At 37.2% G+C, this 144,179-nt stretch overlaps 1 pseudogene; it reads right to left on the bottom strand.

The window, feature by feature from the left end:
• Positions 1 to 26,989: 26,989 nt before the first annotated feature.
• LOC147914762 (sucrase-isomaltase, intestinal-like) lies at positions 26,990 to 129,908 on the bottom strand (annotated as a pseudogene).
• Between the last annotated feature and the right edge of the window lie 14,271 nt (positions 129,909 to 144,179).

The raw sequence follows: 144,179 nt of genomic DNA, 5'->3' as shown, positions 1-144,179 counted from the left end.
AAATTATAAAACTTCTAGAAGAAAACATAGGAGAAAACTTTTATGACCTTGGATTAGGCAAAGATTCCATAAATATAACACCAAAAGCATGATCCATGAAAGAAGAAATTGATATATTGGACTTCATCAAAATTAAAAATTTCTATTCTTTGAAAGATACTATGAAGAAAATAAAAAGTTAAAGCACGCAGTAGAGGAAATATTTTGTAAAACATATATCTGACCAATGACTTGTATCCGGAATGTATACAGAACACTCAAAACTGAATAAGAAAATTAACAACTTCACCAAAAAAGACATACAAATAGCAAATAAGTGTATGAAAAAATGCTCAACATCATTATTAGAAAAATTATTTAAAAATTATATTTTTACTAGAAAAATAAAAAATTATAGTTTATGATTATAAATTAAAACCACAATGAGATACCACTACACACATATGAGGATGGCTGAAATTAAAGAGATTGACCATATCAAATGTTGACAATGGTATGGAGCACCTGGTACTCTCATACACTGCTGGTGGAAATGTAAAATGATAGAGTCACTTTGGAAAACAGTTTGACAGTTCCTTAAAAGTTAAACATACACTGACCATATGATTCAGGCATTCTATTACTAGGTATTTTCCCAAGATATATAAAGCACATGTCCATATGAAGGTGTATATGTGAATGTTCATAGCAGCTTTATTTGTAATAGCCAAAAACTGGAAACAAAAGATGAATGAATAAAGAAATTATGATACATCTGTACAATGGAATAGTAGTCAACAAAAAAACGAATGTATAAGTCCACCTGGTCTTCCATTTCAGATCTCACTGAAGAGTTCTTCTGTACCGTTAAGACTTATTTTCAGTCTGAGAAGAATGTTTTTCAGTGGTTCTGTTGAATATGCAATTCTCACGCAAGTATTTCTATAATTATCCTGTTTCAGTTATAATACAGTTTCTGGAACAATAGGACTTTTATTATATTGCTGTATCTGTTTTAATAGAAGTTTTATTACAGAAATTATGGTAGAGTCACTTATGAATCTGAGGTTTTTATTTCAAATTGCTTATAGGATGGGAATTCTTTCTCCCAAGTAATTTTTTTTTTTTTTTTTTTTTTTGGCTGAGGAAGATTCAACCTGAGCTAACATCTGTGCCAATCTTTCTCTGTTTCGTATGTGGGTGGCTGCTAGAGCATGGCCACCGATGAGTGGTGTAGGTCTGCACCCAGGAATCAAACCTGGGCTGTCAAAGCAGAGTGTGTCGAACTTAACTGCTAGGCCACAGGGCCAGCCTGTCTCCCAAGTGATTTTTGCTTTAATACTCCTTTGGATTTTTGACGGGGAGTTTTTTTTGAACTTTGGTCTGTTTAGGATTTTGTTCAATGGCAGAATGTTTTCTTCTGCTCTGGTACATATTGTGGCTGAGAAGTTACCCCTGGTATTTGTTTGTTTGTTAGACTGTGGGGCACACAATACAAAAAAAAAAATGTCAAAAAACGGCCAGCCTCAATGGCCTAGTGGTTAAAGTTCAGTGTGCTCCATTTTGGTGACCTGGGTTCAGTTCACGGGCGTGAAACAACACCACTCATCTGTCAGTGGCCATGCTGTGATGGTGGCTCACATAAAAAAAGAGGAACATTGGCAACAGATGGTAGCTTAGGGAAAATCTTCCTGAGCAAAAAAAAAGTCAAAAAAGAAATGAACTATTGATACAGGCAACAACACGGATGACTCTTAAAATAATTATGCTTAGTGAAAGAAATCAGACAAAAAGATTACATATTGTGTGCTTCCATTTATATAAAATTTTAGAAAATGTGAACTAACCCATAGTGAAATACAGCACATCTTTGGTTTCCTAGGAACCAAGAGGTGGGATGGGGGTAAGGAGAGGCAAGAAGGAGAGATTGCACAAAGAAATTTGAGGAGGTGATGGATATGTTCATAATCTTGATTGTGGTGATGGTTTCAGGGTTGTATACATATGTCAAAACTTATCAAATTGATCACCTTAATTATGTATAGTTTATTGCATGTCAATAATACCTCAACAAAGCTGTTTTAAAGATACATATGCCATTTGACCTGGCAATTCCAATTCAGGAATCTATTCTACAGAAATATTTGCAAGTGTGTGAAATTTTATTTGCCCAAGGTTATTTATTGCACCATAATTAATAATACCAAAAGACTGGAAACTAATTAAATGTTCATCAGTAGGGAACATGATAAATAAATCTTGTTTTACAGTTGAGTATGAGGCAGGCATAATAAAGAATAAGTTCTTTATCTACTGCTAGGAATCTTCAATATGTTGAGTAATAAAAACCAGACGCAGAACAATGTGTATATTATGCTAACTTTTGTGTTTTAAAAATTAAACATGTGTTGTCCTATTTGCATGTATATATACATATACATAAATGTATGTTTATATTTTTAAAAGTACTTATGGGACGATCCACATAAAATTGATACCAGTCATTTGTTCCTAACCCAGAATGTGGATGATTAGGAGACAGAAGCACGAGAAAGACTTTTCAGTACACACCCACTGGTTTTTCTTAAATTTTTCTCATTGCTTTTTCAGAGTCACCTCTGTATAATGCTTAATCTAGCCATTGCATTTTATTCCCTTTAAAATTATTTTACTTTTTATTATGTTGCAAACCACTGCTAAAATGCAAAGGACAGAAGATTAGCAGACCTTTGATTAATGTTGCTTTGAATGCTATCTGCAATACTTCTCTGGCACACTTCCACCGAGTTAAGCAAATCTTTTGATGCAAGTAGACTTGATCTAGCTAAATAAAGGAGTAGCTGAGATTATCCAAGAGGACAGATGACGTCATCAATAACAGAGAGACAACAGGAAGATTTAGGCTTCTTAAAAACTCAGTAAAAGGGAGGAAGTCTTCCTGCACCAGAAGATTACATCCTCTAAGGCTTAGATATAATGACTATTATGTGACCTCGGTCACTCAATTAAAGGAAGACAGCTCTTAGCCCCAAATCTTTGTTATGATACACATATTTATCTAAAACTTTTAATTCTTTAAATATTTAATAAACATTTCTTAGATCTTTGGGAAAATATTCGAGCAAATCAATCATAGCCACTATTACTCATTTTCCCCTCTTGGCTGGCATCCTTTCCAACTCAGTGACCACAAACTGACCACAAAAGCAAGTTGCTTGGAGGGGTGTCTTCTCTAATTTCTCTTCCAGCCATCCCTTTCTTTCTGTCTCCTTCTGTTTCCTTTTCATAAATTATTAGTGTCACACTACACCATAGGAATTTTAGCAGCCTTTGGGCTGCCTCTGTATTTTGGGTGTAGCAGTAGCTCTCTATGGGGTAGAGAGTAATGACCCTATGATTCCCATTCATTCTATCTGGTATTTATAATATCTCAAAGCCTAACGTATCTCTATTAGGAACTTTTAAAATTAGTACAAGTCAACTCATGCTCATCCCAAGAATGTCAACAGACATAAAACAAAGATTAACATTTAATTTGTATATTAGTTGATTCCATGTATATTTTGGAATCGCTTACCTTTAACAGGGGCGATTAAAAACATTTTCCAGGAGTTGGCCCTATGGTGTAGCGGTTAAGTGTGTGCGCTCTGCTGCTGGCGGCCCAGGTTCGGATCACAGGTGCGCACCAATGCACTGCTTGTCAGGCCATGCTGTGGCGGTGTCCCACATAAAATGGAGGAAGATGGGCACGAATGTTAGCTCAAGGCCAGTTTTCCTCAGCAAAAAAGATGAAGATTGGCATGGATGTTAGCTCAGGGCTGATCTTCCTCACACACACAAAAAAATCTTCCTTTCTGTCTTAGGTTTTGTTGTTCGTGGGGGTACTGGTGGTAGCGTTGGTGTGCTTGTTTTAAGAAGCATTTCTAGTGTAATTCATTGTATTAGCTGGGTAATTAATTATTCTGATTACTAAGATTGACAACTACATTGGGTTTATAAAATTTTAAAAAAATTCTGGTATCTTTTCCTTCTTGAAAAATTACAAACATTTAAAGAATCGCAGATTGGAAGGACACAATTTTCTTATTCTTTTCAAGGGACTTCATCCTGACACCTGGTTTTTATCATGGCTATAGCCCAAATGGCAGGACATTACGTAATCACAACGGTGGAATCTTCGATACTTCTTCAGTGTGAACCCCTTTTCATAAACCCGCTTTTTTTCACTCACGTGGTGGCTCCATAACTCCGGCATTTGCAAGTAAATGCTGAAGTTCTGGGTAGTTATTTAACAACCATGTAGAAGGTCCACAGAAGTAGAATTGCTTAAGGAAGCAAACAGTTGTATGAGGTCCAAAACACATAGTCAAACCAGCGTGGAAAAAAAAATCAAACAACATTTAAAAAGTCAAATAAGCCCTCTTTCTGTTTGTTGAAACTGATCTGTACCCTGTCCTTCAACAACTGCAAAACAACTGCAAAAACAAAACATGTCTTCACTCAAAACCAAATGGCTGACAAAAAAAAAATAATGAAGCCAGCTCCCAAGAGACTGTGTCTATCAATCAGCTGAGAGTGACCCAAGGTGTCTGATTGCTGAGCCCAGGGCCTGGCACACAGTGATTTACAGTAAATATGTGTTGAATGAATTACAAATGGGAGATTTTTTGTTTTGTTTTGTTTTGTTTTTAAATTGAACTTCAAATTTTATCTTAATTATAGAGAAATATTTTCTTTTTTTTTTTTAATTTTTTGTATATTGCAGTAACATTGGTTTATAACATTGTAAAAATTTCAGGTGTACATCATTGTACTTCTATTTCTGCATAGATTACATCATGTTCACCACCAAAATACTAATTACAACCCATCACCACACACATGTACCGAATTATCCCTTTCACCCTCCTCCCTCCCCCCTTCCCCTCTGATAAACACCAATCCAATCTCTGTCCCTATGTGTTTGTTTATTGTTGTTATTATCTACTACTTAATGAACAAAATCATACGGTATTTGACCTTCTCCCTCTGACTTATTTCACTTTGCATTATACCCTCAATGTCCATCCATGTTGTCACAAATGCCTGTATTTCATCATTTCTTATGGCTGAGTAGTATTCCATTGTGTATATATACCACATCTCCTTTATCCATTCATCCCTTGATGGGCACTTAGGTTGCTTCCAAGTCTTGGCTATTGAAAATAGCGCTGCAATGAACACACGGGTGCATGTACCTTTACAAATTGGTGTTTTCAAGTTCTTTGGATAAATACCCAACAGTGGAATAGCTGGATCATATGGTAGTTCTATCCTTGATTTTTTGAGGACTCTCCATACTGTTTTCCATAGTGGCTGCACCAGTTTGCACTCCCACCAGCAGTGTATGAGAGTTCCCTTCTCTCCACGTCCTCTCCAACACATGTTGTTTCCTGTCTTGTTAATTATAGCCATTCTGACGGGTGTGAGGTGATATCTCATTGTAGTTTTGATTTGCATTTCCCTGATAGTTAGTGATTTTGAACATCTTTTCATGTATCTGTTGGCCATCTGTATATCTTCTTTGGAGAAATGTCTTTTCAGGTCTTTTGCCCATTTTTTAATTGGGTTGTTAGTTTTTTTGTTGTTGAGATGCATGAGATCTTTATATATTTTGGAGATTAAGCCCTTATCAGAAGTATGGTTTGCAAATATCTTCTACAAATGGGAGATTTTTTTTAACATAAAAAAAAATCTGGCAGAGTTAACTAGGAGGAGGTATGATATTTCAATCCAGAGAGTTTTCAAAATCTAAATTCTAATGGTAAATGTGTTTTGTTTCCCTTTGTACATATGTATTCTAGTAGTACCTAATAGTACATTATAGTACATAATGCTACTGAATGGCATTTTTGAGTATACACATGAAGCATTTCAGAGTCTTGAATGAAATTTACTATATCAGAACACTCCTTAAGCAATGAAAGCCAAGGTTGAAGTATCTTAAATAATGTTAATAACTAACATCATTTAATCCCACCAAAACCTTGTAAATTAGGTATTATTTAAAATAGGTAGTATTTTTTTTTTTCAGGTAAGAAAATTTAGACTTAGGAAGGCTCAGTGACTTATCTAGATCACATATCTAGAGTAAGAGGCAAATGGCACGAATCAAATAACTCCAAAGTTTGGATTCTTCTCATGGTAGCCCATTATCTTCCCTTCCCTCATAGTTAATCTGTTCCTCCTCTGAACTCTCATGGCATTATTATTGCTCGTGTCTATTTAACTCTGCTGATGCTCCAAGTTTTGTGTGTCATGTTATCTGTTTCCTATTCTATTAATGTCTATTCTTATTTTATTATGCTGTCTTATATGTCTTTTGCCTCTACTCTGTTCACATTTTCTGACTTATTTAATTTAATGCTTAGTTTATGATTTATCTTTTTTGTATTATAATAAATGATTTAAAGCTATAAATTTTCCTATAGCACTTCTTCAGCTGCATCCCACAAGTTTTGGTATTAGTACTTTGATTGTTGTTCAGTCCCAAATATTTGGTAAATTTCATTTTGAATTCATCTATAAATGATTATTTAGGAGTCTATCTTTTTTTTCTCTAAAGAAGTTACTTATCTTTTCATTATAAATTAATAATTTAATTGCAATATTGTCAGATAACATGGGGTTATGTGAAAACAGTTTAGAATTTGTCAAGATTTCTTTTATGGCTTTGTATCTATGGTCATTTCAAGAAGTTGTCCCTAAATCTTTGAACATCACTATAAGAGGCCTTGATAGGCCACTCAGTCTGTATCCCACCTCAGACCATTATGGATAGATAGATGAGTCTTCTCCCAAGGATTATTTCTATAACTCAGTTGAAAATTCTCCTATAATATATCTGCTTTGGTGGAAATGGAGATTCAGTAAATAGAAACAACAACAACATCAAAACTAGAGTTTATGTTTGCGCAGAAAGTAGATTTCAGTCCAAATATGTAACTCATGTTATTGCTTCATAAATTAAACCACAGACATTGGAAGTCTGACTTGCGGGTTATGCTGCAATATAATACCTCCTTTTAGAACAGTAAAAAAAAAAAAAAAAAAGGCCTCTCCAAAAAGGTTTTACTTTGTAAAAATATATCCCCAACCTCAGACTCTGACTCATGCTTATAGCATAATGGGAGTATTCACACCTCAAACTGTCTGACCAGCAGGTGCCATATGCCTACCTGCTAGTGACCACAAATAATCAGTAACCACACTACCTGCCAGTGCCTTTTTTTCCTGCTGTTGTGAACAGCTGTGACTGATCAGATTCAGATTTTTTAATTACTTCTGTTTCCTAAAGACTTTTTCTTTTTCTTCTGCTTAAAGTCTTACTTGAGGGCCGGCCCAGTGGCTTAGCGGTTAAGTGCACGCACTCCGCTGCTGGCGGCCCAGGTTCGGATCCCGGGTGCGCACCGACGCACCGCTTCTCCGGCCATGCTGAGGCCGAGGCCCACATACAGCAACTAGAAGGATGTGCAACTACAACATACAACTATCTACTGGGGCTTTGGGGATAAATAAATAAATAAATAAAAACAAAAAAAAAAACTTGAAGATCTTATAAAAAATAAAAAAAATAAAGTCTTACTTGAGTCAAATAGAAATAAGATTCTGTTTCAAAAACAGTTAATGACACTTATTCTTCCATGTATCATGTTTCCCCAAACTCTATACTTAAGCTATTCCATATAATACGATTAAGTTATTCAGATCAAGTTAATTTTAAACTCTAAAGAAGTGATTAAATCTATGACATAATAATGTAATTTGACAAATTCATTGGCAGAAAAATTGACTGAATTTCTTTTTGTAATTACTTAGAGTAGAAAAAAGATTTTTAATATGCTAGCCAAAAACCCTAAGAAAGAGTTAATGAATGTACTTCAAAGGGCCCATGAAACCTATAAAATTATGTACAAAATATTGTTTGGGGAAGAGCATTTTCTGAGGGTAGATACAGTTTTTATTACTAAATTCTCCAGGACAAGGAGAACATAAACTAAAAAAAAAAAAAAAATTAAATAGTAGTGGACATATTTTCTTTAAATTACTGTAAATCCTTATATCAACACAAATAATTTTCTATTCTTTTGCCTTGCACACTTCTAGTGTCTCTTTAAAATGTTTTTTTAATATTTCATTGAATGATTTTATTTTAGAACGAAGTTAAGTTCAAGAAGCACGAAGAATTTAGCATTTTCCAACCTTGAGTAGTTCTCGTTGATACCTCCTGTAACCAATATATAGCAGTTGAACTGTTTTAAACCGGTGTTAAATTTAGCCATCTCTAAATCCCAAGCACGCAGCATTTAATTAAAGGTCCTTTTTCAGTTTTATTTAAATAGTATTCTTGCTTTTTGCTCTTTCACACAGAGCTAAAATCTTGATTAAAAATAATATTTTATAAACCAATTAGGACAGAAACGAAATTGAGAAGACCCCCAACAGGAACCAAAAAAAAAGCATATAAGAAAATTTATATTTAGGGTAGGAAAAAGCCAATCTCATTTTAGGGAAGTAACTTAGACTAACCCTAAATGATAATTTTTTTTAATGTTATAGGAGACATGTTCTTTTAGGTTTAATTTAGATGTGGGAATGAAATTCCAAGGCTTTTATTCAAAGGAAGAATGTAATCAGGGAATAATGAAGAAATTCTTGTTGTCAGAAGAAATAACAAAACCTATCCCTGACCCCATATACCTTTCTCTCTCAGAGGAAGGCTTTAAATCAATAGGCCTTATTAAGCAAGTTATTTAATTGCAAGCAACCAAGGCTGCCTTTGGTTGATTTAAGCAGAAAATTAATTAATCAATTGGGTATTGAGTAGCTTCCAGAATCACTAGGAGCTCGAGAGAACCAGTCTCAAAGGCAATGAAGTTAGAAACAATGCCCATACATCACACCTTAAAATGAGTCTAATGAGTACGCTATTACTCCTACCAATGAACGATGATGCCCTTGTATTGTTGCTATTACTAGCATAGGCTACTCAATGCTGCCCCTAGTACCGTTTGATTACTGTCCCTGGAAAATCGACCTGCCTGCAGCACCGTAGCCCAAACTGCCATCTTTACTACCATTGTCAATAGTTCGTCCACCTCTACTGCCACGTCTTCACCATTACTACCACCACCTACACAACTTACACCACTGCCACCATTAGCAAAGAGAGAACATTCCAGTCCTTTTTTTTTCTTGGAAACACTAGGCCGAGAGAAAGGGCCCATTCTCTAGATGCCAGGGAGGCTGGGAAAATGAGTATCCAGAGTTTATTAGCATTTATATTGAGAAACGGGCCATGTCTCCCACCAAACCTCGCCAAGTGAGGATAATCCAAAAGTAGAAAGGAATAATGGCACTGAGCAGCCAAAAAATATCCAGTGAGGTTCTTATCCTATTAAAACTTCTAAATATATACTTGGTTGCATACACCTACATGTATGATTACATATAACACATCATAACTATGTCTTGCACATCAAATATACACTTATTGTCTCCACAAAGACTTATTAGTTACTACATCCTGTTTCAAGATCTCTAGAGGATGCCCATTCCTTTTCTTACTCCAACCTAATCCTGTGTCACTGATCTTTAAAGTATGAACTAACATAAAATAACACGAGAGAGAGAGAAAGGGAAGAAAAGAAAGAATGAAAATTAGTTTGTAGTGTGTGTGTGTATACACACAACCTTGCAAGAAAAAAAAATGTGGATACACCCTTCTTCATATCAATAACTGGTTATAAGGCTATAGTTGGCATTTATGACCTCCACATCTCATTAATCATCCTGTTTACTCATTCCCTTTTCCTCAAGCCAGCACCTAATCTGGCCTGAGTTCCTGGCCTAAGTTTTCAGCCTACCTTCATTTCTTAGAAACCACACCCTGGAAGTACTGCCTCTATAGTATTACTTTTTATTCCATTTAACAATCATGGATGTACCAGAGACCTTCTGGATTCTATTTATACTCCTTTCTGTCCACATTGTGTAGTAGCAAATCTGTTTCCTTTTGAGTGTCAGGCTATATCACCCAAGCCAATTGAGTATTATTGCCTCTCATTTACTGGCCATAGGAGCCTAAAATGCCAGGCAGCAATCTCAGCTTCCAATTCAATGGAACTGTTATAGTATCTGCAAGGAAAACAGTCCTCACTAGGTATACTCAAACCTGTAAACAAGAAGAAAGTAAACTTGTATACATAAGAAGCAAATGCTGTGACTATGAGAAAAAATGCACCATTCATTGAATTCAGAGCATATAAACCATCCTACAGGACAGCACCACAACCTCACAAGAATTTGTCTCCCAACTGGCACTGTAACTGAGTCTTCTGCTCTTTTATAAGACAAATTGCTTCTCAGTGTTAGGGTATATGGTAAACTCGGGAAATCCCATGCAAATCAGCTCATTGTACCATAAATATCTATCTTCTGAATAATGACTGACTTGAATAGCCTCAAAAAGCCAGATAAGAGGCATCTGTCCAGCTTGTAATCACAGCTTCTAATTCAACAGAACCATTACTGTGTTGACTAGTTGAAAGCATTTCTGCCTTGAATGCTAATACATTCAAACCTCAATCACTGTCATGGAATACCATATAACATGCTTCTGTCCAAGGAACTTATCTTACAGCAAAAGAAATAGTGAAGTAGATGCCAGAAACACAGGGACAGGGATCAAACATGAATGGATTCTTAGTCTTAATAGTCATAGCAGACATTTAACATTTTGGGTCTTGGACCTATGCTCTCATGATGCTATGTAAGCCCCAAGAAAATTAAATGCTAACCTAGGGAGAGAGGATGGGAAGACAGTACCCTACATTGATTGAGTTTACCCTAAATTTGCAAGATTAGGTTTTCTCTACTAGCTAGAATAAGGACTTGAGACTGAGAATAAGTTCAGTTAGAGAAAAAATAAAGTTGTTTTGGGGCACATGAGTTTTGTAGAATGAGAAATTTGTCCCTTCTCTGTGTTAACAGTTTAGGATATGATATTTTTTTAACTGACAAAATTTCCCCCAATCATGCTTACTTATATATATTTGGTCAGCTGCAAACACCAAATTTAAATGATCAACAATTAAAAATCTCCCCCTATATGCAAGGGTGATTCTTAACTCTCATTAGACAGTATGAATTTCTGGACACCAGGGACCATGTCTTACCACTTCTGTTTTTACTCTCAGCACCTTTGATAGTAGTTTTAGCACAGAATAAAATACTCAAAAGTGTTTAATGAATGAATGAATAAAGTAGAGAGGAAACACATTAGCAGAATGATTCTGTTAATTGTGCAACATCAACAGTGATGAACTGTTCCAGCTACCCCATTGTCTTACACACCTAACCTTACTCAGTGAAAATTAAGTTGACTAGAATTAAGAACATTTCTAAAATTAAACTAAAAGACAGTAGACTTCCTTTCTCCCTAGTTCCTAAGTCACCTATTATTAACAAATCTGGAATTTAAACTGGAAAATGTAAGCCCATGGGCCACTTGGCAGAAAAAGCTAATATCACAAGTCCAGTAGTGTTCTGAAATGGTAGCCAAATGACCCATAAATGCTGAAACCAAGGACCACCCACTTCATACCCTCCTTACAAGATGAAATGCAATTTCTTACTTCCTACTTAGATTTTTGGTATTAAGTAGCACTCTGTGACTATGCCTAAAATTAGATAGAAAGAATAAGCCTTGTTCCAAGACTTGCTTTTATTACAAGATGGTGACTTGAAAATAAGCTTTTTCACTGTGTCCTTTTATATAGTTCCTACCAAGTAATTGTTGGAAATAACACAAGATATTCTCTCTATTTTGATAGGCAGGAAATGTTAACACAGAGGATTTACATGGAGACTATGTCTTTAGAAAAGTATATTTCCTACTACATTCCATGTTATGACACTTGCTCCAGAGGACCCCATGTAATTACTCAAGGAGCCTAACAAATGAGGAGGAAATTGAGCTAAACTTAATTTTTAAATCAAAAGAGATATTTTTACATGAACTTGTGTTTCTATAGTAACACACTAAACAAGAGTTAGAGAAATATTGTGTAGGTGCTATAGTGGTAGCTATAGACGGCAAGGCATCATCACAAATAATAGACTCAAAATACTGAGTTCTCACCTACCTTAAAACACAAAGGCCTTTTTTCCCCAGAGCCTGTAAGCAAGCTACAATTCTCCAGAATAAGTAGACACAGAACATTTAAGAATATGAGAAGTTGGTCTTTAAAGCTTTGCATTGTTCTAGGTTTCAATGGTATAATTGAACTCAAGTACCACAGCGTGTAAATATCAATCACTCCCCCACAGCCCCTTCTTTGTTGCCATTGGAAGTCATTAATTAACGCATCTTGGAGAACTTTTATGACTCAGAATCTAAGGAGAGTCCTAAAAACTATTATTTGGTGAAAGGGCTAGGAAAATCCAACAATTGTCACGGCAAAAAGGATTAGTAATCCATCCATTTATGGAAAAAAACCTAAACAAATAATAAATTTGTCTTGCCATTAGAGCATTATAAATTTGTGGCAAAAATCTGTCTATAATATTAGCAGAAAAATATTACTTCTCTAATCATGAAATTGCCATTTTCAAAAAGTATTTCTAAGTTATTGTAGGTAAATTCAGCTATCAGGTAAATTCAAGCATGAAACCAAAAATTCTAACCTTTGTCTTCATAACAGGATCTTGAGAGAGAGATTAAAACTGGAGACCCATGTTTAGGAATCCTCCGCCTAAAGCTTGTAGGCACTCTATAAATATTACCTGTCAGATCACCTTTGGTGAAGTTCAACATCTGTCTCTACTCTCCTTTGGCTTGCACCATATTCATCACCCGAATTGTTTACAGCCATCTGCCAAAATCTTATCATCCTTTTATCTCCCATCTCAAATGTTTATCTCCCATCTCCTCCATATCTTCCTCAGTGTCTGATATAGACATAGATACAAGCGCATCATAGAAATGTACTCTCAGCTCTTCTAGCACTTCACTTTTACATCTTACACGGTAATTATCAAGCCTTCTGTCTTCTGTATCAGGTATTTGGATAATGTCTTAGAGCCTTCTTCCAGATCAAGGGTGGAAGCCTGGATTTCCAGCATGGATTAAGAATCATCTGGGTCACTTGTAAAAAATTCAAATTGTCGCTGCCACGAATTCTGCATCAGAAGGTCCATAGTGAGGCCGTGGAATCTGGCCTCTTAACATGTTCCCTATGTTTAAAGTTTTATTCTCCTTGGTGTCCAAAAATTTTCCCTCTTCACCTATAGCCAAGTCAAAAACTCTCTTTTAAGAGCATTTTGACTATATTCCAGTGGTTAGCAAATTACTATAGGTTCCCCATTCTTCCATCTATCATTTTGGCCATATTTGCATATTAGTAAGATCAAATAGGTTGTAACAACAAATAATCCCTCAAATCTCAGTGACTTAACACAACAAAGTTTTATTTCTCCCTCATATCACATACCTGTGCAAATCAAGTATCTCACCTCTACATTTCAGCCATGCCATACGAAACATATGACCTACAAATTCTTTATGGTATGGCCATATATTACTTCTCAGATTTCAGTAGCTAGAACTAGTTATACAGCCCCAAACTTACTGCGAGGCAGGTGATGAAATATATGATGTTTTAAGTGCACTAAGAATCTCTGCCCAAATTAAAATGTCAATTGCATGGTTTTTAATAATATCCTACAGCAACTCCAACACAAGATGTCCAAAGGAGGATTTGTCAGCATGATAATAATCATGACAGCTATCATTCCTTGAGCATTTACTAACTTATTGTGGTTGAATGCAATGCAAGACCATAATTCTTATGCAACCCATGAGGTGATATTATGAGCTGCAGTTTTTGAAAGGCACTGAAATTTAGAAAAGTGTGGTAATGTAACTTGCCCTAGCGCATGAAACTTGTAAGTTGTGGATCCAGCTATCAAACCAAGCCTATATCTCTAAAGCTCATTCTCTTCCAGGAATGCTTCATATTTCCTTGAAAACCACTTACTCAAAGTAATTTTTAGAAGCCACAATTATTACTCCCATTGATTGTAGGATGCAGTCCAAAATGTCTTGGCATTGCACCTAAGGCCTTTCCTGACTTCATTTTTTTTTAACTCTTTGGCCTATTCCATCATAATCTCACCTTTTTAACAATTTTATTTCAGTCGTACTAAACAATGCACATTTTCATACTAGCCCTGAGTGTTTTCTCGCTTATTCACGCTTCCTCCTACGCTCCTCGTCTTATCCAGCTAATCCTCATCTGTACGTCAGGTCTTACTTAGACGTCACACTCATTCAAAAATACGAAGATATAAAAAAAAGAGTTGTAAAAGTTTAGAGAAAATCAATATTGTGGAAGAGAATCACTAAATTTGGTCAACAAAACAACTAACATCTGAAGGGGGACAAAGGAAGGAGCAGAATCCTACGTTAAAACACATTAAAATAAAAATAACGTCCTAAAAGAAACTTAAAAAGCTTTGTTTTATTACATCCATGAAACATTAATGGATTTTTAGGAAAAAGAGTTTGTAGAAATGTAAAAAGTGATTATTAAAATATAAAAAATTCAACAAATGGACCTAATGGCAGTATAAATATAGCTAAAGATTACATTATTGAGCTGCAAGATGAAGTAACAGAGGGACTTGACCTAGACAGAGGATCAGAGATTGTTTGTCCGGACAAGAGAGAAGCCAAATTGGCACGGATTGTGGAGTAAAGAGAAAATAAGGAAAAATAAGCATCTCTTTTCAAAGGTTTGGCTGTAGAGGGGAGGAGACAGTAGAAAAGTCCGAGATGAGCGATGAAGGATGAGTTGAGGCGGTAACATGGTGAGGAGATAGAAGAAGTGTGTTCCATGACTGTGAAACACTGGACAAAGGCCCCAGATGAACAAAGAGGAAGCATGTGATTATGGCTGGAGTATTTTTAAATGATGGGGGTGGACTATGAGATGAGAGTGGAAAGTTAGAGAACGACGGGATCAATAGGACATTATGTTATCTGATCATATGTCCCAGTTTTCTCAGAGTGTTCCAGGTTTATGTAAGTTCTCCTAACGTACCTGTTAATAGTTTCCCCTTTTCCTTTCAAAAGTGTCCCATCTGGGGCAATAAGGTATATAATTCCCCTATTTATAGGCCATTCTACAAAATTTATCCCAAGAACAACTGATTGAAAAATTTTTAACCAAAGAAGTGGCATCATCAGACTTGATTATAAAAAAATACCACTCTGGTTTCATCTGTGAGATTGCGTTCTAGGGGTGCAAGACTGGGGAGGACCATTAGAGGTTCCTGAAGAAATTCAGGCAAGAATTGAAAATGACTTTGACAAGAGTGATGGCTTACATATAGCAAGAAGTTGCTCAATTTGAGAGATATTTAGGATACTAGATGGAGAGAACTTGGTGATGTATTGGAAATGGGTATCAGAGATAAGGGAGAGGAGGTATTAAGGATGATATCCAGGTTTTTCTCTGGTGCATGTTGAATGGTGGTACAAAGTTGTGGTGCAAAAATAGAGAAAGCAAATAATAGGGTCATTCAGGTCTCCATTTTTGCCAGATTGGTGAGATGAACAAGGGTGTTACAGATGTTAGCACGAGTGTTACTTAATAAGGAACCGTGCAATCTAAACTGGATGAGGAGGACTGTAAAGAAGGGAGGAGGCTGACGGATAGGGAATGAGCTCAGGGATTAATGGCCTAGAGGCCCTGGTGATGCCAAAGAAAGATCATAATTGGACAAATTGATCAAGCAAGGGAATGCTATGAACTTTTGGTTGTAGAACAGAAGACTTGACTTAATGATGACAAGGTAGTAGGTGTGACCTCAGGAGTGTGTGGCCAAAACAACAAACTCCTCCACTCTCTCATTCTGGTCTAAGGCTCCACCATTTCTCTCCTTGCCTAATGCAACACTCCAGCTGTTCATCCTGCTTCCACTCATGCCATTCTTAACCCTCTTATCAGAGAATAGCCTATTTTCTGCACTTCAACCAAAGTAATCTTTTTAAAATGTAAATCATCTTATATCTCCTCTTATTCAAAACCCTCCAAAGGGTTTTTAGAATTACTCAAATTTATTGCTTCCATATGGCCATATGTCTCTGGCTTCTAGCTACCTCTCCAAGTTCACTTTCTGTCACTCTTTTCCTCTGCTTCAGCAGTGGGCTTCTTATTCTTTCTCCAACACAAGCAAGCTCTGCTTCAAGTCCAACACTCTTGCTGTTCTATTACTTCCTTTCAGAGATGTGCCTGGCTCACCCCTTAAGTCATTGAAATCTTTGCTTAAATGTCACTCCTCAGAGTCCTTTCCTGACTGCTCTATTTAAAGCAGCATTCTCTGTGTCTTTGTAATATTTCATTTCATATCACTTAACTATCTGACATTATATTATATAGTTATTTATTATTTTTCAAGTCTTTCCCAGTGGAATATAAACTCATTAAGAGCAGAAAATTTCTAGTTCACTGTAAATGAAGACCAGGAGCGTTATAGATACTGTGTGTAACTGCAAGTAGGAGACAAGGAGATCAGGTATTGAGCAGTCAGGTTTTGAACGGGTGACCACAGGGATGTTGAGGTCCCGCAGGCTGAACAAAAGCTATTCACTATGTGGACAGTGACGGAGAACTGTGTAAAAGCCAGCAATTAGGAAGGGAAGAAGATTTTCATATGCACGTATGTTATTGGTTCAGTAGTTCAGTAGCGAAGCTAAATCTTGTCGACTTTCATACACTTTGTATTTTCCTCCTACAAATGATCCAGGCTTTTGTTCAGAATTAATAAGTACGAATACATATTTATCTTGAGTATGATTTATTACACCTCTTCAAATGGAGTTCTTCTTCAAATGGAGTTCTCTAAATATTAATTATTAAGGAAATTTGCATACAAAAGCAAGTGTCTCTCAAAAGGACTGCTTGTCTCAAAACAAAAGCTATAGGTGTTTTATGAGTAGAATTAAAAGCTTTTAAACATTACTGTCACTGAAGTTGTCCTGTATTACATTCATACTTTATGTGTTATATCAACATATAAAACTCTTCTGCTGCCTTTCTAAAAAGTGTATTCACCCTATTCATTTTTAAATAGTTGGTTGAATGGGTTAGGAATCTTTTTGACTGCAAGTAACAGAACACAATCAATTGGTTGAAACAGAAAGAAAATTTATTGAATCAAAAAACTGAAAAATCTCAGTATAATAATATTTTAAATAATATTTTTAAAGCAAGGCTTGACCCAGGAGTTCACATGGATCTCTCCTTCACCTCTATTGGCTTCATTATCATATGCAGATAGTCAGCTCTAGTCACATCATTATGAAGACCAACTGTCAGACTGGAGAAGAAAATGTGCCTCAGAGATCCTGGTAAAAAGCTACCTCATTACATTTCATTAGGTCTGATTGAGATCCACGTAGAACCTTGATTCAATCACAAGGACTAGGGAGATGTGATGCAGATTAATCAATGGAATGGGATAGTTCAGCTATCCCATCAAATAAACTGGTCCATCTAAGAATTCAAAATATGACTAAAGTAATGCCAAAATCAGTGGGGAAAGGAAGATGTATTCAATAAAATAAAGATGAGAAAAAACTGGCAAAGTAACTGAAAACAAACATCTTACCTCATAAATCTTTGTTTCTACTCATTCTCTTCCCTTTCCTGGAAACTCCATGTTTCCTATTCTCTTTCAACAACCTACTTGGCACTCAAAGAATGCTTCCTCTGGCCCTGCCCTCATGTCTTCCTCTCCCAAACCTCAACATTTCCCTGGGGCTTTTCATTGGGGAGAGTCAGGCTCTTACTTGTTCTCTTAAAGCGCATAGTCTACATCTCTACTATAGCAAACATTTCATCAGCTTTGTGTTGTGAATGGCGCTGTAGTGTCATCTCTCTAGCTCCATGACTGAGTGTTGAGGGGGATTTGGTCCAAAGGGTCTCAAGCAATCTTCTCTGTTTTGCTCCTAGGGGAAATGGGTAGTGCCAGAAAGAAGGCATTGAGTTTGTTGAGAGGGGCTAAGACATGAGGCCACACCTGCTTCTCCTATTTTTCATTTGGGGATACTGTCAAAGAATGTTGATAATAGACACTTTCTACCTGGTGAAACCTGGGCACTGTCACCTCTCTTCTCCTGTCTCCATTTAGTTCCAGTAGTGCCATTATTGATCTCCTTTCTTTGTCTTCCTCCTCTCGAAGGTCTCATGACTTCTTGCAGTACAGATATCTACCTTTACACAAGACCTAGGACATACATTGTTCACTATGATAGGTAACCAGATCGCCTCCACTTCAGGGCAACTTTGCATCCACCATTTGGCAAGGCCTATTTCTGCCTTATTGCTAATTATGTCTAAGAAGATGTAAATAAATTTTCTTAATTATTTCTGCAGTAAGATGCTGTTTATGCAGTTCATTCAAGCTTAAAGGTGGGAGCAACAGTTGTATTTGGTTTGATACTAAGACAAAAATCAAGGCTCTGAGAATAAAAAGTTTTTATTTATAGATTATTCTGATCCTATGAGTATCAGGATCAGAATTTGGCTGTTAACATTTAAATTGAAGAATTTAAATATGAATGTGGTCTTGTATTTCTTTTTCAATAATATTTTTTCCTCAAGAAAATTCTGATTAAGTTATCCTCAGTTATAACACTCAGCTTAAAATTCATGCTTCAAAATTGCAATCAGAAATTTTATTCAGAACTTGGCAGCTAGAGTATATGAATGTGCAATAATCTCATTTGATTATCCGTTATCTTCCATAGAGATGAACAAATTTTCATGAGTTATTATCATCATATTAATAATTCCACCTGCTCAGTATCACCTTTGTATTTTTCACTTAGTATTTGTTATAAGAGCTATTTGAAAGTTTCCTATTTACTGATAAAATCTATGTGGGAGGAATCTGGCATTTTTGTATGTGTGTAGAATCTGATTGAAATAAATGACCTGTTATTCAAGAAACAATAGAGGCTTCAAATGTTGTTCCAGCTTCTAAATTTGTTTCCTTCAAATAAATTCAATATTTTTAGGCTTTACCAGAAAATTGTCAAAAAATTCCTTTCTAGCAATTTGTTTTTCCCAAATGAACACTATGGGAATACTTGGAGTTTAATCAGTTAATGGTTTGGCCACAGGGATCCATCTTAAATATTGTTAACTGCAAATTCAGCACTGATCTTTCCACAGAATACCCAGAATTCAACTTATTTTGATCTTAGGACATCCCATTGAAGAGGTTGTTTAATTCTGTGCAAAAAAAGGATGAGAAGTATCTTTGATATGAGGGGGCAAGATTCATTCATGTGCGTGTTTCCCATCCTCCCTCTTTTCTCCTCCACCAATACTGCTTATGAGAATCTTTCTCAGCCCACTCAGCTACCCCTCGCTTAAGGAGAGTTTTAGGCAATGTGGCTGCTGGGCTTTGGTAATGGAGAATATGGGGAATGGGCAGGGAAAATTTAAAGGCAGAGGAGAGGAAGGGAGCTGCAGAGCAAAGGCCGGGATCACTCTTGCCTCTTGCTGGGGTTTGGAGATTTGAAAAAGAGAGTGAAGAATTCAACAAGTTATAACCCCTGTTCAGATGCAGGTTGTGACAGAATTGGATTTTGGGAAGAACTATTGCGGATCAGAAATTGTACCTTTTAATAGTGTTTGAAAAAATGGAAATATTTCAGAATTCAACTAGAATTGGTTAGTGGATTAGATGTGCATATCAGTAGGTTAGAATTCAGTTTCTAAAGTGATGTTTGACTTTGTTGATTCTAACAATCTTAGGCTACTTTATAGCTGTCTTGGCCTCCCTGCTCCAAACTCTGTCTCCTGAATTGGAGAGTCAACTGGGCTGTGCCTGAGTCCCCTCTGTGAGCCATGGCCTAGAAACTCTCCTGGCAGGAAGCCTAACACTCCTAAAACATACCTCCTTTGTTTACTGTCTCTCAGGGATCTCTGTCCTGCACTGCCTGTTGTCTACTGCCTTAAAACTGTTGTTTCATATATGCTGTCCATTTTTTCAGTTATTTAAGGCTAGAGAAAATGTGGTAATCCCTCATGTCCACAAGCACGCAATCTTTTATATTCACAACTTCAGTAGAGAGGAATGCCTTCAGAGCAATTTTAATTGAATTTAAAGCAACCTCCTCAGAGGGAACATTTACCAGGATCCAATGACCACCTCACTGCCGCAGTCACAGGCTTATTCTATGCTGTGGTTCTTCTTCACCAGGATGCTGCTTTGAGCACAGCGAGAGGGCAGCTCTGGTGACCTCCCTAAATTCTCTTTTCCATACTGCTTTCCTTTGTGCTTTGTTTGTGTTCATACCTACATTATTTTTTTTTATATAATTTTTTTTCAGGGAAAGATTCACCCTGAGCTAATATCTGTTGCAATCTTCCTATTTTTTCTTTCCTCCCCAAAGCCCCAGCGCACGATTGTATGCCCTGGTTGTAAGTCGTTCCAGTTCTTCTATGTGAGCCACCACCACAGCATGGCAACTTATAGATGGGTGTGTGGTTCCATACCAGGAAGTGAACCCCGGCTGCTGAAGCAGTGAACACTGAAATTTAACCACCAGGCCTTCAGGGCTAGCTCTACATTATTTTTTTTTTAAAAATCCACAAGTTAAAAGTATACAATGTTTATTTAGTCCCCCAGACTTATTACTGAATATCTGCATTTGTGTGTGGGAGGGGGAGTGAATTGTGTGTATGCGTATCTCTATACCCCTTACATACACACACAGACACATGCATACTTATACATCCCAGGACCATGAGCAATCACATGCAATGTTTATCCAGCCACAATAATTTGTTTGCCTATTAACTCTCTCCATTTGTGAAGTTCTGGTTCCATCTACATCTCAGTTCTCTGTGATTCTTGATCGTGCTCAGCACCACAGTGAGTTTTGTAACCAAGAAATTTAACTCATCCACTCTTAATTCAGTTATAGTATTTTTCTTATTTTATTATAAATAGTGTAGACCTTTCTCTTCATCTGCTTCAAAGCCATTTTCCGAGTCATCCAGGACTCCCTCATTTCCTTTTTCTTCCCTGTGTTAAGCTACCTTCTTGCTTTTTAAAAAGTTTTTCAACACTTTCTACTTTGAAAGTACTTTCTGCTTTCTACTTTGTGTCCCCTCAAAATGCCTTCCTTAGGTTTAAGAAGACCACTGTCTTTCTTCATTTGAAACCTTCTGAAATCTTTCTATGTACAAAATCTTTTACGAACCAGAGGAGCCACTTTATCTTAACATGGATTCCCACAAATACCATCACATTTACCCAAGAAACGTGGTTGATACTATACTTCTATGAAATATGAACAATTCATTTCATATATATTTATTCAGTGTTTGGGATCCTTTCTGCTTGCATGTCTGTAAGTTGCCTACAAATCCATCTACAAAATGTCTGAGGATGTAGGATGTGCTACTGACATTATTGCGTCTGCCTAGGTCTGAACACTTCACTATCATGTATAAGAAAGCACTTAAAGAGTAAAATTGTAAAGGCCTTGATGAGGACAATCCATTCACAATTGGGTTTTCTCTTGTACGTGATTAACATCTCAAGAAATGATCTATTTTAACACACACAGAATTCTCTCGGGGGGGCGGGGGAAGACAGATGGAATGAGGAATGAGAATGGAACAATGTGATGGTACAATGAACACTCCAGCATGCATTTTAAATAATTTACACAAATCTGTTCCAATTTGTGAGCCAGAATAAAAATAGCACCATTTATCAAATAAAAGTTAAAAGTTTGTTGGAAATTATCAGCCTTGATTTATACATCATATTGTTAGATTTGCCATTATTAAGCATACCATAAGGGCAGGAATCTAAGTATAAACATGCCCTCTTTCACAGCTGCACAATTGTCTTAATTGGCACTAATTTCCCTCCAATTGCAGTATCATTTGTTTTCCTTGGTGTGAAAAAGCAGAATGAGCTTGCTTTCTGTATCAATTCACTGAGGAAAATAAGCAGAGGGCCTTGTTTTGCTTGCAAATAAGGAAAATTGACTCAAAATCAGTATGTGAAATACACTTTGTGATATGGCCTCCATCTTGCTCACCCCACTACATGTTCTGGGGTTGGAAGTGGACCTAGGTAATATTATTTTGATATATGCTTTGTTTGAATTCACATTTTCTGTGGGTTAAGAATAGGCAGCAATTAGTCATCAGGACATATTTGAAAATAAATTAATTCCATGTTTCCTGTGTATGGTTAGGCTTGACAACTATAATATTGCCATTGATTTGTTTTTGTTGAATATTGTTTATTTCTAGTAAATTAAATATGCTAATCTTACATACTATGTAGAACTAAACAGCCAAAGAAAACATAAAGGCTTTTATTGATGGATTTTGTGACTTAACTTAAAAGTGATTTCAGGTTTTCAAAAGCTCAGGAAGATTAGTTTAAGAAAGTGTCAGAAGATAGTTCAAGGAACATTTTAAAGGTAATAGTCAACTTATTGGTTTCAATGTGTTTTAAAATCACGCTCTTTATAAAATCACATTTGTTTTGGAAAGTGCAGCATGAGTGAACTTGGATATTCTGAAAGAGCTAAGAATTCAGTAGAGTCACTTGAAAGATCCTTACAGCTGAAGAGGGTCATTCAAGGAGACAGTCACGATGCGACATTTTGATGGGATGCAACACACTGCCAGGTGGTGTGGTCTGTCTGTCACGAAAAGAAGTATTTGTTTTATGTAGTTCTTTAAAAGTTCCTCCGGGAAATTTCAAACATTTCTGGAGATCAGTTTATAGGGTACGATGTTCCTCAACAGTGAAAAATGTTTGATGTCTTTTCCCTTGGCCATCAAAGACAGAGTACAGTTGTTAAAAATCCCCTGCTGTCTCTCCTGATCTGCAAGGGGCTTTGGGAAATTTTATTCTGTCACAAGACCTTGTGGACCTGGGGATCTAGACTCAGTACCAATGTCAGGGCCTTTTGAAGAGTTTGACCAGATGCTTGGTCTTTGCCACAAGTCACCCTCCCTCTTCTAGTTGGCCCTGATGTGTCTTCTTAAAGAAGATGTAAATGTACTAGGCTAGAGGCCTGAGATGATGTGTTTTGCCCCTTGTATCCCCAGTGGTTAGCACAATCCTTGCCACACAGGAGGCCCATGACAGACCTAATAAATAAATGAATTGATTTATCCCATGGTGACAATACTAGGAGTGGAAAACTGTGAGTATATCCACACCGTATTTATTACTTCTCTGTAATTCTGGGTCAAACATAAATTTAATACTGGAACAATCTGGATTTCAATAAGAGTTTCATTAGAATAGTGTAAACAGCTGGAAGCTCTTGAAATTAAAAAGATCATTATATTTCCATAATTATTTTACACTGTGTACAAGCTTAAGATAACTAGCCACTTTGTTACAAGTGCCATATTGATGTCACAGCAACTTCGGAGGAAGTCATAACCAATGGGACACTGAAATGGTGGTGACCTGAAAAGATAATTTAACAGTGACTACAGTGATTCCTGCTGGGAAGTTGATGCCTAATTTCAGACAAATATGTGAACTCCTGTGAAGCTCCATATGTTTTCTTTTTCATAAACTTTTTTATTTTACAATAATTTTACATAAAAGTAAGTCTTTTCAGAAAAATCTCAATAATAAGACAGAAAGTTTCCATATACCCTGAATCCAGTTTCTTCTATTGTTAGCATCTTATATTGCTATGATATATTTTTCATAATTAATTAACCAATATGATACATTTGTCATAATTAATTAACCAATATTGATACATTGGTATTAACTAAACTCAATACTTCGTTAGATTTTATTAGTTTTCCCCTAATGGTCTTTTTCTGTTCTGGGATCCTACCCAACATATCACATTACATTTGTCATCATTGTTTCCTTATGTTCCTCTGGACTGTGACAGTTTCTCAGACTTTTTTTTTTTATTTTAATGATCCTGACAATTTTGAAGAGTACTGGTCAGGTATTTTGTAGAGTATCTCTCAATTTGGGTTGGTCTGATGTTTCTCTCATAGTTAGACTGGAATTATGGGTTTGGGGGAGAAAGATCACAGAAGGTGAAGTGTCATTTTCAACACTACATATCCAGAGAACATATTATCAGCATCGCTTATCACTGATGAGATTAACCTTGACCGCCTGGTTGAGGTGGTGTTTGTCAGGTTCTTTCTATGTAGCTACTTTTTTATTTCCCCTTTTTCCTCAATATACTCTTTGGAAGGAAGTCACTAAGCACAGCCCACAGTTGAGGGGGAAGTTTCTTCATAAATTATCTGGAATTCTTCTCTCTGAGAGATATGTCTCTTCTTCCCCTTTGACATTTATTAAATCATTTGGTTATATCAGTATGAACCTATGGATATTTCTTTTCTACTTATGGTTAAAATCTAGTACTATGTTATTAATTTTGTTGCTCAAATTGTTCCAGCTTTGGTCTTTGGGAGCCTTTTATGTTGGTCCTTGTGTCCCTTTGACATACTCTCATCGTGTCATGTTTTTCAGAACTTCCTTATTTTTTGGCACTACATAATGCTCCAGATTCATCTTGTTTATTTCCTGTCCCAGCCCTAGAAACGGCCATTTCTCCAAGGATGGCTGGTTCCTTTTAGTGAAGAATGTTATTAGAAACCAAGATCTGAGTCTTGCGTAGGGTGGTTGTTATATATATTCACCTATTGACGGCCATCTTGGTTGCTTCCAATTTTTGGCAATTATGAATAAAACTGTGAAAAATGTTATAAACATTTGCATGCAGGTTTTTACATGGACAGAAGTTTTCCAATCAGTTGAGTCAAATAAATACCAAATAATTGTTGGGCCACATGGTAAGTCTATGTTCAGCTTTATAAGAACTGCTAAACTGTCTTCCAAAGTGGTTTTACCATTTTGTGTTCCTGAATAAGAGTTCTTGCTGCTCTGCATCCTCACCAGCACTTGGTATTGCCAGTTTCTAGAAGATTTTAGCCATTCTACTACGTATACAGTGGATTTTGTTGTTTCGGTTTGTTTTTGACTCAGTCTTAAGCTCAAACAGAGAGTACATCTATAAACAGATTTTAGACATCACCAAATTATTACCTACAGTTTATTTTTAAATCACATAAAAACCACAATATACACATACACAGCACATTCATGACCAGTATTTCTCTAACAGCCACTGCCCATATAAAGAATCCTACTCTTCCACCGCCAACTTCCCAACCCCTGTCTCTCCAGCAATTGTTCCAGCTCTCTGGGATTTCTGATCTATTGACCATATCCATTTTTTTCTGTACTTCACATCCTGCATGTCCTCATTTCTTTCTATACTAAGTTTAGATTCCAGATCCATCATTATATCATTCTCTTTTATCCTTCAGCTTCTTTGCCCCTCTCTTCCTTCTTCTTATTCCCCTGGTAAATTCCCACCTCAGTTAAGTTCTACTCTCCTACTAGCTCCCACCTGCACCCAAGCAGCTGAATTTGGCTGGAGAAATCACAAACCATGCTGACTGGTCTAATTTTAAGTGGGATCTTAGTGTTAAGCAGCAATCCCATTACACTTCGTTCATCAATTTCTCTTCTTCTCCCTCCAAGCTTCTTCCCTCTGCTCATATTTCCAACATCTCTTTTCCTATCCTCATTCTCAGCTGATGGCATTGCTTCTTATTTCATCGAGAAAACAGAAGCCATTATAAAAGAACTTCCACATGTTTTCACCACCAACTCCATAAATCAGCCTATATCTCCACCAACACACATGCTGTCCTCCATCCTACTGGAATGAATGAACTCTCTGTGCTCCTATCTAATGCCAAATCCTCCACTTGTGCATTAGATTCCATCTACTCACTCTTATTTAAGGTCTTAGCTCTTGAAGCTTTTCCCTCTCTTGTCTCTGTTATCAATTTTTATCTATCATATCAGTTTTCTTATCAATCATGCTGGAAAAGCTTACATCTTAAAAAAAAAACTAAAACAAAAACCTGTACCCATGTTTCCTCCAACTACTGCCTGATTTCTGCTGCCCCTTACAACTAAGCTCCTTTAAAGATTCGTCTATACTCACTTTTCTTTCACATTCTCTCTTGGACCTACTCCAGTCCACCTGATCCCCTCTTGTCATGTTCACCAACAACATCTACCTTGGCCAACCCAATGATCACTTCTCAGTGCCTATTTACTTGACCTATCCAGAGCTTTTAACCATAGGTCTTTTCCTTCCTTCATGAAAGTCATAAAAGACTTTCTTCATCCTCCTACTCCATACCCTAGTCACCAGTGAATAATTAACTTGATGCAGTAAATGATTATTCCATTGCTTTGAAAAATTGAATAAACAGTTTCTTGAAATACCTGACTCCCACTAGGAAATTTGTGTTCAGAGATTTCTTCAAGTCACAAAAACCAAAAATTGTATTTTATTATTTTACTCCTAAGAAAAAATTCGGGTAATCTAAAATGGAAATCACATATATGTTCCCAAGTTAAAAAATAAAGCAAAACTTTTTCTGCTGAAAAGTTAGGATTTACAAAAAGTTACCTTTTGCTAGAAACCCAGTTTTATTGGGTTCACAAGCCTTCTACTCAACTAGAAACTTTTCAATGAATTTTTCAAAGACTTGCTTTGAGGACCAGGAAACAAAATCTTACTTGTCAGCTCATCGTTTCAACATATATCGTCCTTAGTGGAAGAAGTTTTATCTAGCATTTTTGTCCAACTTTTGTAAGGGACACTTTCAGAGAATTTGCGTAATGCACACAGACAACACACAAGATTGAAATGTTTTAATTCTATCACTATTCAAATTAAGCTACAAATTTCATATTATTCAAGTAATTTTTAATTGTAAATAACTGTTGTAGATAACTTTTCACTATTGTTGTTTTGGTTGTTATTTTTTAAATATTTTCAACACTCAAATAAAATGGTCAGCTCCTGGAAAAGGTGTACTGATATACCTAAAGTAATTCTCTGTAACAGATGTGAGAGGACATATATTAGCAAAAGTAAATCAATGCAAAGAAATTTAGTTATAATTGAAGTCATCGGAATTAATTTATGATGCTGTAAAGATAATCAAATGATATCAAATGTTAAGGGATAACTTTTACATATTTATGTGTAACAACTATATTATATATAATATATATATATAAATTGGAGTAAATTACAGTCATTAAGTGATTCACAGACTCTAACAATGTAAGTCTATGGAATTTCTCAATTAAATAACTTATTTTATTCAAAAGTGATCTTTGTATCCTACAGAACTTTATCAAGTTCTTCTGGGTTTCTTTTCCTCTTATACAAGATCAGCCACACACATACTACATAAAACCAAAATTTGTGAAACTAACTTCTCAAAGGAGGTGTTTTTGTTTTATTAACTAAACAATCACTTTTAGTTTATCAGCACGTAGAAAAGAGAAAGAGGATAGAGGAAAAAGAAGGGCAGCTCAGGTTTCCTGCCACTTATTACTAACAGTAAGATCATCCTAAGACATTGTTTCTTCCTCTCTAAAATCTGAATGATAATATTAGCCATACAGATCTATTCCCAGGAGTATGGTGAGAGTCAAAGTTATTTAATGTCACTAAAAGTGCTGTGTAAATTATAAAACTTCAAGTAAAGAATTACTATTATGATTAAGATATCAAACAACTTACTCATCAAAATGCCCCAGAGAGAAAATCCATTCAATTAGAGAGGGGTAAGTTTTGAATGGATTATTATTCAAATGACCTTGTATCAATTGTTTCTTAATTTAAAAAAAGGAAATGAAAATTCAGTATCTTGAGCTCTGTGTCACTGCTCTGTATTAGTATTAGTATTAGTTTTTAGTACCACTTGGGTTGTATTGTGTGATAAGGTATTAGAAACGCAATGAGGGTTTCAGGGCTCGGAATTCTCTAGATCCCTCCTCTTATTATAGGACTTTGGTGTCTATTCTACCTGCTATTAAATTCTTCAGGAGTGGGGACCAGGTCTTGTATCTATAAACGTGTATTTATTATAGCAAAGACACACTTTCAAGCTCTTAGTAGGTTCACAATAAATAACTGTTTAATTTCCAGATGGAACAGAGTAGAAGGAAAAAGACCTGTGAAATATCAGGAGTTTCAAGGGCAAGACTCAGTTCTGTCAATTACTAAAGTACATGACCACGATAGGTAACTTCACCTCCCTGGATGCTCAGTTTTCTCATCCATTAGGTGAAGGAAATGGAATAGAGTCCCTCCAGAACCTTCCACTTCCAATTTTCTATAAACTTCTATTCTCATTTATTTTAGCCACCCACTTACCGTTTCTTTATGTTACATTTGCCAAGGAACACACCAGCCTTGCATGATACCATCTGTGACGTTTAATCTAACAAAGTTCTTAGCCTTGAATTGGGTACACTTTTATCTGGAAATGTAACTCTATGCTAATTGTTCTTCCTTGAGCTTCAGAAACATGCAAGCTGTTATTTTAGAAATGTGATCTGTGGTTTTGCAAGGAAGCAACATTCAGGGAAAAATCAATTATTAGCGCTTGAGATTTAATAAAGGAAATTTTACCTTTAAGTCAATAGTGTTTAAACCTTACCCTATTGGCATTATAATGTATCCTGTTGCTTGGGATGATTTCTACATTCATAAAAATAACGTTTGGTTTTGAAGTGAAACCAAGAATCTAAATAGTGCCGTATGTCAGAGTAGCAACTCCACGGTGGCCATTTTTAATCATAATTGCTTTCAGAACTCTCTGTTGTTGTGGAGGAGAGAAAACAGTTTTAAATAAATGATGGCAATGCACAGAAGTATACGGTGCAATGTGGTTTGTAGAATTGCCAATACTTTGAAATACTTCTTATTTTTAAAATCCTTTGGAACATATTTTTCTTCATAAAAATGAAATATTATGTCACAGCAAACACTGAATGTTTAAATTTACAGTACTGAATTTGTATTCAAAATAGAAGTATTCTTCTCTTTCAATAGAATCTGTAAAATAAGCATTAACATTAGAAAATAAAGGCCAATTTTATCTTTTACTATTTTTTTAATTTAAATTCTGATCAACTAAGCTCCAAGTCCATAAGGTCTTGGCCTAATCCTTTAACTTAGAATCCTCTAAATTACCAAGAAATTGCTAGGGAAAAAATAGTTGAATAATCACTGGCCTCAAACTTACATTTTTCATGATGTTCTTTGGAAAATAAAAAATAGTTAACCTAGTAAAGTAGGCCTCATCATCTTACTATGTCTCCCACTTTTTCCCTCATTTTCCATCCTTATTTTATATGGAAAAATAGATAGGAAGGAGCTTTGTTTTAGACATATTTTCAACACCTTAATTTATTAAGGAGGAATACAGCATAACAACTTTGTAGACAACCTTCTCTCACAACTCTCTCTATTGTGCATATACACAAATACATAATCACAGAAGGACATATCCATCTTTCTTTCTCTCTGGTTACCAATATTTTTTTGATTTCAATCCCTGTTCTCAAAAATTCAAAAACAATTACTTTCAAGTGTTAGAGATTTAATCAGTGCCTCCTGAGTTAATTCACTGAAAAAAAAAAAAGAAAAATGAAAACTTAAAAATGACACAAAAGAATGCTGGTTATCATGAAAAAAAAATAGGCAACGGCAGCTTCTGTACCTTCTCTTAATTTCTACCACAGAAGTAACCAGCTGTATTGTCCATATGTAAGATTAGGAGTGTATCTTCCTATTTAGCGTCACATTCTCTTTTTAACATTCTCTTTTTCTACCTTTTGAAAATAATTCTCCTTCTTCCCTGTCTTTCTTGCTTATGAGAGAGGGGCAGGAAAGAAAGATGGACATGAACTCAACAAATATGGGGACAGAAGAAATGTTCTTAGCAGTATCTCACAGGCATTAGTGTCTCTGTGGTATAGTGCCCATTTCCTTGAAAACCAATTTCTGATTTTTAAAATGTGGCTGCTTTGAACATGTTTATTACCGTATATAATAAGTATTTACCTTCTTAACATAGAAGTCATTTCTATTGTTTTAAAGAAAGCCTTTCCTATAGTTTGCTGATCTATGAGATTAGACTGAAGGAGAAAGTGGGGATAATAAGAGATAAATAAACAAACAAAACCATTGATATTGTGCCTTAGCTAGCTAAGTCTTGTCCTGTTTTCTCAATTTAAGCGATATCTCTTCCTCTACTATATATCATTCTTCAAATGATGGTCCATGTCTCCTCACCACAGAATCTCAGCAGTTCTTCCTTCCTCTAGCCTAACAGCTATGCCATCAGAGCCAAGTTCTCACAAATTTCCACTGAAATTTTGATTCCTTAAGACTAGAATTTCCATTCCTTCCAAAGTGAGAATAAATTAATGAGAAAAATTTTATTTTAGCATACCAATAAGATCAACGCTCTTTCCTCTCAGGTAACCATAGCGCATTTTGTTAGCACCTTCCTGGAGATAATGGTCTCACCTGTGTTGCTTAACCTAGAGGATTGGCCAGATATAAGGAAAATTTCAGGTTCCTGGACAATAATGTTGGGGAAAGCAGAATCTTGCCATGGTGTCCATTATATCATACTTACTTTGTTGGTCTAGGTCTCCAATCTTTAAGTAAAGTCATGTTGAAATCCAGAACATTTCAACTGTTGTACATGTTGGTCTACTTACCAATAGAGTCAACATCATTTCAGAAAAAGGAGCCAGACACTTCTCCTTGTTCATCTAGAGCAATTATGAAGCCAAAAGGATTCAGACGGCTGTAGAAAAAGAGTAAAAATTGCATTTTCACAGTTGGAAGGCCCTAACTCCAACCATATCTTAGAACTAGTATCTAGAAAAATGTTGAGTCCTTTCTTAAACATCTTTACCAAATGTCCATTTAGTTTATCCTGGAATATCTCCAGTGATAGGAAACTGAAAACATCCTTAAGCAACCTATTTCTGCTCTGAACAGCTCAATCTGAAAAAAAAAAGTGATCGCTATAGCACAGACAACTCAGATGCCTTCCACTGGAAAAAAAGGTAAAGGTTTTTATAATTCGTAAAGTGATAAAATAATTATTATACCATGCTAATTGAAGATGCACCCTCAGTCTCTTTGGCTCATCTACAACAAAGAGAAACTTACAACAAAATTATCAAAGTCATTGGATCTGGGAACCTGGGAGCTGATTTTAAAGTATGACCAATGGGACCCCAGAGAAATGAAGCTTGAATAGTAATTTGAAGAGTCTGCTCTGCTGGGAGCTGTATTAATATCTCAGGAGCAAAGATGCCAGAATCCATGTGCCCCATTTTTGTGATGCCACAATGGAGACAAGACTCAAGGTTTTAATTCTAACCACTCAGCAAGAGAAAATTGCATAATGAAAAAGAATTTCACAATGCAAGTGATAAAACGGGCTTACTTTTGGAGTTGAGTTACAGTGAGAATTTCATAAGGGAAATGTTTTGGTTTCATATAAAATACACTTATTTCATTAAATTTTTTTATTGAAATGAAAAGTTAGGCTTGAGTCCCTCTCTTTTTTCTTGGCAATGAATAATATACTCATTTAAAAGTCAAATGGATCTATTATTCAAGTTAGTGCTTGGAAACTATGGATCTAGTAGTAGTATCTGGTTTGAGAGGTTCTAGGGGACTTTTTAATATTTCAAAAATATCTAGCCAAAACTTCTCTCTAATAATGTGATATATTTTTAGCTGATTTTGTTTTCAATTAATGCTGATTAGAAGTTCTGATTTGCTATTATGAATCTTTGATATAAAATAGAAATATTAACTAATTATTACTGCTTAAAAATCTGCTTGTTTGCTAGACAAAATCTTTGATTACATGATAATCTATGGAGGAATAATGACTAATTAAATATAACCTAAATAGATAAAAGCTTGAGGACCCTGGCCTAGGCTTCACATAAAACCTAGGAGAGAATTTATGAATCAGAAATCACTAGATGCCTTAAAAATAATCATAGGAAGGTATTGAAGGCAAGATAGCTTGGAACTGGATCAAAAATGTTCAAGCATAATATCGCCTACTAATCTCTGTTACTCCATTTTTCTTCCCTTCCTTTTCTTCTCTTCCTTTCCTCTCTCCCTCTCTCTCATATACAGGCATGCACACACTGACTCACACATACACAGGGACAAACGCACACGTAGACCAATAATTTCACTACTAATTGAGCCACTCTCCTGGCCGCCTACTCACGAACAGCCTTCCTCAGACACTCCCCAAGCAGGAAGTTCCACCACAACAGGAAAGTCAAACCCTAGCTCAGTCTTGTGACAGGATGTGCCTGTTACCTCAGCACTGTTGTTCTGGCTGCAAACTGTGTTGGCAGAATATATCCTCCACAAATGAAAGGAGGAATTACGTCCAGAGGAGCAGAAACTTCAACAAGCATCTTCTGCAAAGAAGGTGGTGCTTGACTCCCCTAGCACAGAACAAGCCAGAGGTAACCACTCCAATTACGTAACTGGTAACAAGTAATACATTTCAGGAGACACAGAAAGTTGAAATTCAAACTTCTGTTTAAATTCAACAAAACATCCATGGAATTTACTAACAGGAAGGGTGACAAATATCTGATTAAGCGTTGAAAAAAGAAAAACCTTACGTAAACTCTGATATGTAAAACACATAAAAGCAGCATTCATTAGTATATACTTATCTCAGAAGTTCAACATTATAACCACATTTATTTACTAAAAAGTCCAACAAGAATTCAAGTTAACATGATGTTAGGCTCCAAAGTGTTAAAATTTGATATAATAACATTTTTGTGTGAGCATTTTTATTATACTCTTCTTAAAATTTCGATTTTATTAAGAAATAAATTAATGCAAATATTTATGGAAATTTATGAAGCATCTCTACAGAATATAGTTTGAAAATCATTGGTTTAATTATTTAAGATATTATAATAATCTGACCACGAGAATGGAGAATTTTTAATACCACTTCCTTCAGTCACAGCTAACTAATAATTTAAAAACAGATCACATATCCTTTCTTCCAATTTGGAATTAGTCCTATGTTTATATTCAAAACTTATACCCATAAAGAATTCTTGAAGACTGGGTAAGATTGGCCAATGCTCATCAAAACATACTAAAAGAATGGAAGAAGTGAACTCAGCTAAAATAGCTGCTCTGTAGTAGAGATGTCACATTGCTTCCCCTCATTCCGCTCCGCTGTTCCTCATGGTTGAGATCAAAGCCCCCACTGTCTAGGAGATTAGGTGTAGCTGGGTGGAAAAGATAAGTTAGATCAATGGTGTTATATTTCTTGGGAAATTGAACTATAAAAAATGGAAAGAGCCTGCCACTTATCACAGAAGCACAAAGGATATATCAAAATATGTCTCTTGCTCAGGCCAAAGGGTCCATTAGAAGCTGAGGCCGTTTGGAAGCCAGTTGTTAATAAAATAAAAATGGTCCCGTGGAGTGCTGAGCCCCGGTAATGGCACAACACTGGGTTGAAATTCCACACTTTTGCAATTGAAGCCTGAATTTCACCAAAATCCAGTGCTATTACAGTTACTGTTCTTAGATTTCTATGAGCTTTCCTTTGTCACTTCATGTGTATCCCTATAAAAAACTCGATACTTGAGGGGTCCGCTGGGTGGCGCAAGCAGTTTAGTGTGTGTGCTCTGCTGCGGCAGCCCGGGGTTCGCCGGTTCGGATCCTGGGCGCACACCGACGCACTGCTTGCCAAGCCATGCTGTGGCGGCGTCCCATATAAAGTGGAAGAAGATAGGCAGGGATGTTAGCCCACAGCCAGTCTTCCTCAGCAAAAGGAGGAGGATTGGCAGATGTTAGCTCAGGGCCAATCTTCCTCACCAAAAAAAACAAAAAAAAAAAACTCAGTATTTGAGGTAGCTTGAATGGTTTTCTGTTTCTTGCAAGAAAAAGTACCTGATTCATGGATTATCATCTCTATTTTACTCTGCTATAAAGAAACATCACTGTAGAGAGTCATTTACTTTTAAGAATTTAAATGTTTGCATAAAATAAATGTCTACTCTGGGGGCCGGCCCGGTGGCACAAGCGGTTAAGTGTGCGCGCACTGACACACCACTTGTCAAGGCATGCTGTGGCGGCGTCCCATATAAAGTGGAGGAAGATGGGCCTGGATGTTAGCCCACAGCCAGTCTTCCTCAGCAAAAAGAAGAGGATTTGCAGATGTTAGCTCAGGGCTGATCTTCCTCACAAAATAAATAAATAAACAAATAAATGTCTACTCTGCTTCTCAAAATAAAAATTCATCCCATCTCTCATCTTAAATATTTGCCAATCTAAATGTGGCCCAGTTCCACTATTTTGAGGAGAGTAAGCAATTCTAAATAAAGGGTTTCACAAAGAACCAAGCCAGAATTATATAGTCCAAGGCTCTAGAAGTCATATAAAAACAGTGAAAAAAATATTATATAAATCTCTGAGCTCATGGATTTATATTATTTTTTCTATAAAATGTCTAAAAGACATACTGTATAAAAGTCAAAGCAAGATGCTTCAGGAAAATATCACACACAGATCTTGCCCCTTTTGGAAAAAAGAAAACATTTGACTTTTCAAAACATTTTGTTAAATTAAAATATTCCAGTAAAAATACATTCAGCTGTCTGGATATTGAATCCTATGTTATTTAGCATTAAAACCAAGTGCTAGTCAATTCATACACGATTATGCAGTAGAGCTAGAGAATCTCCATGAAACATGCATGATCTATCAGAAAATATATTTCATGTCTAGATTATGGAATTTTAGTGTGCACTGTTCATAATGATTTCTAAAAAGCCTAATTGGGTTTGCTATATTTCAAAATATTAATGTCTCACTACAATGTAGATGTATTCTATTACTAACTATGCAATTACTTGGTGCAATTTTAGCTCAATGGCAACTGTCATATAGTTATGAAAAAATGCAAAATATGGAACACATCAATTTATTTTAAAACATTTTTTTGAGTTCTTACTAAGCACAGGACACTTGGGTGTGTGTGTATATACATATATATAAAATATATATACATTAACCTGTGGTAAGATCAAGAACAATCCAGAAATATAGAAAACAGTTTCTTTGAAGAATCCCATGAAGGCCCCATTTCAGTTCTTGTGTAGCTGTGATAAGTTCGTCAAAGCTAGAGAAATTCGACGTAATAAACAGGCAGCCTTGAAAGCATTTTTTCTACCTCTGGGAATCCTAATATTTGGTCCTGAAAGTTTGCACAGATTTGTTGGCAAATCATCCTCATGACATCCATTCTACCCCCTCTCTTGCATGTGTGACTTCCCCTCAGTTCTCCCCGATTGCACTCATGTAATCCCCCTCCCCTTGTGACTAAAGTATAGGTAAGACAGCTTTCTGGAGGAAAAGGGAAAATAGATTTGAATCAGAAATTCCATTTTTTTAAGAAAAAGCTAATGAACAACTGATGTTCTCAGAATACGCTTCCTTGTTACTACATTGGCATCAGTAAAATAGGAACTTGATTCGTTTTAATATGGCATGTATTTGGGGGGTCAATGTCTTACTTCTGCAAATTACCTTGAGACTGATTTCAGAATCTCTGAATAGCAGAAACATATATTTTGGTTTTGTTTAGATTTACTTAACGTGAGGTATATTTTATGTAAGGTAAAATAAACATAAAAATGCATTGTTTTCAAAAATAAGAACGAAAATGATGTAAGAAAAATAGGAGAATATGGCAAGCCTGGACTGGCTGTGAGTATCAGATGGCACCAATGTAAATTGCTGTAAATAACCATATCGTGCTGATATAAAATTCTAGTACTTACGTCTTCAAGAATTGGAGCAATGGCGAAAGCTGGCCCCCAGAAGAATGCCCTGTCAATTTCTTGAGCCTGAGGATCTGATGTAAATCTAGATTTTTAGGGTGAAATACTATTGATTTAATCAAATTAACGTCTTTGCCTAAATAAGGAGTCTTACTCAGGTTCATGGTGATCATCACCAAGAAGACCCAAAAGAAAAAAACGGAAAAGTTTAGGGTACCAAGCGGTGTTTAGGAATAAAAATCTAATCATCAAGTGAAGCAATTTGGGTCAGTTGTCTTCCCTGACAGAAAGATAAATGGGCATTAAAGCTAAGGTCGAAACCACGCCAAGCAATCAAATTGTCTAAAGTTTTTGTTCTTGTTCCTTTTCAAGTCCTAAACAGCCTTCAAGGAGCCAGCATCAATCCCACCTCCTTCACAAAGCTGTCCCTATTTCATTTCACGTTCATCTTGCCTTTCTTTGAATTTTTACAGCACTTTATAGCCTATGCCGTGCAATCTGGACATAAATAAAAAATGTTCTATATTATACTCAATTTCTTTCAAATCTGTTAGTTGTGATCTTCCGAGTAGTCTGCGGGCAGGGATCAGGCTTCACCCTTTTTCTATGTTCCACACTATTTAGACAGCAAGACACAGCCTTTGCTTTTTGTTAATTGAAGGTATTTTCTTAACTAAATTCTTCCAACTTGTAAATTATTTCTAATCACAGTCAGAGGGGAAAAAGTGGATTTGCCTAATTTTTTTTATCCCCAAAATAATTTTCTTAGTAGGAGAACCCAGACTTCCAGGATCTATGTGGTAGAAAATTAAGACTAGAGCAATTATTAAATGTTATTTACTCACGCATCAATTCCACTGACAGGAGAATGGTAGAAATGGGAATATAAGTAAGGCGGCAATGAGCATCTAATCTTTAATGCAGAACAAGAAATTGCAGCAAACTCTTTTCCAAATGCCCCAGGGTCTCATTCCTATAAAAGAGAAACATTTCAATAGACTTATTACCTAAAGTGGGAATTTTTAAAGTGTTATATATTTTTTTTCTTTTTGGGGGAGTTAGAGAGAAGCACACCATTTTTTAACATTATTTCTCTCTACTTGAAAGCCTTTCTCAGTGGTAGGTTATCGTAAAGTTGTTTCTCAATTAAACACATCCTATAAAGTTTACATATTATAGTGTGTAGTATATAGTTTGTATGCTCAGCTAACAGCAAACTTTCAAATCATTTCTAGATGAAAGAGCATTGCTATACCTTCTTCTCAAGAGAGGGGTCAAGTTCACAGCCATTTGACTGAGGAAGGATTTTGCCTTCAGACTGAAAAGAGACTCTTACGTCAGATCATACTATACTATCTGCCTGCCCATCAAAACAAAAACTTGAAATTTGCTAGATTACTGAGCTACTAAGGAAAAATAACTACAGATAACATAGACTTATCTGCTGCTACTTTGTGTTATAAAGGCAAATTTTGTTCACAGATTATTTAAAATGGTGCAATGTGCTCCCTCTTTTAGAAATTATGAGCAATGCATTTTCAAGAACAATTTTAGAAAAGCTGTTTCTCCAACATTTATTTGTTGTCATTCTCTCACAGTTCTTGATAAAATCAATTACATGCAAATTTTTTAAAAACCCAATCACATATGTCCACAGCTATGTTGAAACCATTTGTTGATTCATATTTTTATGAATATACATATATTTTTTCTAACCCCAGTTCCTAATTACAGGTTAATACTTAATATAGCAGTTATCATTTTAAATTAACTCTCACTTGCCTTATTTCTGATTGCATTATGGTTTCTGAAAAAGGGATAAAATGCCCCAAGTTGCATCCAATGCAGGTAAAGTTCAGAAGTTATCTCTTCATTAAACCTACAGATATAAGCTCCAATCTGGGGAAAGATTTTTGTGACTTCAAAATATATCACTTATTAATTTTGCCGTAAAACTAACACTGAAATATTTCAAGTTACGCTATTTTTAATGACAAACATGTTTAAGACCACAAAGATATTTTCGTGCTATGGAATTTGATAATGTAACAATGCTCTTTGAGAAGAGCACGTGGAATAAAATAGCGACCAGTTCCCCTTGTGCAGCCTTGGTTAAAAGAAAACTATGGGTTACATCGTGGTATAAGCAAGGAGTCTTTTGGGAAATCCAATATACCTAAAAATGCTTTTTTTTCAAGTGCAGTGCTGTAAATTTCCTGTCTCAGTATAAGAAGTTAAAGATACAGAACATTTCGCTAATCCAAGACCATTAGTGGCTAACTACAAGGCTGGAACAAAAGGCCCAGGGTTGTTTTACTGACTTGCCCTCCTTCTTTATCACGTAAAGCTACAGATACTTTGCTTCCTGACATCTAATGAAGGTCTCTCTCAGCCTTCAAATTGTTTTATTCCAGAGCCCTTCTTGTTCTCTCCAAAACATAATCTTTAACCCCAAAACTTCAATTGATGTCAAAGTTTATAGGCTAAAAAGTCATGGAGAAGTAAAGCATGGAGTCAGAAAACATAGCACTTGTAATAAAAATGTTAGTTCCCCAAACCACGGAGGTTGTAATCTTCACTCTACTAAAACTATAATATCTTCCATGGAAAAAAGACTAGGTCATGGTCCCTTCCTCCCTGAGGCTGAGGCTGCTTATATTATGACTTTTGCCTCTGTTAGTTTCTGGTCCAGACAGAACTTGAAGCTATATTTCATTTTCAATATTTATTTAGCAATTCTCTTTTGAAAGTACCTAATCCATCACTTCAACAACAAATGCAATTCTCACTAAATTTGAGAGTTTACAACAATTTTATTTGCAGCTTTCCAAAATAAGACAAATATTGCTCTATGTTTTTTCTTGTAAAAAGTCATTGGGATATGGGGAATCTGTTACAATAAAACTTCCAAATTTGTTAACATAGCAGCAAATTCTTTAATAGCTAAATTTTTTCTTTATTGCTAGAGCTCAGATAAGAGGAAATATTTCACTTGTGTTTGGAGTATTTTGCCGGTTTAATCTCACTTCCTTCACAGAAGATGGAGACACTTCTGAGTGAACTTTCTATCCCTCCTTCCAAATCATCTGTCCTTTCTTTTTTCCCCATTAGTCTGCAAATCTCATAATAATAGCTTGTGGAAAAGTTGTGAATGGGGTAAGTGCAGAGGTGACTGACAAAGGAAATAAACTTCTCCCGTTTTACCATGACTAAGTACATAAACATAAAACAAAGGGAAAAAAATAATAGTTTAGGAATATGTGGTACTCTTGAGATCTGCATAGGTTGAGGGCAATTCTACAGTGGCTAAATGAAGTGTATTATTTATTATGTCCTGAAAACAACTTGAGTGCATTTTATCTTCATAGAAGTAGGTTTTGCACCTCAGATAATGTTGATTGACATATAGGCTTTAATGTAGCTGATTGTTTAATTTTAAAACTTATATATGGAATTCCAAAGAGATTAAATTCTAGCATTCCAATGATTAACATACACATAACTCTCCAATGTGCAAAATTATCTCTCAACAAATGACCAGTGTATTTCCTGTTCTGAACAAACGTTGAATGACTCCAAATAAATGCTTGCTTTCTTGTGTTATTCTGAGAAGCACTGGAGAAAACATAAGAAAAACTTTCTTCAGTATTATTCTAAAAAGATCCTTTCCCCCCTCCCAAAACACATGATCTAAGTAAGCATACGAACAATTCCCAATCTTATGTAATTAAAATATTTTATCAAAGGTATAAATCTGTGTGAACATGAAGTGGAGGGAATGAAGAGCATAAAAAAGAGCAATGACCTGGGCCGGCCCCATGGCTTGGCGGTTAAGTGCTCGTGCTCGGCTGCTGGCAGCCCGGGTTCGGATCCTAGGCGCGCACTGACACACCGCTTCTCCGGCCATGCCGAGGCCGTGTCCCACATACAGCAACTAGAAGGCTGTGCAACTATGACATACAACTATCTACTGGGGCTTTGGGGGGGAAAAAAAAAAAGAGCAATGACCATATATAAACTATTTTACACATTTCATGAAAAAGCTGTTAAAAGCCAATGCTAAACATCCAAACCAAGTTTTCTTACACTAAAATCTTCTTATAAATTATACTATAATGCAGGTAGTCCAGAGTTTCTCAACCATGGCTGTGTATTAGAAAATTCTGAGAGCTTTAAAAAAAAAAGCAATGCCAAGGCACCATCCTTGATCAATTAAGTCAGACTCTCTAGGAATGGGACCTGGACATCAGCCTTTAAAAAAGTTTTGTGTGATTCTAATATGCAGCCATGGTGGCTTCTATACTAATGTTGGAAATGCCAGTAATTTTCTTTTGATAATTGATTATATTTCTTTAGTAAAACCTTACGTGTATATGAAAAAGAATATTTGCATAGATTTTTAGCAGCATGATTATAAGTTTTTGCTTTGGTTATTCGTTTGTTTGAATTTAACTTGTATTTTTAACCTTTCTTTTTTGGTGAGGAAGATTAGCCCTGAGCTAACATCTGTTGCCAATCCTCCACTTTTTCATGAGGAAGATTGGTGCTGGGCTAACATCCATGCCCATCTTCCTCTACTTTATATGTGGGACGCCTGCCACAGCATGGCTTGATAACTGGTGCGTAGTCCAAGCCGGGGATCCAAAACTGTGAACCCTAGGCCGTTGAAGCGGAGCAGCGAACTTAGCCACTATACCACCAGGCCACCCCCTAATCAAACCTATAAATTAAAAATTAACTGAAATAGGCATGGAAATCAAACAGATATAGTTTAAATTCCATACAGCACTTCCATATAAAATATATGTAACTTTGAGCATGTTACTTAACTACTATAAAAAAGGGCTAATAATGCTTAACTTCACAGGGTTGTTGTAATGTTTAAAAGAAAAAAAATTAAATATGTCTATAAAAGCACCTCTCACAATAGCTAGCACATAAGTGCTTGGTGAAGGCTCGTTACCTTGCTGTGCTTTGTAAATTGTGCTTGGCAGTTACGGCCCAGATCTGCTTGACCCTAGTTAGACAGCTTCACTCTCAGTTTTAGCCATTAGTTACCTAGAACTCCAGGACTAATCATTTTAGCCTCTCAGGGGTAAAATAATGAGGAAAAAAAAAAGTTGAATTGTTAGATTAAATTGAATGATAGAAGCTCTAATAATAAATTCAGTAAACACTCTTTATGACTTGTCTGGGTGAATCTTGCTAATGCTTCCACTTAAAACTATTTTTATGTCTTCTGGGAAGTAATTTTCGTTGTTTAAATTTCATTCAGTTCAGAATTTGGAAGTCATGCTCAATTTTATCCCTGAGATATGAAAAGTGTTCGGAAACATAATTTTCAACTCTGAAGAGGAATATATGTCTAAATTTACTTCTCCTTCTCTTCCTCCTCTGCCTTCTTCATCCTTCTTCTTGCCTAAATTCCTTTATGAGTTAAACTCAATTAGCAGTTTCTTAGGTAATCTAGGTGTGAGTGGAACATTCTAAAATCTGAAGAACTGATTCCTTGCCTTTTCAATAAAAATTTGAAATGACTTATTAAAATAGGGTAAACTTCAAGCCACTTAACTCCTCCTTGTTTTATATCAGGGATATATGATTCTATTTCTTTTAAATATTGTTATTTAAAGGTAACTTCTTTTTTACTAGTGTGAGAGTAATTTATTGGCAGGTATATTTTATTAGCCATATTTTAAAAATATATATTCAAAATATTGTCTATCAAGTTTACCATATGTTTGTTCATTTTGTTTTCAGTTAAATCAAGACCTAAAGATCTTTCAATAGTAAGTAAGAGAGAACCTGGTTAAATGACCCTTATGTTCTTCTTCAGTTCTATAATTCTCTATGATGTTCACCAAGCAAATTTCATTAAGTTTCCTGAACTCATAGCTCTAGGAAAATGGCTATATTCCAAAGCATAAAAATGGAGTATATTTGTATATGACTAAAGTAATCAGTTCTATCTTGATCCTCATACCTTAAAACCAGTATTTCTGAGAGTTCACTTTATAAATCAAACAAGCTGACTCTACAAGAGTCATATATATTTTGCCCATATTTCTGCCAAATTGTTAAAGTACTCTAATAACCCTGAATTGGAATGAAAACCTGTTTTAGACAGACAAGGATGCTGTAAATAGAAACAGAGTGTTCCATACCTGAACCCATAAAGCTAATTCTACTAATGTAGGCTGGGAGAGTCTCCCAGTAGACACATAGACAAAAAGACAGAAATGGTGTAAGATAGCAAACCCTCACCTAGAGGAGCAGCATGAATCAGGTGGCCCCTGAGAGGGTGCTTCAAGACCTGGTGTTGTTAACTCCAGGAGAGAAGACTATCTGCCAAGCTTTCAGTGCATTACGCTTAGTGTAAAGGCATGCACAATTCCTGGTTTATGCCTCTAATGGTGGGGACCTTACCCATTCATATTTAACCAGGTGTCAAGTGGTTCTATTCAGAGGTGATAAAGCAAGATAAAGGCAGTTTTAGTTCAAATATCCCCTAAAAACAGTATAGTTAATTAACAATTACTTCCTACATTATAAAATTATCCCCAAATTCTTTTCTCTAACATTTATCTGAAATCAAGATTTTAGCTTTAGTTGTCTTAGACAAGGTTTTATGCCTCTACTAAGGCCATTCTGCTCTGCTTTTGTGCTATTGCAATAGGTTGTTAGAAATACCTGCAAGGGGCTGGCCCCATGGCCTAGTGGTTGAGTTCAGAGTGCTCCGCTTTGGAGGTTTGGGTTCGTGGGTTCAGATCCCAGGCGTGGACCTACACCACTCGTCAGCCATGCTGTGGTGGCAACCCACATACAAGATAGAGGTAGATTGGCACAGATGTTAGCTCAGGGCAAATCTTCCTCAGCAAAAAAAAAAAAACAAAAAAAAACACCCTGCAAAATCAATGAGAGCATTTAATAAAAATAATAAATCAGCAAGATAAAAACTTAGAAGAGTAAGATTATTTACTATTCCTTGAAAAAAATTAAGAAATAATATAACAACATGTAACATCTATTTTAAACAGATTTTTTCCTATTTATCAAAGGATATTTTAATAATAATTTGTGGATATTAAAATAAAATATTTCAAGAAGATTTATAAACTACTCACTAGAAAGTAGGTCTTGCTTGTGATCAGCCAAACAGAAAATGTGTATCATAATGATATCCCAGATAAGTCTTGGAATCAGGGCATGTTTTCGCAGCCAAAAGTCCACCTGTGATATCTAAAGATGAAATAAGATAAATATACATTCTTAGTATAATTTAAATATCTTTATTGTATTTTATTTATCTTGTTTTCATATTGGTCACCCTCACTAGTCTATGAGCTTCTTGAGGACATTGAATGTCTTTTCAATTAGTGACAATAGTGTTACAATTACACGACAAAAAATTTTAATTGCATTTTGCATTTATGAGACATAGTTGGCTATTAGTATCAAGACCAAGTTGGATTTGTCCCAGAAATACAAAGTTAATTTAACATTAGAAAACCAACCCACATAATTCACATATTAACATACTAAAAAAGAAGCATCTAATCATCTCAACACAGGTTTAAAAAAGTGTTTGATAAAAGTCAACTTCATTCATGACAAAATATCTCAGTGAAACAGTAACAAAATGAAACTTCCTTAACCTTGTTAAGCTCATCTACAAAAATATCTGGGCCGGCCCCGTGACTTAGCGGTTAAGTGCACGTGGTCCACTACTGGCGGCCCGGGTTCAGATCCCAGGCGCGCACCAATGCACTGTTTCTCGGCCATGCTGAGGCTGCGTCCCACATACAGCAACTAGAAGGATGTGCAGCTATGCCATACAACTATCTACCGGGGCTTTGGGGGAAAAAAAGTAGGAGAAGTGGCAATAGATGTTAGCTCAGAGCCGGTCTTCCTCAGCAAAAAGAGAAGGATTAGCATGGATGTTAGCTCAGGGCTGATCTTCCTCACACACACACAAAATATATATATATCTTTAGTCAAATTCTTACATAATCATGAAATGTTAAAAACATTTCATTGAAACAGGGAACCAAAAGCATGCCTGTTGTTACCAATTCTGGTCAATCCTGTACTGGAGTTCTTATCCAATGCAATAAAGCAAGGAAAAATAAGTCAAAGATGAAAGGATTAGAATGGAAGAACCAATGCTATGCATAATTTGTGTATGATGTGAATGTCTACAAAGAAAATTCTAAAGAATCAACAGATGGATTATAATAATTAATATGAAAATATATCAAATTTTCTAGATAAAGAATCAATATACAAAATTCAACCAATTACATTCTATAAATCAGCAACAAATACTAAGTGACATGATTAAAAAGAAGCATTTAAAATGTATCAATGATGTAGAGAACCTAGAAATAAGATTAACAAAATGTCTAAAACTTCATAAAGACATAAAAGTGTATGAAAAGTAATTTAAAAGACAAAGGGAGGAAAAGTACTATACTTATCCCATTGGAAATTCTGTATTATAAAGATGTCAATTCTTTCCAAATTGATCAATGGATTTAATGCCCAACAACAGCCAAAATACTCTTGAAGAAGGCCGAGGTGGGAAGATCTATTTCCCACATTATTTCAAGGCTCATTATAAATCAATAGAAATTAAGACAGTGTCTATTGGTGAAGAAAAAGAAAAATAAACTAATGGAACAGAAAAAGCAGTCTGGACACAACACACAGTGTATACTTAGATATCTATCATAAGAAAAAGCAAGTATTACAGATCAGTGAGGGAAAGAATAGAATTTTCATTGGTTCTGGGATAATTCTTTCTCCATATAGAAAAAAAAATGAAGTTAAACTATTACATCATACTGCTCAAAATCAACTCCAAGTAGATTAAAGACCAAAATGTGAAAGGGTAAAACCACAAAATATTTTTGAGACAGTATATCTGTATGACCTCAGGTTCAAAAGTATTTCTTCAGTTACAAGTTGATAAAGGGCTGATAAATTTGACAGTAGTTTAGTTAGGAATTTATGTTCAACAAAAGATATTAAAAAGAGAGTGAAAAGATAAGGCAGAAATTTGGAGATATATTTGTAACACATGTAACTGAAGAATCAGTACAATAAAGCTAGTAGGCTAATAGAAAAATAGGAAAAAACATTGAACAGATCAATAAAACCTGAAAAGCCAATAAAGAAAAAAAATACTTAATATCATTTATAATCAGAGGCATGAAAATAAAGTACATAATGAACTGACATTTCACACTCACCAGATTGACAACTGGTTGTACTTTCTTGTGAAGCTCCGGCCAATTCAGTAAAATGTCACCTTGTATTTGCTTTCCCTCCCCAACTCCCACCTGCCTCATTTGCCTTTTTTCCTTCCCCTGCCTGCCTTGAGATTGCTTCCCCTCCCCCACTCCCAAAAAACAACTTTTGCCTCAGGCTCTGTTCTCTAGGGAATCTAAGCTAGGACATCCTCTGCTATTTTTGAAGATAATGAAATAAGACTGAATTCTCTTTCTTTTTTTGGTTGCTACTGACAAAATTTGGGGCTTTACAATCTTTTTCCCATTTTATTAATTACTGGGGATGGAAAATTCTAAGTGTAGCTTCCTTTTGCCATCATCACCCGAAAGACTCTGATTGTACTTGACTTGATGTTTCCATGTCGGTCACCCTCACTAGACTGTGAGCTTCTTAGGGCCAGATGTCTTTTAGGTTTGTACGCCCAGGCCTTTGGACAGATAGAGCAGATGGTGGATGTCTATCTAGCATCTGTACTGTGTATAACAGATAGCAAAATATCCTTCATCAAGAGTATAAAAGATTCTCATACAGAGCACAACTAGGAAACTATGCCCCATTTCTCGAAAAAAATTGAACAAGAAAAAATAGGTGTAAAGTATAGAAAGTTTAGGTTAAATATAAGGGAAAATTGCCAGACTAAATAACGATTTTCTTCATGAAGATTTTTAGAAACAGAAAAGACTTATAATCATATAAGAAAATTTGAGCATTGTCATAGCTAAGTAGGAGAAATACTAGGTACCGCTAACATTCTCTACCTCCTGGAAGAGTCTTTGCCTCTGCACACGCACAGAAGGGAATATTGATGGCGCAAACTCGGACTTTCTGGATGGGAGAGATCAGGGCAGGAAGGGACCCTTCCCTCCAAGTTTACTAGTGATGAAACAATTAAAATAGAGTCAAAACTGAGTTTTTGTAAGGAGGGAACTGGAGATTAACCCTTGTTTTCTAAAAGCTATTTAGAGGAAGTATTAGCCCATCCTATTCTGTTTTTCCATTTCTTTTTTTTTTTAACAGCTTTATTGAGGTATAACTGATATACACAAAACTGCACATATTTAATGTATACAATTTGATGGCTTTGGACATATGCATACAATAAAAAATATCCATCACTTCCAAAAATTTCCTCTCTTTTTTTTTTGGTGGTAAGAACACTTAACATGAGATTTACCCTCTGAAAAAAATGTTTAAGTGCACAGTACCGTATTGTTAACTATAAGCACTATCTTGTACAGCAGATCTCCAGAACTTATTCATCCTGTGTAATTGAAACTTTATCCATTTCTTCCAGAGGTGAAGGAGATGTAAATAAGCAAGAATAGTACCTTGTAGTCTGTAGTCACCCCCCAAAATATATATTTTCTGTCATGTTATACCAACTGATAGAAAAATACTCATCTCTGAAGTATATTTGAATTACATAGCTGAAGCAAGACCAATAAAGAAAAATTTGCTGCCTAAAGTCTAAAACCTAAAAAGAAGGAGAATAGCTCAGAAAGGTTATTCAAAGATATACTCTCTAAGGATAGACTCTTCAAGGCACTTGTAAAAAAAGTTGCTTTTTTTTTAAATGTAGCAACTTTTATCATTTATTAAAGTTTGGAGCAAAGTTTGCCTTCGATTGAAAAATTATTTTTCCCCATGCCTTGGGTTATAGGGAGTATTAACTCAACAATAGTTACTGTAATGCAAAGGGAAGTATGAAAACGATTTGCCTTTTTGTCCTGCTTTATAATTTTCTGCATTATTTGAGTAAAGTGGCACCGAATTTAAGAGGTTTTCAAACTGACAAGAGATTATAGAAATGCACAATTCTGAAAGGTTGTGTGTACCTGTCGGCCTGCTTGCATTGAATTCTGTTAAACAAACTCCAATCAGAGACGAAAGCTCAGTGTCTAGGACCAGCTTCAAACCTAGACTCTTCCTACTATGTGACAGCCCTGCTCAGCTTGGATCTCCAGAGAGAAATTTTCTGATGTGTGCATTTTCGCTGTAAGCAGCATAGCATGGCGGTAGAAGAGCCCAGAGCTGCAATAGGATAGACCTGGGCTCCAATCCTGGCACTGCCATTTACAAGCCCGTGACTTTGAGTAAGGGACTTCACTACTCTGAGCCTCAGTTTCTTCATCTGGAAGATAGGAATAGTAATTTTTTTTATAAGCTTTATGAGAGCAAAATCTTTTCCTTATTCCATTGTTCTAACGTTGTTCCCAAACCTTAGAACACTATGTGACACAATAGAGGTGTTTAACAGATTTTTAAATTAAAAGTAATTCTTATTTCATTGGTATGTTGTGAGAATTAAATCAAATAATAAGTATAAATAACAGGTCTTTCCTATTATTCTTGCTTAATATTTTAATTATTGTATTATGAATAATAAACATTCTTGCTATTACTATTAATAAATATTACTACTAATGGTTATTACTTCATATGAAACAAAAATATTTCCTATTTTACATGTTCTCCTTGTACAATTTAGACCTTTTAAGTCTAGTCTCAACCTACTAGGGCTATGCATTATTTGTTTAGCCTAAAATTATGGAGTGTGATCTTAAGGCATTTCTTGCAATTTGAGGGGAAGCTGCTGTGCACATTTAGCTGAAGAGCTAATAAACTCAGTCCTGGAATGACAGAGATCTGTAATAGCAAATAAAGAATAGTATGGAGGAATCACTGATCAAGTTATTAACTTGTGTTTAATTCTAGCAGTATTTTTCTCTCCATTGTTTCCAGATGTCGCTTTTATCTCAACAGATGTTTATGAAGGCTTTCTGAAAGGCAGTAGTTCTCAGCAGACAAATTTATTTCCAAGTTTTGCCTCCAGAAATGTATTTCCTCTCTTTTTAGGGAAATTATGGGAAGGGGTGAGAGAAAGAGGTGTTTGCATATTAGGAGGTACTAATTTTAAAAGGCACAGAGATTGGGTGCTCTGTTTTCAGTCCACACTTGAACAGGACCCTAGAGAAAAGAGAAAGGACATCTGAAGGGACATGGGTATGTGGAGCACCTGAGGAGGCCATCTGGACCTGTAGAATCCCAAGTTCCCAAGCTCTACAAAGATGGCCCACACGCACAAAGAGAAACAACAGAAGGACCAGACTTCAGGCAGACACGGACTCGGACCATTTGATTTGCATTTCAGCAGAAACCAAAAACTAAAAGGTCTTCCTCAAATAGTCTTTCTCTGCCTTAGACCATTGGGATCTTTCCGTGACACTGACAGTAGAAAGAAGAGTGCTCTAGTAACGACTGAGAAAGGTTTTTCCATCCACAAAGGCTGAGATGGGAGCTGCGAAACATATTTGATTTGTTTGAAAGGAAATAAAGTAATACAATACTTCTTGTACAGCCATGATTTACATTAGTATGGAGTCATATAAAATCCAGAGAGTTTGATGAGTAAGAAAGTTATCAGGCTTAGTAGGAAAAGATTGAGGAGGGGTTTTGTAAAAATGATCCAGTCCAAGAAATGTAATAATTTGGTTGAGAAAAGGTTTGTGCACAGTTGGTACCAAAGTCATGAGAAAGTCAACTGAATCTAAATATTACCAAAAGAAGACTAGATGGTAATAAAGATTGGGATCGTGAAGTGGTAGGCAAAATACTGGTCCCCAAAATTGTCCAAATCCTAATGCTCAGAACCTGTGAATACGTTATCTTATGTGTCAAAAGGGATTTTGCTGATATGCTTAAAGTTAAGGACCTTGAGATAGGAAGATTAGCCCAGATCATGCAGGCAGGTCCAATCTAATAACATGATCCTTAAAACAGGCAAACCTTTCTCAGCTCTGTTCAGAAAGATGTGGAGATGGAAAAAGAGTCAGAGACTGATGCAACATTGCTGGCTTTGAAGATGGAGGAAAGGGGCCATGAGCCAAGGAAATGTGGGTAAGCATCTGGAAACTGGAAAGGAAAAATAAGGGGATTCTCCCTTAGAGCTTCCAGAAAGGAATGCACATCTGCCAACACCTAGATTTTTTTTTTTACAAGTTTTGTTTTTTGAGGAAGATCGGCCCTGAGCTAACGTCTGTTGCCAATCTTCCTCCTTTTCTCCTTTTTTCTCCCCAAAACCCCAGTAGATAGTTGTGTCATAGTTGTACATTCTTCTAGTTGCTGTATGTGGGCCACCGCCTCAGCATGGCTTGATGAGCAGTGTGTAGGTCTGTGCCCAGGATCCGAACTGGTGAACTCCAGCCCGCCAAAGTGGAACCTCTGAACTTAACCGCTACGCCACTGGGCCGGCCCCTTGATTTTAAACCCAGTGAGCCCCATGTCAGATTTCTAACCTACAGAACAGTAAGATAATAAATTCATGTTGTTTTTCAGCTACTAAACTTGTGGTAATTTGTTTTGAAAGCAATAGAAAACTAATCCACATAGCAAGAGTTCTAAGTATTCCTACTAATAAGGTCGTACCAATTATAGAGGAGTGGAGAGGTAACTTATAGTTGCCCTCTCTCTTAGTTGGGAAGAACTCATCTCAAGTGAAAAGAAATATCTTTGCATTCAGTACAACTTCTTTTAAAATAGTTTGCTAAACACACAAAGATGTACTATTCCCTCTGGTACTTAATCCTATCACCTTATACTTTACTCTTTCTTAGTAATGTCTAGTGTCCCACTGCTATACTTTTTTGAAGTCAAGATTCAGCTACTTTTCATAATAACTCCCCACTCCCTGGCTCTATCATTGTGTCAAACACCTGGAATAAGTGAATTAGATGTGGAGTTGATTATACATGACTAAATCATATTCTTTGTGATCTTAATCACACTAAGAGCATCCTAGGTCTCAAAATATGAAGATCTTTCTTATCGTATATTCTTAATAGTTCTCCGAAGAAGTATGGGTATAAAAACATGCAGTGTGGGAAAGGAGACCAGGGGGAAAGACCAGGGGGAAAAGAGCATGTTATATGATGAAAGCCATGCAGCATTGAGCACTCGTGCAGCACTGAGGCAAAAGTTGCGACACCTGGGCAAACATTGCTCTTTCCACAGACCCCCTCCGACCCTTGCAGTGGAAGGGGTTAAGGGCAATGTTTGGCTACAGGTGACACGCCTCCAACAGTGGTGCTGCTGGGAAAGCATGAGCCATGGAGGTGTTCCTATTATTTGAACAAGAGTGCCAGCATTCCAAAATCCTCTCATCTGCATATCTCCTTTGTACATAGATTCAGAGACTCTCAAAGTCAAATCGTATGTCTCAAAATTTATCCAGTATGTATCACAAAGCCTTGACTTAAAACAAGTCTGCTCAAAGACAGCACTTTGTACAGCGGCTTTAATGCGCTCCTTTGTAGGGATCCACTCTATGAGTTGCCCTACCCTTACTTTCCTGTAGTTTCTTGGCTTTTCCCTTCGGCATCATTAATTTTAGCTTTTTTGACTTTTAAATGCATTTTGTTCAACATGGCAGCAAGGATGGAAGGAGTCTAACGCACAAGGAAATCTAATTCTAATCTGGATTCTACTGCCTTGAAAGGTTTGCCTCTCTTTTAGATCTCCAAAATTGAGATATTAATACCATTTGAAGCTGTCTTATGATATATTGAAGATATGTAAGATCATAAATACTAAAAGGCTTTGATCTCCTTGGAAAGGGGGTGGGGGGAGAAAATCACGTCCATTTGAAGCACTTTTGTTTCTACCATAAACTTTTTTCTCAACCTGTTATTGTTTTGAAAATAACGTATTTCTAAAGAGAGGTAGAGACTCTTGACAATTAATTTCCAAATCTGCACACTTGAGAATAAGTCTAATGAAACTTTTAATGATTTTTTTAATACATAAAGCACAGCTGAAACACCTTACTTTGGCCATCAGTTATGGCTTAAATTTAACTACATACTTAGCTCATGTTAAAGCCATGTGTGGTATATGCAAAACAATGACACTGGAATCTAGATATTGTGTAATAATTTTCTGACTCCCTGTAGATGAAGGCAGCAGCCTCATCATATTCTTTCCCTCCTGAGAGAACATTTTAAGCACTAACTATATGATAATAGAGCCAGCCTGCTCAGCCACAAAGAAAAAAAATGAAACAAATGTAGATAATTACCCACTGGAATGCAGTGGGTAATTATAGGACTCCTGTACTTTAACCAGAATATAACTCCTAATTATCTCAAAAGCCTGACTTTATACAATCAGAAACAGTTACCAATCAAAGAGATTACACAAAATGGTAAAACCTTAGATCGTTGAATTGTAAAAGAGATAAAAAGAAATTTATTACTGGTTAAAAATAGCACAGGGGATAAGAATATTCATCTGAGGCTGCATCATGTCTTCAGTCTTTTGGCTCAGTATCTTGGTAACACTCGCCCTGACTGCAAGCAGATTTCTTTCATGCTTTTTAGGATAATCTATTTTAGAAAGAATGCATCTGAGAGCTTAACTGGCCTTGTCTGTTTCTTTCATGTCTCAAGTTGGTATTAACAATCTCTTTCTTCTCTAATTCATACTCTTTCCTTTTTTTTAAGTTCCACATAGTGATAGACTTGTTCTTTAAAAGAATATAGACCAGGAACAAGCTAGCTAAGCATTAGGCCATTGTTCCTGAAAGGCCATTGGGTAAAAATGAGGACTCTCTTTGCTGAGTCTGGGTGCATACCCTGGAGCAATGAAGATGATGGAAAATTATTATAATAATCATCACCTGTATTAATTGCTTATTTGTAGTATTTGGCAAAGCGTTTGGAGTTAATTGAAATCCTCCCAAATTCTTTATAATAGATACAATAGTAGCTATTTTTTGTGTCACTTACCTTCTTTGCATAGAATGTTTTGAATCATTAACTTGCAAATTTTGTATTCATATCCCCATTTTATAGTCAAAGGAAGGTTCACAGGCCTAGAAAGGGGTTGAGCTAGGATTTGGAGCCAGTGTGACACTAGAGCTTCTGCTCATTCCTTGTGTCATTGCCCGTCCTCCAGTGAGCTGCCTTCCTGGGCCAGTGCTTCCATACCACTGTGCACTATGGGACACAGGCCTCTTGCTGCTGGTCTTGTTGTGTGATTCCATTGACTCCCTGACCTTTTCCTTCTTTCTGTTCTCCCTCATCCTTTGCTTCAAGAATGCAAACCACGAGTGAATTCTCAATACTGCCTGGGAATCCCACCATGCTTCCGTCATAAATCCACTTCACCACGCCCTGATATGAGTGTGGCATATCTTCTCCTCTCTCTTCAAACTTTCTACTCACTCCCCAAATTCAATTCCATTTCCCCTATCACTTCCACTGATGCACAAATCTTTAAAATGAACCTTTTCTAATGGGAAGATTTTCAGCTTTCCACCACATAACCTATAAATCCCTGTGTATCTGCATGCAGGTTCTTCCTGTTCCTCCAGCAACAATAGAGCGTTACTGCTCTTTTAAAGCTCCACCCCTTCACAATTAATAATATCCTAGCCTCGCTTCTCCATTACTTCAGTCTCTGGATTACCTCTTCCTTCTTTTGCGGTAGCCATCTTGTCCAGTCTACTGGCTCATTCCTAACAGCCAACAAACACACTCTAGTATCTCTCATTTCTTAAAAAACAAAGACAATTAAACCACATCCTCCTCTACGCACAGTCTTCTCAGCTACAGCTCCATTTCTCTACTCCTTTTCAGAGCCAAATCTGCCAAAGATCTGTTTACACCTCTGGCTCTGCTTCCTCATTTCCCTTTCCCTTGTTTTAGTTTGACATCCATTCCCACTACTCCACTTGAAACTAATATTGCCAATCTCCTTAGTGCTGAACCCTGAACACATTCTGCACTCATCTTGTGTGGCTTTTTGGCAGCATCTGATAGAATTGACCATGCTATCCTTCTTAAAAGAGTCCCCTCAGTTGGGACACAAAACATCATTCATTCCTACCTTTCCTTGTCCCTATCCAATTACTTCCATTTGGTTTTCTTAGCTGAATCTTATCTTCTATCCAAAGCCTAAATGTTGGGGTATGGGTCCACTCAGGGCTCGGGGCTGGAGGGCCATTTGTCAAGTTCATGTTCTACACTCTGTCATTCATAATACATTGACTCATCCATCCCTGTGGGTTTAAACACCATTTTTACACATATGATTCCCAGTTTTCCATCTCCAGCCCAGGTTGCCTGTCTCCAGATTTATACATCTTGCTGCCCACTTGATATTCTTGTTTAGATATTTCACAAACAATGAGTGAAGAGAGTGGCTTTTGCATGCCTTTTCTTCTGCCTAGCAAGTAACATGTGGAGGGAGGTCAGTATCTAGAGGATTCAAGGAAGGTGCGTGAGAATTTAGGGTTTACCAGGTGTCCAAAGTAGATTTTATTTCAGTTTTGTTTGTCCTTTTTATTCTCGTTTGACTGGGAACTGAATCACTGCACATGCAAATGGCTATCATTTCAAAGGAAATGTAAATGAAGCACTATAATCACTCAAACTAGAAATCTGCAGTCAAGGATATGTCTTTCTGAGTCTGACTGTAAAACTCTACTTCTCAGTTAAATCTTCACAACTTTTCCATATCATAGCATTTTCTATTGTACATGATTAATTACAGAAATAGCAAAAACTGTGAAAATGATAAGTTGAACAAACCTTATAGCAAAAGGGAAGAGCTTGGTCATCTAAGAGTCAGCTGCAACACCATACCAGCAAATCTAGCTTCCTGCTTCCTTATAAGATAGCCAAGGAAGGGAACCTCTGGATACTACCTAGACAAGTGAGGACACAGCTCCCAAACATTCCAAGGCCTTACCACCAGAGAAGCATGGTAGGTACACATAAATGTTCTGAGTTTTCTGGATAATTCCTAAATTGGTAAGCTATGAAAGGAAATGAATACTTTCCTGAGACAAACTGATGGCATTAAAGTGATTTTTCCCCAGGGGACATAAAAATGTTTCAAAATCATTTGGCACTTTCAGTGTACTTACCAGGTACATAGGGTGGGTAGCCTAGATTATTCTCTTCACATCCTGGCTGCTGGCCTATTTGAAAATTGGCTGGTTCATTCATTCATATCCTTACATAAAACAGGAACTCAATGAGAAATAACAGGCAGAGTTTGCTTACTTTCCACTGGGGAGACAGAACACATAAAAATAATTCATTCACTCAACAGACATATTTTGAGTCTCCAAATGTGTGAGATGGTAAGCTAGGAGCTCTGTGAGGCATAGCACTAAACAAGATGGTACTTCTGGTCTCACAGAGTATATACTGGCAAATTAGCAACAGTTTTGTTACTGACTCTCCACGAGAAGTAGTTGTCACACAAAGTAGAGCTTATTTGCAGCAAATAGGAGGCCATATAGAATCATTTCCAAAGTTCTGGCTGTTCCCTGTCATGGGAAAACAGGGGCCTTTTATTTCGGATGGGGAAAGAATATTCAAAAGGGAGGAGTGGGTATTCGCTTATGCAAGCTCACTTGGTACCTCTCAGCTCATCTGTGTAGGCGCTGCTCTTAAGGTGAGGCTTGGTCTGGTTCAATGTGGTTGGTGATTGCATCTCTTAACATAACAAAAAAACAATGTGGAGAAACAGTTAAATGCTTCTTAAACCTCCCTTGAGTTCCTTGGGGTAATTAGTCAATGACAGTTTCACAAATATACAAACATCACAGAACAGAAATAGCTATCACACATTCCTGTTCTGTGAAGGGCAATTCTAATCTTCCATTGGTTGTGGACACAAATCATTCTTTTTTTTTTTTTTTTTTTACATAAAGTGTATAAGAAAGTATGAATGGAATCCAGAAAGATCCAAGAGCCAAAACGACAAGTCATAAAGATTTGGGTTCATGATCTGGCAAAGCCTAGCCAACTGTTTATAGCATATGATGGTGTTAGTAAATAAATAACTAAGTTTAGTATTTTATATGTGATTGAAGTAACTCAACAAAACAGAGAAGGAATGAACATTTCTTAGAGATCTGGATTTAACTTTAATTTCTTAATGTTTTTCATAGAGCTCACATCTAATCTATCAACCAGTCCTATCAACTCTATCTTCAAAATATATGCATAGGTGACATCAGCAACATGGCAGAGTGAGCTGTTCCCTTTATCTCTCCCCCTTTGAATTATAACTAGATGGACATTCATTAACCAGTAGAGGATACCCACACACCATAACAGGATGCCTGAGAGACCCATGAAGCTGTACATCTGAAGGTGGAGGGACTGGGCCCCCAGGGACATAGTGGAGATAGGTGAGCACTCCCCTACCCTTCCCTGGCAGCCCTGTGTGCATGCACGAATGCTTTCTTGGCCAGCAGGAATGCGCCTCGGTGTGGCTGTAAAGAGCTGGTGGCAGCCCTGAGCCTGCATGCAAATGATTTTCCAGCAAGTGGAAGAGCCCACCATGCTGCTGTGGTCCCAACAAGTGGCCCAAGCTCGGACCCCACAAACAAGCCCCACCCACCAAACACAGCAGCCAGTGTGACCATAAGAAGAAGCGGCAGCAGATCTACATGCACACATGAATGCTTTCGCAGTCAGCGGGAGTGCCAACCACACCCCCACAACCTCCAGCAGACCGAGTGGGATCAGAAACACAGCTCCTGCTTCCCCTCAGTGATAGCAGGTGGAATCTGCAACCTGATACTACCACAAATGTGCCAGCAAAGGTTTAGTTCATCAAACACCAGGAGAAACTATAGCAATGATTCAAAGCAGAAGGAAAATGACAAGTCTCCAGAAACCAACCCTGAAATCACAGAAATTTACAATCTAAGTGACAGAGTATTCAAAGTAGCTGTCATCAAGAAACTCAGTGAGTTACAAGAAAACTCAGAAAGGCAGTTCAATGAGCTGAGGAATAAAATTAATCAGCAGAAGGAATACTTCACCAAAGAGATTGAAACTATTAAAAAAAAAAAAACAAGCAGAAATTTTGGATATGAAGAACACAATCAATGAGATAAAAAATAATCTGGAATCCTTAAAAAATAGAGCTGATGTTATGGAGGAAAGAATTAGTGAATTAGGTGATAGAAATATAGAAATGCTTCAAGTGGAGGAGGAGAGAAAACTAAGATTTTTTAAAAATGAAGGAATTCTTCAAGAAATATCCAACTCAATTAGGAAAAGCAATATAAGGATTATAGGTATTCCAGAGGGAGAAGAGAGGGAGAAAGGAGCAGAGATCATGTTCAAAGAAATAATACCAGAAAACTTCCCAAACTTGGGAAAGGAGCTGGAATTACATGTAAATGAGGCTAATAGAACTCCTAATAACATCAATGTAAAAAACCTTCTCCAAAACACATAATAGTAAAACTGGCATAAGTCAACAACAAACAAAAAATACTAAGGGCAGCAAGGCAGAAGAAAATATCCTACAAAGGAACCCCTAGCAGCGTTTCAGCAGATTCCTCAGTAGAAACCTTACAGGCTAGGAGAGAATGGAATGATATATTCAAAATATGGCAACACAAAAACTTTCAGCTGAGAATACTCTATCCAGTGAAACTCTCCTTCAGATACAATAGAGAAATAAAAACTTTCCCAGATAAACAAAAGCTGAGGGAGTTCATTGCCACTAGACCTCCCCTACAAGAAATAATCAAGGGTGCCCTCATACCTGAAACAAAAAGGCAAACGTCTACAAAGCTTTCAGCAGGGAGACAACTAGACAGACAAAATCAGAAAACTGCAGCTTTCTTTCAGAACAGAGTAGCAAATATTTAGTTATGACTTAAAAGATAAAGGGAAAGAAAACATCAAAAGTGACTATAAACACCTCAACTTAGTCACAAACTCACAACACAAAACAGAATAATTTGTGAAAGCAATAAACAATGTGTTTCTTTTTTAATTGCTTCTATTTTTTTTTTTTGCTTCTATTTTTCTCTGTAAAATAATAAGCCATATTAACAGTTGAAAGAGGAAGAGGAAAAGGATGGAAACTGCTTAGGCTAATGGAGACAAGATGCTACCGGAAAATGGACTATCTCATCTACAAGATCATTTATACAAACCTCATGGTAACCACTAACAAAAAATCAGAGCAGAAACACAATTCATAAAAAAAGAGAAAACTGAGAAAACCACCACAGAAAGCCACCAAAATGAAATGGGAGTCAGAAATACAAAGGAAGAGAAACAATGGAAATATAGAACAACTGTAAAACAAGAGATAAAATGGCAGTATTAGCCCTCATATATCAATAATCACACTAAATGTAAATGGATTGAATTCTCCAATCAAAAGACACAGAATAGCTGGATGAATTAAAAAACAAGACCCAACAATATGCTGCCTCCAGGAAACACATCTCAGCTCTAAAGACAAACATAGGCTCAGAATGAAGGGATGAAAGATGATACTCCAAGCCAATGGCAAACAAAAGAAAGCAGGTATTGCCATATTTTATACCAGGCAAAGCAGACTTCAAGATAAAAAAAGACAATGAGAGACAAAGAGGGGCAGTATATAAGGATAAAAGGGACTTTCCCCCAACAGGATGTAACACCTATGAATATATATATGCACCTAACACAGGAGCACCAAAGTATATAAAGCAACTATTAATAGACATAAAGGGAGAAATTAACAGCAATACAATAATAGTAGGGGACTTCAACACCCCCTTACATCAATGGATAGGTCATCCAGACAGAAAGTCAACAAGGAAATAGTGGATTTAAATGAAACAATTGATGAAATGGACTTAATAGATATACAGAGCATTCCATCCAAAAACCACAGAATACACATTCTTTTTAAGTGCACATGGAACATTCTCAAAGATAGACATTATGTTGGGAAACATGGCAAGCCTCAATAAATTTAAGAAGACTGAAATCATATCAAGCATCTTTTCTGACCACACTGCTATGAAACTAGAAATCAACTACAAGAAAAAAGCTGGGAAAGTCACAAATATATGGAGACTAAACAACATGCTACTGAACTGCCATTGGATCAATGAAGAAATTAAAGGAGAAATTAAAAAATACCCCGAGACAAATGAAAATACAACATACCAACTCTTATGGGATGCAGCAAAAGCAGTTATAAGAGGGAAATTCACAGCAATATAGGCCCACCTCAACAAATAAGAAAAATGTCAAATAAGTAATCTTAAACTACACCTAACAGAACTAGAAAAAGAAGAAAAAACAAAACCCAAAGTCAGCAGAAGCAGAGAAATAATAACAATTAGAGCAGAAATAAATGAAATAGAGATTAAAAAAAACAGTAGAAAGGATCAATGAAAGTAAGAGCTGGTTCTTCAAGAAGGTAAATAAAATTGACAAACTCTTAGATTCATTCAGAAAAAAAGAGAGAAGACTCAAGTAAATAAAATTAGAAATGAAAGAGGAGAAATTACAAGTACTGCAGAAATACAAAGGAGTATAAGAGAATACTATGAAAAACTATATGCCCACAAATTGGATAACCTAGAGGGAATGGATAAATTCTTAGACTCATACAATCTCTCAAAACTGAATCAAGAAGAAATAGAGAATTTGAACAGACTAAGCACAAGTAAAGAGATTGAAACAGTAATCAAAAACCTCCCCAAAAATAAAAGCCCAGGACCAGATGGTTTCTCTGGAGAATTCTCCCAAACATTCAAAGAAGATTTAATACCTAACCTTCTCAAAATTTCCAAAAAATTGAAGAGGACAGAATGCTTCCTAACTCATTCTATGAGGCCAACATTAACCTGATACCAAAACCAGGCAAGGACAGCACAAAGAAGGATAATTACAGGCCAATATCACTGATGAACATAGATGCAAAAATCCTCAACAAAATGTTGGCAAACTTAATACAGCAATACGTTAAAAGGATCATACGCCACGATCAAGTGGGATTTATACCAGGGATGCAGAGATGGTTCAACATCCTCAAATCAATCAATGTGATACATCACATTAACAAAATGAGGAATAAAAATCACATGATCATTTCAATAGATGCAGAGAAAGCCTTTGACAAGATTCGACATCCGTTTATGATAAAAACTCTCAATAAAATGGGTATAGAAGGAAAGTACCTCAACATAATAAAGCGCATCTATGACAAACCCACAGCCAACGTCAAACTTATTGGTGAAAAAGTAAAAGTTATCCCTCTGAGAACAGGAACAAGACAAGGGTGTGCACTCTCACCACTCCCATTCAACATAGTACTGGAGGTTTTGGCCAGAGCAATTAGGCAAAAAAAAGAAATAAAAGGAATCCAAACTGGAAAGGAAGAAACTCTTGCTGTTTGTAGAAGACATGATTCTATATATAGAAAACCCTAAACTATTAGAAATAATTAACAACTACAGCAAACTTGCAGGGTACAAAATCAACTTATAAAAATCAGTTGTATTTCTATACACCAATAACGAACTAGCAGAAAGAGAACTCAAGAATGCAATACCATTTACAATTACAAAAAAAAAAATAAAATATCTAGGAATAAACTTAACCAAAGAGGTGAAAGACCTATATACTGAAAACTATAAGACATTATTGAAAAAAATTGAAGAAGATATAAAGAAATAGAAAGATATTCCATGCTCATAGATTAGAAGAACAAACATCATTAAAATATCCATATTACCTAAAGCAATCTACAGATTCAATGTAATCCCAATCAGAATTCCAATGACATTCTTCACAGAAATAGAACAAAGAATCCTAAAATTTATAGGGAACAACAAAAGACCTCAACTACCCAAGGCAATGCTGATAAAAAAGAACAAAGCTGGAGGCATCACAATCCATGACTTCAAAATATACTAGAAATCTATGGTAATCAAAACAGCATGGTACTGGCACAAAAACAGACACATAGACCAATGGAACAGAATTGAAAGCCCAGAAATAAAAACACACATCTATGAACAGTTAATCCTTGACAAAAGAGCCAAGAACATACAATGGAGAAAGGAGAGTTTCTTCAATAAACGGTATTGGGAAAACTGGGCAGGCACATGCAAAAGAATGAAAATACACCACTATCTTGCACCACACAAAAAAATTAACTCAAAATGGATTAAAGACTTGAATGTAAGACCTGAAACTATAAAACTCCTAGAAGAAAATATAGGCAGTACACTCTTTGACATCAGTCTTAGCAACATATTTTCAAATATCTTGTCTACTCAGGCAAGGGAAACAAAAGAAAAAATTAACAAATGGGACTACATCAGACTAAAAAGCTTCTGCAAGGTAAAGGAAACCATGAACAAAATGAAAAGACAACCCACCAACTGGGAGAAAATATTTGCAAATCATATATCTGTCAAGGGGTTAATTTCCAAAATATATGAAGAACTCATACAACTCAGCAACAAAAACACAAACAACCCAATCAAAAAATGGGCAGAGAATATGAACAGATATTTTTCCAAAGAAGCTATACAGATGGCCAACCGACATATGAAAAGATGTTCAACATCACTAATCATTAGGGAAATGCAAATCAACACTACAATTAGATATCACCTTACACCTGTCAGAATAGCTATAATTACTAAGACAAAAAATAACGAATATTGGAGAGGATGTGGAGAAAAGGGAACCTTCATGCACTGCTGGTGGGAATGCAAACTGGTGCAGCCACTATGGAAAACAGTATGGAGACCTTTAAAAAAATAAAAAATAGAAATAGCATATGATCCAGCTATCCCACTACTGGGTATTTATCCAAGGAACTTGAAATCAACACTCAAAGAGTTTTATGCACCCCTGTGTTCATTGCAGCATTACTTGCAATAGGGAAGATGTGGAAGAAACACAAGTGCCCTGCTATGGATGAGTGGATAAATAAGATATGGTATATAAATACAATGGAGTACTACTCAGCCATAAAAAAGACAAAATTGTCCCATTTGCAACAACATGGATGGACCTTGAAAGTATGAAATCAAGCAAAATAAGCCTCACAGAGAAAGACAAATACTGCATGATTTCATTCACATGTGGAAGATAAACAAACACATGGATAAAGAGAAAAGATTAGTGGTTACCAGACGGTAAGGGGACTGGCAGGTGGGAGAAAGGGGTAAAGGGGCATATATGCATGGTGACAGACACAAATTAGACTACAGGTGGTGAGCATGATGCAGTCTATACAGAAATTAACAAATAATAATGTATATCTGAAGTTACACAATGTTATAAACCATTGTGATCTCAATAAAATAATTGAAAAATATATATATATGCATAATCTTACCATGTCTCATTCACTGCATGCCCACTATCCTACACTACCATTGTCTCTTGCCTGGATTGTCACAATAGCTTCGTCACTGGTCTGTCTCTTCTACATGGGCCCAGAGGTAGATTTATCTAGAAGCTAAACAAACAAAGTTTGATGGTCCCTTTTTGCACGACCTCTTCATACTTTTAAATCTAAAATTCTATTTGTAATTTTTTATAATTATTCTTTTTTTGTATGTGTGAGGAAGACCAGTCCTGAGCTAACATCCGATACCAATCCTCCTCTTTTACTATTTATTTATTTTTTTGCTGAGGAAGATTAGCCCTGGGCTAACATCCATGCCCGTCTTCGTCTACTTTATATGGGACGCCGCCACAGCATGGCTCGACAAGTGGTGTGGTGCTGAGCCCCTGGATCGAGGCCTGCAAAACCCAGGCCGCCACAGTGGAGCGGGTGCACTTAACCACTGCGCCACCCGGCCGGCCCCTATAATTATTCTTAAAGAGAGCTGCCCAAATTTTATAAAGGTCCCTAAAACCTGGATTCATCTCTGCTTTAACACTGCTTTTTGCCTTCTTATAGTCTATTCTCAATGTAGCAACTAGAATGATCCTTTTAAAACCTCTGCTCAAACCGCACCACTGGTTTCCCATCTCACTCAGGGTAAAAACCAAAGACTTTACAATCAGTCTGTGATGTCATTTGTGATACTGCCTCAATATCCCTCTGACCTTTTCCTCTCTGATTGTCCCCTAATTACTATGATCCGGCCACACTGACTGGACAATGCTAGGCAGGTTCTGCTTCAGGGCTGTCGTTCTTGCTGTTCCTGTGGCTGAATGCTCTTCCCTTACAAATCCCCAGGGCTCAGCCTCTCCCCTCTGTTATCAATTATCACATTCCCTGACCACCCTCTTTAAACTCCAAGCTTTTTTAAGTTCCCAAATTTCCCACCCAACTGCTATGGTCTGAATGTTCATGTCCCCCCAAAATTCATATATTGAAATCCACAGCCCCAAAGGTGTTGGTACTAGGAGGTGGGGCCTTTGGGAGGTGATTAACTCATGAGGCAGAGCCCTGCTGAATGGGAGTAGTGCTCTTATGAATGAGATCCCACAGAGCTCCCCAGCCTCTTCCACCAGGTGAGGATACAACAAGAAGTCTGCAGCCCAGAGCAGAGCCCTCACCCAGCCGTGCTGTGACCTTGATCCCGAACTGCCAGCCTCCAGAACTGGGAGAAGTAAATTCTGTTGTTTATAAGCTACCCAGTCTGTGATATTTCATTATAGCAGCATAATGGACTAAGCCACCCAGTTTCCAGATTGTTTTCCCTGTAATAGTTACTATTACCCAACATACTATTCAATTTACTTATTGATCTTGTTTATTATCTGTATCTCCCACTAAAATGTCAGCTCCATGAAGGCAAGAATTTTTCTAAGTGTATCTCCAACACGTTCTGACACAGAATAAGTGCTTAGTAAATAGGTTTTTGTTGAAATAAGAGAAAGGAAGAATGACTTCTAGTAAGAGTACCAATGAAGCCTTCAGGGAGAAGTTGATAAGGAGGTTGCATGTTGATCGGCTCATAGAAATGAGGAAAAATGGGAAGGAGAGCATGAGCAAAGGCACAGAAACAACAAACTATGTTGCAAGTAGGAAAAAATGCCCTTCTGTTGAGTAGCAGGTGTTGTCTAGTCTTCACTCAGTCTTCTGGCCACATGATTCTGTTTGCAAGCATCTCTCTGGTAGAGTGGGGTCTATCAGGCATGCAACTTGCTCATGTCCCAATAGCACCAGATCAGCACTGCCTTAGGGTCTCTCTCTTCTGCTCTCTTGCACACTCTTTTCCCACTGACTGAAACACTGCCTCCCATACCCACACCCTGCTTCAGTGAGCTAACTCCCATTCATTGGCCTGTCCTCATCTTAACCATTGCCTCTATTGGTAAGCTTTCCTGGACTTCCCTAGACTTGAGTTCAATCGACATGAGTTCAATGCCCTTCATCTGTGTAGTTGTATTGTACAACATTGTATGCAGTGCTTGCTCTGTCATGGCCACACAATAACTTGTTTGTCAGCCTATATCCACAACTGTTGCCTCCCCACTGCCCTACACAGAGTAGGCATAAATAATAAGGAAAACATAAGCCTCTTCCAGAGCAAGATGAAGCAATGACCCAGATGGCAGATGATATGCTGCCAGTCTCGGAGGAAGTAATTTTTCTCTCCAGCGGTGTACTAGAGAAGTCGAAGCAGAGACTATAAGGAAACAGGGAAGGAAACTGTTTTCATTTCCTTTGGCTTGCTATAAAGCTGAAAAAAGACAAGTGGATGAACATTTCATTTTTTCACCAGGGGGAAATTTTTTTAAATCATGAATTAAGATTTATAATCCAGATCCCACCATAATCAAGGATGTTCTTAAATTCTGTACACACCTGGATCCACCATTCTGCTATTTGAGGTTGGTGTAGTCTGGAAACACTGAGTTTCCTGAGGCCATGCCTACAATGGATAAGTCAAACTAAATAATGCAACTCACTTAATATGAAATAGAAATCTCTATGGTTGGGCTTTATTTTGCATTTTGAGTCTTACAAATAAAAATTGAGAATCAGGGAAATTAAATAACTTAACCAAGTACATAGTAAAAGGACATAACAATTTTATAGTAGAATGGGGAATCCCACATCCCTGTCCAGTGTTCTTCCAACCATGAAATTATGCATGAAATCATATTTTTTACTATTCTTTTATAATTTTAGCCATTCTTCTCTGCACATAAATCTATATCAATACAAATATGGGGATTAGGAAATGTACAAATTACATTTATAATAGCAACAAAACTGTAATATATCTATGGTGTCAACAAGAGCCATAAAAATAATATAATGACAACTATGGAATGTTCATGAAGTGTACAAAAGAAGACAAATTGAAACATATAGAGTGTTTGTGTATGGGAGGACTAAATGTTATATAGATGTCAAGTCGCTCCAAACTGACATATAAATTTAAAGCAATTCCAACCCAAATTCCAATGGAATGTTTTGCAACTCGATTCTGTATTTCACCTGGAAGCATAAATGAATGGTATGAATTCTAGAAAATTAATTTTGAATTTTATGAATCTTAGAAAAATAAAATGCCTAAATAAACACACCCCAAGTCCATATTAAGAAACATTAAGAAACCAGATACAAAAATGAAAAACAGACCAATGCAACAAAACTGAGAAACGAGAAACAGATACATGTCTATGTGGAAATTTACGATATGATAAAGATGGTATTTCAAAGTAGTGCAGAAATACTAAATTTTTCAATAGGTGATATTTGGTTTATTATCTACCCATTTGGAAAAGAATAAGTTACAGTACTGCTATGGACTAAATTGCATCCATCCAAAATTCATATGTTGAAGCCCTAATCCCCAATGCAATGGTATTTGGAGATGGGGCCTTTGGGAGGTAGAGTTGGATGAGGTCATGAGGGTGGGTGTCTCATGATGGAATCAGTGCCCTTATAAGCAGAAACCAGAGAGCTTGCTCCCACTCTCTCTGCTACATGAGGACACAGAGAGAAGGTGACCATTTGCAAGCCAGGAAGAGAGTCCTCATCAGGAACCAAATCAGCCAGCACCTTGATCTTTGACTTGCCAGTCTCCAGAACAGTGAGAAATAAGTTTCTTTTGTTTAAGCCACCCAGTCTATGGTATTTTGTTACTGCAGACTGAGAAGACTGCTACAGTAATTGGGACCAAGAAGTGGGGGTGCTAGTGTAACAAATATCTAAAAATGTGGAAGTGTCTTTGAAACTGTGTAATGGGTAGAGGCTGGAAGAGTCTTGAGGTGCTTGCTAGAAAAAGCCAGGATTGTCATGAAGGGACTACTAAACGTGATTCTGGTGAGAGCTCAAAAAGAAGAGAGGAGAGCTGGAGAGAAAATCTTCACCTTCTTAGAAAATATATAAATAATTGTGAACAGAATATTGGTAGAAGTATGGATGGTAAAGGCCATTCTGATGAGATCTCAGACAGAAATGAGGAACATGTTATTGGACAATGGAGGAAAGGCAATCCTTTCAGTACTAGAATACTGAACTGTGTTGTAGTATTTTGTGGAAGGTAGAACTTGTAAACGATGCAATTGGACATTCAGCTGAGGAAATTTCTAAGCAAAGTATTGAGGGAGTAGCTTTGTTCCTCCTGACTACTTATGGCAAAATATGAGAAGAGAGAGATGAATTAAAGAAATTGCTAAGCAAAAAGGAACCAGAACTTGGACATCTAGAAAATTCTCAGCCTATCCATATTGCAAAAAATGAGAAGGCTTGTTTTGAAGAGAACACCAGGGATGTGACTGAGCAACCATTTAATAAAGAGATTATGGGTGTGACTCATGAATTTAATCAGCCATTTCAGCAGAGGCCAGGAATAGAGATGGGATTATAGTAGCAAAGACACTGACAGTTTGAAATAAAGCAAAGGGAGAAAGCAGGATGGAATGGAGAAAGGCTGGCAGACTTCTTGGATTCTGCAAGACTGGACCACAGAGCTATTCAGCTGGTAACTGCGCTATCCTTCAAGAAAAGGGAAGAAGGATCCAAAGACAATTCAGAGATCGTCATTGTTGCCACTTGCACCAGAGGCCCAGAGTGCACAGGCCTGGGGTGCAAGGCGGCCTCCACTTTGGTTTCAAAGAGCAGGAAGGCCGCCCAGCAGAGCCCTGTGGTCAAGGCTCTTGCAGAGAGCAGCAGTGTGGATGCGGCCCTGGCAGAGAGGCACTTGGTGGTGGGGTGCACCACAGAGAGCACTGCGCGGCACTGAGCCAAAGAGACAGGGCCACCCACTGAGCATGGGGGTGACATTGCCATTGCAGTGAGCCTAGAGGGCAGAGCATCTAACCAAAGAATATTGTTCTCCTGCCTTAAGATCTGAAGGGATTTGCCTTGTTAGGTTTTGGATTTATTTGGGACCCATCACTTCTTCCTTCCTATTTCTCTCTTTTGGAGTGGGAATGTCTTTCCCATGCCTGTCCCCCCATTGTATTTCGGAAGCACATAACTTGTCTGGTTTCATAGGTTCATAGCTGGAAAGGAATTTTGCCTCAGAATGAATTATACTTTGACTCTCGCCCGTGCCTGATCTACATGATATTTAGACGCGACTTTGGACTTTAGACTTTAAAGGTGGTGCTAGAATGAGTTAAGATTTTGGGGGCGATTCAGATGGAATATATGTAGTTTGCGTTCGAGAAGGACATGAAGTTGGGGGGCCCAGGAATGGAATTCCTATCTGACATAATGCACAAAACTAAAGTAGACAGATTCATGACTGAATTATTTAAAAAACTTAAAAATTCCCTAAGAATATAGAGAAATCTATTTTTAGAAATGTGAGTTAAGAAAGCCTTTTGAAACATGGCACCAAAGGCAGAAACCACAAAGAAAAAAAAAAAAACAAATTTGGCTACAAAGTTTAAAACTATCTAGCAAAAGGCACAATAAGCAGGTTAGAAGACAGAGAGTCTAGGAAACTAGACTCAGTTTGGAATCACACTCAGAAAAGAATTAATATGTTACAAATCAATAATAAAAAGAAAAACTCCCCAGTAGGAAAATGGCAAACAATGTATACTGATTTTTCACAAGGAAATAGAAGTAGCAAAGAAAGACTACTAAAAAGATGCTTAACCTCGCTTACAACAAAAGAATGGAAATTTCTATAAGAAAATACTTTTCAACTTTTTGGTTGCCCTGTGTTGGTGAATATGTAGAAAAGCCTATTTGGTAAGAGCGTAAATTTGTACAAACATTTTGAGGTCATTGGGATAATGTGTATGAAAATTTGGGATGAAGATTTTCAGATGTAATAATTACATTTTAAAAACATGTGGAAATGAGATAAGAATATACAACACTATGCACTAACATGTTTACTGCAGCATTGTTTATAATATTAACATACTAGAAATAAGAAAATGTTCATCATTAGAGATTGGTTAAACTAATTTCCTCACACGGAAGCAGTGGAATGTCATGTAACTATTTAAAAAGATGAGATAGTTTTATATGTATTAACGCGGAAAGATATATACAATATTGTTATAGTTTTTAAAAGGCTTTAAATAGTATATGTTGTATTTCACATTTATGTAAAAATGTGGATACACGTATTTAGAAATCTGGAGAAATATACACTGAAATGATAAAATTTGTATTTTGAGGCTAAAGAAGGGCTGTCAGTTTCTACTTTTTATAGTCAGTATTACATAATTTTTTTATGATATGATACTACGTCAATAATCAGCAAAAGCATTAAAGATATTTCCATTGTGTAAAAGAAAAAAAGTGAGGAACTTTCTTTCACTTAAGAAATATCTTATACTTGTCATTCCTCAATCTATATAAACTTAATTTTCCAATATATTCTCAATCAACCTTGTCTATAATTTTGTCATAATTATTAAAATGTGCCTTTTCAGAATATGTTATCCTGTGTATTAGTATATCCTTCAAATTTTTCACCAATTCTATGGAACTTAAATGATTTCTTAAAAAGTCATGTTGTCCAGGCCAACGCTCCAAATACTCAGGAGTTAACACAGTTGAAGAAGATGCACATTATTGTTTTTGAACTGAACTCAGGTGATACCAATTCACTGATGCCATATGAATCGTGATTATCAAATACTCAATACAGAAGGAGGTTTTCATCTATTCTCCTTCAAGGCGTTTACCTTGCCAATAGCTGGTGTGACTCCATCAGAGTTATTGACCCAAATTTCCATTTCCTTTCCAAGCTCATAGGGCTTATAAGTACCTCGTAGTTCATCTTTTGTCAAAAAGGGATCCTGAAGATTCCCAAGAAAGTGTAATTGGTAGTAGTCAGATGATTGATATTTAAATGTAAACTTTCCAAAAGTTTTTGAAATAAGAATCTCTAATAGTCCTATAAACGATGTGTTTTATATTGCATACATTATGATGGTCTCACCTATTAAGTATGGTTACAAATATAAGAACTATTTCCATTCATTTTTAGTACTGCCAAACGTGGACCCAAGCAATGTCAATTTACCAATGTAATCAGTTGCTTCTACTTAAAATCTAATTTTCTTTACTTAAAAAGTTATAAAAGTAGATAAATCTAATACTCATGCTACTTTGGCTATAAACTTTCCTATTTTTTTGTTTGTTGCTTTTTATATGAGATAAGGCCGTGGAATCATGGAAAAACCCCTGGATGGGGAAATCAAGTAATTTGGATTCTACTCTCAATAGAGCTACAAAAACCCTGGGTAAGACACTTAATTTTAAGGGGGCATAAGTTTCTCTTCCACAAAATGGAGCAATACAGTTGGCAAATTCTTAAAGTCACTGTCCCTCTTAAAAGTCAAGTCTTAAAATGACCCATGGGGAAAAAATGTCTATGACTCTATATTCTATTGTTTCCACAAATACTTATTGACCCTACTCCAAGTCTGTCTCCCTTGTTAGATGTTTTACTATCATAATACATTTATATTTAAATATTTTTCTTCATACTTTCCTGTTAAATTATCTCATTTGGGTAATAAATACATACATTTTGATTTATAATAAGCCATTCTTAGAAAAAAAAAACACTTTGTCCATAAACATCTAGCACCTTTAAGTCACATAGGCATTGTAACACATAGTGACATTTTCTATCCTTACATTAAGATAATAGAAAGAAAAATTATTTTATAAAATTTAAAATCTCTCATCTGCAGTGAGACAAACATTTCATTGTGAACCAACTTTTAGTAACAGTCATGCTCCTAGAAGTAGTTATGGAGATGACTTTTCTTTTTATATTATAAATATATTAAATGAAAAATAATTTTGTACCCCAACATGGAGAAAAAATTCTTTCAACCTAAGAATCATTATATTTATTCAAAACTGTATTATTCTTTGTTTAGGATTTTTATGGCCAAGTCTTCAAATCTTGGCAGACAGGGTGATCTGTGGGAATATATATTTTTCCTGCTATTTGTAAGTCAATTTTCTTTTAGAAAGAACACTGGAGTTTTTCAAAATGTTACTTAATTCCTTCATCACTTGTTGATGACATTTCTGTTATCATTGAATAATAGAAAACTTGCTTATAATTTATTATCCTTTAATAAAATATAACATTTATCATTATATATTATATAAAATGTTATTCCTCAAAAATATGATGGTGCTGGGAATTCTCTTTCCTAAATTAATTGTAACATATATTTTTAGAAATGCTTAGAAAATATGAAGTTAAATATTTTATGTTTGATCTTCAAAAGAAATTCACCAAAATAGTGACACAATGTATTCCACCATTTTTCAGTTCCTTAATGCACTTGAGGAGACCAGCAAAATTTGTTTCATCATATATGAAGTCCAACTGATGTTCCATGTAGTCAATATCATCCTGAACATCCTGTACAAAGAAACAACATAGACATAGCCTTCAAACATTAGAAAAACAAACAAATATTGTCAAAGAATCATAAGTATCTAGTAAGTGACTGTATAGAATTTGAAATTTACATATTGGTGTGTGTTTCAGGTTATCCCGTAAGACAAGAGAATGAAAATAATTCTTTCATTGGAAACTGAAAAAATAATACACAAAAATGATGCCGGTTCCATCCATGACCTGTGTATATATATTTATGTTACAGTATAATCATTACAGTTTCTAATTTCCTTGTTCCTCTCAATTCCCACCATGCTGTTTGGGGCACACTTACGTGAGGAATATCATATTGTCTTAACTGTTCAACTGTTTGATTCAGCACATCGAAGCTATTATAGCCCCTTAGACACAGCTGAAATCCCAGAGAGCAGTATGGAGGCATAAAAGCATGTCCAACAGCCTATTAAAAAAAGTATTAAATTCAATAAAGTTAGTTACGTGTTCACATGGGTGGGTCTGCAGGACAAGATAATGTAATGCTTTAGTCACTAGCAGTTGAAACTTCCTATAGTGTATTGAGCATCTAACCTTGTTAAGTTGCTCTTGGTAGCAACCAAAGAAATAATGAAAATTTGGGGGCTCAAGAACTCCTTTGAGAATCTAATTAAGGCCATGAATTTCTTCCCAAAGCATATACCTATAAAGGCAATTCTTTCAGTTTTGTGAGTTGGGGATTATTCTCCCCTAGCCCCTCCCCCAACTTGCCCTTTAATCCATTCCACCAGGAAGTAATAGAATAAAGGTTTAAAGTCTCCCAAATCAGAAAAACTTGAGGTCACATCTCAGTTCTGCTTCTTAATATCTGCGCCATTAAGAAAATTATGTAATTTTTTATAGCCTTAGTTTCCTCATTTTTAAAATGGGGTAAATAGTAATATCCACTTTATTCATTTACAAGTATTTATGAGGTACTCACCATGCACCGTATTAGACCCAAGGTCCCTGCCTCACGAATCTTAAATTCTAGCAGAAGAAAACCAACAATAAACATGTAAACAAACAACAGTAGCATAATTTTTAAAAATAGAGTGCGTGGGGGTGGGGGTCAGAGGAATATTTGGCAAATCCTCTCTGGCCATAAGACGTGAATAAGTCAGCCATGTAAAGTGCATCAGGCAGAGGGAGCAGAGGTACAAGCTTGACCTGCTCAGAGAGAGAAAGAAGGTGAGTGTGGCTGAACTACAGCAAACAAAAGGGAGAGTGGAATACAAAAGAAGCAGCAGATATCCAATCATATAGGTCAATAACCAAGAACTGGAAATCTTTTAGCTTCTTGTTTTTCAACTTTACATTATGAAAATTGTCAAGCATATATAAAAGCAGAGAGGATAGCATAGTAAACCACCATGTAACCAGAATCAACAATTATCATTTTGCCATACATCTTTATCTTTTTGTCTTCTTTTCTTTCTTTTTTGTGGGAATGAGGTGCCATAGCATTTTAAAAAAAAATTCCTGAAATCATGTCATTTCACCCCTAAATGTATCTCTAAAAATAAGGACGACCTGTTACTTAACCAAAATACCATTACCACACCTAACAAAATTAACCACAATCCCTTAATATCCTCAAATGTTCATCCAAATTTCCCTAATTTTTCTCAAAAATGTCTTTTTTACAGTTATTTGTTTGAAAGGAGAGGAGTTATATTCAAATTTCAATTGAAGCCATTAAAGAGAGTAATAAAATTGAATTTGGTTTTTTAAATAAATCACTCTGACAACTCTGGAAAATAAGTTAGAGGAAAGCAAAGATGGTCATCGTGAAACCAGTTAGGAGGCTGGTGCATTGTCCAGGTGGAGATGAGAGTGACTTGACCAAGGAGGTCATGTGGTGACATTGAGAGAGTCAGACTGGAATACATTGCTAACAGAACTTTCTAGTGGACTTGATGTGGTAGAATGAAGAAAACAAAGGAATCAAGGGTGGTATTTAGTTTTGGAGTTGAAGGACAGGAACAATTAATTCTATTAGTTGAGATGGGAAAAACTAAAGGAGAAGCAAGAGCAGGTTTGTGGCGGAGAGCACCAGGCATAAGAAAGGTGGATATCTGCACTTGGGGGTTTTCCCTTAATAGACGTATTTCAAGTCATGGAACCAGAAGATATGGAAAAAAAGAGTTCAGTTAGAGACCAAAGGAGAGCCTAGGTCTAACCTCTGGGAGACCCAACATTTAAAGACATCAGCAAAGGGAACCAAAAACAAGCAATTAGTTACATAGCAGGACAGCTAGAACAATGTGATGTCAGAGACAACAAGGGAAGAGAAGAAGATGTTTCTAGAAGTGGCCATCTGTGTCAAATACCATCTGGAGGCTGACTTAGATGAGAACGGAGACTTGATGACTGTATCTTGTGACTTTGGTAAAATGTTGTGGAAAGTGGTGGGGATAGTAGCCCTAACGGAATGTGCTGGAAAATTGGGGTGTGGGGAAGTAGAGACAGCCCATGCAGACAGTTGCAAAAAGTTCTACAGAGTAGGGAAGCAGAGAGATGGGGTGAATAGCTGGAGGAGGATGTGGGTTCCTAGGAGGATATTCTTGTTTCGTTTTGTTCAGGTAGGTGCTATTGATGCAGGTTTGTTGATGGGAAGGACCTGGCAGAGAGGGATAAATTGGTGATGCAGCTGAGCGTGGAGACAACCGACGTGCTTCCGTGGCTGAGAGCGCAGGTGGATTTAGAGCACAGGAAGAATTGCTACACTTCGATATGAGCAGGAACAACCTTAACAAGAAGAAAAACAAAACATATGGGCATGTATGCAGGTAAATTGATAGATTCGGTACTTGGGAAACAATGTGTTTCTTTTTTATTGCTTCTATTTTTTTTTTGTTTCTATTTTTCTCTGTAAAATAATAAGGCACATCAACAGCTGAAAGTTGGGTGGAGGTAGTGTTAGAGGTTTTAGAAGAGAAAGTGTGAAATAATACTCTGTGAGTGTGATTGTAAATACAGTAGTCTAGGACATGTAGTACGATTGCCAGACAGAGTAGTGAGCTTGGAGATTAAATTAAAGGGAGACTTGTCAGCACAACTATGTGATTGTTGCCAAAAGCATTCAGCTGCTCAGGTGCAGGAACTGATTTTATCAATCAATTAGCACAAAGTTTCTGTCTGCTGTGTACAGAAAGTTAGTGTCAAAAGCTGTTCAGATCTGCAGTTTTAAAGTTTTCTTCCCTAAACCCCATTACAGTGGATACTGTGACTCATCTCTCTCATTGATGTTATTATAATGTCCTAACACAGAATATGAATTCCATAAATGTTTATTTATGACATGAATGAATGAGGAGCCAATGATATCATCCTTGTTTTACAGATGGGTACACTAAGTCAAAAAGAAGATTTTTGTGACTTTTCTGGTTTGGTAGCACATAAAAGACTAAAACCAGAATTGGTTGGAATTGTGATTCTCAAATATGACTGAACACTAAAATCATGTGGGGAGCTTTTAAAAAATATGTGCTCTTGGGGCTGGCGTGGTGGTGTAGTGGTTAAGTTCGCGCGTGCTCAGCTTCAGTGGCCCAGGGTTTGCAGGTTCAGATCCCCATCGAGGACCGATGCACTGCTTGTCAAGCCATGCTGTGGCAGTGTCCCATATAAAGTAGAGGAAGATGGGCACAGATGTTAGCCCAGCGCCAATCTTCCTTAGCAAAAAGAAGAGGATTGGCAACGGATGTTAGCTCAGGGCTAATCTTCCTCACAAAAAAAAAAAAAAAACAAAACAAAAAAACAAGTGTTCTATCCAGGGCCCACCCTAGATTAATTCAACCAGAATAATTCAATCAGAATTTCTGAGGGTGGAACCTAGACACCTGTATTTTAAAAGGCCTCTGGGTGATTGATGCACAGCAAGGTTTAAGAATTACTACACTACAGTGTGAGTTCTTGGGGAGCAGGGACTATGTCTATCTGTTGTAACTCCATCTCCAGACACAGAGCTTGTCTCATCTTCAGGGCACACCAAATACCTAATTGACTGACTGTCCTAGCTCTTAGCCAAGTGATTCTTCTACAACCACATTTAATGTTAGCCTCGGCTGCTGTCTTTTAAATCCATTTTCTTTCATTCTCACGTTGTTATAAGAGGCACAGGTTTTATTTCCACCTTGTCAATAGCATAGCAAACGCCTCCCCTAAAAGACAGTGGAGAAACTGGAGAAGGAGACAGCTAGGATACAAGGGCTGAGAACAAGATATGCTTGAAAGACTACAAACCAGAGCCGTGAAGAGCATGGAGTTCAGACTGGTGGCAAGACTCAAATAAAAATGAAAAAAGCAAAAGCTCACTGAACAGTAGGAGGCAGTACGGAACATCTAAGGATATATGTTTTTTTATTGTTCCACAGTAACTGAAATTATATGTGTACCAGCTTCCCTGTACCATAAGTTCTAATATGTCAAGAAACATTCCTCATACTACACTGAGAGCGTCAGAGCAGCCACTCAACCACGTACTCATCCAGAATTCTCTAAGCATCTAGGGCCTGCAATATGAAGCAATGTCATTATAAGTAACATATAATTATTATAGATAACATTATATACATTTAATAACATTAAATAAAAAGCATTAAATCCATTAGCCATATGCAATAAATGCTGACTTAACAAATAACAATATGCCTTAAAGTAATTTCAAATATTTACTTCGAGGCTTATTCTGGCTCCTTAGTTCTCTTTTTTTTTTTCTTAATTGTTAGTTTAGCAGTAGAGACTAAACTATTTTTAGTTTAATAGAAAAGTATGTACTACCACTACTGTCTCTCCATACATGGCAGTACATACCTATGTAACATTTTATTATATTATTTAATCTTCCCAGCAATATCATGTGATAAACAGAACAAACGTTATTCCGTATTTCATAGTGGAGGAATCCGTAGTCCAAGATCCTAAGGGACTATTATTGGGTTGAAAAATAGCAGGGGCAAAACAGTTGCTCAAACTTAGATCTTCTGATTCCAAGTCTAATAACTTCCACACCCCTTAAATCCCATTGAAGTCATCTTATATTTTTAAATATTTCTTTAGGAATGCCTGATGAGAATTGCTGAGAAGGTAAGGGATAAAATTCTCTCCTTCATCACTCTGCTGGACAGCTCCATGCACTTAGAATGTTGTAATGTAAGCAAGTGTTATTAAATCTACTTCTGGCCTAGCCAAATTTCAGATTTGTTTCCCTAGAGTTGAATGGCTTTCCTAGAACAGAGACTGTTGACAGAAGGGAGAGAGATTTAAATTCATCCTCATGGCTTACAAGGCCATACAACCACAACATTTCTTCACCAGGCAGATGAAACAAACCCACTGTGGATGACAAATTGCCTCTTTCACTCATTTTGTAGTATAAAGCCAGAATAATTTTCCTTGCTCTTATTACTTCCTGCTACAAACAATTATAATTCTGCAGCCTGGGGAGTAAAGAAAAGTCAGTCCTACACAAGGAAATTTCATCCATTTCCCCTAATTGCATTTGCTTATTATCTGGCTTCAGGCTCTCAGCCATCTGCAAATAAAGCAGCTTTGCACAGGAATGACAAGGACAAGAACAGTGTGTGGTGGGAAATAGCCACCTTCTCTCTGAACACAGGAGTTTCCACCTCCTTCACCGCTTACCAGGTGCTTGCCTCTGTGCTGTCCCCCACTGGATTCGAAAGAAATCAGCTGTGAGTGAGAGCAGAAGGCCCATTTCAGCACTGGGGATTTAAAATTCATAGACTTGAAAAATCAGTGAGGTATCAAAATGCAGCTTAGTATCTCTATATTCACCTTTTGGCAGAGTGCTGTCAGGAATTTCATTTGAACAAAATAGGGTCAAAGCTATCAATCACTGTTTTCCAAGTAAAAGCAGAAAAATATTTACAAAATAATGAACATTCTACTGTTAATAATAATTATTATAGTTATAATTTATTGAGCAATTACTGTGTCCCAGGCACTACACTAAGAGCTTTGCATAGATTATCTCCTAGCAATGCTAGGAGATAGGTATGATTGTCCTCATTTTGTATAGGAGGGAATGGAGGTTAAGTTCACTCAATTAGCATCTTACAGAGCCAGCATTCAACTCCAACTGTCAGATTTCAAAGATCTTGACTCATTATATTATATTGCCTAACAATAATAACTAAGCATACACATGTGATTTATATCAACATATGGGTTATTGATCATTATTTTTAGGAGGCAATATTTTGTTTGCCAAAGGTTATGCCATTTGCCAATTTGTATTAACAGTTCTAATGGTTGATTTTTTTTTTTTTTTGAGGAAGATTAGCCCTGAGCTAACATCTGTGCCAATTTTCCTCTATTTTGTACGTGAGTTGCTGCCACAGCATGGCTTGACAAGTGGTGTAGGTCTGTGCCTGGGATCTGAAGCCGTGAACCCAGGCTGCTGAAGGAGAGCATGTGGAAATTTAACCACTTGGCCACGGGGCTGGCCCCTAATGGTTGATTTTTAAACCACATAATAAAACATCAATTGCAAGAAGCTTGAGGTAGATGGAGGCATTTTATGGTTTTCTTTTAAAATCCCTAAAGGCTTAAAGGAAGTATTGAAACCTCAAACCACATGTGGTGGCTTTGTCATGTGTCAACTTGGGGCTAGGCTGAACTACATTTCCCAGAGTTCTTTTTCCTGTATGTTTCCACTCACAGTGGACCATAACAGAGATTCTTATGGGATATTTGGAGGGCCAACTAGTTCACACATATGCATAAGGTCAAATCTCTATGACAAATATATATCTCCTAGTGGTTCTGCTTCTCTGATTGAATGCTATTGATACAGTAAAGTTGGGTGAACACAATGGGTTAATTCCTTAAGTTATTTCATTCTATACAAGAGCTATATCTCTATTACCAGGTTTCATTTCATTTCAATAAAGATGACTTATAGTTGGACCAAAATTTAGATGAATAAATACAAATGATCAACAGAAGAGAGAGATGATACAAGCCTTTGTTCAATTAATTATGTTAATTTTCTCATATGCAAATAAGTAGCTGCAAAGATTTCTGTTATGACTTTTTGATAAAATTTAAACTATTTTTCCCTCAAGTAGAGAAATTTATTAATTTCTTAACTTACTGAAGTTTTAAACTAATAAATTATTGTCTATAAATATATAAACATCTGAAATGTTTTACTTTATTAAGATATATTCTACTTCAAATATCAGTGCAATTACAGACAACTGTAGGAACAAATTTGGCAAGTGAAGAAAGGTGCTTATCTTCTAGAACAGTCAGATTGCCTATCATTTACTACATTACAAGTATATTAAGTGCCAACAGTAATAATCTTTGCTTTTCAGGAATTCAGAAGTCATTTTGAATAAAATTATTTTAACTTTCCTATTTTTCCCTTTAGGTATAATCAGAAAACAGAAAGATTCAAGAGACAATACGGTGGGGGGGGGGGCGAGGAGGAAAATAAAGAGACTCTGAACCCATTTTCTTAGTGTACAATTACCAAAAAGAAGGATTCTGAATATTGTTCCATACATTTCTTACTCTGTACTCCCACTGCTTGCTCTCAAAATAGAACATTCCTCGTAGGGAAGAGGGGCCCAGTGGAGGAGGAGTCTCTACCTGCTAATCATAGTCACGAGGCCATGGCCCCTCAGTAAGTTTGTAGATATTCTCATCTGGACACCATAAAACCCCTGTAATAATACTTGACACATATTTTCAAAGGACTTTATTTCTAAAATTGAGCTGCTTTGTGCTAAATTAATTCAGGAGGGCATGAAGGAACACAGGATGCATTAAGAAACTGCCATTGCTATAGCAACTGAAAGGAGAATTATAATTAATTATTTTTAACCCATATGTATATTTTATAGGAACTTTTGAAAGGAAGAAAGTAGAACTGAGGAAGCTCAGCAACAGACTGGAAACTACATATGACTTGAAAGCTTTCCTCCTAACTGTGTTACTAATCTGTTAAATACTCCACCATCATCCGTACGTCAGTTCCTCCTTCTGACCAACAGGCGGAAATGTCCTGGCCCTAATTCCTGGGATTTCTATGGGGAGTTACTAATGGACTCCAAGAGAAATCTCTCTGTAAACAGATCTCTCCATAAAGTACTTCACCGTAAAAATGGGTCTCATTCTCATACACTCTAAACTCATCAAGTTCTTGAACTTGATGGTCAAATCATCCTGAGCTATTTCAAGACATTCTCTTAGGAAAAAAATAAAAAAGATCTTACAGACACTGTGTCCTAAATAAACTGAGGACACACAGCTTGAATCTCGAACTGCTTCCCTCTCTCCCTAAGAGATACCATCACCTTTGCCTAATCCTGAGTCCAATCAAAAGTTAATAAAACATCTTACTTCATCCACTAATGACAGAAAAGGGTAAACAGGAAAGACCTTATAAATATACATCAAAGCTAGTAGAAACTAAGTCTTGAAGTAACTTATTATGACTCTCTGTGAACTCTCTGAACAAAATTTTGTTGTCTTTTCCAGCTTCATCCTGCATCTGCAGAGCCTATCCAGAACTGGTATTTCTTATAGTATTTCTTATTTGAATTTCAATCATTTGTTCACATCCTCAGGTCAGGCCCTCATTAACAAGTCATTCACAAGCAATGGGTAACGCTGGCAGCCCCAATGTATATCTCCAACTTTTAACCAGATACTAAAAACCAATGATGATTCATTCCTACAAAGTACCATTTAGGCCTGTGGGTGAGAAAACAGAAATCTGCTTTCCGTAACTTTTGCACAACACACAAATTCAAGTAAATATCATTCTCTGGTATGCAAATGTGTACTGATAAACTCAAAAAGAAATAGTCATTGTAACTTACATACTCTGAGCAAACCAATTTTCCCCACTGCAGCATCTAAGTAAAACTTAACAGCCAGTTTGATGAAGGTAGCAGTGCCAATGTGTGCAGTAATCATATGTAGGACCAAGATATTAGGATTATAAAAATTCTGAGCTTTTATAGCATGATGCTACTTGCTCCCACTGTAGGTGCATGCTATCTCTCTGCTCTCCCAACACTTGAGGTTAAATCTCCACTCTGAATCTTGCTCTAATAAGCAAGGATCTAATTCAGAATCCAATCCACAATAATGGAGCCTTTGGAGAGTGAGAGAGCATCTATATCTACAAGACAACTAATGGACCATCACAGACACTCACTTAGAGATTCTTCTGTCCCTACTCCCAAAATGTGTGTGTTTGCATATTAATAAGACAAATTTTGATTATGTAGTTTAATGTGTGGTATTCTTTTGTTATGTTGAATAATTGTTTAAGAAATAAGTAATTTGAAAAGGTCATTTCCACTTATTAAGATGTAAGATGGGATAAATGTAAGATGGCTAGAGTCTTAGGACTTCACCTTCACCCCACCCCATAGATTGGTAAGTCTTATTTCCCAAATTCATCTTTTAATTATTCCCTTCAGATCAGATGTGGTTATATAGGTAAAAAATAACAAAACAAAAGATATACGTGACTAGTCACCATACCTTAACCAACAACTCAATGATACAAAATGATTTGCCTGCCTAAAACTTCAAGTCTTTCACTTCATTCATGTTAAGCAAATGGCCTAATTTGTGAGACAAAGCCAATGGTGATCTTTTAAGGGAGTACCTGCATTCCATATTTATTCCTTATGCCAATGTCGAAGGAGAAAAGAACTGTGTCTTCTTAGTTCTACAATTGTAAAATGTCCACAGCCAAACTAGAAATTTTCTAATCTCATCTCACCCCTAAGCAGTGAGGTCTAGGACAAGCCAGCATCCTACCTGAGAGACCATTAGTCTCATCCTTTTTATTGGTTTAAGGACCTACAAGTGTTTCTTTTGAATTACTTTTCCTTGAGTTTTCTCTTACTGTTGAGTGAAAATCTCATACAGAGGGTAATAGGTGTCTATTTTCTTGAGAGGAGCAGGTTGTCTGGAATTGTTGCCAAAGAAGCTAGGAATAGGAAGGCCATGTGGGTGAACTATGCTGATGTAAAGTCATCTAGAGACTCAAAGGAAACTATGTAGTGAATCTATGGTAAGCTTGGTACCCTAAGAGATTCTGTCTATGGTCCTGGGAAACTTCATTACTTTCAGCTGTTCCTTTGCATATCCTGTGCCATAGGTATCATAATCCACACACATCACAAATTTCCTTTCTCAATATTCCTAAATACAATGTTTCCTTTCCCCAAAAGGCCGTTTTACCCAATATCAACATTTCCAAATACCTTGCATCTTTCAAAAGCCAGTTCATATGTGGCTTTCTCTACAGAAATTTCTCTATCCTCCTGGTCTTCTCTTTCTACTCTTTATTTTCTCCTGCTTTATAGAGGTATAATTGACAGATAAGGCTGTATATATTTAGGGTATACAATGTGATGGTTTAATATACATATACATTGTGAAATGATTACCACAATCAAGCTAATTAACACATCTATCACCTCATATAGTTATCTTTTTTGTGCACGTGTTGTGGGAACACCTAAGATCTACTCTCGAGAAATTTCTATATTATTATTAACTATAGTCATCATGCCGCACATTAGATCCCCAGAACGCATTCATCTTATAACTGAACATATAACTTTATACCCTTTGACCATCATCTCCCCCATTCTCTTCCTACTCTTAAAACCTCACCTCCACTGCCAACTTAGGTAGTAATTTTTTCTTCTTCTGTACTCCTTTGTTAATCTATAATTTTCTATGGCACTTGCCTCTTTATACTCTGACTTCAATTTATTTATGTAAATATTTCATCTCTTCTAGTCTCTTGTCTCTTTAAGGCAGAGGCCATGTTTTGTATGTGATAAAGACACATTTAGAATAGACCTCACAGAACAGATTTCTAAGAATAATTTCTACAGAAGTATGTATTTTAATATAGATTTTCGGAAGCCAGTCTTCTTAATGGAAAGAATGCATCTCCCATGATAAGATTTTAGGCAAAATAAGGGAGATGAATGATGAAAAAGACCAGCCTTGTTTTCAACACACATCACAGGCTATAGAGCCCTTCCCAAGTTTTGCAAAGGTGTTTTGCTTCTGATCAGTAATTCTGTGGTCAGCTACACATTAAAAGGTCTACCTTCTGTGTTAACTTACTCACTCTCCACCCAGCACAAGACATTCTCTTATATCTAATATTGAAGCATTTCTGGGAAGTAATATTACTAATATCCATGTTCTGGAAAATTATAACTCTATTTTCCTTCAATCATTTTATAATAGTTTTGTTAAACTTAGTATTTTGACTGTCAGGCTCTGAAGTTCCTAGGCAATCTATAATTTTGAAAACCTAAGGAAGCAGTATCCTTAACAACTTTTGGCTCATAGATCCCTTTAATTGTCTGACAAAAGCCATGGGCCCTGCCTCCTGGAAATGCAAAATAAATATAGGGTGAGCAGGTTCACAAAGGGTCTAAAACTCCTCCATGGACCAAAGGTTACAAATCCTTGGTCAAAGTCATTGTATAAGTTGAATGGGCCTGAGTCAGGAGTGACTCTCACAGAACTTGATGAATTTTTGTCTCTAGAACACTATATTGCCAGACTCAGACGTAGAAAAATAAGGTTCCCAATGTCTTAACATTTCTTTGGCTTATATTTTTCTGGGCAGAGATTGAAAATAAGACAAGTCCAAAAATCATCATTCTTGGACAACCATCACTGTTAACACTAGTGAAATATAAAAATTATGGGAGCTTTTCAAAGAATCCATTTTAAAACCTGAGACATTTTAGTGAAACCTAGTTGGAAGGCACAGCTAACATTTATTGAGTGTCTACTATGTACTAGTCTCTTGCCATTCATTGTGTAATTGAATCCTTACAAAGTATCTTTCCAGTTTTACTAGAGACAAAATTGAAGCTTAGGGAGGAGAGGTAGCTTGCCCCCACCACACATGTAAGAAGTAGAGACAGAGATAGCAAAAAATGCAGGATTTTCTGTTCACATTCTTCTCCTAAATCATGAAGTTAGTAATTTTTTGTTCTGAACTACAGCACCAGTTTTTCATCATTTATCAATATGATGAAATTTTGACAATAATAACCATTTGCAATTGTTTCCATAAATCAAGTGCCTGTTGCTCATAAAAGTAAAACAAGAAAAATCATATCTTTCTAGATAAGTGGACTATAGCAGAACATAGAAAAATGTCAGAAAATGAAGCTTTTCTAGATGCATCAGCTCAGAGAAAAGGAGAAGATGAGATGTAATTATGTGGAAGTATTTAATGGAGACAGGTTAATACCTTTTAGTTTTATAAAAAGAAATTGCTAAGAATAGCTGTTTCCTCAATTTTACAACTTCCCAAAGAAAGGGGTTTCAGCAGCAACCTGGAGTTTCACAGCACTCCTGGGAATTTAACTCAAAGAGAACTGCAACAAGGGCATTACCAATCACTCTTCTAAGATGTAGCGATCTTTTCAAGTCTTAAACACAGAGATGACCCCACCAGAGTCTGCTCTGATTGTGAAATTGGCAGAATATCTAAAAGCCAAAGGTCTCTAATGTCCTCAAATTCAAACACTTCATAAGAACAGAATTTAAAAAACAAAAAAAAAGAATTAAAAATCAATATAGTACCTGAAAAGGCAACAGAAAAAAGTGGATTATAGATTTATATTTTTAAGTTATTTTGACCTACGTATGTTCTAAAGGAATCTCAAAATACAAAGATGCCACTTCCACAGGGTGCAGCCTTAGTACAGGCCTGGCTAAATTTACCCCCACTCTTGGCATGCAGCATCTGATTTCACAAAATGACATTGCTGCTTCTCTGTATGCAAAATACTAAATCCTTACTATAGTTAGCTGATGTAAGTTAAAAATCACATTTAGAAATCTCCCTGGAATTTTGAAATAACAAAGAGAAAGGTAATATATCTCAATATAGCTTCACAACTAGGTACCTAAAGTTTTATGGCATGGATCATTTGTCCTTCAAGTAAAAGATCATGTAAGCAAGAAAGATAGTAGAAGCTGGATGATCATAATTTAAAGATTACAAGTGCAGGGAGAGAGATGATCTGATTTAATCCTTCCATAACCTTGTAAGACATTATGGTTTCCACTTTACAGGTGGAACAATCAAGTTCAGAGAATGTTAGAGACTTGTTGAAGGTACGTAAAAAATGGAGAAAATAAGGGAGATACACATACAAATTGCCTAGCATAGTACCTGGTACAAGTAGGTGGATAATAAATATCATGTGACAGATAGAATAGAGAGAAGATTAAAGGGAAGGAAGCAGAAAGAAAAGAAGAAACAGTCAGTATGAAGGCTTCATCTCCTAATGATACGGTTACTTCCGGTAAGAGATAAGAAGATTCTCATTTCCACGTTCTGACAGAAAGCTTATTTATTACTGCATGTTAACACATTTTCAAATATTAGAAGTTTGGGACATAAATGAGAAATAGAAATGCAATAATAAATATCCAGATTTTTGAGATATAATTATATTCTTTACTTGGTTTAATAAAAATAATTTAATGTGTTGATTAAATATATAGAATGGATTCCTGCCCTCTGGGTGTTTGCTGGTGAGCAAAGATTTATATATATCACACAAATATTAAATTCTATGGCCAGAAGACAATCGTGTGGCAAAATGTCTGGAACAGATAGAAAGTGCCACAGGGTTGGGGGTAAACAAGAGACGAGAATAGGCTGAAGTAAGTTGAAAAATGTCGTAGCAGAACTGGGAAGTCTAACTGTTTGTAGGTAGAAACATGTGCAAAGAGGAACAGATGAGAAGGAGAAAGATATAGGCCAGAAGACAGGCTTGACCGGAGTAGAGAATTTATACTGGAAATAACAGAAGGCAAATTTGAATTGGAGATGTGAGCATTTAGGTAAACATGTTTAGAATTGATCTAGCAAGGACAGAGGCCATTCCAAATCCTATAATGGAGCATATGCAACACATACGGGGCCAGCTCTCTGATTCACTGCATTCAGCAGGCTTTTGTTGCAAAGGAAAGCTGCCAAAATGTCACCCTGGGTAATGGTAGGTCAGCTTTGATGTTAGCTAAGTTGTATCAATGTTGGTTTTATTTTTTCTGAGCTTAATTTTCTTTTAAATTTCTTTTAATTTTATGAGCTTTAATGTTCTTGTTTTCTTTTAAAGAAGCATTTTCTGACATTTTATTTCTAAATACCTACTTTAGGTTTGCTTTGAAGAAAGCTCTTAGAAATGCGATCATTGTTACTAACCACGTGTGTGTCCCTGAACACAAGACAGGTTAAATGATCTTCATTTCTTACTCCAGCTCTGAGTCTTTCCCTTTTGATCTGCTCAACAGTCAGCACTCTTACAGGCCAAGACATTTAATTAAAGCCAAACTTTAATAGACACTAGCTTGGCTAACAAAAAATAATTACATTATGAATTTTAACCTTAATAGAACTTCATTAAAACAGAATATTAAAATATTCTGAGGAATATAAAAGCTTGAAGCTTGCCGTTACTACCTACTTGATCTTAACCCTATCATGCTTTCTCTTACATTGAATTAAGTTTTTTATATTAGAATAATTTTTCATTTATTGATTGCCTACGCACTAGGTCCTGTTATATCTTTTCAAAACCTTCTTTCATGCAACTGTCTGAACAACTCTGTAGATAAGAATTTTTACCTTGATGAGAAACTGAACCTCAGCAAATTTGTGTAACTTTCCCAAGATGTCTCAATCAACAAGAGGTTGAGTCAGCTTCTCTCATTCCAAATCCACTTCTCTTTCCCTTGCACCATGATGCTTCCATCGTATGAGATTATAGTGTGATTTCAAATGTATTACCAATTAGCTGCAAGTAACTTCTTAATATTAGTCTTCAAGCTAGAGAAGAATCCCTACATTATTAATCTGTCTTTTCTAGAGAAATAGAATTAAAAATTTCAAATAATCCTCTAATACGTTTAGAAAAATTCTTATGCCCAAACTTCTGTGGGCCCGATCCATAAATAAATGGTAAATAAGGACCGAGGACTGCTGAAGGTTTAACTGCTCAGCAGTTATTTAACATTTTCCGTTGACTGAGGTCTGTTTTGCTCTCATAATTTTGGGTGTATTAATTAGAAAGGAAAAACTTCCTTGTTAACCCAAAAGCTCATTAGGACTTGGGTACTAAGCAAGGATCTGACTAATTCTCTTTACTCTTAAACAAATCATCAGATTCTTTATTCTACCCAAAGTCACTCAATTAGAAAGATGCACTTACCACAGAGGTTAAAGAAGTCAGTTCTGAGAAGCAGGAAGAATTAATTTGCTTTTCATAAATTAAGAAATCGATTTTCAAGTTGCTATTGCTCAACATAGCTGTTCGTTGAGGTGTAAAGTTTTCTTTTCCTTTGGTTCTATTTGATAACAATTTGAAAGGTTTGATTGCATTTTTCCATTTGTGTTTGGACTTCAAAAAGCCTAAATTTCACAGCAGGAAGTAGATTTAGCTACATCTCCGTTGATCAACATTTCCGCAGTAGTCAAACAGACTGAACTTTATTGGGAAATGAAGTATTCCAACAAGCAAAATTCTTGCATTGTTTAGCTTTCTTAAAGCTTGGTACACGGAACAGCAAAGCATTTAGGTGGGCTCCACGTAGTAGTGGAAAGGGCCTAGGTCTGTGTGCATTCTGAGTCCAGTTCTGCACCCAAGGGCCAGCTGTGTGACTTGAAGAAAGCCAGCCAATCTCTCCAGAGCTCCATTTTTTCATTCAATCAACAAAGGGGCAGGACAGGATTCTCACTGAATTTCTTTCTCCTCCATGATTGGCTACAGTGACCTCAAACCAATTGTGTATAGACCTTGAAAATGCAACCCCTTTAATTCAAAGCTCGAAAGCTAAGTGGTTTTCACTTTTTCAGCCTGATAATCTTCAGCGGGGCTTGTCTGTATGGTTTCACCCTAGAGTTTCCTTTGAAATCCAAGGACTTCAGATGAGGCGTGTACCTCATGACTCAAGATGTGATATTTGCCTAAATTTTTTTCTTAGTAACAAATGTAGGAGGGAGCTATAAAAAGCTGAGTGGGAGAAACATTCCTAAATTAGTTGCAGTAGTGGCATTGGTTAGTCACAGGAAACCTAAATTACATAGAAGCTTGAAGCAACATTCTATGCATTTTTCAAAACTGAACAGCACAGATACACGAAACTGATTGCTTTCTCACCATATAATGTAAACTATAGCTTCAATAGTTCAAAGTACAGGAATCTAACTAAAAGAGGACCAGAATTTGGGTAGAAGATAGAAAATTTTTTGTAATTTCTTTTGAGCCAGAAAAATGTCTATGAGAAAATAGTATCATAGGCAAGCAAAAAAATCAAAAATTTCAGACTAAAATATGATAAACCAAAGAACTCAACTCCTACCAATATCAGAATTCTGTTGTTAAATATTTCCCAGCTCTGCTAAGCTTATGAAATCGACTGATGGATGACAGAAGAAATTGGGATTAAAGAGAATCAATTTCTCACAGACATCCGTGTTCAGCTTCAGCTGAGATAACTAACTGTTCAGCCAGCTCCAAGTGCAAGGGAAAACACCTATATGAGGTAACAGTTTATCTGACACAGGATTAACTCTTGAGCTGTTAAGTTTTAAGACAAAGATATAAAAACACTGACTACCACCTCACATTCACTGGTATCTCAGAGATTTCCAGAGGATTTTTATGTATTTTCTTATGAGATGGGCACAGGAAGTCTGTGACTAGGCAGGCCTGGTGACACCGTCCCTCTCCGCTTGTGGGAAATTTAAAGCCCACAAGGGTTAAGCGACACAGCCAAGTTCACACCAATCAGTGAGAGACAGAGGCGGGACTCCAACCCACGCCATCTGAGTAAATTCCCAAAAATGATTTGGTAAAAATACGTCCTTTAAGGTCCACTTGTATGAGTGTCTTGTTTGATGTTTTTGTACGGACTGAATAATTAGCCATATAGTTTTCCAAGGTTCAATCCTGTTGCTAAATGTTTTTGAAAGATTGAATAGTGACCAAAAGTACAAAGTCTCTGGACAGCTCCCCTCCCCTTTGGGTGGCATCACGTTCCCTGCCATCCATTCACAAAACACTGTTATTTATAGTGTGTAATGCCGCAAGGTTAAATCCAGTGATAATTTTGGTTCAGGGAAAGAATAATAACAGTGTATCTTCCAAGAGCTGAGCAAGGAGACACCATAAAAGTCAACCCCCTAGTCACTGGCCTCTAAAAACGGAAACAAAAGCTGCTCTTCCTGCTCTGCTCCCTGAATTTTTCATATGTCTGATTTTCTCCTAACCATTCGCTTGGTTGTTCCTGCAGTGTCTGTGTGTGATTGATGACATGATCATTTTAAAGGGCTTAACTTCATGGAGTAAACTCCCCAGTCTCGATAACAAAATTAAACTGTTGACCAGTATCCCGAGTTTGTGCGCTGCTAGTTCACTGAAGCACGAGGCAAAGAGAAAGCCGCTGATGTTGCCTCCACTCCGTCGCAGGCTGCTCATTTCCTAGGAAACTCCCAGGCAAGAAAGGAAGCAGCTTACTAGAGATGTGCAAAGGCTTGTTGTTTAACTGAGAGTTTCTAATCCTCTCCTTCTGTCCTACTCCTGATTTCAAACTCACAAGCATTGATTATAAGATGTCACTGGCACTTAGCTGCTAATCTCTTTGATAATGTCTATTTGGGGCACCTGCCCTAGAGCATGTCAGGGCAAGTGCACTATGAACTTTAAAAGATATCTTACTTAAAATCTACCTTGAAAGGCAAATAAAAAAAGCAAGCTAATTAAATAGGTCCAGTCTCAAAGTGATCTCTCCCCAGGATTCAAATGCAGAACTAAAGCTGAATAGCATAGAGGTTCTATTGCACAGATAATAGATATGTGACTTTTGCCATCATCTAATTTATCTGGATAGCCTGGCAACTCCTGGGATCTGACTGGCAGGATGACCCCACTGCCACATGCCAAGATCAGTCGAGATCTGAGTGCATTTGAGCAGTAATCGTGATAAAATTTGGCTCAATTTCAAACAGATAACAACCATATAGTTAGAAGTTCTGCCCTTGTTAAGCATGCAAAACCCTACCAAGAGAAAAAGAGGGAATACAGGGCCTATATTTCCAATTTCAATTGGATCAATAAGAAGGAGTAGTAAAAGCTTTTAGATCAACGTGGTGAATTGAGCATCCACATTTCTCTTCCTTCTATACCCAAATGCCATTAAAATTACAATAAAAAAGTTCAGGAAGGAATCTATTCACTAACTGTGCTGAGAAATAGGGGTGACACATCTGCAAGCTCATGATTTAAAACATTTATGTCTACAGAAAGCAGACGGGATTTTATTCATGAATAACCAGAGTAGAGGGGAGGTTCACCCAGAATGTACGTGGAAGACAGATGCAGCAAGGAGGAGAGATTTTCTTCTGGTTGAGTTCTCAGCAACTCAATCTCAAGGTAGGCAGTGATAGAAATGGAGGAGTGTAGCGGACCGAAATCAAAGTATTTAATTAAGAACAGTTCATGGGGGAGAGAAGTCAAGATGGTGGCGTAAGCAGACTCTGAACTCACCTCCTCCCATGGACAGCCAATTTACAACTACTCGTGGAAAAATTACCCCTGAGACAGAACTGAAAACTGGATGAGAGGAACTCCTGCAACAACGGACAATCTTAACTGAGGTGGAAGAGGCAGAGACTCCCTTCCGGAGAGGAAAAACGCCGCCTTCACAAGCCGCCAGCCTCACGGCCGCCGGGAGCAGCGCACAGGTACGCAGCCCTCCCTGGAGGCGCGGGGCCCTGAGCCGGGGAGCACCCCCGCTGTGGGCATATTGTGGACCCAGCACAATCGAGACCAGCGGCATAATATCTGACTGTGCCTGCTACTAAAACACTGGGGAGCACCCCCAGAAAACCCGGTTCACAAAGAAACTAAAACCGGCTCTTAAAGGGCCCGTGCGCAAACTCACCCGTTTCAGGAAGCACCCTAAAATCACCAGAAAGAAAGGTGTACAGTGCTTTGGTGACAAGAGACTCACCTAATAGGCCCTGAGTGCATCTCGGTGAGGGGTGAGACCTCTCCAGGGACTGGGACATTGGCGGTGGCCATTGTTGTGGCCTGGTGTGGGCGTGCTGACACAGACGCCATTGGCGTTCTCCCTGAGGCCTGCTAGCCCAGGGTCTACCCCACCCAGTAGAGCACCGATTTAATCCAGCTCAGCCAGGGCAGGCAGCCCACCCTAGAGACTGGCCCACCCAACAACAAGCCCTCAGGCAACTTGTGGGCCTGCATAGATTGGTGACTGGATTCTCTGCAGCCTGGCAACTGAGCCTACTTGAGCAGGGCAGGGTGTGCACAAGGAGTGGGTGGAGAGTGTGGGGCGGTGGCAGAGTGTGTGGGGTTCCCGCTGTGGAGAGTCTGGGTCCGCTTGGGGAGGTCGGGGCACTCACATGGGGCAGGACTGTGTTGACTGTGTGTGTGGACCTGTGGGCAGCAGGGCTTCTCAGCTGCAGAAGACTTGTACTTCTCAAAGACCCACATAGGAGGTTTGCTCCACCTTCCAAAACCTGAAACAATTGGGTGCTCCTGTGCCTGAGGCCAGCCCCACCCAGCTGCAATCCTCAGAGAGCTGACAAGACACCTAATAGGCTAGAGGCTTACAGCAATTGTAAGGCCCTGAGCCTAACAACCTGCCACGCTGGGGGCCTACTCACTTAAAAGAAATACTGAAACACAAATGTGGTATTAGAACTTGCAGCCAACTGTGCTGGGGATCCCCACACCTGATAAAGAGACTGAAGGGCCCACAACAACTACAAGCAGCTGAGTATTATAACAGCTGGCCAGGAGCATAACTCAGCCTCCCTGGGCGCCTACAGGGAGAGCAAACAGGCCACAGCAGAAGGATACACGTAGCCCACATAGGGGCCACCCCTGGAACATTGAGAACTGAGGGAAGCACACTGGAAGCCTCCTAAGCCATCACTTACATAAGGTCACCTATCCAAGAGCAGGAGACGTAGCTGACCTACCTAATATGTAGACACAAGCACAGGGAAAGAGGCAAAATGAAGAGGCAAAAGAATACATTCCAAGTAAGGGAACAGGACAAAACCCCAGAAAAGGAACTAAGTGAAACAGAAATGAGCAACCTACCCGACAGAGAGTTCAAACTAAGAGTGTTAAGGATGCTCACTGATCTGGGGAGAAGAATAGATGAACTCAGTGAGAATGTCAACAAAGAAATGGAAGATATAAAAAAGAACCAATCAGAAATGAAGAATACAATACTGGAAATGAAAAATTCATTAGAGGGACTCAAAAGCAGAGTACAGGATACAGAAGAACGGATCTGTGAGCTGGACGAAAGACTAGAAGAAATTACCCGAGGTGAACAGGTAAAAGAGAAAAGAATTAAAAAGACTGAGGACAGTCTAAGGGACCTCTGGGACAACATCAAGCGCACTAACATCCATGTTATAGGTGTCCCAGAAGGAGAAGAGCAAGACAAGGGGTCAGAGAAGCTATTTCAAGAAATAATAGATGAAAACTTCCCTAACCTAAGGAAGGAAACAGACATCCAGGTACAGGAAGCACAGAGAGCCCCAAACAAGATAAACCCAAAGAGGCCTACACCAAGACACATCATAATCAAAATGTCCAGAATTAAAGATAAAGAGAGAATCCTAAAAGCCGCAAGAGAATGTCAAGTTACGTACAAAGGAAACCCCATAAGGCTATCAGCTGACTTCTCTGCAGAAACCTTACAGGCTAGAAGAGAATGGCACGATATATTTAAAGTGCTAAAAGGAAAAAACTTACAGCCAAGAATACTCTACCCAGCAAGGTTATCATTCAAAATGGAAGGAGAGATCAAAATTTCCCCAGATAAGCAAAAATTAAAGGAGTTTGTCACCAAGAAACCAGTGCTACAAGAAATGTTAAAGGGACTGATTTAAGGGGAAAAGCAAAGACCACAAATAGGAAAAATTATCTATTTCCATGATTAGAACGTAATGGATACAAATGCACAACAAAGAGGTTAGATATGATATCAAAAACATGAGGGAGGAGGGGAGTTAAAGAGTACAGCTTTCAGACAGAGGTCAAACTAAAGTGACCATCAATTCTGTATAGAAGAAGAAAGGAACAGAGAAGGACTACTAAAACACTGAGAAAAAAAAAAAGTTAAAAAATGGCAGTAAGTACATACTTATCAATAGCTACTTTAAACGTCAATGGACTAAATGCCCCAATTAAAAGGCATAGGGTGGCTGACTGGATAAAACAACAAGACTCATATATATGCTGCATACAAGAGACACTTCAGACCTAAAGACACTCACAAACTGAAAGTGAAGGGATGGAAAAAGATACTCCACGCAAATGGCAATGAAAAGAAAGCTGGGGTAGCAGTACTCATATCAGACAAAATAGACTTTAAAACAAAAACTGTAAAAAGAGACAAAGAAGGGCATTACATAATGATCAAGGGAACAATCCAACAAGAGGATATAACACTTGTAAATATCTACGCACCCAATGTAGGTGCACCTAAATATATAAAGCAATTATTAACAGACATAAAAACAGAAATAGACAGTAACACAATAATAGTAGGGGACTTTAACACTCCAGTTACACCAACGGATAGATCATCCAAACAGAAGATCAATAAGGAAACATTGGCCTTAAACGACACACTAGAACAGATGGACCTAGTAGATATATACAGAGCATTCCATCCAAAAACCAAAGAATACATGTTCTTTTCAAAGGCACATGGAACATTCTCCAGGATTGATCACATATTAGGCCACAAAACAAGTCTCCATAAATTTAAGAAGACTGAAAGAATACCAAGCATCTTTTCTGACCACAACGGTATGAAACTAGAAATCAACTACAGGAAGAAAATCAGAAAAGCCACAAATACGTGGAGATTAAACAAAATGCTACTGAACAACGACTGGGTTAACGAAGAAATCAAAGAAGAAATCAAAAAATACCTGGAGACAAATGAAAATGAAAATACGACATGCCAGAATTTATGGGATACAGCAAAAGCAGTTCTAAGAGGGAAGTTTACAGCGATACAGGCCTATCTCAACAAACAAGAAAAATCTCAAATAAACAATCTAACAATGCACCTGAAGGAACTGGAAAAAGAAGAACAAACAAAGCCCAAAATCAGTAGAAGAAGGGAAATAATAAAAATCAGAGCAGAAATAAATGAAATAGAGACCAAAAAACAATAGAAAAATTAATAAAACCAAGAGCTGGCTCTTTGAAAAGATCAACAAAATTGTCAAACCTTTAGCTAGACTCACCAAGAAAAAAAGAGAGAAGGCACAAATAAATAAAATCAGAAATGAAAGAGGAGAGGTTACAACAGACACCTCAGAAATACAAAAGATTATAAGAGAATACTATGAAAAGCTATATGCCAACCAATTTGACAATCTGGAAGAAATGGATAAATTCTTAGAATCATACAACCTTCCAAAACTGGATCAAGAAGAAGTAGAGAATTTGAATAGACCAATCACCAGTAAGGAGATCGAAACAGTAATCACAAACCTCCCCCAAAATAAAAGTCCAGGACCAGATGGCTTCCCTGGTGAATTCTACCAAACATTCAAAGAAGACTTAATACCTATCCTTCTCAAACGCTTCCAAAAAATTGAGGAGGGGGAAGCTCTAACTCATTCTACGAAGCTGACATTACCCTGATACCAAAACCAGACAAGGACAACACAAAAAAAGAAAATTACAGGCCAATATCACTGATGAACATCGATGCAAAAATCCTCAATAAAATACTAGCAAATCGCATACAACAATACGTTAAAAAGATTATACACCATGATCAAGTGGGATTTATTCCAGGGATGCAGGGATGGTTTAACATTCGCAAATCAATCAACGTGATACACCACATTAATAAAATGAAGAATAAAAATCACATGATCATCTCAATAGATGCAGAGAAAGCATTTGACAAGATACAGCATCCATTTATGATAAAAACTCTGAATAAAATGGGTATAGAAGGAAAGTACCTCAACATAATAAAGACCATATATGAGAAACCCACAGCTAATATCATCCTCAATGGTGAAAAACTGAAAGCCATCCCTCTAAGAACAGGAACCAGACAAGGATGCCCACTCTCACCACTCCTATTTAACATAGTACTGGAAGTCCTAGCCAGAGCAATCAGGCAAGAGAAAGAAATAAAAGGGATCCAAATTGGAAAGGAAGAAGTGAAACTGTCACTATTTGCAGATGACATGATTTTATATATAGAAAACCCCAAAGAATGCACCAGAAAACTTTTAGAAGTAATAAACGAATATGGTAAAGTTGCAGGATACAAAATCAACATACAAAAATCAGTTGCATTTCTGTACACTAACAACAAAGTAGCAGATAGAGAAATTAAGAAAACCATCCCATTTACAATTGCAACAAAAAGAATAAAATACCTAGGAATAAACTTAACCAAAGAGGTGAAAGATCTGTACACTGAAAACTATAAAACATTTCTGAAAGAAATTGAAGAAGACACAAAGAAATGGAAAGATATTCCGTGCTCTTGGATTGGAAGAATTAACATAGTTAAGATGTCCATACTTCCTAAAGCCATCTATAGATTCAATGCAATCCCTATCCAAGTTCCAACAACATTTTTCACAGAAATAGAACAAAGAATCCTAAAATTTATATGGAACAACAAAAGACCCCGAATAGCTAAAGGAATCTTGAGAAAAAAGAACAAAGCTGGAGGTATCACACTCCCTGATTTCAAAATATACTACAAAGCTATAGTAACCAAAACAGCATGGTACTGGCACAAAAACAGACACACAGATCAATGGAATAGAATCGAAAGCCCAGAAATAAACCCACACATCTATGGACAGCTAATCTTTGACAAAGGAGCCAAGAACATACAATGGGGAAAAGAAAGTCTCTTCAACAAATGGTGTTGGGAAAACTGGATAGCCATATGCAAAAAAATGAAAGTAGACCCTTACCTTACACCATACACAAAAATTAACTCCAAATGGATTAAAGACTTGAATGTAAGACCTGAAACTGTGAAACTTCTAGAAGAAAACATAGGCAGTACGCTCTTCGACATCGGTCTTAGCAACATCTTCTCAAACACCACATCTGACCGGGCAAGAGAAACAATAGAAAAAATAAACAAATGGGACTACATCAAGCTAAAAAGCTTCTGCACAGCAAAGGAAACCATCAACAAAACAAAAAGACAACCTAACAATTGGGAGAAGATATTTGCAAACCATACTTCTGATAAGGGCTTAATCTCCAAAATATATAAAGAACTCATGCATCTTACCAACAAAAAAACTACCAACCCAATTAAAAAATGGGCAAAGGACCTGAACAGACATTTCTCCAAAGAAGATATACAGATGGCCAAGAGACTCATGAAAAGATGTTCAAAATCATTAACTATCAGGGAAATGCAAATCAAAACTACAATAAGATATCACCTGACGCCCGTCAGAATGGCTATAATTAACAAGACAGGAAACAACATGTGTTGGAGAGGATGTGGAGAGAAGGGAACTCTCATACACTGCTGGTGGGAGTGCAAACTGGTGCAGCCACTATGGAAAACAGTATGGAGAGTCCTCAAAAAATCAAGGATACAACTACCATATGATCCAGCCATCCCACTGCTGGATATTTATCCAAAGAACTTGAAAACACCAATTTGTAAAGGTACATGCACCCCTGTGTTCATTGCAGCGTTATTCACAATAGCCAAGACTTGGAAGCAACCTAAGTGCCCATCAAGGGACGAATGGATAAAGAAGCTGTGGTATATATACACAATGGAATACTACTCAGCCATAAGAAACGATGAAATCCAGCCATTTGTGACATCATGGATGGACATTGAGGGTATAATGCAAAGTGAAATAAGTCAGAGAGAGAAGGTCAAATACCGTATGATTTCCTTCATTAAGTAGTAGATAATAACAACAATAAACAAACACATAGGGACAGAGATTGGATTGGTGGTTACCAGAGGGGAAGGGGGGAGGGAGGAGGGTGAAAGGGATAATTCGGTACATGTGTGTGGTGATGGGTTGTAATTAGTATTTTGGTGGTGAACATAATGTAATCTATGCAGAAATAGAAGTACAATGATGTACACCTGAAATTTTTACAATGTTATAAACCAATGTTACTGCAATAAACAAAAAATTAAAAAAAAAAAAAAAAGAACAGTTCATGGAAATTTTGCTCAATTTTAGCTGCCCCTTCCCGATCTTCCTTTCATGAGCAGCAACAGAGTTTGCGCCAGGCCAACATAGAATTTCTCTCTAAAGAAATGGAACTAGCCAACTGTCAGGAATTCCCAACCATTGTGTGCCATGAATGGGTTATGGGTAGGGTGACCATATGACTTACTGTTCAAACCAGATCTCTGGGACAACAGGTGTAAATTGGGCCTGTTGAGGACAAACCCCTGAATACAGTCACTCTAGCTGTGTGTGTCTTGAGATACTGATCCTCTGAATTCTTGGGGAAGCTGAGTGGGGCCTGAGGCAATCAGAGATCACAGACTAGGCTGAGTAGCCTCAGTCTGTTTACGGAAATGTGCCACAAAATATTGTCATTTTCTATATATGTTATGCCAAAAATATATATATATATGGAGTACTAGGTTGAAGCAGAAATCATACGCCCATGGCCCTGAAGCATGTTTTGTTTGGCTATGAAGAGTTTAAAAAAGATTGGCTCAGGGGCCAGCCCTGTGGCATGGTGGTTGTGTTCGTGCTCTAGACTTTGGTGGCCCAGTGTTCGTGGGTTCAGATCCCAGGCACAGATCTACACAGCGCTCATCAAGCCATGCTGTGGAGGTGTCCCACATACAAAATAGAGGAAGATTGGCACAGATGTTAGCTCAGCAACAATCTTCCGCAAGCAAAAAGGGGAAGATTGGCAACGGATGTTAGCTCAGGGCCAATCTTCCTCACCAAAAAAAAAAAAAAAAAGATTGGCTCAATGTTTAGCAATCAGAAAGTTGCATATAAACATCTGAATTTGGCATTCTTCCTGGAAAAAAAAAAATCTATCCACATTCCATTGTAGAAACAATCCAATGAGGCCGATTAGAGGCAAATTCTCTCACCAGGAAGCTTCAGTTATTTATCTTATTTGAGCACTCCAGATAGTCCTTTAAATGTGTTTCTACTCTTGGTAGGCACCTCAGAGTAAATCCCTCTCTGTTTTGGCCTGGAGGTGGGGAGGGGACAGCTGATCCCTGCTTTGCAACCACAGACCTTAAGTGAAGCTGGCCTGCCTGCCTGTTGACCATCCCCATCCACATTCCCAAAGCCCAGGTCTGATCTTCTAATGGAGGAAGGGTGGAGGACCCCTCTAATAATGCACCTGATCTTTCATTCATAAACAAGATTAGTCGCACAAAGGTCACAAGATATTTGAGAAAATCCAGCAACAAGAAAGAGAAGACCTACAATTCCAAGATAAACAAACAAATCAACCAAATTCCCCTCAACATCTTTCCACACCATTCCATGTATTACTCCACATCATTCTCTTCAGGGCACTTATCATTCTCTAAAATTACCCAGCTTATTTATTTTGTCTGTTTATTGACTATCTCCTCAGTAGTAATTTATCTCCGCAAGAAGAATGATTTTTAACTGATGGTGATTCCTATATACCTTACACCTAATATAGAGCCTGGTACAGAAGAAGCACTTTATAAATGTATTTCTTAGTGATATGAAACACAATACAAGCAAAAATGGTTAAAAGTGCCTCCATCAGCAGAGTAAGACTAGAGGTAAGGATGAAGGATGATCTTATATCTATTAATTTTAAACAAATGTGTGCAATTGGATTTTTATTATTATATACATATATGATTTTTATAACAATTTTAAAAACAAAAAATGGAAAGAAACTATTCACTGAGTTAAAACAACGATTGCTTCCTAAGCTTGGAATTCTCTAACGCAAAAACCTAAAATGTGCATCTCCAAGGATACCAGAGATTTTACCTGAGTGGCCCCATTTATTATTTGCTGGCTTGTTCATTTACTGATTTGGTCTTGAACTGCTCAACCTGGCTGAAAAGTAGACTAGTTGCAAGTGTGGATTCTGGAGTCAAACAGCCGTGGATTCAAATCCTTGCTCTGCCACTTGTCATCTGTGTGTTCTCACCTTTATGCGTTAGTGAGTCCTCATCCATACAATGAGGTCATGGTGAGAATGAAGAAAAGATAAAACAGAAAAGCAATTAACCATGCCTGGGACATTAAGTGCTCAATAAATATCAGCTACTGTAACAATTATATATATTTGAAGGCTTCTATATGTTCAAATAATTTAAGTCTTTGAAATAGGCGATAGTTCATCATCTTTTCTACCACCATTAATTGAGCATCAACTACATACCAGTAGTTGTAACGAACTCTGGGGAGACTAATAAAAATAAGACAACGATGTGGACTGTGAACACAAGATGGTTAGCTCTTTGTTCTTCATGATCTCAGATTTCTCAAGGTGAAAATTAAAGGTGGCCAATATCTAGAGCTGCTTTAAGATTTGTCACTTTCCTCTGCACAACTCTTGAATTTTGCTTATATGCAACCCTCTCAATCTCTACTGTTTTTGTATATATGAGTTTTAAGATTCGTCACTCAACTCTTTCGCATCAGCATGTAGGCATAAATTAATTTTAAAATATTAGTTCCACAGTCTACTTCTGTCAGATTTCAGGCACCCAAGTAGAATAAGCTTAGGGAAAAAAAAATCAAAAAATAAATTGCTGGGAGTCATTGTAAGATGTGCAATGCCAGGAAGAACAGTTAAAGGAAAATGTCATCTGAAAAATTAGGAGCTTCCTCTAAGTAAATGGGCTTTTTGTGCTACACCAAAACAAAACAATGTATAGGCATTAGCTAAGAAAAAAAAAGTGATGATTATTTTTAAAAACCAGATGCTAATTCCATATTTAGCATATCTATTCTTTTATAATTTGACTACTTTCTATAAAATAGAAATAAGTGAGCTTCAATTCATGTGTTACACTTCCTGCAAACTCTATCTCCCGCCTCAAGTCTCTAAACATTAAAGAAAAGATATTTTTTAAGGCCGGCCCGGTGGCACAAGCGGTTAAGTGCGCATGCTCCCCTGCTGTGGCCCGGGGTTCCCCGGTTCAGATCCCAGGAGCGCACGGACACATCGCTTGGCAAGCCATGCTGTGGCAGCGTCACATATAAAGTGGAGGAAGATGGGCATGGATGTTAGCCCAGGGCCAGTCTTCCTCAGCAAAAAAAAAAAAAAGAGGAGGATTGGCAGATGTTAGCACAGGGCTGATCTTCCTCACACACAAAAAAAGAAAAGATATTTTTTTATAAATTCAACTTATCAGTTGGAAAACTACAAGAGGTACCCTTGGTGAACAATAACCAAAGAGAATTCTGGAAAGTGAGAAAGCAGAGGGATTTGATTAGACAAGAAAATACACGGAAGTCTCGTGCAAAAAGTAGAAGTGGCTCTGAGCATGCCCTGAGCATGGATGGGTCAGATATTGAGCTCTGGGGCCAGCAACAGAGGGACTGGGTGGATACTTCAGTGACAGCAACCAGGTAGATTGGCTTTTCCACGTCTCTGCCCCACATCAACAAAAACATCACACATCAGAAACAGAGCCATTTGTTTCCAAGTGAGGACGTAAGTTGGAGAAGCAAGTAAGTTTCCAGGAGACTGGTGACATCCAGAAGGAATGAGGAACTCGTATGCCTGAAAGAATGATAAAAATAACGAACACAGTATCCCATTCAGGAGCACGTTCTGCCCGGCCACCCCACCCTCCCATTCCTGGCAGGAGTGTTTACTCTCCAGTTGCCACAGTCTGCACCACCCAGTCTACTGGTTTATTTTAGCAGCCCAGCCCATAAACATTTGAGTTGCGATCCCTGCACTGAAAGAACACTGTGTGGTCGTGAAAGGTGCAGTGAATTAAGATGAATTAAAAACAAATGACAGGCTGAACTGCAAAGAGCCCCATTGGATAGAATAACTGGCCTTAACCTTAAGGCTTTTCTAAACCAATAATTTGATTTTCTGGGTCCAAAAATAACTGTGTGAACCATAAAGCAATAAACAGAAAAAATTATATAGGAGGACTCTCAGAGCTTCTGCAAAGATGGGCTGATCCGTCTCCTGAAGGAGTGTACAGTGGAAAGCAGCAGATGCTATTAAACTGAAAGAACTTTAAGTTGTAGGAAATAGGATCTGGGTTATTTTAAAATCCTTTTACCTAAGTCCCCTGTGTTTCTGTGCTCATGTGGTTTCTGAGCAATGACTTAACTGAAGTACAAGCTTTCAACAAATCATGAATGGTTGCTTGTATAAGAAACAAGACCTTATTTCAACTCAAATAGCAATAAAAGTTCAGGGAATCCCTACCAACTGACTGTCTATAGGACAGATGTTGAGAGTTCAGATCACAGCAGCCAAATAGTCTATGATGTAGAGACCAATAACTAGAAAAACATAAGTAAATATAATAAATTCAGTAATATTCTGAAATTATGCCCAAATTAGAGCACTACACAGGCAATCCACTAAATATCTAATTTTTAGATATTATGTACACTTAAAGAGTATAAAACTAACCTAAAGATCCTGAGACTTAAAGAAGAGGGAATTCTTTCATTAAAATTGTTTAATGGCTTCTCCACCAATTTGTGCATAACTATGCAAATTCTCAAATAAAGGTGAAAAATGGTCATTATCAATGTCACAAAAATAAAAATGTCATTATCCTTGAGGCCAATGTGGCTTCAGAGAAAACAATAACCTTTGCAATTTAAAATACATTTTTAGAAGCACCTAGAATATATCAACATCCCAGTTACCTGAAGATTATATTTTAAAAAATATACATACTCCCAAGAGTGGTGTTTACAAAAACTTCAAGTGATAAAAATGCTCCCAAGTTCTTCAAAATTTAAAGCTATAGCTTTGAAGAACTAATATTTAAAATCTTGTCAAAGATATATCTGTGTAGGTTGTATATATTGGAATGAGGTTTCCCTGAGGAAAATTCCTTCAGGAAGGGATTAAAACAGTGAAGTTAAATGAACATTTTGGAGAATCCGGAAAATACTTATGGTCATTTACCAACATCATTTTGTATGTAGACAACATGATATAGTGATAAAAATAACCAAAATCGTGAGATAAGAGCCGTGATTTTTGTGGCTCTCCTCCATTATGTGTTCTGGGGCAAATCAATTCAACTTCTTCAAGCTTCAGTTTCCTCCCTTTTAAAACGGGGTTAGTAATGTCTGTCCTGAATATCTTTCAAGTTTTTATAAGAGACAACTCATAAAACACACGTTAAAGTATCTGGAAAACACAAGTTGGATTATTTCCAGAATTTTGATAACATACTCATCATTCTAATACGTGTACTGTTGGCCTCTCATAACTCAATAGATTTTGGTATCCTAGGGAAATTCAAAACTCTTTCTTGCCCTTCCCCCAAACTGTCACTTCCTCTTGAGAATCAGAGCTGTCTCTGACTGTGACACAATTATATAATAATATGTTTATAGAGTACCTAGAACACGTCAGGATGAAAATATACTTACACAGCTTTTCTATATGTAAGGATGAGTGTTCTAGGGTCTTCATATGTACTAATTCATTTAATATTTACAATAATCATATAAGGTAGGTACTATGAGTAATCCATTTTACAGGTGAGGAATCTGGGGCCAAGAGATTTGAAAACTTGCCTAACATCTTACAAATAGTAGATGACAGAAAGGGGATTTAAACTTAAGGCGTTGGCTTGAGAGTCAGTGACTACATTAAACTGCCTCTCTCTTGTACACTGCAGTATCGGTCAGCCAAAACAACACAAATTCAGTATCTCCTGCATTTCTGACAAACTTTACTTCATAATAAGAATGAGAGTCAACACTCATGACCTTACTACGTACATAAGCCTAGCTAGACACTGATAGATACCTTTAATGTTAAGAAGAACTATGTAAGCGAGAGTTATAACCTTATTTCAAAGATGAGGAAGTTGAAGTTCAAACAGTTACATAAATTGACCAAATGCAGGTGAGTCATATATAGGAAAGCAAAGATTCAACAGTTGAGGTCTGAGGCCAACATTGAACCGCCTAGGATTTGCCTTCTAAGAAAATTCCAAATACTCATGGCAAGCTCACACAAAACTGAAGCATAGGCGAGACTCAAGTCTTCTTGAGCTACAGACATCCCATATAATGAAAACAATGAAGAAATATGGAAGATTTAGAGTAGAAACTGTAAACATGTCAGAAAATCTAACTCCCTAGTAGGCACATGTCAGGAGTTTAATCCTTTTCATGTAGCATCACTTCCCATTTAAAGCAAGGTTCAGAAGGGATTTGGAGAGTATAATATCACTAAAACTCTGACTTCTGAAATCTAAGTTTTCCAAGTTCACAGCCTGTAAAGAGAAAAGACCCCAAATCAAAAAGAAAAACCTCAGAGTACTGAGGCTCCAAACTGATGCATTGTCATGTTCTGGACTTCTGGTTTCCTGAAGTCTGCATGATGTCTTTCACAACTATTTTCTTGGTGACCATTGAGCAAAGTGGATCATTTCAAACAATCCCTTTAAGAATTTTTCCTTTGTGTCACAAAATTCAGCTATTTTGTGGCCCTGCAAATCTGTACACAAATGTGAACTCTAGCTTCCATTTTATAATGCTAGGCAATTTTTAGAATTATAAAATTGGTAATAAAGATAATAGTGTAAATTCTCCCCCAAAACTATCTGCTTCGTGACTTTTTTCAATTCCCAGTTAAAGAGATATCGAAGGAAGAGGGAATCACAGCAAGATAGAAATGTAAAGTGCAGAGAACTTGCACCTTTTTTCATATAGTTCATCTTCTCAGAACATAGCTGAGAAGAAACAGGGAAGCAAAGCCTAAAAGTGATGAAGATAAAAATTAGTAAAATTTCAAATTTTACAAAGCAATGCATTAACATTATCTAACAAAATGTGGATTTCATACACAGATTTCCTTGCTGATAAATTTTGGATAAATCCTACATCCTTGTAAATTTGTTCTTAGGAAATTTTGCCTGGCTTTTCCACTGCTAGGAAATAGGACCAACTGCTAAGAAAAATGGTGAATTTAAAGTTCCTAGCAGATTGGGTAAATATTGACCACTATTATGCCTCTCAAATTCTCCCTCGGTATAAAAACTTTGTTTAAAAAGAGGCCATCTGATGCCCTAGGATTCAAGATTATATGATTTTTTTTCTCTTTGGAGAGGTCAGTGAATTTCTTTCCACACTCATTACATTCTCCACAGAGGAAGTCAGTGATTTCATAGAGAGCTTCAGGCACAGGAGAAGACTCTCTGAGAATAAATATTCCTCTTTGCAATTTTTAAACTTACTTTGGAAAACAGAAAAAAATTTGGATGAATTTACCTTAGCATTTCAATAGGGAAAAAATGAGGTAACAGATGACATGAGGCTGACAATTATGTTTCCAGGGGCCAGCCCGTGGCTGAGCGGTTAAGTGCGCATGCTCTGCTGCTGGTGACCTGGGTTGGGATCCCGGGCATGCACCGATGCACCGCTGTCCGGCCATGCTGAGGCAGCGACCCACATACAGCAACTAGAAGGATGTGCAACTATGACATACAACTACCTACTGTGGCTTTGGGGAGAAAAAGGGAAAAAAAAAGGAGGAGGATTGGCAATAGATGTTGTTAGCTCAGGGCTGGTCTTCCTCACAAAAAAAAAACAAGAAGACAATTATGTTTCCAAAGTAGCTGACTATATATTATGGGGAAAAAATTCCCTGTTGTCATGAGAAATGGAAATTGCCCTAAACCTGAAGTAGAACTTACCCCTCCCTTCTAATAGTATCCTGGATCTTCCTAGTTTGTGAATGCACAGAGAGCATCCAAGATCTTGCCTAAGCTGATGGCATACAGCATTGTCCAAAAGAAACATAATGGAAGCCACAAATATGAGCCACATATGTAATTTAAAATTTTCTAGTACCACTTAAAAAAGTAAAAAGAAACAGGTAAAATTAATTTTAGTAATATATTTTATTTAACTCACTACATCTGAAATATTATTTCAAGATGTAATCCATATAAAATAGTTTTATTGTTATAAACATGTTAATTATTAATATAATATTATTGATAGTGTTATTAATATAATAGTAAATTAATGTGATATATAATATTAATATTAAAATATATTAATAATATGTTAATTATTAATTTTACTTTTTGTATTGGTCTTTGAGCATGTCTCAAGTCGATCTGGAAACATTTCAAGTGTCAGTGCCACATGGAGCTGGTGGCTATACCATATTGGGTGCCATAAGACTAGAACACTGGCTCTCTGTGCTGTGCATTAGAATCAGATTTTTAAAATCCTGTTATCAGGTCATTCCCCAGGTCAACTAAATCAGAATCTCTGGGAGTCCTCCACCTTGCATCAATCTTTTTCAAAACCAGGTGAATCTGATGAAAAGTAATATTGACGAGCCAGTGACCTAGAAAATACCTACCACAAGATGAGCAGCATTTAGTAGCCTTCCTCTCAGTTTCAGAATTCTTTTCATTTTTCCCTCTTTGAAATAAGTATTTGAAAGGGAGAAAGAAAATTGTTGCAGGTGGCCCTCTAGTCACTTGCTCACTTTTCCAGCAAAACCTGGAATCAGGTTCACCTGATTTTATCTCCACCACCTCACAGTACCACTGTATTTAAGCCAAACAAACATTTACAATGGTAACAGTAGTGTTGGTAAAAGACAGTGTTAACTTGAGTCACTGGTTGAACCCTGTTCTGGCACAAGTGTGAGAAATAAAACTCTTTTATTATGGGAAATCTCCACCTGTGAATGCTGAGAAACAGGTCAGTCTGGCAACACAGCATTTTCTCGCAGAATGCTTGTCCAGTGGATATGTGCCATGCCTTGGCCCTCCTGCTCTTCTCTCTAACTGATTGTCTGCTGCCTGCCTGGAACCACTCCCGGCCTTAGACACTCAGCCAAAAGCGAATCCCTGAGCCAAAGCAGCATTCAGGCAACAAAGCAGCCAAGGCAGTGCTGGCTTCTGAGAATGTGAATGGGTCTTGGAGGTCTTAGCTTTTCTCTGTGTTTGGCTCCACTCTAAAGGAATTTAGGCAAGTGGAAGATTTATCAGATTGATTTAGAAATGCAGTCTTCATAAACTGCATATTAAGTGTGTTGAATTCTGCTACGTGTTTGAAAGCCAAGTGAGACAGGAGGTTAGGTGATTCATGCCGTATCACAGAGCTAATTAGAGCGTCAGAAAGGGGAATAAGAACCACTTCTCCCACTGCCTGACCCAGTACTCTTGCCACCCACAAATTGAAGTGTCTAAAAGTCTAGTTCCTATCTTTTATACTCTAGATGAAAGTGGAAATTGGTATCTTTTTCTTCTTGGAGGATGAATATTTGCAACATCAATCAAAATTTTAAATAGGCATATTCTTGATTCTTTTCACCTATAGGAATGTACCCTACAGGAGCATACATGTGCCCAAAGACATTTGAACAAGGGTGTTTGCTGCTACTTTCTCTGTGTAAGTGAAACACTGAAATCAATTTAAATGTCAATCAACACAGCTTTTAAAAACAATCTCAGATAACAACACCAAAAAACACAATCCGTGAAAGAATTGATAAGCTGAACTTCGTTAAAATTAAAAACTTCTGCTCTGCTAAGACAATGGCAAGAGCATCAGAAGACAAGCCACAAATGGGAGAAAATATGTGCAACAGACACATCTAATAGGGGGCCGGCCCCGTGGCGTAGTGGTTAAATGCACGCGCTCGCTGCTGGCGGCCTGGGTTCGGATCCCGGGCACGCACCAACACACTGCTTGTCAGGCCATGCTGTGGCGGCGTCCCACATAAAGTGGAGGAAGATGGGCACAGATGTTAGCCCAGGGCCAGTCTTCCTCAGCAAAAAGAGGAGAATTGGCAACAGATGTTAGCTCAGGGCTGATCTTCACACACAGACACACACACACACACAATAAATAAATAAATATTAAAAAAAAAAGACACATCTAATAAAGGACTGTTATCCAAAATATACAAAGAACTCTTAAAATTTAACAATTAGAAAATACACAACCTGATTAAAAAATGGTCCAAAGACCTTTACAGACACCTCACCAAAGAAAATATATAGATGGCAAAGAAGCATCTGAAAAGATGCCCCACATCATATGTTATCAGGAAAATGCAAATTAAAATAACAATGAGATACCACTGCACACCTATTAGAGTGACCAAAATCTGGAACACTGACAATACCAAATGCTGACAAGAATATGAAGCAACAGGAACTTTCATTCAATTGCTGGTGGGGATGCAAAATAGTACAGCCACTTTGGAAGACAGTTTGGTGGTTTCTTAAACTAAACCTACTGTTACCATATGATCCAGTAATCATACTCCTTGGTACTTACCCAAAGGAGTTGAAAACTTATGTCCACACAAAAACCTGCATACAGACGTTTATACCAGCTTTATTCATAATTGCCAAAACTTGGAAATGACCAAGATGCCCTTCAGTAGGTGAATGGATAAATAAACTGTGATACATTTAGACATTGGAATATTATACAGATCTAAAAAGAAATAAACTATCAAGTCACAAAAAGACATGGAAGAACCTTAAATGCATGTTACCAAGTGAAAGAAGCAAATCTGAAAAGGCTACATACATACAGTATGATTCCAGCTACAGCCAGGCATTGCTTAATGATGGGGATACATTCCCAGAAATATGTTGTTAGGTGATTTTGTCATTTTGCGAACATCATAGAGTGTACTTACTCAAACCTAGATGGTACAGCCTGCTACACACCTAGGTTATATGGTACTAATCTTATGGGACCAACATCATATATGTGGTCTGTTGTTGACTGCAGCGCATGACTGTATACAACATTCTGGAAAAAGCAAAACTATGGAGACAGTAATAAGATCAATGGTTGCTGATGGGGGGAGATGAATAGGCGGAGCACAGAGGAAATTTAGGGCAGTGAAAATCCTCTGTATGATATTATAGTGACGGATGTATGTCAATATACATTTGTCCAAACTCATAGAGTGTACAACACCAAGATATGGGCTTTGGGTGATTATGATGCGTGAATGTAGTGTCATCCGTGGTAACAAATGTACCACTCTAGTGAATGATGTTGATAACGGGGGAGGCTATGCATGTGTAGGGGCAGGAGGTATATGAGAAATCTTGGTACCTTCCTCTCAATTTTATTGTGAACCTAAAACTGCTCTTAAAAAAAAGTCAAAAAATGATGTAGACTTATATGTACTGCTATGGAAAGATCTCCAACACAAAGGTAAATTAAAAATTCACATCACAAAAAAATAGTTCTGGTATGATTCCATTTATACAGAAAAGGATAAGACAAATGTGTGTGTGTAAATTCGTATTAAACTTCTGGAAGTATATTTATAAAACAGTTAAAAGTGGTTGTGCCATAGGCAGGAGGATTTGAGGATATACTTCTGCATCATTTGACATTGCTATGTGGAGAACAAATTTCCATAATGCATATGTAAATAAAATATGCATTTTATTTATCAGAAAAATATTCCTTAACTTCATTGTAAACAATCCATAATATTCATGAAGAGCGTGCTTATTCAGAAATGTAGATGTTCTTTTTAATAATATAAATGAAGATTAAAGAATGTCCCACTATGCTAGAAACTTGTTATAAGTCACTTGTGTTATAGCTAGAAAAATAAAGAAAACCTAATTAAAGAATGATTAGCAAATTAATTAATTGAAATTCCACATGGTCTTCTTTTCTCAAGATTAATTTTGTTGGGATTTTGGCATTATAAAAGAAATGTAAAACAACTATGAATAATATAATTTCATGAGGCTTAAATGTTTATGTTTTAAAAAAGTGGGTTTGTGAATTATCACCAAAATAATAAGAATAAATTGCTCAGAACATGGGTTAAAACAAGAAAATAAAAAATTAATTCAAATATGCTTCTTCCTTATGCCAACCAAAGATAAATTCCACAATATCTGATTTCCTAGGATTGGAGAGAGGACCTGGCCTGGTTGGAAAGTTAAGACTAGGAGGCACTAGATGCAGAAGCTTCTATTCATACTGCCTGTGAACCAGGACGTGTGCAAGTGGAGTGGGAATCTGGGTCTTCAGCAGCAGAAGAAAGATTTCACAGAGAAGGTGGCGTAAAGAGCAAGCCGGCCACCAAGTAGATGAGATGGGGTGCTCTTCCAAGCAAAGGGAAAGCGTGGATGCTAAGAACATAGTAGGCTTTGCAAATTTTGGGTAGGGCTGGAGAATAGAGTTTGTAAAGAGGCTGGTGGGCGACCAAGCTGTAGGTGTAGAATGGGAGCAAATAATCAAGGGCTTTTATAAGCGATGCAAATTAATTTGGATGTTTTATCCTTTAGTCTTTGCAGACCAATATGGGAGCCACTAGCCACATGTGGCTATGAGTGCTTAAAATGTGGCTAGCCCAAATTAAGATGTGCTGTAAGAGTGAAATACACACTAGATTTTAAAGACTTAGTATGAAAAAAATGCAAAATACCTCATTATTATTTTTTGACTGATTACATCTTGAAATGATAATGTTTTGGATATACTGGGCAAAATAAAATATATTATTAAAATGAATTTCACCTGTCTTTACTTTTTTTTAATTGGCTGCTAAAAAATTTTAAATTACATAAGTGGTTTGCATTATCTTTCTACCTGACAATGCTGCTTTAGATAATGGTTAGATGTTTAACAGAGGAGTGAAAGATGGGATTTGCATTTTACAAATAACTTCCTGGCAAAATTGTGGAGAATGGTTTGTGAGAAAATCAAACAGGAGGCAGGAAAACCAGTTCCACAACTATTACAACAGTCCAAGGAGGGAAGATAAAAGTTTATTAAGGCAAGAGTGCTGGAGACAGCACAAAAGAACAGATTCAATCCATGGGCTGCAGAGAATGAAGGAGAGAGAAGATAACTTTTACATTTCTTTGGATGGTTGGGTTCTTGATGACTCCATTAACTCAGAAGATGATAGCAGGAAGACCTAGTTCAAGCAGGAAGTTTCAGAAGCGATTATTAATTCTGTATAGAATATGTTGTGATGCTTATGGCACCTGAAGTATAAATTTTCAATAGACAGAAAGGAATATGCTGGAGTAGTGGGAAAAGCTTTGGATTGGAGCAAGTGGAGTTCAAGGAGAGCAGTCAGCAAGCTGCAGAGAGGTCTAATAAGATAAGAGCTTGATGGGTGTTTTACATGCATTTTCTGTTTATTATCACATTTAATTCTCACAGCAACCCTATGATGTAGGTACTATAATTATCCCCATGTTACAGATGAGGAAAATGAGAGGCATAGGAAGGCTAAGTAATTTGCTCAAGATCACACAACATGTCAGAGGTAGACAGGATTCAAACCCAGGCCAGCTGGTACTGATATTCTTACGTGAAATTCCAACTATACAGATGTGTATAGCTAGGTCATTATCTCCCGTAGAATATTAAGTGGGCTAAGGGAAGTTTGTATTATCAACAACAGGATGAAAAGAAGATGAAAGAAAAGAATTTATTGGGGCCAGCCTTGTGGCATAGTGATTAAGTTTGTGCACTCTGCTTCGTCAGCCTGGGGTTCGCAGGTTTGGATCCTGGGTGCAGACCTACATACCACTCATCAAGCCATGCTGTGGTGGTTTCTCACATGCAAAAAATGGAGGAAGATTGGCACAGGTGTCAGCTCAGGGACAATCTTCCTCAAGCAAAAAAAATGAGGAAGATTGGCAACACATGTTAGCTCAGGGCCGAGCTTCCCCACCAAAACAAAAAAAAAAATAGAAAAGAAAAGAAAAAAGAAAGGAAGACACAAATTGGAAAAAAAATTTATTTCTTCTAAGCTGTCAAGTTTGGATCAGTTGTTCAGGGAAGTGTGAGATTGCTCAGGAGACATAGTAAATGGGAGTAACATTTGCTTGATGTTTGTCACCACATTTGCCAGCTATTCCAAAGGCTTTTAGAATCAAACCATGCCTGTTCTAGGCAGAGGGGCCAGGTGGGTGGGCCCTGTTATCGTGTCAACTGGAAGCAGAAAGGACTGAAATAAGAAAACAAGAGAGAGGAGGATGGCTGTCACTTGCAGCTTTCCGTAGCCCTCTTCTCAAACCCCTCATGTCCCTATTCTCAATCCCATCTTTTCTAAACCCCAGGCAGAAGGTTCTGTAGACTTTGGGGAAGAGAAGGGATGCATTCGTTACAGAATCCCTTGAAGCCACAAAATTTGATGCAGACCTTGTTTCCAGCTTGGCCCAGGAACCTCCATCAGGCACCCTCCAGTCTCTAAGAGAACTGAGCAATCTTCTGGTAGGAAAGGTCCCTTTTCTCTTCCGATGATTATTATAGCAAAGGCTTTTGCATTACATTTTGAATTGCCTGCTGATCAGATTCAGTGATAGTCATAACAAAACGTATTCTAGTAATTATTCTTTAAACAACTCTGGCAAAGCCCTCCCATGGCCCAAAACATATTTGCCCTACTTTTCCCATCCACCTAGTATAATGCCTACAAGCATTATGTTAGACAGCTATTCATTTGAGTTACCAAGCATCCTCTTTGGAACGGCCAATATCCCTGTGGATTTTGATCTTTGAGCAGTTCATCCCAGACAAAAGGGATCATTCGAGGAATGACAATTTGAGGAGGGATGAACAACAAATTGTCAGTGTACCTTGGTACTATCTGTGTACTAAATGCCTGGTAGATATAGGGAAGGGGGAGAGAGGTGGAGTACCTCCACCCAGATCTAGAAAGGAAAGATCTAAAAGAAGGACAAAAAGAAAGGAGTATGGATGGTAAGCCATGGTCACTACTGCACAATTTTCCATGAATTCTGTCCTATCGGGAGGTTTTCCTCCAAACATTGACTCCTCAAAACCCAGTTCTAATGGGCCTCACTGAACCAAGTGGCTGGGAATTGAATACTTTGGGAGAAGTGTAGGGGCCAGCCCAGTGGCATAGTGGTTCAGTTGGTGCACTCCGCTTCGGTGGCCCGGGGTTTGCAGGTTCGGATCCCAGGTGCGGACCTATGCACTGCTCATCAAGCCATGCCGTGGCAAGCATCACACATACAGAAAATAGAGGAAGAAGGTCACAGATGTTAGCTCAGGGCCAATCTTCCTCACACACACACACACACAAAGAAGTGTCAAGTGACACAGGACATGATGGACCAGAAGTAATGGAAATGAGATATTTGGCTGTGACTAAAGGAAAAAAAACCCTGCAATCTAGAAGTCTAGAATATTTATGGAAGGGGAAATTTTAGCTAAATTATTCCAAGGGTCCCTTCAAAGGGTTAAGCACAGCACCTTGATAAGAAATAGTTTAAAACCCTTATTTAATAAAATTGCAATCAAGTCGGAAGCCTTGCCTAGATGTGGAAACAGCTAACCATGAGATTAGAAGGCTAAAGAACTAATGATTCATAGATATGCTAGTCACTCCTCCCCTCTCTCAGAGCCAGGGCAACGAAAGCTTGAGTGTGAATTACAGTACTGTAATCACCTCTGGGTACTAGTGGACAACATTTTCAGTAGTGGGGCCAAGAAACATAGAAATCAAGTACTCCTCAAAGACCCTGAATTTTGAAGAAGGTTATGGGCTCAGAGTGACATCTGAGAACAAATCAAAATGCAGAATAGGCACAAATAAAATAAGTGGCAGAGATCCCTATTTTAATATTTCTACAGTTTAGATATTACCTAGGCCAGATATCTAATGATACTAGGCGCTGTTGATAGCTCTGATAGCATCTAAGTGTCTGCCAGGATTTTCCAATTCTGCATGTTCACAGTTTTCCTTTCTTAAGAGTTCATCAAGTCGGCTATAAATTGCATTTATAGGGGGCCGGCCCTGTTGCTTAGCGGTTACATGCGGACGCTCCGCTACTGGCGGCCCGGTTCAGATCCCCGGCGCGCACTGACGCACTGACGCACCACTGTCCGGCCATGCTGAGGTGGCATCCCACTTACAGCAACTAGAATGATGTGCAACTATGACGTACAACTATCTACTGGGGCTTTGGGGAGAAAAAGGAGGAGGATTGGCATGGATGTTAGCTCAGGGCTGATCTTCCTCACAAAGAAACAAACAAAAAATTGCATTTATACACATACACACATGACAGAGAGAGAGAGAGAGAGAGAGGGAGTTTAAACCCCAAGCACGCAACTAAGGAAAGCTGCTACAGAGGCAATACGTTTCAAATATTTCTAGAGCAATGTAATGCAGGAAAGAAGCCTTGGCACTGTGTACACTGCTGAGATGATATGGCGGGTGCAGCAACACTGCATTACTGTGAAATTTCTAACATTGCTTATTCAAAGGGCTTTTGATTTCTTGAGTTAGGTGTCTTTAGTACTATGTGTCTCAATATATTTTGCAATATATTAGGATGATTGCATATGTTTCACTAAAAAACTTTCCATTTTGAAACAAAATATTAAATTGTAGACAATCTCTCACTCCATTTTGTTCTAATTAATAAGTTTTTTTTAAGGGAGAAAAGGCAAAATTAGCATTTAAATTGTGCATTTGCTTCTTTATAATTTAACCAGACAATCACATCACCTTGAGCATTGGAATTCAAGAGGAGAACACCATGAGCATTAAAATCATTCTCTATGCACAAATAAAAGGGATGAACTCCATAGAGATTGCTAAACCTGCAACAGCAAAAAGAAATATTATGTTTTTTATGGCTTATTATCACTTTCTTATCCTATCTCAATGAGATTCAGTAGCAATTAACGACATCCAAAAAAGAAAAAGAAAGTGTAATATATATTATGAGGGTAAAAGGCAGACTGGTAAAAACCTAAGTAAATGCAAAATTTCAAACTTGCCTTTATGAGTATAAACCAAAATGATCTGAGAGTAAATTTATAGCACCTTATAGAAAATCATTCTTATTATTCATGGTCTCTTTTTCTTTCAATAATCAGATTTCCTGTATTAAGAATCTATGTTCACACATTACCACTGGCGATTGATCTCTGGAAAACATTCCATAGTCAACAAAATTCATGTCGTGCTTAAAGGATGGATGGTCATGTTCATCAAATCCACAGATGGAAGTGGATGGGGTGGAAGTCATCATTTGTATAACCTGATTAGAAAAAATCAGGCCTCCAAGAGTTGTTTCCCACCTGTGCCAGACAGAGAAGCAAAAAGACAGTCAGTGGGTGGCTTTTTATGAGGAACTCTTTTTTCCATTAAATTCTGGTCCAAAAAAAGAAAAAAATTCAGTAAACTTAGCTTAAAGGGGGATGAGAAAATAAAGACAGAATGTGAGGGGAACTGAGAGAATGGTAGCTCATGTTTATGGAGTATTTGCTAAATGTTGGGCTCTGATCTGGGTATAGTATATCTGGTATTTCATTTAATCCTCACAATAACACTGTGGGAAGGCACTATTATTTCATTTTATACATGAAGAAACTGAGACTCAGAAAGAGCAAAGTTATATAACTTGCCTAAAACGACCCAAATAATAGTGCCAGGATTCAGTCAGTTTTGCCTGCCTGCTCAAAATTTGTGCAACATTTTATCTGTTGAAATGAGAGTAGGTCTTTCTTGAAATAAAAGTAGTCCGTGTTCAAATAAAACTCGGGGAATGTTGGGTTATCCAAATCCAGCTAGATGTCTTTTCTGTAGGACTTTTCATAGTTTTTAATAAGGAACAATGTGTAATGTATCTCCAAGAGGTGGCTATCACATATGACATTTTTCAAAGATAATTGACTAAAGAAATCTTTTGTCCTAGAACACCTGTTTACATTTTGAAAGCCAGGGTTAAATCATCTAAAGGAAAGGAGAGAGTCACAGGTGGGAGGGCCCCACTCTGCTTTTGGACACATAACCTCGCCACATCCTTTCCTGCTTTCCAGTATCTAGCCCTATTCCATGGGGGAGGCAGGTGCTCCCAGGTTCCCTGCCAGAGGAGTTTCTCATCCACTGGAGGAGACTGCTGCTAAGTAGCAATATTGATTGTTTGGTGGAAATTGTTTTAGTGTTTCTCTCTCTTCCTCCTCCCCCTTCCCCCCCCCCCGCCCCACCATCTCATTCAAGGATTATTTCCTGAGTGCCAAGCACTGTCCAGGGTGCTGGGGAAATACACAGAGGCATAAAAAGTAGGAACAACTAGGTAATTACAACACAATGGGATATGTGGAGATAAACAGGTACGCATTGATATGGGAGCAGAACTGGGCACATACCACCGAGAAGGTGAAGGGTCAGGTTTTTTTATTATGAGCAGGTAAGGTACTGTATATGAAGAGTAACAGTATGTATCGACTCTGTTTCCCATAGGAAAAAGCTTTTATTATCTTTTCCTTGTGTTCTTAGTTGAATACAGGTTTTTCAGACCCCAATAAACAAGAAAACACATTTAATTTTTCAAGTCATCAGAAGACTCAGAACAAGATTTCGCTTTCATTTTTTCTCTTACAAGTATCAAAACCTCAACATGTAATTTCCTGAAAGTTCATTAAAAGTCTCACTTAGTGACAAAGACCTGAAATAAAGGCCAAAATGCTACCATAGTGCTTTCTGACTAATTGATAACATCAATAGTAATCATTTGCCTCAAAGATTATACAAAAAAATTAATGAGAGAAAAATTGTGCTCTTATTTTGACTATTAAACATCTGCTTCAAAGATTGTATAAGAACATTAAAAGTACTTAAGAAATTACCAAAAGTTTGAGCTCCAAAGAAATCATTCAGAAAGGGTGTATGAAAGGATTATATTCAAAATATTAAAAATTAGCTCGGCACATACTGACCAATCAGAACCCACATGGGCCAAGACCCCCCACATGGGTCTTGAAGACCCCAGAGATGACAGGTATTAGCCGTTTGCTAGAACTTAGGGAGATCTGCGAGTCCTGGTGGAGAGCTAGGGAGGGCAACAGATCAGCGAGAGGGACCCAGGGTCAGCTCAGGGAACAGCTATTGACAACTAACGTGGAAGCATTTCAACATTTTAACAGCAGCTATGAACACAGTGGTGCCTGTCTCTAAGGAACAGTCACCATTCCTTAGAGGTAAGGAATTACTTTCTAGCTCAATTTGCCATAAACCTTAAAGGTAACTTTATAGCTCAGAAAATATCATTTAAGAAAAATCCTTTGGCTTTGACTTTTCCATGTAAAGAATGGTATCAATTAACCTTTAGTAGTATACTATCAATGATTCTTCAAAAAGCAGTCTATGCTACTGCTTATAGAAGAACTTGGTTTTCTTGGATTTATCTGAAGTGTCATTTATTTATACTGTGTATAAGACAAGCAGAACCAAGGGCAACCCGCTACAGGTTTCGTTAGCTCTAACTACACACCTGAGATGCAACCTCCTGTATATGTTCTACTAAGTGCACACTTACAGCCCCCTTTTCCTTAGCAAAACAAGAATCTAATCATTAGCCAGAGAATTCACGTCAGTTGTTTTGAAACAGTTGGGTTGCCATAAGTTTGTGTCATGTTGTCAGTTGTTATTGCCAGTTCACTAGGACTGGAGTAATTGGTTTGAGAGGCATAAGCTATGTCAGCCCTCTCTCTTCTGCTTCTTGTTATGACTCCCAAAGTTCTCAAAGGGTTAGCACCATTACAGAGGGTCTGCAATCACTTGAGATTTTCATAAACCATATTAACAAATATTCTTCCCTATTTCTCATTCCCCTTCCTAAACACTAATTACATATATAATATATATATTCATACTTATAAGGCAAAGGAAAGGAAAAAACTTCCTGAATAAAGGAATAAATTTCATTGTTTATTTACAAATTGTTACATTAAACATTAAAAATCAGTACTTTATCAGTCCAAAAACTAGACTCTAAGTAAAAAAAAAAAAAAAAAAAAGACAGTATTATGTCAACAATATTGATTGAGTTTTAAAATGGTATTCAAATACAGAATTCTCGTTGTTCAAATGAAGCTACAATCATTTAGTGCAATTAAAATAATACCAGATAAAAAACAAAATAAAAGAACACCGTTTTATTTTCTTCTTAAATATTTCATAGATGAAAGAAAACTGAGTAGATCAGATAAAAATCAAAGTTCATTAGACATAAAATAAAACTGCCTTAGTATTTTATTTATTTTTTCCAAAGAGATAGCTGTCTGTAATGCATTTATTATAAGAATTTCCTTGTATTTATTAATTCTTAATATTTAATCTCTCTTTTCAACTAACCAGAGAGGCACATGCTATGACTTATGGAAGAAAATATTATCTTTTTAGAATGTGGGGGACAAAAGAATTGGTCTAGGCAAGCTATGTCTTTTGGATATGTGAATAGCTGATGGAATTCTAATCACATGTATTAAAATTAATATTAGTGAGTACATTCCAGAATGCTTCCAATCACATTATCCATAATGCTCAATGTGCAAAGCTTTAATACTGAAATATTCCAATGTATTACAAATTGGTATCAGTGTGCTCAAACCTATTTATTACAAAAGTTATTGGTATGAGAGAAACTTTCAGAAGCCATCTTTTCTAATTCAAAATAGAAGGATCTCCCCAGAACTTCAAAAGAATTATCAACAGCACTACCACATCCCCACCTCACTCCAAAACGTATCTCTTTAATACATTAAAAAAATTTTTTCTAAATCAGGATTTATGCTGAAAAATAGAAGTGAACATTTTTATCATTAAGAAACCATTAAAATTGCTTTGTATCTCTTAAAAATGAATATATCGTCATATAGTAGGTATCAAATAAATATCTGAGAATGAAGTGAATGGAGGGAGAAAGGACTTCTTGAATGCTGTGCCCTGGAGGGAAGATTAAAATAGAATGTTTCTGCCAGAGTTAGATTAGTTCATACAATGACGGCAAGGCCAGTACTTGATTAGTTAGTTATGGTTTGAGTTAGTCATGATTGAGGAAAACAAGGTAACAGGATATGCAGGACCCTTCACCACCTCTACCTCCATATTTCTTTTTCTTTTTTTTTTTTTTGTGAGGAAGATCAGCCCTGAGCTAACATCTGCCAATACTCCTCTTTTTTTTTTTTTTTTTGCTGAGGAAGACTGGCCCTGGGCTAACATCTGTGCCCATCTTCCTCCACTTTATATGGGATGCCGCCACAGCACGGCTTGACAAGCAGGATCCAAACCAGCGAACCCTGGGCCGCCAAAGCGGAGTGTGCGCATTTAACTGCCTGCACCACCAGGCCAGCCCCCATATTTCTTTATTGATGGGGCTCAGGACCCTGTACCTCAAAATATGGCACCATGGGGTACTGAGTATCTTAAACTAAAAGAGTTTGAGAGAATGGCAGAAGAAAGAAGGTTACATTAACCTCCTCCCTCTCGCCCTTCTTCCTCAAGACTTGTCATAAATCTCCCCTGTGAAAGATACCTTCCCTGTACCAGGAGGAAGAGACATTCTTATCAGCAGAGACAGGGAATTTGGGGCAGAGAAATTTATATAAACAAACCTTGTTAAACTCACCCTTTCTGGCTACTTCTTCACCTTCTACTACTCCTAGTCCCACCTCCTTTGTCTTGTCAATTCTTGTCAAATTTATTGTCTCTTTGTCTAAAAGATAAAAAAAAGCTTCCTGTTCTGGTCACTTCTTCAGGTCTTCATTCTCTTGTGAAAGATCCTGTGTACATGTAAAAATTCAATAAAATTCATATGCTTTTCTCCTGTTAATCTGTCTTTGTCAGTTTAATTTTCAGACCCAATGAGGGACTCTAAGAGATTCAAAGAGTACTTTTTCCTCCCCTACACTATCATATGGGCTATGTACTGATACGAACTATAAAACCATTTCATAATTCCTCCTTGTACTTCCTGTCAAGCTCGTCGTTTTATAACCAGATTTCCAGAATCTTTGTATTCTTCTGTGCATTTCTTATTTAGTTTCCTTGAACAAAAAAGGCCTCACTGCAAACCGACTCCTCCCTGAAGTCTTATCTAATTCTTCCTGTCAGAATTTAAATCTCCTTTTACAACCCTCACACCTTCCTTTGGCATTTCTTTCATTCTCTCAGCTGTCCTAGTTAGCCCTTTTGAGAGCAGGTAGTATCTCCTTTATTCCTCCTTATTCCCAACAACAAGCACCAAGTGAATGTTGAGAAAATATAATTTTCTCTACATACTGAAAGAAAACACAAGATGCAACAGAATGTATTGAGTATCTATTACGAGAAAGGTTTTCTACGGAGCATAGGAAGCCCAATCCTTACCCCCTCCCTTTGGGTGCATGCTAACTCTCAGATCGCTGGAGGAAGCCCCACAAAGCTGACTAATGGGAGTGGAGTGAGGAGAGAGAGGATGTGTTTACTACAAACATGAACGGCAGCACACGAGCATTGGGTGTCAGGGCAGCCAGGCTCCACAAGCTCTCGTTCAGCCAGAAGGGATATCAAAGCAACTCTCATACCCACAGCCTCACCAACCAGGCTCGAGGCAGCTGGGACATTTTCCTAAAAGAATGAAAGTCAGCTTGGGCAATGCAATACCAGGGAAGTGCTGTCTGAACAGAAGGAGAGCAGGTCTCAGTTCCAGAGTCCCATTTCTATGATTAACTGATACAGACGAGTTTTGGGTTTCTGGGATTTGCTTCTACAGAATGACAGGCTAAGAGGATAGAGCCTGATGGCTCTTTTTAGCCCTTCAGTCTAAACATATAGAACCCCTGATATGTGTTGCTACACAATTTCAAAAGAATTTTGTTTTAAACCTAGAGCAGCCACCAAGTCGACTGTTTCCAAGCAGCGTGCTCTGACTCGACCTTCTCCTCTGTTATGATGGATGAACTGCCTGTGCTCCTCAGATTAACTCCTCCAGTGATTCACTGGACTCCAGCCTGTCTCCTCTCTTTTTCTTACATCGTCTTTCGTAGCACAATATAAACACATTGTTATTTTCCTCATCTTAAGAAAAAAAAAAACTTATATTCCCTCTTCTGACCTCATTTCACTTCATTTCTCTCTTCCGTAAAATCAAATTTCCCAGAAGAGTTGTTTATTCTCAGTTTTCCCAATTTCTCTCCCCACTTGCGCTTGAAGACACTCCTCTCAGGCCTTAACCTCCACAAAACTCTACTGGAACGGCTCTTGTCAAGATGAGCAATGAGCTCTAGAGATCTGCTGTACAACAGTGTACGTATAGTCAACAACAACGTATTCTACATTTAAAAGTCTGTTAAGAGAGGAGATCTCATGTTAAGTGTTCTTACTATAATAAAATGGAAAAAAATTTTTAAAAGGTGAACAATGAACTTTGTTGCTACAACATGTTCAATTCTGTCTTCATCTTATTTCATCTATCAGGAGCATTTGATGGAATTGACCACATCCTCCTTCCCGAGACACTTTTTGCATTCTCTTCAGTTTAAGTGAAGAAACTTCATATTTCTCTAATTTCAGTCCAATTGTGTCTTGCTATAGCTTTGCATCTCTAAAATGCACATATAGGATAATGGACAGGTATTCACTGATATTTACTTGAACACTTATTACATGCTTGGATATGTGGGACATGCTAAAATGAACCAGACATTGATTCTGCCATATAGGAGATTAAAATCCAGAGGAATAGATAAGATAATAAGGTGAATGAATATGATGTAAAGTATAGATATAAGATTTTAAAGAAAAGTACAGATTTGGTACTACCAGAGTTAAAAAGAAAGAGAGAGACTTCTATGTATGGTGATCAGGCAAACTTCATGAGAAAGGAGATTACACATGGGAAGAATTTTGATAAGAAGAGGCAGGAGAGAAAAGCATTCAAGAGAGAGGAAATAGTTTGAATAAATGTGGAAAGGAAGAAAAGTATAGAATGGGTCCCCGAAATAGCAAGCCAGTAGCCTAGGTTGGCTAGAAATAGGATGTACAAAGGAGAACACTGGGAAATTTGGTTGCGGTGTGGAGGTGTGAATCAAGTTTGGGACATTGTAAAGTTGAAAGACTAATGGAATAATAAAGTTCCTGTTGTCCCAGAGGAAGCTGAAAGTATGGAATCAGAGTGAGTCAAAACTTACAATGGAGGTTTAGAGGTCTGCAGAACAGAGGTAGCCAGAAAGGCCATTATCAAGGGAGAAAGTGTAGACAAAAGAGATAAGGAGTAATGGTGAACTTATTGAAGATTGTTTTTGTATGTGGCTTTCTCAATACAAATAAGTAGTGGAATTTCAGTATACGCAAGTTTACAGTTAATCAATAAATTGGCAAATACTTATTGAGCACCAATTATTCTGTGTTGGGAATGCTGAAGTGAAATAAACAGACAGAGTTCCTGCCCTCAAGGATAATTTGTTCTAGTAGAAGATAATAAACACATAAAACGAACCAACACATTCATAAAAAATTTTCAGTATTGATAAGAAGATAAAATACGTACCTGTGACACAGGGTGGAGGAGAGTGAGAGTCAGCTTTTAACTATCTAATAAAATTACCATTTATACAGAACACAGCTTTGCCTATATTATTTCATTAACGCCTTAGTAAAAACCCAATTTTATGGAAAAAGAAGGTAGGCTCAGAGAATTTAAGTTACTTTCCCGAGTTCACACAGCAATTCAAATGGCAAAGCAGAGATTTGGGCCCCGGTTCGTCTGACCCAAAGACTATACTCTCGACTATGGTGAATATCTTCCTTCTGAATGTTTGCTTTATCCCTGAGAAGGTTGTATTACCACTTCCAGGTAAGGAATGTGCTTTGAGCTTGTTTTCCTCCCATGATCATGAGCTTTTTACCCACCACATTCTCTTTTACTCTGCCCTCTGTGACCAAGAACATGAGGCTGGGAGCCAGTTGTTCAAGGTTATTGTATCAGTTTCTCATTGCTATGCATCATACCACCCAAAAACTTCATTAATTAGAATATTAGTAATGCATTACTCCTCACAGTTGTCCAGGCAGTCTTTCTGCTGGTCTTGCCTGGGATTACTCACATAGCTGCAGTCAGTTGGGTCTTGGCTGGAGCTGATTAATCTGTGACCTCGGCTAACAAGGCTGAAATAGATGGGATAGCTGGACTTCTCTTTCCACATGGCCTTTCATCCTAGGCTTCTGTACATGGTGCAGAAGTGTTCTAAGGATACAAGAGTGGAATCTTTAAGACCTCTTAAGGCCAGGGATCAGAAATCATACAACACATTTCTGTCACATTCTGTCACAAGTTACAGGGCCAGCCCAGAGACCAGGGATGGTGAATTAGATTCTACCCCTTGATGGGAGGAGTTGAAAAGGATTTGCAGCTAATTTTTAATCCACTATACATAACCCTCTGGCAACAATTCCACCCACATGCACATATAGTTGCTCTCTCCTAAGATCCTCCAAAGGTTCAACACAGTATAGCCTCTAACTCAACATCCACAGCCTCATGATATGATGAGGCTCCTCAGTTGCAGTCCCCTTGTTCCAAAGAGAAATTATCTGCACACACACACCCGGCATACAATGACCGAACAAGCATAGGAGAATTGCAATAATCATTCCTAACCAAAAAGGGAAAGAATAGGAGGCACACAGCAATCTCTAATCCATAGCAATTCTGAAATCTACTTGAGCTTGTGTTGACAGGGTCCCCTACTCTTGGAGCAGAAAATGTTTCTTGATTAGGGTCCAGTTTTATTCCTTAAGAATAGCAAAACCAGTGAAAATAATAGCTATTAATTGCACATGTGCCATGTACCAGTTCAATTAAATTCAAATTTTGAAAGGGAATGCAGAATTTTAAAACCGTGAATAGCAGCCATCCTTACAATTCAATTCTCCTGAATACACAATTCAACCGAAGGCTAAATGAAAACTTTTCCTACCCTATACATAGCTTTAAGTTAAACTACGTATTTCTAATATTTTAGCTTGCTAATTTCATATCCTTCATAACTTCTCCAAGAATGTGTTGTTTCTAAGGACAAAAATAAGAGCATATTTATGTAAATAGTACTTACAGTACTATTCTTGTCTTCTTTCTTATTACTCTGAATTGAAGGACTGTACCATAAATTCAACATCTTAGTTGAGGTCAACAGCCTAATTTGACGAAAAATCAATATTGAGTGGAACTTCAAATTGTTTATTATTAAGATCATAAATCTAAAACAGGTTAGATAGAGTAAAGAGTGTATTAACTTTTAAAAATGATCTAATTCCAATGTTACCAATAAGTGAAACAGGAAATTATAGTTACCTCCAGAACAAGATATTATGAGGTACTTAATCAGATGATGTTATGACATTTAAAACCTTCCACTAATAAACATTGTATTCGTGAAAATACAGACCATCAGTTATACCTCCCTTAAATCAGAGCCAATCCTCAGTATGAAATTCTATATCCATTACAATTGGAGAAATATCATTTCCAAACAGGGATATAATGTCATATTTCCTTCATATTAACCCATAAATAAACCAATTTTACTAGCTCAAATGAAGCATATTTTCTTCTACAAATGAGTGGAATTCCTTAGGTAAAAAGAATCTTGATAAATAGGGAAATAAACAACTTACTCTAACTAGGAAAAGAAAATTAAGATAAGAAATGTCTCACTAAAAACAGAAACATTGGAATATAATAAGGAAACATTGGATGTTAAACATTGGAATGGTAATGAGGAAAATCAACTAATTTCCTTCCCAATACATCTCTAAGAGTAAGAAAAACTGGAACAATAAAAAAAAAAAAAAAATGACATTAGCAGATACTGATGTCTACTGCCCTGTACTAGAATGAAATAATAAACCCAAGGTTTTCCTCTAGTCCTATTCAGTCAGGATGGGCTTTTAATGACTTCTTAGAAGTAATCAGTGGGCAGTCATGTACTCAAATCTTCGGACACAGCCCCTCTCCTCCCAGTTCTTGTCGTCCCTCCTCTTCCTGAACAAATGCATGTGAAACTACCACACACATCCCAGCTACTTGAATCTCCAATTCAATGCCACCATCACTGCCATCACCACTATCACCCACTCCAGCCAAGCCTTCCAATGTCAGATTCAGGGAGAAATGTCCATTTCCTCAGGTAAACTCTTGGTTAGGACCACCATTTTTGGTCTAGTACGGGAAAGAACCATTTACTTACTTTGTTTTGCTGTGGAACACTCTTTCCCAATTTACAAAGAATCCATCAATATTTGAAGAGCTGCCTAAATTCAGCAAGCAAAATGATCTGATGGCCAAATTGAGACATAATGAGATCTCCCAGGACCAGAGTTAAGAGCAGGGCTAGGCACACATTACAAATAAGCCAAAGACAGCCCAGACAGTAAAAACACCGACATTTGGAGCCTTCATGAATTTCCCAGAGTGCTTTTGCTTCTCCTGCAATTCCCTTTTCCATATACTCTCTGTTCCCAGTCAGAGTTTAATTTAGTTAGAATTTAATTTATCTGATTTTTATTTATTTTATTCAATTTTATGTTCACTGCTCTAACTCATTCTGAGCTCTTTTTATTTTAATTTCAGATTTTAATCTGTATTCGAAATATTTCCCATGATGGTGTCTGCTAAAATCTGTAAAAACTCAAACCAAGGGCAAATTTAGAGTAACAGAAAATAGCATATAATGTAAGTTAGCTCAATCAAGTTCTATTTTTGAGCCCATAAAATAGCCTGGCTTCTCCAATGCAGAGCACTTTCAAGGTTCAGAAGCAATAAAAACAAAATGTAATGATATTTTTCTTCTCTTCTTTCAATTTAGAATTCATTATACTTCTGAGACTACTCTGTCCCACTCTACCATAAATCAGCTCCTCTCAGCCCAGAACTTCTGCTGATAGCTAGTGTCTCGACAGTCATTTTTTGTCTTTATCCTTCAAGAGGATGGTCCTCCAGATCCCTACCCCTAAGCATCATCATTAAATTTATATCACTGCTTGGTAAGAAATGTAACTGGAAAACACATTTTTACACAGTTTTTAAGACCTGGTCTTGCAATGTAAAGAGGAAATAGCTCATAGATTCCAAACAGAAATTGAGGTAAAGTCAACTTTCATAACATTCTGCCGCGCTCCAAGTAAATGCCATACTTTTACCCATTCCATACATTTCCCAAAAAAGCGTCTTCAAAATCAAGATCTAGTCTCTAAAAACCAGCACATGAACAATTTTTTTTAAAGTGAGATTGACCCATTAAATCTAGCTTCTCTCTTGAGAATCTTGATTAAAGGAAAATGACTATTTATCCCATTTTCCTTATAAAAGTTAAGCGTATCATTTGTAATTGAGTTAATTTTGTACTTATTAATTACAATAACTACTCTGATGACTTTAAAGTATAATTTCTGATGTTATGAAATAGTTGCTGTTCAGGGTAATTTTTCATTCTAAATTTCTGTATCTTTTCACTGAAAATTAAGTGCTGTGTCATGCTTCAGGAAAGATATGCAACAAAAAGAAGAAAAAGTTTCTTCCTAAAAGATTTAAGCAATAGCTTTAAAGACAAGAGTTTCACCTTGGCCCAACTTGTTTGCAATGAATCATCCCAGCACACAAAAGAATGAGTGTTTCCGGCTGTTTTGTGGGGCCCACACAACTGATTGAGAAACAGAAAGAGAGCTGTAACCTCCTCTTCAACAGGGGCGCTGTGACAGTGAGTTAGAAGCAAAATTGATTAGGAAGCAAAAAGCCATGTATTTTCAGCATTTTGATTCACCATGAAGGCTCAGAGTTCTCAGGATATTACAAATAAAAATAGAATCTAATGTCTGAGGTGATATGTGTACCAAACAAACCCATGAGGCTGGATCAGAAATTTTAGATGGTAGAAGTGCTTATTAAAAGTTCTAGAAAATGTATACTTCCATCCTAGAGCTGTCTTTTGAGGTAGATCTTTTATAGTGTAGCCATACGGACCATCAGCTGGGTAGAAGCACCAGAGAACATCAGCCATGGTTGCAAAATACCAGAAAGAGCCTTTAGCTTCACAGATTTCTTGAGAAACTCCTGGTTGAGGATGGCAATCAATGGGTTTCTAAATGGGCAATCTCATGGAATGAGCAGCCTCTTGTTTGGAGTTATAGAAGCAAAACAGAGCAGTGGTGTTCTCAGAGACACACCAATGACACTCCCAGTTCATACAGGCAGCTTCATTGGCCCCTGACACCGGATGACAGTCAATTCATTCAGAGGCAGCTACTAGAGAACATGAATCAGCCTTCTCAAAACACCAAGGGATGTCTGGGGTTTTCCATGGAGACCAGCAGCAATTTCAGGCCAGACGATTGGCTTCAGAAGTTCCAGGATCAGAGTGCTGAGCATGAACTTGAATTAACAGCCTAGACAAGAACTAAATCACAAAGGAAAACAGGGCAAAGTAAATGAAAAGATGTCTAGAAAACATAATTATCGTCAAGACACTTTGGCAGAACTTAAAAAAAAGAGTCTTTCAGAATGCTAAGATTATGAGTGGAATAGTTAGTGGATGTTAAACAGTACTATCAATTTGTCAGCCTAGGGGCCGGCCCTGTGGCTTAGCGGTTAAGTATGCGTGCTCTGCTACCAGTGGCCCGGGTTAGGCTCCTGGGCGCACACCAATGTACTGCTTCTCCGGCCATGTTGAGGCCGAGTCCCACATACAGCAACTAGAAGGATGTGCAACTATGACATACAAGTATCTACTGGGGCTTTGGGGGAAAAAAAAAAAAGAGGAGGATTGGCAATAGATGTTAGCTCAGGGCTGATCTTCCTCACAAAAAAAAAAAATTTGTCAGCCTAGGTAAAATGAAGCAAAGCAAAAAACTCTCCCTTAAAAATGCAGCACTGAAATTTTATTTCATTGCTCCTAATATTCTCAGCGTGTGCATCCTTTACTGTCCTCACAATCTTAGGTGTCTGCTCATTCTCATCTTCCAAATGTTACCAAATGGATTTCACAAAAGTCAATATAGTTGTTTCTTTTCTGTTTACTATACCTTCCTTCATTTATAGACTGGATATCAGTTGTCAGGCCTCTCATAATAATGGTGCAGAAATGTCTGTACATGTTTCCTCTAAACTAACCGATATTAGACCCTCAAAGATGCTAAAATACTGGTTTATTTTTTCATCCTCTTTCTTCTGTGTCTTCCTACTTTTAAAAATCCTAAGTTTATGCTGCATATGGTGATGATTTCTTCACCTTTGGAGTGTTATTGTACTAATAGAATCAATTTCATGGATTGCTAATCTTTGTCTCCCATAAATTGGATGAAATATCTGATTACAGATACATTTCACCTCTTCAACTCCAAAATCAAATTGAACATAGTTATAGTTTAATCAATTTTTTAATAACAATCATGAGCAACATTCTGATCTCTTTTTTATTTTTTCATAAATAATTTCTAAACTATGTTTTTGCAAGTAACGTCCAGGAACATCTGCCTCGGAATTGCCTGTCAAATTGGTAAACGTGCTTTTTGGGAAATGAGCACTCTCATCTGTACATGGCTGGTGGGGATGGATGCAAAATCACACAATCCATATTGAAGGGCATTTGACAATATCTACCAAACTACATACACTTTCACTCTTTGACCAGACGTACTATTTCTAAGAATTTATCCCCAAGATACACAAAGATCTTTAGTGAAGTATTATTTGTAATGGCAAATAATATTCAAAACGTCCTTCAATAGAGGACTGATTGCATAAATTATGGTCTGTGAATTCATCAAAAGGAATGAAGAAACTTCTATACTGTATATTATACGAAGTGATCTCCAGGATATATTAAGTAGGAAAAAACAAGGTGCAGAACAGTATTTCTGAATGCTACCTTTTCTGTAAGAAAGAGGAAGGGGAGAGAATCATCAATATATATTTGTATTTCTTTGTAATTTCAAGTAGTAACAATGGGAGGATAAACCAAAAGCTAAAAAAAATAGTCACATATTGGAGGAAAGAGGGAATAGGAGGAAGAAAACAAAGATCACTCGTTAGCTGTATCTTGTTATATAGTTTTACTTTGAAGTCATGTCAACATTTTAATCTAATTTTAAAGAAAACGAAGTTAATTTTTTAAAAAATGTTAAAAAAATAAAAACAAAAAACAATTGCTGTATGGGGCTGGCCTGGTGGTGTAGTGATTAAGCTTGTGCACTCCACTTGGGAGGCCCCAGGTTCGTGGGTTTGGATCCTGGGCACAGACCTACACATCACTCATAAGCCATGCTGTGGTCGTGGTGTCCCACATACAAAATAGAGGAACATTGGCGGAGATGTTAGCTCAAGGACAATCTTCCTCACCAAAAAGAAAAAAAAAAAAATTGCTGTAAACTGAACACACACTAAAACAGATGCACCTGTGTATTATGTTGGTGGCATGTTCATGCAAAAAAGGAATTACCTCAAATGACTTTAAAGTAAATATTTGAATTATATCTCTAATGGTATATATTCAAAGGGTAAACCACAAAGACATCTTAACATGGATCCAGTGGTCTTATTGTTATCATCAATACTCGTATTTTTATTTTGAAACTATTATGGTATATTGTAGCATAAAGAAATTAAGTAATTATGTTAACGTTTTTAAGAAATATTTCAGCATGAGAGAAAAAATAACTATAAAATTTTTTTAAATCATTTAAAACTCTGTAATTTTAACTTGATTTGAAAATATTAGCATGAAATAATGATTAATCATTCTCTTTTATCAAAGAGGCATATTTTCTAGCTCTGTCCACTGAAAAAACTAGAAGCAATGACAATCCAGTAGCAATGAGCTCCTCTAGTATCAACACTGTGGCTTCTAACTGTCATTCCTCCTTAGGAGAAAAGGACTCTTTAGAGAAAATCACTGATTATCTAGGGAAGGAATATATAAGAGGAGCCTAGGACATCTTTATATTTAAAAAGTGAAGAAAAGCATCACACATTACTGGTGCCAACTTGAAGTGATTTTCAATGGCATTCGATGAAACCATTTGAGTGTCCAAAAGATAAATGACTGACTTCAATGGATAGACAGACACACCAGACACACAGATAGATAAATAGTGTGTATGTGTGTGGTTTCCAAGGCAAAAATTGAATATTGATTACTCTGACAATTGATAACTGAAGAGAAAGAATCACATACTAGCCTCTCATTCTTATGTAAACTCTATTACAGGATCACCAAGTAGTTGATGATGAAAAGTCATTTTCTAAAAATTGAATCCCAGCTAGTAAATGCACAAGAAGTTATAGAATTAGACCCCATTTTGCAACTCCTAATGAAACAATTTATATAGGTAATGATCATCAATAGGCAGTAAAACCATAAGGTGAAAGTTGATGGAGACCTTCATAATGATAGATCAGGCTGCCACCATATGATCCTACTGTTAAATCTTAGCATCACTGAAAGTGAGAAAACAAGGTATTATATGCTTCCTCAGGTGATGCACTAGGAAGTTCACAGGACCACCTGTGAGATATTCCTGTCAAAAATTGTTGAACGTGAACCTACTCAAGTCTCTAGAACTAAAGAGCAGTTATAGGAAGTAAATGGAAGAGAAGAAATTTTGGGGATAGAAGACACCATCATAAAGAAGTAATCAGCCAAATTTGCAATGGGGACTTTCTTCAAAAGGAATACCCTGATTTCTCTGTGGGAGATTGAAATTGGCCACCTCAAAATATGTCTCTTTACCTTGATTATTTTCTCTGATGGACTTTTGATCTCCCCCAGTAACTGCCTGAAGAATTTAACATAGAAAGGCTGTTACAGGAAGGAGCCACTACCATATGATGGCTGTAGTATAATGTAAAATAGATGCGATAAGAAAGGCACCAACAAGCCCATCTTATCACAAATTCTGTCTCTTCAGCCACATTGTCTATAGGTGGCCCTGTAAAGAGTTGTCTGACAAACATTTGCATTTCCATCTCCATGTGAATTGTCTTCTTCCCTTCTGAAATCCCAAACCACTACTCCCTAACACCCTCCTCACCTTTAGCTGAAAATACTTAAGTGAACAGCTTAGTCAGAATGACTGAGTTGCTCAGTTTCTATTTTCTGAGTTTCTCCCATGTATACATGTTATTAAACTTTGATTTTCTCCTCCTATTTGGTCTCACATCAATTTAATTTGTAGCCCAGCCAGAAAGGACCCAGAGTGGGTAGAGGATAGTCTTCCTCTCCTTTATCTCCAACAAATCAATGGCATGAAAGGAAGGTGGTGGTAGGGGAGACTTATGTAGAATAAAAGACTTAAGAGCCTGAACAACCAAATGGGATGAGGAGATCCACAAACTTGAATGGAAAACAATTACATCTGTTTTCACTAATTCTAACTAAAATTTAGCATTTCCTTCAATCATGAAAGTAGGCAACAAACCATAGCAGGATTCACAGTACACGCCACTTTATCACCACTAGAGATCAGCTGTTTCAGATATTTTTGTATCACATTACAGTCATTATATATACCTCATAATATTGTCTAAATTCATCATAACTTTGAAATTGTGCTAGTTATGAGACCTGATGCTGAGTTTTGTTATTTAATGCATTAATAAGGAAGCATATATATTGGTATATCACAAATTTGTTTTTGTATTTTGATGAGAATTTTTCAGTATAATTAGTTTCTTCTGTGGTCCTATGTATTTTATTTTACGCATTTAAAAACTCTTCTAAGAAAATGTTGCTACGTTTCATCAGATTGCACATAGCCACACACAGGTCTGCACACAGCCACACACACACTCATACCCACAATTGTTCAGAACCCCTCCAAAACTATGTGTACCCACCTACCACCAGGAAAAAGCAGCACATATGTGCAGGAGTATGGAAGTTGCTGTTGGAAGACCACTGCTCTGCAACACGTGATTGAATTGGGAATGTTCATCCTTACAATTTTCCATAATACCGATTTCCAACTCCAACAAAACTCCATTCTCTCACTTCTTTTTCACAAAATTCAAGCCAAGCAGATAATATCACTAAATGAAAGAGTTCATGCATAGACTTCTAGGCTGTATCCTAACTTGCCCCATTAGAGTGTCAGTTCAGTCTGTACTCGGGTTATTATTTTATCTATCTTCCTGTCCACCTGACCTTCCCATTCAATTACTCCTGCTTGTCACTGACCATCGCTGCCTCACTGTTCTTTCCCAATTCTCTCTCCTTATTCTGCACCAACTATAGGGATTTGTTCCTGGGGTCGACCAGGGCTCTGGTATTTACGAGCTGTATGACTTTAGATAGCCACTCAAACTTTCTAAGCTCTAGTTCCACCACATTTAAAATAGCAAGAATAAAGCTTAGCTCATGAGTTTGTTATGATTACTAAGTTAATGCAGAATATACAGTAATATATGATATGTAGTTATCATGATTAACAGCTTGGACCCTAGAGCCACATTATCCAGGTTCAAATCTCAGTTGTAACACTTACTAGCTATATCCTGGGACAAAATTCTTTACTTTGCTCTGCTGCAGTTTTTCACCTGCAAAACAGGAGTAAAATGGCACCTACCTCATGGGGTTTTGAGAGGTTAAATCTGAACTGATTTACATGTATTAACTATACATGTAAAGATTTTTGATCAGCAGTTGGCACATCCCTCTCAGTACGTTAGCTGTTGTTTTATCTCTATATAGTGCTTAGCACAATAAACTGGCATACACTAAAAATGCTTAATTGTTGTTATTAACAAATACGAAGTCCTTAAATTCCTTTTGGAAATCCATTAAGGACAAGAGATAATAAACACTAAAAATTAAATAGATGATTTACCAGCTGGGTTTTTTTGTATTAAGTTTTGATTAAAAATTTTTTAAAAGGAAAAATTATCAAAAGGTGAGTCATTTAACCTCCAGAACAATGGAACAAAAAGGAAGGAGTCTTGTGGCCTTCATGGTCCCAGAAAAGTGACACTTGTCCATGATATGTGATGTATTTATATGGGACAATTTGAATAAATCATTTTGGCCTTGAATTTTTTTCTACAGAGCAATGAGGCCCCGAAGGACTCCTTGAAAGTCTTCCCACAAGGTTCATGTAATGGAAAGACATGAAATTAACACACAGGTGGCCTGGAGTTTAGTCAGGCTCTCCGCTGGCTGTGGTAGCCTGGATGTGTCATTTAACCTCTACGAGTCTTCATCTGTAAAATAAGTATAATATGTGCCCTGTTTCATTGGGTTGGAATGAGGATCCGAGTTATAATATTACCATAAGAAGGCAAATATCAATGAGAAATCAACTACTTTCTCATCTGACATGACCTACTAAAGGTATTAAGAACTAGATGAGAGAAGATGCAAATGGATTATAATTTTTTTTCTTCCAAAACTTTGAAATTTCTAGTTCTTTGGGTGTTTTAAGCTATTTCTAGTTGATCAAAAATTTCAATCAATACTTTGGGGGTCAGCATAGTAAGGTTGGGAAAAAGAGTTTACTTAGTGGACAACTCAAGTTAACAAAAGTCACAAGATAATCCTTGTTTAACCCAACAACATTCATTGATGGATAATCACCCTACATGTAAGCAAATGGGCAACTCCATATGTGGTGAAATTTAGGAAGGTATCTTCTAGTGTTCTTCCCCCACACTAATAAACCACAGCATGAGAATTTTTCTCCCAACCAGAGGGTCTCAGCTTTAGGGTTATAAGGGCTAGGAGGTATATTTTTACTGGAAGTAATTTTAAATAAAGAAAGTGGAGGGGCCGGCCTGGTGGCACAAGCAGTTGAGTGCGCACACTCCACCGTGGTGGCCCAGGGTTCGCCGGTTCGGATCCCAGGCGCGCACTGACGCACCTCTTGGCAAGCCATGCTGTGGTGGCATCTCATATAAGGTGGAGGAAGATGGGCACGGATGTTAGCCCAGGGCCAGTCTTCCTCAGCAAAAAAAAAAAAAAAAAAAAAAAAAAGAAGAGGATTGGCAGATGTTAGCACAGGGCTGATCTCCTCACACAAAAAAAAAAGAAAGTGGAAAGGAAAAGTTTAACTTTTTTTTAACTGGAAAGGAAGACTCCTGAGAGAAGAAGTCAAAGGACCTTCCACTAGTCCATTTAGACTAATTGATTGGATTAGTTAATTATTATCAGAAGAAGCCTGGAATCTGGTAGTGCGGGAGGGGTAAGGGGGTCAGTTGACATCAAATAGTGAAAAGCACAAGAAAGGAAAAAACAAAGATAAACTTGTTGTCTCTCACACTTTTACAAAAGAATCTCTTAATCACCTTAAGTGAGAAACTCAATCTGACGGCAAATATAGAGATACTTCCACTGGGAGCTTCCCAAGAACTCAGTTCCTTGTAATAAATCCTGCCTGGACACAGCAGAGTTCAGAATGGAATAGAGGGGTTCAGAATCCCATCACCAGACAGCATCACCCAGATCTAAAGCAAAGCCAAACCACAACTCCATGATTTAAAACGGGGCTGCTGAAGTGTGAGTAGGAAGAAATCTGTGTGTTTACTACATCATAGTACTGTCTTTCCTTTTGTAATTCAAGCTGACAAGAAAAAGCCTTGAGAACACGGAGTCCTAGGTTACACAGATAGGAGCGTATGACCTAGACCTTCCGTAACATGAGGACATACAAGATAGCTTCTCTAAAGGAATGATGGGCCCCATAGGGTAGAGACATCTAAAAATCCAATAAGCATTCACATTTATCATCCAGTTGAATATTTCTATTGGTAAATCAATCATACTTATTTTTTCATCTGAGATAGACCCAGCCAGGGCCCTTGAGAACAGTGGCACACTTGTTTATCATACACTTGCAACTTCAAAGCGCTACTTTCCATATGAATAATGTAAAATGTCCAGGCACATAGTACAAATGAAGTCTAGGAGCTTGAATTTTAGCCACTTTTCAGATACGTAAATTAAGTACAATAAACTATTGATGTGAAAAAATTTTCTGTACACTTAACTATTTGTCAAGCTCTTAAGTATCTGTGGCACCCTTATTTTTAAATCAAAAAGTAGGACATAAAGTAAAACAAATTTGTCTTTATAGGGAAGATGAGAGAATATTTAAAATTCAGACAGAATGGAAAAAATCTCAGATACGAGAGAATCTTAGACTTGCTTTATGCTCAGTGTGACAAAGTAGTAAACGGTCAGGAATATTAACTATACATTTATTCACAGCACATATTTTATTAAAATTTTAAATCTGTGCTAGGGTCAAATTCAGTGTGTTTCAAAAACCAATTTTTTTTTTGTGAGGAAGATCAGCCCTGAGCTAACATCCATGCCAATCCTCCTCTTTTTGCTGAGGAAGACTGGCCCTGGGCTAACATCCGTGCCCATCTTCCTCCACTTTATGTGGGACGTCACCACAGCATGGCCTGACAAGCGGTGCGTCGGTGTGCGCCCGGGATCCGAACCCGGGCCGCCAGCAGCAGAGCACGCACACTTAACCGCTACGCCATGGGGCTGGCCCCTCAAAGAGCAATTTTTGAAATCTGCATTATTTGCTGAAATTCAGGAATATACCTAGACCTGCTACTTGCGTATATGGTATCACATATGTATAAATTTTAACTAAGTTTTAAAAAAACAAAATAATGGGTGATGTAATAAGAATATTTGTTCAAATTTCCTGTCATAAAATTAAAATATCCATAACTATTTAGCTCATATGATATTTCATAAGATATGAAAAAATTGTATGTGCACATATATTAATTTATCTTTATCCTAGAGGTATACTTAAAATTCCCATCTTTATTTATGTTTTAATTATTTATTTCTATTTGCCTAATACATTCAAAGGAAGGAACAGATGTGTAAAAAGAAATGCAAGCTATGATCATCCTTAATTAGTTGCAATAACCTCTCTAATTCCTTGGGATAAAGAATTGTATGGTTTTGCAAGCTTTGTAGACTGTGTTAAATCACTGTTTACAATATGAGAGCCTAAGGACAAATCAGATCCCTCCCCCAAAGCTTATTAAAATAATTTATCTCAAAATTCCAATTAAAACAAAAATTTAATACCTTAAATATTTACTGTGGTACATATTTACTAACTTGATTATAATCATCCCTGACAGTCTCATCAACAGATTATGCTTATTATATAAAGCACCATATTTTTTATACAAGTTAACAGTGAATTGCTATTTTAAGCAAATATAAACAGAAATCCTAATATGCTCCATCTCTCATTTTTCACTTTGACATATAGATCAGAAACATCCATCACTTTCTAGTGTTCAGCACATTTAAGTAGGAAAACCTGCTTGTGAGAGCATTCTGGATATTAAATCTAAATAAGAAAGATATTGAAATGGAATATTCAGGAGATAGTCTAATGAGGAAAATAGCTGGATCTCATAATACAACAGATATGGGGAAAGAAGGTCAGAGCTAAATCAGTAATTGCTTCAAACTTTATCTTTAATATACCAGTGATTTGGTGATGGAGAAATGAGAAAGCAGACAGGTGACAGCTTTTTATTTATCATGTGCATATGAATAATATAATCAATCTGGGATATATATCTATATGTATATACAGTCATGCACTGCATAACGACATTTTGGTCAATGACAGACCGCATATACGATGGTGGTCCCATTAGTATCATATAACCTAGGTGTGTAGTAGGCTATACCACCCAGGTTGTATAAGTACTGTAAGGAGGAAGACATTTTCCTCTACCTTTTCAGGTTCTTCCGGCTACTCTAAGAATTAGATTGACATGAGACAGATTAACAGAGAAAAACAAACAAAAGTTAAATAATATGTACACATGGGAGTAACCCAGAAAAACCAAGTAACTTACCAAAATGGCCAAAGCCCTCACCTTAAATTCCATCCTCAGCTAAAGACAAAAGATGTTGGGGGTGGGGAGAGTCAGGGACTTCAAAACAAGGAAGGCAATTCACAGGTAAGTGAAAAGGAGCAAATGTTTGGAAAACAAGTGTTTGGCCACACAGAAGCAGAAGAACACAGAGGGGAGCCGAACAAACAGGCTTTTCTAGGTTCCTCCATGTCTACCACCTAGTTCATGTTATGCTAAGGTGATAGCTTGCTTCCTGAGACAGGTTTTTTTAATCTGAATTCTTTTAAGCAGTTAATGGGAAGGTCACACGAAAAACTTACTGAGTCTTTGTTTCTTAAAAATAATCAGCCTAGGGGCTGGCCTGGTGGCTTAGTGGTTAAGTGCATCCGCTCCTCTTTGGCCAACTGGGGTTCACAGGTTCGGATCCCGGTCGTGCACCTATGCACCACTTGTCAAGCCGTGCTGTGGCGGTGTCCCATATAAAGTAGAGGAAGATGGGCACAGATGTTAGCCCAGGGCCAATCTTCCTCAGCAAAAAGAGGAGGATTGGCAACAGATGTTAGCTCAGGGCTAAACTTCCTCACAAAAAAATATAATAATATCAGCCTAAAATAAACCTTATGTTAAAGAGACACATCTTGGGGTCGCAAATTTTGTTCCCCTCAGTACACTCTATGATGTTTGACAAGGGTGAAGTCACCTAATGACACATTTCTCAGAACATATCCCGTCGTTAAGCAACACACGACTGCATATACATATTTCTCTTTTCTGGACCCTTATACAACTCGAAAATCCTCTTAATCACATTTATATATAGCTTTCATTATAGATATTTCCTAAGAGTATAGTTTCTGTTCACAAAACAAATTTCTGAAAGGTACGTTTAAGAAAATTTATTCAGTCAATAAATATTTACTGAGAGCCTACTATGGGCCAGATGCTGCCTAGGTACTGGGAACATAAGTCTGAACAGGATAGACTCAAATCCTGTCCTCCCAGGCCAAGCAGGGTGGTAAGTGCCATGAATGGGGACCTCCAGGAAACAGCGGGAAGGGATAGGAGGCCCACCCTATCCACAAGGCACGGCTCTGCCCAATAACACTCAGGGGCTTAATTGGGTTATAGTAACAAGAAGTCAATGTATTTCTTTTTTTGTGTGTGTGTGAGGAAGATCAGCCCTGAGCTAACATCCATGCTAATCCTCCTCTTTTTGCTGAGGAAGACCAGCTCTGAGCTAACATCTATTGCCAATCCTCCTCCTTTTGTTTTTTCCCCAAAGCCCCAGTAGATAGCTGTATGTCATAGTTGCACATCCTTCTAGTTGCTGTACATGGGATGCGGCCTCAGCATGGCCGGAGAGGCGGTGCGTCGGTGCATGCCCAGGATCCGAACCCAGGCCGCCATTAGTGGAGCACGCACACCCAACCGCCAAGCCACAGGGCCAGCCCTCAATGTATTTATAGACAGATTCAAACCTTCTTTTCATACTTGGTGTTTTCCTATTACCTTTATGTCTAAGTTATAACAGTAGGCTAAAGCTGTTGATATTGTTTGTATGTTGGTTAAATTCTTTTCAAAAAAGTGTCAATTATTTCAGCAAATCAAAGAAAATGACATTAACTGAAAGTAAGCTGTCAGCCTTTTTCAATTCCTAGCTAAAGAAGGGACTAACTTCAATGACAAATTCCGTTCCAAATTTCCAATGTAGGAAGAAAAAACAGAGAAATAGATATAATGGGACATGCTTAAAAGAATGTACAAATGCATATCCTAAAACAGCTCACACCTGTCTCATGCTGCCCTGATAAGGCGCTACTATTGAGCAGAAGAGACAAACTACAAGTTTTAGCAAAGAATCTACTGCAACATTTGCTCTGTTCTTTTTTTTAAATGTTTTTTCTGAAGTATGTCTGAAGTCAGTCATTCTCATACTTTCCAAGGAAAGAGCATAACCAGAAGAAAAGTACCTGAATCTGACTTTTAAAAAGCGGACTTATCAAGTAAGGAGAAAGAGTTCCAATGGAAAAAAATAAGGTTATTTTCTAGTCTGATGAAAGGTCTAAGAGCATTATGTTTTACAAAAAGAAATTGCCATTGGCAGCTTCATTAATTAAGTGCTTTATTAGTTTAAGTGAGAACTTGATACTTCTGGGGCCATCATTCAGTGACATTTCTCACTAGGGTAGGCCCTTGTTAGCAAATCAAAGCTGTGGCAACTCACACATACATGTGAAAGTCATGTCACTGTTTAATGAGGTGAAAGCAGAACTACAATAAACTGAGGAGACCTCGAGTCAAACAAAAGATATTAGCTTAGCTAAGCAAATATAGACACCATACAAGCTGAATCTACTGGCCAAAATAGTGCTTGCCTCGTTAGAAAAGCTGAAATTCATCACAATGCATGCTCTGATTACAGGTTATGGCACATGTAGAGAGATCTTTTTTTCCGTAATGTTTAATGTAACATATCTGAAAGCTTCTAGTGTATTGGTTTGCTTAAAATACTCTTAGAAAATTTTAGATGTTATTTTCTTCAAACAAAATTATATTATTAGACTTTATTGTTTATACACGTGTGTGGATATATATATATATATATGCAGAAAAAAATCATTAAAGGAAGGGCAATTTGGGAAGTCAAGCTTCTACAGTTCTTTTTTCTTTTTTTTTTTTTTAGTGAGGAAGATTCACCCTGAGCTATCATCTGTGCCAATCTTCCTCCACTTTGTATGTGGGATGCCTCCACAGCATGGCCAATGTCCAAGTGGAGTAGGTCCACACCCAGGATCCAAACCCGCGAACCAGGGCCACTGAAGTGCAGCATGACGAACTTTAACCACTCAGCCACAGGCCTGGCCCCTACAGTTCTTGTTAAAGATGATTTAGTTATTCAAGGATCTTCATTCTTCTAACTAAACTTTACAATGTGGTTACTAAGTCCTTCAAAAATCCAACTGGAAATTTGATAGGGATTGCATTAATTTAAAATTTATTTGGGAAGAAGTGATACCACCCAAAAAGGGGGTCCATCTGCCCACTTCAAGACATGCCCGTAGTCAAGAGGCAAGGTGGTAGGAGAGAAAGGACTTTTTTATAACAGCTTGCTAGCAAGAGGGAATGGGCGACTAATGTCTGAAAAAAGCCATCTTAAGGGGGCGGAAGATCTTACAGCAGTTGTATAGGCCGGTGGTTTATAGGGGACGGGGTTAGGAAGGTTGACCCTCTGGTGTTACAGACTGGGAGTCGCCACACCAGATCTTTCCGTTTTCATTGATGATGGCTATCAGCAAAGACTCTCTGTTCGGGAGTCATCACATTCCTAAGGAACTCAAAAGAACGAAGTCATCATCTTATCGCAGCTGGGAGGTACGTGCACAAGCAGGGGTCATAAAATCTACAGAGCAGTTAGATCTCCTGGAGGGTGCAGATCCAGCTGGGTTAGTTTGTCAGAGGTCGTTCAAAGTTACAACAGGGTTTCTGATATGTGGCTTCCCTCATATCAGCCTTGTGTTGAGCCAGTATCAGAAGTGACATTTTTATAATATTTATAAAATGATATTTTTTTATAATATTAAGTTGTCCCATCCAGTGCATGGAATGTCACATATTTATCCAGACCATCTTCTATGTCCTTGATTAGAGTTTTAAATTTTTCTGCCAAATTTTTTGCTAAATTAGTGTTGGTATATATTATAGTTTTACTGCTAATATACTTACAAAATTAAACTTTATGAATTGTTTTTAAAAATGTTTTAAAAGAGAGGATTATAGGCTTTTTAAAACATAACATTTATCTTCAAGTAATGCATTGCTATTACAGAAAATGTTTATTCCCAAATAACAAAAAATCAAATTGTCTATAAATGTTATACTTTCTCCTTTTAACATTGTTTTTTGAAGTGAAAGAGATTTCCTGAAGTTTGAATAACAATTTGTTCTGATGAACACCAGGCAAAGATCTGGGAAATATCATCTATAGGTGAATTTGAAGAATTATTTTTTCACTCCTCATCTTTTTTTTTTTTTTGTATTTTAACATCTGCATTCCTTTTTCTTCTGACTTGAGCTAATAACCCTTTATGGGTATAAATTGAACAATATATGAGAATAAAAACAATGAAAACCCTTATAATACTTAAAACTACTGTTTAGCTGAGCAGTAACTTAATGGAGCATGCAAGTCCTTTGCATGTTCCTCTCGTCTCCTCTGATCTTGACTTTCAACTCATCATGTGTTCACCTAACCCAAAGGCTTTCACACTGTTCCAATTTAAAAGGAGTAGAAAATTATCAGTAACTTCATTTGTTAGTTTTTATTAGTAGAAATTAAACATTTGCTATTGACAACTTTAATTCGTGAACCCACGGGAACCCCTTTTTACACACCTGTGGATTTATGAATCACCGAGTGAAAACTCTGGGCTTCCTGAAGTTCACAAAACATCCCCTGCCTGTAGGGCCCTTGAGCTCGCCAAGGATAGTGCTTTGATCTGGGCCCCAGGAGATAAATATGTGTCCTGAGTACTCCAGTTTTCCAAACTCAATATTTTCAATTCAATTCACCAACTTCCTCCAATAAGTACAATTTAGAATTTGAGTACCATAAAAATCACACATTCACATCAAAAGGAGATTGCAAAATGAAAGATTTATATTATTTGGTTTGTGAGATTATGAATTTATTTTTATTCTTAATTATTTTAACAACAGTAACTTTTCAAAAAGTCAAGGATACAATGTAATGAATTCAACCCACATGCTATTTAGTCAGTCTTGAATATTGGTAAGATAAGGTCAAAGGCTCTTACATGATTTGAATGTTATTAAAACAGAAAGAAAAAAGTAGTGAATAGACGTGAACATGCAGTCAAGTTTGTAGCTCGAATCCTACATTGCAAAATAAATATTATTAAAATTTGCCAACATAGAAGCAAAAATCTAGATAGTTGTTACTTGCCCATCCTCTTCAAACTGTTCTTCATAGTTATTAATCTTGTGAGTATGTTTTCTCTTCCTGGAACAGTCTACAAGTTTCCAGGGAAACTTCACATCTAAGAAATACTACGAAAGGAAAGGGAAGCACTCTCCCATTCCACCTCTTCTTCTCCCCGCCCCGCCCCTTCCTCCACTCCCTCCTTATTCCACCCCACTCACCTCCCCCTCCCTGCCCCCTGCTTTCTCTTTTCTCTCTCTCTCATAAAAAGAAAAAGATATTAATTGACCCCTGGCTTTTGACTCCTAACTCTTTTCTGGAAATGCTAACATGAGACTAAAAACAGTTTTTTTAAATGATGGACTTGGACAACACCAAATGCTGGTGAGAATGTGGAATCACAAAAACTCTCATTCATTGCTGATAGAGATGCAAATGGTACAGCCACTTTCGAAGACAGTTTGGTAACCCAGTGGATTTTTAGGGCAGTGAAACTATTCTGTATGATACTCTCTAATGATGGATACATGTTATCATACACCTGTCAAAACTCTTATAAAAAATACAATACAAAGAGGGAACCCTAATGTAAACTATGGACTTTGATTGATAATAATTTGTCATTGTAGGTTTATTCCATCATAACAAATGCACTACTCTGGTGTGGGATGTTGATAGTGGGGCAGACTGTGTGTACGGAGGAGGGCAGGAGAAGAAGGAAAGGAATATGGGGAAATATTCTGTAGTTTTTGCTAATTTTGCTGTGAACCTAAAACCGTTCTAAAAAATAAAGTCTATTAATTAAAAAAGAAAAGGAAATGGGCTGACCTACAAAACTCTAAAGCCTGTAAAGCCTATATAGAACACGGTGTGCATGAACACACTGGCTAATGCGCCCTATTGACTAAGGGGTCCGACAGCAATGTAAAATATGCTTATGCCAGTGACTGACACCACATCAGCAGGCAGTAAACATATACTAGGTGTTTCATCTTTAGTATAATTAAAATGTTATGTACAGTAGTCCCCCTTATCCATGGGGAATATGTTCCAAGACCTCCAGTGGATGCCTGAGACCTCAGATAGTACCGAACTCTATATATACTATGTTTTTCCTATACATATATATCTATGATAAAGTTTAATTTATAAGTTAGGCACAGTAAGAGATTAACAACAATAACTACTAAAAAGAACAATTATAACAATATACTGTAATAAAAGTTATTGTAGACCTTAGCAATCTCAGCATAGGATATTTTTTCTTTCCTTATTAAGTTGAGAACTTTCACCTTTTCACTTAAAGGAAGCACTTTACTTCTCTTTGGCATATCCGAATTGCCAGCATCACTACTCTTGCACTTTAAGGCGATTATTAAGTAAAATAAGGGTTACCTGAACACAAGCACTGCGATAACGCCACTGTCAATCTGATAGGGGAGACAGCTACTGAGTAACTAATATACGAGTATTGTATACAGCGTGGATATACTGGACAAAGGATGATTCACATCCTGGGTGGGATGGAGAGGGATGGCTCGAGATTTCATCACACTACTCAGACCGGCATGCAGTTTAAAACTTCTGAATTGTTTGTTCTGCAATCTTTCATTTAATATTGTCACCCAGCAGTGGGCTCACTCTGCTCGCCACAATCTGAGTCAATTAATCACAAATGAGTTAGGGATCAAGAAAAGAAGTTTTGATTCAATTAGCCAGCATAACCAAGAAGATGGCAGACTACTGTCTCAAAAAACCATCTTCCAAAAATTACAGACTCTTGAGGCAGTTATATAGGGAAAATGGGCAGTAAGGAGGGGGTCCAGGGATGTTGGGCTCCAGGCATGACCGGCTCCGGGCATGACATTGTTCCATTCTTCTGTCAGCTGTGATGGATGCCTTGTAGGTGTGTTTCCTGCCTGTGGTCAGCCTGTTCCTGGAGAGAAACTCATAGAACAAAGTTTTTAATTCATCAAGCTACTGGGGAGTACATACGTAAGCAGAGGCCATAAATCAGGAGAGCACCTGAATTTTTTTAGCGTACATGCAGAGCAGGGAGTAGTCACACAGAGGAGGGGCTGGGGCCGTTTGTCATAACAAGATGGCCTCACTTATGTTCATTTACAATGTTTTTGAATTGCCGTTGACCATAAGTAGCTGAAACCACTGAAATCAAAACTGCAGATATGGGGGGACTACTGTATACACAAAACCAAAACCACAAAAAAGTAATGTGTTAAACCACAAATAAAAGCTGGAAATAGCCTGAGGAAGTGAAAGAGCAAACAGATTATACTCAATTCATAAAATCAATACCTATCAATTGGCTTACAGTGCTTTTGCATTTTAATGCTAATTTCTGTTGCAGTGTCCTGCTGATTTCTATTGATTGGGGAAAATGTCAGACAGAAATATAAATTTTTGATGGCAAAAAATAGATCCTGTTTACCTCAACTAAAGACATTTTAAAAATAAAGGTGAGGGGATGTTTTCTTGCATGAAAGAGCAAAATCTGGTTTCTCTAAAAGATGTTGATGGCCTGTTATTTTGCATGTAGTTCACTGGATTCAGCCACACCAAGCAATGCTTCTGAGCTCAACTTTTCCAACTTTTCTTTCCTAGAAAAAGAAAAGTGCATGCTGATTCGTAGTCACAGCTTTGAATTCACACTTGTATTCTTCCCGTAACCCCTTAGAGTATAGAGGAAAGTTTTCTATTTCTTTGGGGAAAAGAAAAATCCGTTTTCTATTTTCTAAGCCAGTATCATCAAACAGAATTGTGAGGCAACAAGCTATATTAAAAGAAGAAGGGGACAAAAGAGAGACAAATAAAAAAGATAAAATCAATTAAAGAAATTCTAGATAAAAATGTGGAACATAAAAGCAGTCAATGTAATTTCAACATTTCATTCAAGGCTTAAAAAAAAAGAAAACCTTTGGCCAATCTAGGTAGAAAAGTATGCTCTGGCACTAAAGGATAAAAGAAGCAATTGTGACTGCTTGGGAATTTATGTAACTTTTAAGATGTTGAACCAATACAAGTCAGTTCTTTGAAATTAATAAGGACTTATTAAGGCTACAGACGAGACTTCCTGCATTGAAGGAGATGCAGAAAGAACAAATGTATTCACTCAGCAAGGGACTTCTGGAACATCTTCTATGTATAAACCCCTTAGGATTAATTAATAAACAAAATAGACCCCTTGCCCCCTCCCCAAAAAAAATCCTGCCATGGTAGACGTTATGTTCTATTTGAAGGAAGGCAGAAAACAAACACTAAACATAACAAATAGTTATATATCAGAAGTTGAAAATGCTATAGGAAAAAATGGAGCAGAGTAAGGGTGACTGAGAGACAGCTATTGGGATGAGAAAAGAGAGGGTTGCAATTTCCATGTGTGTCCAGGGCAGGCCTCCTTAAGAAGGGGACATCTGAGCACAGATCTGAAGCAGAGAGGAAGGGATTCCTTGTACACAGCCAGTGCAAGGGTCTGAGCTTAGAGCATGCCTGATGCGTACTGGGAAGGTCCCAGTTCAGAAAGTTTACAGTTATTGGGAAGACCAGCCATGCATCCTAAAAATAAGAGAGCAACCAAGGACTAAATACAAAAACAAAAATGATCAAGTTTCAAAAAGAATGAAAAAGAGTGAATCTCAGAGGATTTCTAAAAGCAATGAGGAAGAGATGAGAGTTCAAATGGGCCTTGAAATGTTTCCAAGGTTTTTCTTCCCATGGGAATAAAGTCAATGATCACAAGCATTATAAATGTTATAAAGTAGTTCCAAAGACAGGAGATCATATCCCACCAAATGTTTAAAAACAAAAATGTTCAGTGATTCTTAAGGCTCTTGCATTCTAAAGTAATTCAGCCATCTCTCATGCAACCTCCTCTAGTGATTGGGCTAGCGACCTCTTCTAGAAAGTGAAATCTACTTCATTGTTCATTTCACTCCTCCTCTTCATGCCTTAATCCACTGAATGCTGCTTAATTCCCACAGTTCCACAAAAACTGTTCTTGTCTTGCTTGCACGTCCAATGTATACATTCCAGTTATGTTTTTTTATCTTGCTTACTTTTTGTATTTGATACTATTAAACACGACCACTTTGCCATTTTCTTCTCCTTTAATTGTCTCTTCCTTCTTTCCTCCCACCATTTTGTTCTTTCTTGCTCCATCAGCTCCATAAATACTGGGCTATGTTCTCAGCTCTCGGTTTTCTTCAGTACTCCCTGTCTCCAATATCTCTTCTTCCATTCTTGCTTAAAGCCACTCAAATCAAGGTTTCACTCTACTATTCCACCTAATGTACTAGGTAACTAACAGTTCCCAGTGTCTCCAAACAACCTGCGTTTGCTCCAGTTATCACAACTTAATAACGATAGTGCCCCTTTTTATTTTCACATTTGTTATCCCTGTTTGGACAATAAAATATATGGTCTACCTCCTTAACGACTCCCACTGAAAAATCCCGTTGTCATTTCTCAGTGCTTCAGTTCTCATACTGTCTACCAAGGCTCCCCAGAGCACCACGGCAAACTCACAGGGCCCCACGGGACATTTTAAAATTTTGAGGGAAACACATCTGTCAAATACAGCACAAAGTACTATCTCAAGTTAGTTCAGAGTTTCAATGTTAGATTGCACTACTTTCAATGATGTCAGATCTTTGCAAAACTGGATATGTGGTGTTTGTTGTGATAAAAAGTAAGGACTGTGCAAAAATCAATGAGGAACAGGAAATGAGTACAATGGTGTCCAAAGAGATTCCGAGGATTAGAAGTTGTGCAGTGCCCAACAGAGACACACATCCCATTAGAAAATAATTGTGGTTATTTGAGAATAAAACTAAATATTAGGTTTTTTTCTTTTAATTTGTGTGTGTTAGGGTTTCAAATGGCTATTAAGTTGATAGGACATGAATATTTATTAAGTTATTCGGGCAAGACCACTTAATAAACAAAATTGTTAGGTATTTCTTTCAGCCTAGGAGAGCTGCAAAAATGTTCTGAGACACTAAGAGTGACATGAACTGCGAAAGTCTAGAAACTTCTCTTTTGGCTCTTATCAGGAGTACTTGACACGGTTGTTCATTCCCTCCTCCTCTTTATGCTTCCTTCACTCATCTTCCAGCACCCACTCTAAACACTTTCTTGGTTTTTCTTCTACCTCACTGGTCACAGCTTCTCAGTCTCCTTTGCTGTTTTCACTTCTTCTCCTCAGACTCTTACTATTAGCAGAACCCAGGACTCACACCTCGGCCCTCTTCTTTTCTTAATCCATAATCTCCCCTTTAGTGATCTCATCCACTCTCATGGCTTTAAATACCACATATATATTGATAATTTACAAATTTATAATTCCAGAACAGACTTCTTCCCTGATCTAAACTCAAATAATCTACCTACCTTCAACACATTTGCACTTGGATGTGGAATGGACACTTCAAACTCACCAAGTCCAAAAAA

This window comes from Ceratotherium simum, chromosome 17, assembly GCF_057802395.1.
Source record: "Ceratotherium simum simum isolate JZ-2026a chromosome 17, ASM5780239v1, whole genome shotgun sequence".
Lineage (NCBI taxonomy): Eukaryota > Metazoa > Chordata > Mammalia > Perissodactyla > Rhinocerotidae > Ceratotherium > Ceratotherium simum.
Note: the sequence above shows the minus strand (reverse complement) of the source record. Positions and strands in the feature narration are given on the sequence as shown.